Genomic DNA, 144,179 nt, shown 5'->3' with positions numbered 1-144,179 from the left:
ACATCAATTTTGGTCACATTCTGATGAGGTCAAATTTTCAGTGTCCACGGGGCCAAATTTTGGGAGTGAGCAATCCCGATTTAGAGATCCCCACTGAATTGGCTATACTCGAATTAGTTTAGAGATCAATTTTGGCCACATTCTGACGAGGTGAAATTTGCAGTATCCACGGGGCCAAATTTTGGAAGTGATCAATCCCAATTTAGAGATCCCCACTGAATTGGCCATACTCGAATTTGTTTAGACCTCAATTTTGGTCACATTCTGATGAGGTCAAATTTTTGGTGTCCACGAGGCCAAATTTTGGGAGTGAGCAATTCCGATTTAGAGATCCCTACTGAATTGGCCATACTCGAAATAGTTTGGACATCAATTTTGGTCGCATTCTGATGAGGTCAAATTTTCGATGTCCACAGGGCCAAATTTTGGGAGTGAGCAATTCCGATTTAGTGATCCCACTGAATTGGCCATACTCGAAATAGTTTAGACATCAATCTGGTCACATTCTGATGACGTCAAGTTTTCGGTGTCCACGGGGCCAAATTTAGGAGTGAGAATCCCGATTTAAAGATCCCCACTGAATTGACCATACTCGAATTAGTTTAGACATCAATTTTGGTCACATTCTGATTAGGTTAAATTTTCGGTGTCCACGGGGCCAAATTTTGGGAGTGAGTAATCGCAATTTAGAGATCCCCACTAAATTCGCCATACTCGAATTAGTTTAGACATCAATTTTGGTCACATTCTGATAAGGTCAAATTTTCGTTGTCCCCGGGGCCAACTTATGGAGTGAGCAATCATGATTTAGAGATCCCCACAGAATTGGCCATACTCGAATTAGTTTAGAGATCAATTTTGGTCATATTCTGATGAGGTCAAATTTTTGGTGTCCACGGGGCCAAATTTTGGGAGTGAGCAATCCGAATTTAGAGATCCGCACTGATTTGGCCATACTCGAATTAGTTTAGACCTCAATTTTGGTCACATTCTGATGAGGTCAAATTTTAGGTGTCCACGAGGCCAAATTTTGGGAGTGAGCAATTCCGATTTAGAGATCCCCACTGAATTGGCCATACTCGAATTAGTTTAGACATCAATTTTGGTCACATGCTGATAAGGTCAAATTTTCGGTGTCCACGGGGCCATATTTTGGGAGTCAGCAATCCCAATTTAGAGATCCCCACTGAATTCGCCATACTCGAATTAGTTTAGACATCAATTTTGGGAACATTCTGATGAGGTCAAATTTTCAGTGTCCACGGGGCCAAATTTTGGTAGTGAGCAATCCCGATTTAGAGATCCCCACTGAATTGGCTATACTCGAATTAGTTTAGAGATCAATTTTGGCCACATTCTGACGAGGTAAAATTCGCAGTATCCACGGGGCCAAATTTTGGAAGTGATCAATCCCAATTTAGATATCCTCACTGAATTGGCCATACTCGAAATAGTTTGGACATCAATTTTGGTCGCATTCTGATGAGGTCAAATTTTCGGTGTCCACAGGGCCAAATTTTGGGAGTGAGCAATTCTGATTTAGAGATCCCACTGAATTGGCCATACTCGAAATAGTTTAGACATCAATCTGGTCACATTCTGATGACGTCAAGTTTTCGGTGTCCACGGGGCCAAATTTAGGAGTGAGAAATCCCGATTTAGAGATCCCCACTGAATTGGCCATACTCAAATTAGTTTAGACATCAATTTTGGTCACATTCTGATAAGGTCAAATTTTCGGTGTCCACGGGGCCAAATTTCGGGAGTGAGTAATCGCAATTTAGAGATCCCCACTGAATTCGCCATACTCGAATTAGTTTAGACATCAACTTTGGTCACATTCTGATGAGGTCAAATTTTCGTTGTCCCCGGGGCCAAATTTTGGGAGTGAGCAATCAGGATTTAGAGATCCCCACAGAATTGGCCATACTCGAATTAGTTTAGAGATCAATTTTGGTCATATTCTGATGAGGTCAAATTTTTGGTGTCCACGGGGCCAAATTTTGGGAGTGAGCAATCCGAATTTAGAGATCCGCACTGATTCGGTCATACTCGAATTAGTGTAGACCTCAATTTTGGTCACATTCTGATGAGGTCAAATTTTCGGTGTCCACGAGGCAAATTTTGGGAGTGAGCAATTCCGATTTAGAGATCCCCACTGAATCGGCCATACTCGAATTAGTTTAGACATCAATTTTGGTCACATGCTGATAAGGTCAAACTTTCGGTGTCCACGGGGCCATATTTGGGAGTCAGCAATCCCAATTTAGAGATCCCCACTGAATTCGCCATACTCGAATTAGTTTAGACATCAATTTTGGTAACATTCTGATGAGGTCAAATTTTGGGTGTCTAAGGGACCACATTTTGGGACTGAGCAATCCCAATTTAGAGATCCCCACTGAATTGGCCATACTCGAAATAGTTTAGTCATCAATTTTGGTCACATTCTGATGAGGTCAAATTTTCGGTGTCCAAGGGTCCAATGGGAGAGGGCGACCCCGACTTAGAGATCCCCACTGAATTGGCCATACTCGAATTAGTTTAGACATCAATTTTGGTCACATTTTGATGATGTCAAGTTTTCGGTGTTCGCGGGGTCAAATTTTAGGCGTGAGAAATCCCGATTTAGAGATCCCCACTGAATTGGCCATACTCGAATTAGTTTAGACATCAATTTTGGTCACATCTGATAAGGTCAAATTTTCGGTGTCCACGGGGCCAAATTTTGGGAGTGAAAAATCCCAATTTAGAGATCCCCACTGAGTTCGCCATACTCGAATTAGTTTAGACATCAATTTTGGTCACATTCTGTCAAGGTCAAATTTGGGTATCCAAGGGGCCAAATCTTGGGAGTGAGCAATCCCGATTTAGAGGTCCCCACTAAATTGGCTATATTTGAATTAGTTTAGACAACAATTTTCGTCACATTCTGATGACGTCAAATTTTTTAGTGTCTAAGGGGCCACATTTTGGGAGTGAGCAATCCCGACTTAGAGTTCCCCACTCAATTGGTCATACTCGAATTAGTTTAGACATCAATTTTGGTCACATTCTGATGAGGTCAAATTTTCGGTGTTCACGGGGCCAAATTTTGGGAGTGAGCAATCCCGATTTAGAGATCCCCACTGAATTGGTTATACTCTAATTAGTTTAGACATCAATTTTGGTCACATTGTGATGAGGTCAAATTTTCAGTGTCCACGGGGCCAAATTATGGGAGTGAGCAATCCCGATTTAGAGATCCCCACTGAATTGGCTATACTCGAATTAGTTTAGAGATCAATTTTGGCCACATTCTGACGAGGTGAAATTTGCAGTATCCACGGGGCCAAATTTTGGAAGTGATCAATCCCAATTTAGAGATCCCTACTGAATTGGCCATACTCGAATTTGTTTAGACCTCAATTTTGGTCACATTCTGATGAGGTCAAATTTTTGGTGTCCACGAGGCCAAATTTTGGGAGTGAGCAATTCCGATTTAGAGATCCCCACTGAATTGGCCATACTCGAAATAGTTTGGACATCAATTTTGGTCGCATTCTGATGAGGTCAAATTTTCGGTGTCCACAGGGCCAAATTTTGGGAGTGAGCAATTCCGATTTAGAGATCCCACTGAATTGGCCATACTCGAAATAGTTTAGACATCAATCTGGTCACATTCTGATGACGTCAAGTTTTCGGTGTCCACGGGGCCAAATTTAGGAGTGAGAAATCCCGATTTAGAGATCCCCACTGAATTGACCATACTCGAATTAGTTTAGACATCAATTTTGGTCACATTCTGATAAGGTCAAATTTTCGGTGTCCACGGGGCCAAATTTTGGGAGTGAGTAATCGCAATTTAGAGATCCCCACTGAATTCGAAATACTCGAATTAGTTTAGACATCAATTTTGGTCACATTCTGATAAGGTCAAATTTTCGTTGTCCCCGGGGCCAACTTATGAGTGAGCAATCAGGATTTAGAGATCCCCACAGAATTGGCCATACTCGAATTAGTTTAGAGATCAATTTTGGTCATAGTCTGATGAGGTCAAATTTTTGGTGTCCACGGGGCCAAATTTTGGGAGTGAGCAATCCGAATTTAGAGATCCGCACTGATTTGGCCATACTCGAATTAGTTTAGACCTCAATTTTGGTCACATTCTGATGAGGTCAAATTTTAGGTGTCCACGAGGCCAAATTTTGGGAGTGAGCAATTCCGATTTAGAGATACCCACTGAATTGGCCATACTCGAATTAGTTTAGACATCAATTTTGGTCACATGCTGATAAGGTCAAATTTTCGGTGTCCACGGGGCCATATTTTGGGAGTCAGCAATTCCAATTTAGAGATCCCCACTGAATTCGCCATACTCGAATTAGTTTAGACATCAATTTTGGGAACATTCTGATGAGGTCAAATTTTCAGTGTCCACGGGGCCAAATTTTGGTAGTGAGCAATCCCGATTTAGAGATCCCCACTGAATTGGCTATACTCGAATTAGTTTAGAGATCAATTTTGGCCACATTCTGACGAGGTAAAATTCGCAGTATCCACGGGGCCAAATTTTGGAAGTGATCAATCCCAATTTAGATATCCTCACTGAATTGGCCATACTCGAATTTGTTTAGACCTCAATTTTGGTCGCATTCTGATGAGGTCAAATTTTTGGTGTCCACGAGGCCAAATTTTGGGAGCGAGCAATTCCGATTTAGAGATCCCCACTGAATTGGCCATACTCGAAATAGTTTGGACATCAATTTTGGTCGCATTCTGATGAGGTCAAATTTTCGGTGTCCACAGGGCCAAATTTTGGGAGTGAGCAATTCCGATTTAGAGATCCCACTGAATTGGCCATACTCGAAATAGTTTAGACATCAATCTGGTCACATTCTGATGACGTCAAGTTTTCGGTGTCCACGGGGCCAAATTTAGGAGTGAGAAATCCCGATTTAGAGATCCCCACTGAATTGGCCATACTCGAATTAGTTTAGACATCAATTTTGGTCACATTCTGATAAGGTCAAATTTTCGGTGTCCACGGGGCCAAATTTCGGGAGTGAGTAATCGCAATTTAGAGATCCCCACTGAATTCGCCATACTCGAATTAGTTTAGACATCAATTTTGGTCACATTCTGATGAGGTCAAATTTTCGTTGTCCCCGGGGCCAAATTTTGGGAGTGAGCAATCAGGATTTAGAGATCCCCACAGAATTGGCCATACTCGAATTAGTTTAGAGATCAATTTTGGTCATATTCTGATGAGGTCAAATTTTTGGTGTCCACGGGGCCAAATTTTGGGAGTGAGCAATCCGAATTTAGAGATCCGCACTGATTTGGCCATACTCGAATTAGTGTAGACCTCAATTTTGGTCACATTCTGATGAGGTCAAATTTTCGGTGTCCACGAGGCAAATTTTGGGAGTGAGCAATTCCGATTTAGAGATCCCCACTGAATTGGCCATACTCGAATTAGTTTAGACATCAATTTTGGTCACATGCTGATAAGGTCAAACTTTCGGTGTCCACGGGGCCATATTTGGGAGTCAGCAATCCCAATTTCGAGATCCCCACTGAATTCGCCATACTCGAATTAGTTTAGACATCAATTTTGGTAACATTCTGATGAGGTCAAATTTTGGGTGTCTAAGGGACCACATTTTGGGACTGAGCAATCCCGATTTAGAGATCCCCACTGAATTGGCCATACTCGAAATAGTTTAGTCATCAATTTTGGTCACATTCTGATGAGGTCAAATTTTCGGTGTCCAAGGGTCCAATGGGAGAGGGCGACCCCGACTTAGAGATCCCCACTGAATTGGCCATACTCGAATTAGTTTAGACATCAATTTTGGTCACATTTTGATGATGTCAAGTTTTCGGTGTTCGCGGGGTCAAATTTTAGGCGTGAGAAATCCCGATTTAGAGATCCCCACTGAATTGGCCATACTCGAATTAGTTTAGACATCAATTTTGGTCACATCTGATAAGGTCAAATTTTCGGTGTCCACGGGGCCAAATTTTGGGAGTGAAAAATCCCAATTTAGAGATCCCCACTGAGTTCGCCATACTCGAATTAGTTTAGACATCAATTTTGGTCACATTCTGTCAAGGTCAAATTTGGGTATCCAAGGGGCCAAATCTTGGGAGTGAGCAATCCCGATTTAGAGGTCCCCACTAAATTGGCTATATTTGAATTAGTTTAGACAACAATTTTCGTCACATTCTGATGACGTCAAATTTTTTAGTGTCTAAGGGGCCACATTTTGGGAGTGAGCAATCCCGACTTAGAGTTCCCCACTCAATTGGTCATACTCGAATTAGTTTAGACATCAATTTTGGTCACATTCTGATGAGGTCAAATTTTCGGTGTTCACGGGGCCAAATTTTGGGAGTGAGCAATCCCGATTTAGAGATCCCCACTGAATTGGCTATACTCTAATTAGTTTAGACATCAATTTTGGTCACATTGTGATGAGGTCAAATTTTCAGTGTCCACGGGGCCAAATTATGGGAGTGAGCAATCCCGATTTAGAGATCCCCACTGAATTGGCTATACTCGAATTAGTTTAGAGATCAATTTTGGCCACATTCTGACGAGGTGAAATTTGCAGTATCCACGGGGCCAAATTTTGGAAGTGATCAATCCCAATTTAGAGATCCCCACTGAATTGGCCATACTCGAATTTGTTTAGACCTCAATTTTGGTCACATTCTGATGAGGTCAAATTTTTGGTGTCCACGAGGCCAAATTTTGGGAGTGAGCAATTCCGATTTAGAGATCCCCACTGAATTGGCCATACTCGAAATAGTTTGGACATCAATTTTGGTCGCATTCTGATGAGGTCAAATTTTCGGTGTCCACAGGGCCAAATTTTGGGAGTGAGCAATTCCGATTTAGAGATCCCACTGAATTGGCCATACTCGAAATAGGTTAGACATCAATCTGGTCACATTCTGATGACGTCAAGTTTTCGGTGTCCACGGGGCCAAATTTAGGAGTGAGAAATCCCGATTTAGAGATCCCCACTGAATTGACCATACTCGAATTAGTTTAGACATCAATTTTGGTCACATTCTGATAAGGTCAAATTTTCGGTGTCCACGGGGCCAAATTTTGGGAGTGAGTAATCGCAATTTAGAGATCCCCACTGAATTCGAAATACTCGAATTAGTTTAGACATCAATTTTGGTCACATTCTGATAAGGTCAAATTTTCGTTGTCCCCGGGGCCAACTTATGGAGTGAGCAATCAGGATTTAGAGATCCCCACAGAATTGGCCATACTCGAATTAGTTTAGAGATCAATTTTGGTCATATTCTGATGAGGTCAAATTTTTGGTGTCCACGGGGCCAAATTTTGGGAGTGAGCAATCCGAATTTAGAGATCCGCACTGATTTGGCCATACTCGAATTAGTTTAGACCTCAATTTTGGTCACATTCTGATGAGGTCAAATTTTAGGTGTCCACGAGGCCAAATTTTGGGAGTGAGCAATTCCGATTTAGAGATACCCACTGAATTGGCCATACTCGAATTAGTTTAGACATCAATTTTGGTCACATGCTGATAAGGTCAAATTTTCGGTGTCCACGGGGCCATATTTTGGGAGTCAGCAATTCCAATTTAGAGATCCCCACTGAATTCGCCATACTCGAATTAGTTTAGACATCAATTTTGGGAACATTCTGATGAGGTCAAATTTTCAGTGTCCACGGGGCCAAATTTTGGTAGTGAGCAATCCCGATTTAGAGATCCCCACTGAATTGGCTATACTCGAATTAGTTTAGAGATCAATTTTGGCCACATTCTGACGAGGTAAAATTCGCAGTATCCACGGGGCCAAATTTTGGAAGTGATCAATCCCAATTTAGATATCCTCACTGAATTGGCCATACTCGAATTTGTTTAGACCTCAATTTTGGTCGCATTCTGATGAGGTCAAATTTTTGGTGTCCACGAGGCCAAATTTTGGGAGCGAGCAATTCCGATTTAGAGATCCCCACTGAATTGGCCATACTCGAAATAGTTTGGACATCAATTTTGGTCGCATTCTGATGAGGTCAAATTTTCGGTGTCCACAGGGCCAAATTTTGGGAGTGAGCAATTCCGATTTAGAGATCCCACTGAATTGGCCATACTCGAAATAGTTTAGACATCAATCTGGTCACATTCTGATGACGTCAAGTTTTCGGTGTCCACGGGGCCAAATTTAGGAGTGAGAAATCCCGATTTAGAGATCCCCACTGAATTGGCCATACTCGAATTAGTTTAGACATCAATTTTGGTCACATTCTGATAAGGTCAAATTTTCGGTGTCCACGGGGCCAAATTTCGGGAGTGAGTAATCGCAATTTAGAGATCCCCACTGAATTCGCCATACTCGAATTAGTTTAGACATCAATTTTGGTCACATTCTGATGAGGTCAAATTTTCGTTGTCCCCGGGGCCAAATTTTGGGAGTGAGCAATCAGGATTTAGAGATCCCCACAGAATTGGCCATACTCGAATTAGTTTAGAGATCAATTTTGGTCATATTCTGATGAGGTCAAATTTTTGGTGTCCACGGGGCCAAATTTTGGGAGTGAGCAATCCGAATTTAGAGATCCGCACTGATTTGGCCATACTCGAATTAGTGTAGACCTCAATTTTGGTCACATTCTGATGAGGTCAAATTTTCGGTGTCCACGAGGCAAATTTTGGGAGTGAGCAATTCCGATTTAGAGATCCCCACTGAATTGGCCATACTCGAATTAGTTTAGACATCAATTTTGGTCACATGCTGATAAGGTCAAACTTTCGGTGTCCACGGGGCCATATTTGGGAGTCAGCAATCCCAATTTCGAGATCCCCACTGAATTCGCCATACTCGAATTAGTTTAGACATCAATTTTGGTAACATTCTGATGAGGTCAAATTTTGGGTGTCTAAGGGACCACATTTTGGGACTGAGCAATCCCGATTTAGAGATCCCCACTGAATTGGCCATACTCGAAATAGTTTAGTCATCAATTTTGGTCACATTCTGATGAGGTCAAATTTTCGGTGTCCAAGGGTCCAATGGGAGAGGGCGACCCCGACTTAGAGATCCCCACTGAATTGGCCATACTCGAATTAGTTTAGACATCAATTTTGGTCACATTTTGATGATGTCAAGTTTTCGGTGTTCGCGGGGTCAAATTTTAGGCGTGAGAAATCCCGATTTAGAGATCCCCACTGAATTGGCCATACTCGAATTAGTTTAGACATCAATTTTGGTCACATCTGATAAGGTCAAATTTTCGGTGTCCACGGGGCCAAATTTTGGGAGTGAAAAATCCCAATTTAGAGATCCCCACTGAGTTCGCCATACTCGAATTAGTTTAGACATCAATTTTGGTCACATTCTGTCAAGGTCAAATTTGGGTATCCAAGGGGCCAAATCTTGGGAGTGAGCAATCCCGATTTAGAGGTCCCCACTAAATTGGCTATATTTGAATTAGTTTAGACAACAATTTTCGTCACATTCTGATGACGTCAAATTTTCAGTGTCTAAGGGGCCACATTTTGGGAGTGAGCAATCCCGACTTAGAGTTCCCCACTCAATTGGTCATACTCGAATTAGTTTAGACATCAATTTTGGTCACATTCTGATGAGGTGAAATTTTCGGTGTTCACGGGGCCAAATTTTGGGAGTGAGCAATCCCGATTTAGAGATCCCCACTGAATTCGCCATACTCGAATTAGTTTAGACATCAATTTTGGGAACATTCTGATGAGGTCAAATTTTCAGTGTCCACGGGGCCAAATTTTGGTAGTGAGCAATCCCGATTTAGAGATCCCCACTGAATTGGCTATACTCGAATTAGTTTAGAGATCAATTTTGGCCACATTCTGACGAGGTAAAATTCGCAGTATCCACGGGGCCAAATTTTGGAAGTGATCAATCCCAATTTAGATATCCTCACTGAATTGGCCATACTCGAATTTGTTTAGACCTCAATTTTGGTCGCATTCTGATGAGGTCAAATTTTTGGTGTCCACGAGGCCAAATTTTGGGAGCGAGCAATTCCGATTTAGAGATCCCCACTGAATTGGCCATACTCGAAATAGTTTGGACATCAATTTTGGTCGCATTCTGATGAGGTCAAATTTTCGGTGTCCACAGGGCCAAATTTTGGGAGTGAGCAATTCCGATTTAGAGATCCCACTGAATTGGCCATACTCGAAATAGTTTAGACATCAATCTGGTCACATTCTGATGACGTCAAGTTTTCGGTGTCCACGGGGCCAAATTTAGGAGTGAGAAATCCCGATTTAGAGATCCCCACTGAATTGGCCATACTCGAATTAGTTTAGACATCAATTTTGGTCACATTCTGATAAGGTCAAATTTTCGGTGTCCACGGGGCCAAATTTCGGGAGTGAGTAATCGCAATTTAGAGATCCCCACTGAATTCGCCATACTCGAATTAGTTTAGACATCAATTTTGGTCACATTCTGATGAGGTCAAATTTTCGTTGTCCCCGGGGCCAAATTTTGGGAGTGAGCAATCAGGATTTAGAGATCCCCACAGAATTGGCCATACTCGAATTAGTTTAGAGATCAATTTTGGTCATATTCTGATGAGGTCAAATTTTTGGTGTCCACGGGGCCAAATTTTGGGAGTGAGCAATCCGAATTTAGAGATCCGCACTGATTTGGCCATACTCGAATTAGTGTAGACCTCAATTTTGGTCACATTCTGATGAGGTCAAATTTTCGGTGTCCACGAGGCAAATTTTGGGAGTGAGCAATTCCGATTTAGAGATCCCCACTGAATTGGCCATACTCGAATTAGTTTAGACATCAATTTTGGTCACATGCTGATAAGGTCAAACTTTCGGTGTCCACGGGGCCATATTTGGGAGTCAGCAATCCCAATTTCGAGATCCCCACTGAATTCGCCATACTCGAATTAGTTTAGACATCAATTTTGGTAACATTCTGATGAGGTCAAATTTTGGGTGTCTAAGGGACCACATTTTGGGACTGAGCAATCCCGATTTAGAGATCCCCACTGAATTGGCCATACTCGAAATAGTTTAGTCATCAATTTTGGTCACATTCTGATGAGGTCAAATTTTCGGTGTCCAAGGGTCCAATGGGAGAGGGCGACCCCGACTTAGAGATCCCCACTGAATTGGCCATACTCGAATTAGTTTAGACATCAATTTTGGTCACATTTTGATGATGTCAAGTTTTCGGTGTTCGCGGGGTCAAATTTTAGGCGTGAGAAATCCCGATTTAGAGATCCCCACTGAATTGGCCATACTCGAATTAGTTTAGACATCAATTTTGGTCACATCTGATAAGGTCAAATTTTCGGTGTCCACGGGGCCAAATTTTGGGAGTGAAAAATCCCAATTTAGAGATCCCCACTGAGTTCGCCATACTCGAATTAGTTTAGACATCAATTTTGGTCACATTCTGTCAAGGTCAAATTTGGGTATCCAAGGGGCCAAATCTTGGGAGTGAGCAATCCCGATTTAGAGGTCCCCACTAAATTGGCTATATTTGAATTAGTTTAGACAACAATTTTCGTCACATTCTGATGACGTCAAATTTTCAGTGTCTAAGGGGCCACATTTTGGGAGTGAGCAATCCCGACTTAGAGTTCCCCACTCAATTGGTCATACTCGAATTAGTTTAGACATCAATTTTGGTCACATTCTGATGAGGTGAAATTTTCGGTGTTCACGGGGCCAAATTTTGGGAGTGAGCAATCCCGATTTAGAGATCCCCACTGAATTGGCTATACTCTAATTAGTTTAGACATCAATTTTGGTCACATTCTGATGAGGTCAAATTTTCAGTGTCCACGGGGCCAAATTTTGGGAGTGAGCAATCCCGATTTAGAGATCCCCACTGAATTGGCTATACTCGAATTAGTTTAGAGATCAATTTTGGCCACATTCTGACGAGGTGAAATTTGCAGTATCCACGGGGCCAAATTTTGGAAGTGATCAATCCCAATTTAGAGATCCCCACTGAATTGGCCATACTCGAATTTGTTTAGACCTCAATTTTGGTCACATTCTGATGAGGTCAAATTTTTGGTGTCCACGAGGCCAAATTTTGGGAGTGAGCAATTCCGATTTAGAGATCCCCACTGAATTGGCCATACTCGAAATAGTTTGGACATCAATTTTGGTCGCATTCTGATGAGGTCAAATTTTCGGTGTCCACAGGGCCAAATTTTGGGAGTGAGCAATTCCGATTTAGAGATCCCACTGAATTGGCCATACTCGAAATAGTTTAGACATCAATCTGGTCACATTCTGATGACGTCAAGTTTTCGGTGTCCACGGGGCCAAATTTAGGAGTGAGAAATCCCGATTTAGAGATCCCCACTGAATTGACCATACTCGAATTAGTTTAGACATCAATTTTGGTCACATTCTGATAAGGTCAAATTTTCGGTGTCCACGGGGCCAAATTTTGGGAGTGAGTAATCGCAATTTAGAGATCCCCACTGAATTCGCCATACTCGAATTAGTTTAGACATCAATTTTGGTCACATTCTGATAAGGTCAAATTTTCGTTGTCCCCGGGGCCAACTTATGGAGTGAGCAATCAGGATTTAGAGATCCCCACAGAATTGGCCATACTCAAATTAGTTTAGAGATCAATTTTGGTCATATTCTGATGAGGTCAAATTTTTGGTGTCCACGGGGCCAAATTTTGGGAGTGAGCAATCCGAATTTAGAGATCCGCACTGATTTGGCCATACTCGAATTAGTTTAGACCTCAATTTTGGTCACATTCTGATGAGGTCAAATTTTAGGTGTCCACGAGGCCAAATTTTGGGAGTGAGCAATTCCGATAATTGGCCATACTCGAATTAGTTTAGACATCAATTTTGGTCACATGCTGATAAGGTCAAATTTTCGGTGTCCATGGGGCCATATTTTGGGAGTCAGCAATCCCAATTTAGAGATCCCCACTGAATTCGCCATACTCGAATTAGTTTAGACATCAATTTTGGGAACATTCTGATGAGGTCAAATTTTCAGTGTCCACGGGGCCAAATTTTGGTAGTGAGCAATACCGATTTAGAGATCCCCACTGAATTGGCTATACTCGAATTAGTTTAGAGATCAATTTTGGCCACATTCTGACGAGGTAAAATTTGCAGTATCCACGGGGCCAAATTTTGGAAGTGATCAATCCGAATTTAGATATCCTCACTGAATTGGCCATACTCGAATTTGTTTAGACCTCAATTTTGGTCGCATTCTGATGAGGTCAAATTTTTGGTGTCCACGAGGCCAAATTTTGGGAGCGAGCAATTCCGATTTAGAGATCCCCACTGAATTGGCCATACTCGAAATAGTTTGGACATCAATTTTGGTCGCATTCTGATGAGGTCAAATTTTCGGTGTCCACAGGGCCAAATTTTGGGAGTGAGCAATTCCGATTTAGAGATCCCACTGAATTGGCCATACTCGAAATAGTTTAGACATCAATCTGGTCACATTCTGATGACGTCAAGTTTTCGGTGTCCACGGGGCCAAATTTAGGAGTGAGAAATCCCGATTTAGAGATCCCCACTGAATTGGCCATACTCGAATTAGTTTAGACATCAATTTTGGTCACATTCTGATAAGGTCAAATTTTCGGTGTCCACGGGGCCAAATTTCGGGAGTAATCGCAATTTAGAGATCCCCACTGAATTCGCCATACTCGAATTAGTTTAGACACCAATTTTGGTCACATTCTGATGAGGTCAAATTTTCGTTGTCCCCGGGGCCAAATTTTGGGAGTGAGCAATCAGGATTTAGAGATCCCCACAGAATTGGCCATACTCGAATTAGTTTAGAGATCAATTTTGGTCATATTCTGATGAGGTCAAATTTTTGGTGTCCACGGGGCCAAATTTTGGGAGTGAGCAATCCGAATTTAGAGATCCGCACTGATTTGGCCATACTCGAATTAGTGTAGACCTCAATTTTGGTCACATTCTGATGAGGTCAAATTTTCGGTGTCCACGAGGCAAATTTTGGGAGTGAGCAATTCCGATTTAGAGATCCCCACTGAATTGGCCATACTCGAATTAGTTTAGACATCAATTTTGGTCACATGCTGATAAGGTCAAACTTTCCGTGTCCACGGGGCCATATTTGGGAGTCAGCAATCCCAATTTAGAGATCCCCACTGAATTCGCCATACTCGAATTAGTTTAGACATCAATTTTGGTAACATTCTGATGAGGTCAAATTTTGGGTGTCTAAGGGACCACATTTTGGGACTGAGCAATCCCGATTTAGAGATCCCCACTGAATTGGCCATACTCGAAATAGTTTAGTCATCAATTTTGGTCACATTCTGATGAGGTCAAATTTTCGGTGTCCAAGGGTCCAATGGGAGAGGGCGACCCCGACTTAGAGATCCCCACTGAATTGGCCATACTCGAATTAGTTTAGACATCAATTTTGGTCACATTTTGATGATGTCAAGTTTTCGGTGTTCGCGGGGTCAAATTTTAGGCGTGAGAAATCCCGATTTAGAGATCCCCACTGAATTGGCCATACTCGAATTAGTTTAGACATCAATTTTGGTCACATCTGATAAGGTCAAATTTTCGGTGTCCACGGGGCCAAATTTTGGGAGTGAAAAATGCCAATTTAGAGATCCCCACTGAGTTCGCCATACTCGAATTAGTTTAGAAAACTATTTTGGTCACATTCTGTCAAGGTCAAATTTGGGTATCCAAGGGGCCAAATCTTGGGAGTGAGCAATCCCGATTTAGAGGTCCCCACTGAATTGGCTATATTTGAATTAGTTTAGACAACAATTTTCGTCACATTCTGATCACGTCAAATTTTCAGTGTCTAAGGGGCCACATTTTGGGAGTGAGCAATCCCGACTTAGAGTTCCCCACTCAATTGGTCATACTCGAATTAGTTTAGACATCAATTTTGGTCACATTCTGATGAGGTCAAATTTTCGGTGTCCCCGGGGCCAAATTTTGGGAGTGAGCAATCAGGATTTAGAGATCCCCACAGAATTGTCCATACTCGAATTAGTTTAGAGATCAATTTTGGTCATATCTGATGAGGTCAAATTTTCGGTGGCCATGGGGCCAAATTTTGGGATTGAGCAATCCCAATTTAGAGATCCCCACTGAATTCGCCATACTCCAATTAGTATAGACATCAATTTTGGTCACATTCTGATGAGGTCAAATTTTCGGTGTCCACGGTGCCAAATTTTCGGAGTGAGCAATCCCGATTTAGAGATCACACTGAATTGGCCATACTCGAAATAGTTTAGACACCAATTTTGGTCACATTCTGATGAGGTCAAATTTTCGGTGTCCAAGGGGCCAAATTATGGGAGAGAGCAATCCCAATTTTGAGATCCCCACTGAATTGGCCATACTCGAATTAGTTTAGACCTCAAATAGTTGTCACATTCTGATGAGGTCAAATTTTCGGTGTCCACGAGGCCAAATTTTGGGACTGAGCAACCCGATTTAGAGATCCCCACTGTATTGGCCATACTCGAATTAGTATAGACACCAATTTAGGTCACTTTCTTATGAGGTCAAATTTTCGGTGTCCATGGGGCCAAATTTTAGGAGTGAGCAATCCCGATTTAGAGATCCCCTCTGAATTGGCCATACTCGAATTAGTTTAGACATCAATTTTGGTCACATCTGATAAGGTCAAATTTTCGGTGTCCACGGGGCCAAATTTTGGGAGTGAAAAATCCCAATTTAGAGGTCCCCACTGAGTTCGCCATACTCGAATTAGTTTAGACATCAATTTTGGTCACATTCTGTCAAGGTCAAATTTGGGTATCCAAGGGGCCAAATCTTGGGAGTGAGCAATCCCGATTTAGAGGTCCCCACTAAATTGGCTATATTTGAATTAGTTTAGACAACAATTTTCGTCACATTCTGATGACGTCAAATTTTCAGTGTCTAAGGGGCCACATTTTGGGAGCGAGCAATCCCGACTTAGAGTTCCCCACTCAATTGGTCATACTCGAATTAGTTTAGACATCAATTTTGGTCACATTCTGATGAGGTCAAATTTTCGGTGTTCACGGGGCCAAATTTTGGGAGTGAGCAATCCCGATTTAGAGATCCCCACTGAATTGGCCATACTCGAATTAGTTTAGACATCAATTTTGGTCACATGCTGATAAGGTCAAACTTTCCGTGTCTACGGGGCCATATTTGGGAGTCAGCAATCCCAATTTAGAGATCCCCACTGAATTCGCCATACTCGAATTAGTTTAGACATCAATTTTGGTAACATTCTGATGAGGTCAAATTTTGGGTGTCTAAGGGACCACATTTTGGGACTGAGCAATCCCGATTTAGAGATCCCCACTGAATTGGCCATACTCGAAATAGTTTAGTCATCAATTTTGGTCACATTCTGATGAGGTCAAATTTTCGGTGTCCAAGGGTCCAATGGGAGAGGGCGACCCCGACTTAGAGATCCCCACTGAATTGGCCATACTCGAATTAGTTTAGACATCAATTTTGGTCACATTTTGATGATGTCAAGTTTTCGGTGTTCGCGGGGTCAAATTTTAGGCGTGAGAAATCCCGATTTAGAGATCCCCACTGAATTGGCCATACTCGAATTAGTTTAGACATCAATTTTGGTCACATCTGATAAGGTCAAATTTTCGGTGTCCACGGGGCCAAATTTTGGGAGTGAAAAATGCCAATTTAGAGATCCCCACTGAGTTCGCCATACTCGAATTAGTTTAGAAAACTATTTTGGTCACATTCTGTCAAGGTCAAATTTGGGTATCCAAGGGGCCAAATCTTGGGAGTGAGCAATCCCGATTTAGAGGTCCCCACTGAATTGGCTATATTTGAATTAGTTTAGACAACAATTTTCGTCACATTCTGATCACGTCAAATTTTCAGTGTCTAAGGGGCCACATTTTGGGAGTGAGCAATCCCGACTTAGAGTTCCCCACTCAATTGGTCATACTCGAATTAGTTTAGACATCAATTTTGGTCACATTCTGATGAGGTCAAATTTTCGGTGTCCCCGGGGCCAAATTTTGGGAGTGAGCAATCAGGATTTAGAGATCCCCACAGAATTGTCCATACTCGAATTAGTTTAGAGATCAATTTTGGTCATATCTGATGAGGTCAAATTTTCGGTGGCCATGGGGCCAAATTTTGGGATTGAGCAATCCCAATTTAGAGATCCCCACTGAATTCGCCATACTCCAATTAGTATAGACATCAATTTTGGTCACATTCTGATGAGGTCAAATTTTCGGTGTCCACGGTGCCAAATTTTCGGAGTGAGCAATCCCGATTTAGAGATCACACTGAATTGGCCATACTCGAAATAGTTTAGACACCAATTTTGGTCACATTCTGATGAGGTCAAATTTTCGGTGTCCAAGGGGCCAAATTATGGGAGAGAGCAATCCCAATTTTGAGATCCCCACTGAATTGGCCATACTCGAATTAGTTTAGACCTCAAATAGTTGTCACATTCTGATGAGGTCAAATTTTCGGTGTCCACGAGGCCAAATTTTGGGACTGAGCAACCCGATTTAGAGATCCCCACTGTATTGGCCATACTCGAATTAGTATAGACACCAATTTAGGTCACTTTCTTATGAGGTCAAATTTTCGGTGTCCATGGGGCCAAATTTTAGGAGTGAGCAATCCCGATTTAGAGATCCCCTCTGAATTGGCCATACTCGAATTAGTTTAGACATCAATTTTGGTCACATCTGATAAGGTCAAATTTTCGGTGTCCACGGGGCCAAATTTTGGGAGTGAAAAATCCCAATTTAGAGGTCCCCACTGAGTTCGCCATACTCGAATTAGTTTAGACATCAATTTTGGTCACATTCTGTCAAGGTCAAATTTGGGTATCCAAGGGGCCAAATCTTGGGAGTGAGCAATCCCGATTTAGAGGTCCCCACTAAATTGGCTATATTTGAATTAGTTTAGACAACAATTTTCGTCACATTCTGATGACGTCAAATTTTCAGTGTCTAAGGGGCCACATTTTGGGAGCGAGCAATCCCGACTTAGAGTTCCCCACTCAATTGGTCATACTCGAATTAGTTTAGACATCAATTTTGGTCACATTCTGATGAGGTCAAATTTTCGGTGTTCACGGGGCCAAATTTTGGGAGTGAGCAATCCCGATTTAGAGATCCCCACTGAATTGGCCATACTCGAATTAGTTTAGACATCAATTTTGGTCACATGCTGATAAGGTCAAACTTTCCGTGTCCACGGGGCCATATTTGGGAGTCAGCAATCCCAATTTAGAGATCCCCACTGAATTCGCCATACTCGAATTAGTTTAGACATCAATTTTGGTAACATTCTGATGAGGTCAAATTTTGGGTGTCTAAGGGACCACATTTTGGGACTGAGCAATCCCGATTTAGAGATCCCCACTGAATTGGCCATACTCGAAATAGTTTAGTCATCAATTTTGGTCACATTCTGATGAGGTCAAATTTTCGGTGTCCAAGGGTCCAATGGGAGAGGGCGACCCCGACTTAGAGATCCCCACTGAATTGGCCATACTCGAATTAGTTTAGACATCAATTTTGGTCACATTTTGATGATGTCAAGTTTTCGGTGTTCGCGGGGTCAAATTTTAGGCGTGAGAAATCCCGATTTAGAGATCCCCACTGAATTGGCCATACTCGAATTAGTTTAGACATCAATTTTGGTCACATCTGATAAGGTCAAATTTTCGGTGTCCACGGGGCCAAATTTTGGGAGTGAAAAATGCCAATTTAGAGATCCCCACTGAGTTCGCCATACTCGAATTAGTTTAGAAAACTATTTTGGTCACATTCTGTCAAGGTCAAATTTGGGTATCCAAGGGGCCAAATCTTGGGAGTGAGCAATCCCGATTTAGAGGTCCCCACTGAATTGGCTATATTTGAATTAGTTTAGACAACAATTTTCGTCACATTCTGATCACGTCAAATTTTCAGTGTCTAAGGGGCCACATTTTGGGAGTGAGCAATCCCGACTTAGAGTTCCCCACTCAATTGGTCATACTCGAATTAGTTTAGACATCAATTTTGGTCACATTCTGATGAGGTCAAATTTTCGGTGTCCCCGGGGCCAAATTTTGGGAGTGAGCAATCAGGATTTAGAGATCCCCACAGAATTGTCCATACTCGAATTAGTTTAGAGATCAATTTTGGTCATATCTGATGAGGTCAAATTTTCGGTGGCCATGGGGCCAAATTTTGGGATTGAGCAATCCCAATTTAGAGATCCCCACTGAATTCGCCATACTCCAATTAGTATAGACATCAATTTTGGTCACATTCTGATGAGGTCAAATTTTCGGTGTCCACGGTGCCAAATTTTCGGAGTGAGCAATCCCGATTTAGAGATCACACTGAATTGGCCATACTCGAAATAGTTTAGACACCAATTTTGGTCACATTCTGATGAGGTCAAATTTTCGGTGTCCAAGGGGCCAAATTATGGGAGAGAGCAATCCCAATTTTGAGATCCCCACTGAATTGGCCATACTCGAATTAGTTTAGACCTCAAATAGTTGTCACATTCTGATGAGGTCAAATTTTCGGTGTCCACGAGGCCAAATTTTGGGACTGAGCAACCCGATTTAGAGATCCCCACTGTATTGGCCATACTCGAATTAGTATAGACACCAATTTAGGTCACTTTCTTATGAGGTCAAATTTTCGGTGTCCATGGGGCCAAATTTTAGGAGTGAGCAATCCCGATTTAGAGATCCCCTCTGAATTGGCCATACTCGAATTAGTTTAGACATCAATTTTGGTCACATCTGATAAGGTCAAATTTTCGGTGTCCACGGGGCCAAATTTTGGGAGTGAAAAATCCCAATTTAGAGGTCCCCACTGAGTTCGCCATACTCGAATTAGTTTAGACATCAATTTTGGTCACATTCTGTCAAGGTCAAATTTGGGTATCCAAGGGGCCAAATCTTGGGAGTGAGCAATCCCGATTTAGAGGTCCCCACTAAATTGGCTATATTTGAATTAGTTTAGACAACAATTTTCGTCACATTCTGATGACGTCAAATTTTCAGTGTCTAAGGGGCCACATTTTGGGAGCGAGCAATCCCGACTTAGAGTTCCCCACTCAATTGGTCATACTCGAATTAGTTTAGACATCAATTTTGGTCACATTCTGATGAGGTCAAATTTTCGGTGTTCACGGGGCCAAATTTTGGGAGTGAGCAATCCCGATTTAGAGATCCCCACTGAATTGGCTATACTCCCTATTAGTTTAGACATCAATTTTGGTCACATTCTGATGAGGTCAAATTTTCAGTGTCCACGGGGCCAAATTTTGGGAGTGAGCAATCCCGATTTAGAGATCCCCACTGAATTGGCTATACTCGAATTAGTTTAGAGATCAATTTTGGCCACATTCTGACGAGGTGAAATTTGCAGTATCCACGGGGCCAAATTTTGGAAGTGATCAATCCCAATTTAGAGATCCCCACTGAATTGGCCATACTCGAATTTGTTTAGACCTCAATTTTGGTCACATTCTGATGAGGTCAAATTTTTGGTGTCCACGAGGCCAAATTTTGGGAGTGAGCAATTCCGATTTAGAGATCCCCACTGAATTGGCCATACTCGAAATAGTTTGGACATCAATTTTGGTCGCAATCTGATGAGGTCAAATTTTCGGTGTCCACAGGGCCAAATTTTGGGAGTGAGCAATTCCGATTTAGAGATCCCACTGAATTGGCCATACTCGAAATAGTTTAGACATCAATCTGGTCACATTCTGATGACGTCAAGTTTTCGGTGTCCACGGGGCCAAATTTAGGAGTGAGAAATCCCGATTTAGAGATCCCCACTGAATTGACCATACTCGAATTAGTTTAGACATCAATTTTGGTCACATTCTGATAAGGTCAAATTTTCGGTGTCCACGGGGCCAAATTTTGGGAGTGAGTAATCGCAATTTAGAGATCCCCATTGAATTCGCCATACTCGAATTAGTTTAGACATCAATTTTGGTCACATTCTGATAAGGTCAAATTTTCGTTGTCCCCGGGGCCAACTTATGGAGTGAGCAATCAGGATTTAGAGATCCCCACAGAATTGGCCATACTCGAATTAGTTTAGAGATCAATTTTGGTCATATTCTGATGAGGTCAAATTTTTGGTGTCCACGGGGCCAAATTTTGGGAGTGAGCAATCCGAATTTAGAGATCCGCACTGATTTGGCCATACTCGAATTAGTTTAGACCTCAATTTTGGTCACATTCTAATGAGGTCAAATTTTAGGTGTCCACGAGGCCAAATTTTGGGAGTGAGCAATTCCGATTTAGAGATCCCCACTGAATTGGCCATACTCGAATTAGTTTAGACATCAATTTTGGTCACATGCTGATAAGGTCAAATTTTCGGTGTCCACGGGGCCATATTTTGGGAGTCAGCAATCCCAATTTAGAGATCCCCACTGAATTCGCCATACTCGAATTAGTTTAGACATCAATTTTGGGAACATTCTGATGAGGTCAAATTTTCAGTGTCCACGGGGCCAAATTTTGGTAGTGAGCAATCCCGATTTAGAGATCCCCACTGAATTGGCTATACTCGAATTAGTTTAGAGATCAATTTTGGCCACATTCTGACGAGGTAAAATTTGCAGTATCCACGGGGCCAAATTTTGGAAGTGATCAATCCCAATTTAGATATCCTCACAGAATTGGCCATACTCGAATTAGTTTAGAGATCAATTTTGGTCATATTCTGATGAGGTCAAATTTTTGGTGTCCACGGGGCCAAATTTTGGGAGTGAGCAATCCGAATTTAGAGATCCGCACTGATTTGGCCATACTCGAATTAGTGTAGACCTCAATTTTGGTCACATTCTGATAAGGTCAAATTTTCGTTGTCCCCGGGGCCAAATTTTGGGAGTGAGCAATCAGGATTTAGAGATCCCCACAGAATTGGCCATACTCGAATTAGTTTAGAGATCAATTTTGGTCATATTCTGATGAGGTCAAATTTTTGGTGTCCACGGGGCCAAATTTTGGGAGTGAGCAATCCGAATTTAGAGATCCGCACTGATTTGGCCATACTCGAATTAGTGTAGACCTCAATTTTGGTCACATTCTGATGAGGTCAAATTTTTGGTGTCCACGAGGCAAATTTTGGGAGTGAGCAATTCCGATTTAGAGATCCCCACTGAATTGGCCATACTCGAATTAGTTTAGACATCAATTTTGGTCACATGCTGATAAGGTCAAACTTTCGGTGTCCACGGGGCCATATTTGGGAGTCAGCAATCCCAATTTAGAGATCCCCACTGAATTCGCCATACTCGAATTAGTTTAGACATCAATTTTGGTAACATTCTGATGAGGTCAAATTTTGGGTGTCTAAGGGACCACATTTTGGGACTGAGCAATCCCGATTTAGAGATCCCCACTGAATTGGCCATACTCGAAATAGTTTAGTCATCAATTTTGGTCACATTCTGATGAGGTCAAATTTTCGGTGTCCAAGGGTCCAATGGGAGAGGGCGACCCCGACTTAGAGATCCCCACTGAATTGGCCATACTCGAATTAGTTTAGACATCAATTTTGGTCACATTTTGATGATGTCAAGTTTTCGGTGTTCGCGGGGTCAAATTTTAGGCGTGAGAAATCCCGATTTAGAGATCCCCACTGAATTGGCCATACTCGAATTAGTTTAGACATCAATTTTGGTCACATCTGATAAGGTCAAATTTTCGGTGTCCACGGGGCCAAATTTTTTAGTGAAAAATCCCAATTTAGAGATCCCCACTGAGTTCGCCATACTCGAATTAGTTTAGACATCTATTTTGGTCACATTCTGTCAAGGTCAAATTTGGGTATCCAAGGGGCCAAATCTTGGGAGTGAGCAATCCCGATTTAGAGGTCCCCACTGAATTGGCTATATTTGAATTAGTTTAGACAACAATTTTCGTCACATTCTGATGACGTCAAATTTTCAGTGTCTAAGGGGCCACATTTTGGGAGTGAGCAATCCCGACTTAGAGTTCCCCACTCAATTGGTCATACTCGAATTAGTTTAGACATCAATTTTGGTCACATTCTGATGAGGTCAAATTTTCGGTGTTCACGGGGCCAAATTTTGGGAGTGAGCAATCCCGATTTAGAGATCCCCACTGAATTGGCTATACTCTAATTAGTTTAGACATCAATTTTGGTCACATTCTGATGAGGTCAAATTTTTGGTGTCCACGAGGCCAAATTTTGGGAGTGAGCAATTCCGATTTAGAGATCCCCACTGAATTGGCCATACTCGAAATAGTTTGGACATCAATTTTGGTCGCATTCTGATGAGGTCAAATTTTCGGTGTCCACAGGGCCAAATTTTGGGAGTGAGCAATTCCGATTTAGAGATCCCACTGAATTGGCCATACTCGAAATAGTTTAGACATCAATCTGGTCACATTCTGATGACGTCAAGTTTTCGGTGTCCACGGGGCCAAATTTAGGAGTGAGAAATCCCGATTTAGAGATCCCCACTGAATTGGCCATACTCGAATTAGTTTAGACATCAATTTTGGTCACATTCTGATAAGGTCAAATTTTCGGTGTCCACGGGGCCAAATTTTGGGAGTGAGTAATCGCAATTTAGAGATCCCCACTGAATTCGCCATACTCGAATTAGTTTAGACATCAATTTTGGTCACATTCTGATAAGGTCAAATTTGCGTTGTCCCCGGGGCCAACTTATGGAGTGAGCAATCAGGATTTAGAGATCCCCACAGAATTGGCCATACTCGAATTAGTTTAGAGATCAATTTTGGTCATATTCTGATGAGGTCAAATTTTTGGTGTCCACGGGGCCAAATTTTGGGAGTGAGCAATCCGAATTTAGAGATCCGCACTGATTTGGCCATACTCGAATTAGTTTAGACCTCAATTTTGGTCACATTCTGATGAGGTCAAATTTTAGGTGTCCACGAGGCCAAATTTTGGGAGTGAGCAATTCCGATTTAGAGATCCCCACTGAATTGGCCATACTCGAATTAGTTTAGACATCAATTTTGGTCACATGCTGATAAGGTCAAATTTTCGGTGTCCACGGGGCCATATTTTGGGAGTCAGCAATCCCAATTTAGAGATCCCCACTGAATTCGCCATATTCGAATTAGTTCAGACAACAATTTTGGGAACATTCTGATGAGGTCAAATTTTCAGTGTGCACGGGGCCAAATTTTGGTAGTGAGCAATCCCGATTTAGAGATCCCCACTGAATTGGCTATACTCGAATTAGTTTAGAGATCAATTTTGGCCACATTCTGACGAGGTAAAATTTGCAGTATCCACGGGGCCAAATTTTGGAAGTGATCAATCCCAATTTAGATATCCTCACTGAATTGGCCATACTCGAATTTGTTTAGACCTCAATTTTGGTCGCATTCTGATGAGGTCAAATTTTTGGTGTCCACGAGGCCAAATTTTGAGAGCGAGCAATTCCGATTTAGAGATCCCCACTGAATTGGCCATACTCGAAATAGTTTGGACATCAATTTTGGTCGCATTCTGATGACGTCAAGTTTTCGGTGTCCACGGGGCCAAATTTAGGAGTGAGAAATCCCGATTTAGAGATCCCCACTGAATTGGCCATACTCGAATTAGTTTAGACTTTGGTCACATTCTGATAAGGTCAAATTTTCGGTGTCCACGGGGCCAAATTTCGGGAGTGAGTAATCGCAATTTAGAGATCCCCACTGAATTCGCCATACTCGAATTAGTTTAGACATCAATTTTGGTCACATTCTGATGAGGTCAAATTTTCGTTGTCCCCGGGGCCAAATTTTGGGAGTGAGCAATCAGGATTTAGAGATCCCCACAGAATTGGCCATACTCGAATTAGTTTAGAGATCAATTTTGGTCATATTCTGATGAGGTCAAATTATTGGTGTCCACGGGGCCAAATTTTGGGAGTGAGCAATCCGAATTTAGAGATCCCCACTGAATTCGCCATACTCGAATTAGTTTAGACCTCAATTTTGGTCACATTCTGATGAGGTCAAATTTTCGGTGTCCACGAGGCAAATTTTGGGAGTGAGCAATTCCGATTTAGAGATCCCCACTGAATTGGCCATACTCGAATTAGTTTAGACATCAATTTTGGTCACATGCTGATAAGGTCAAATTTTCGGTGTCCACGGGGCCATATTTGGGAGTCAGCAATCCCAATTTAGAGATCCCCACTGAATTCGCCATACTCGAATTAGTTTAGACATCAATTTTGGTAACATTCTGATGAGGTCAAATTTTGGGTGTCTAAGGGACCACATTTTGGGACTGAGCAATCCCGATTTAGAGATCCCCACTGAATTGGCCATACTCGAAATAGTTTAGTCATCAATTTTGGTCACATTCCGATCAGGTCAAATTTTCGGTGTCCAAGGGTCCAATGGGAGAGGGCGACCCCGACTTAGAGATCCCCACTGAATTGGCCATAATTGAATTAGTTTAGACATCAATTTTGGTCACATTCTGATTACTTCAAATTTTCAGTGTCCAAGGGGCCAAATTTTGGGAGTGAGCAATACAGACTTAGAGATCCCCACTGAATTGGCTATACTCGAATTAGTTTAGACATCAATTTTAGTCACTTTCTGACGAGGTCAAATTTGGGGTGTCCAAGGGGCCAAATTTTGGGACTGAGCAATCCCGATTTAGAGATCCCCACTGAATTGGCCATACTCGAATTAGTTTAGACACCAATTTTGGTCACTTTCTGATGAGGTCAAATTTTCCGTGTCCATGGGGCCAAATTTTGGGTGTGAGCAATCTCGATTTAGAGATCCCCTCTGAATTGGCCATACTCGAATTAGTTTAGACATCAATTTTGGTCACATTCTGATTATGTCAAATTTCCGGTGTCCAAGGGGCCAAATTTTGGGAGTGAGCAATCCCGACTTAGAGATCCCCACTGAATTCGCTAATTAGTTTAAACATCATTTTTGGTCACATTCTGACGAGGTCAAATTTTGGGTGTCCAAGGGACCACATTTTGGGGCTGAGCGATCCCGATTTAGAGATCCCCACTGAATTGGCCATACTCGAATTAGTTTAGACATCAATTTTGGTCACATTTTGATGATGTCAAGTTTTCAGTGTCTGCGGGGCCAAATTTTAGGCGTGAGAAATCCCGATTTAGAGATCCCCACTGAATTGGCCATACTCGAATTAGTTTAGACATCAATTTTGGTCACATTCTGATAAGGTCAAATTTTCGGTGTCCACGGGGCCAAATTTTGGGAGTGAGCAATCCCAATTTAGAGATCCCCACTGAATTCGCCATACTCGAATTAGTTTAGACATCAATTTTGGTCACATTCTGATAAGCTCAAATTTTCGGTGTCCCCGGGGCCAAATTTTGGGAGTGAGCAATCAGGATTTAGAGATCCCCTCAGAATTGGCCATACTCGAATTAGTTTAGAGATCAATTTTGGTCATATTCTGAGGAGGTCAAATTTTCGGTGTCCACGGGGCCAAATTTTGGGAGTGAGCAATCCGAATTTAGAGATCCGCACTGATTTGGCCATACTCGAATTAGTTTAGACCTCAATTTTGGTCACATTCTGATGAGGTCAAATTTTCGGTGTCCACGATGCCAAATTTTGGGGTGAGCAATTCCGATTTAGAGATCCCCACTGAATTGGCCATACTCGAATTAGTTTAGACATCACTTTTGGTCACATGCTGATAAGGTCAAATGTTCGGTGTCCATGGGGCCATATTTTGGGAGTCAGCAATCCGAATTTAGAGATCCCCACTGAATTCGCCATACTCGAATTAGTTTAGACATCAATTTTGGTAACATTCTGATGAGATCAAATTTTCGGTGTCCATGGTGCCAAATTTTGGGAGTGAGCAATCCCGATTTAGAGATCCCCACTGAATTGGCCATACTCGAAATAGTTTAGACATCAATTTTGGTCACATTCCGATGAGGTCAAATTTTCGGTGTCCAAGGGTTCAATATGGGAGAGGGCAACCCCGACTTAGAGATCCCCACTGAATTGGCCATACTCGAAAAAGCTTAGAAATCAATTTTGGTCACATTCTGTCAACGTCAAATTTTGGGTGTCCGAGGGGCCAAAATTTAGGAGTGAGCAATCCCGATTTAGAGGTCCCCACTAAATTGGCCATAATTGAATTAGTTTAGACATCAATTTTGGTCACATTCTGATTACATCAAATTTTCAGTGTCCAAGGGGCCAAATTTTGGGAGTGAGCAATCCCGACTTAGAGATCTCCACTGAATTGGCTATACTCGAATTAGTTTAGACATCAATTTAGTCACTTTCTGAAGAGGTCAAATTTTGGGTGTCCAAGGGGTCCAAATTTTGGGACTGCGCAATCCCGATTTAGAGATCCCCACTGAATTGGCCACACTCGAATTAGTTTAGACACCAATTTTGGTCACTTTCTGATGAGGTCAAATTTTCGGTGTCCATGGGGCCAAATTTTGGGTGTGAGCAATCTCGATTTAGAGATCCCCTCTGAATTGGCCATACTCGAATTAGTTTAAACATAATTTTTGGTCACATTCTGATGAGGTCAAAATTTGGGTGTCTAAGGGACCACATTTTGGGACTGAGCAATCCCGATTTAGAGATCCCCACTGAATTGGCCATACTCGAATTAGTTTAGACTCAATTTTGGTCACATTCTGATGAGGTCAAATTTTCGGTGTCCACGGTGCCAAATTTTGGGAGTGAGCAATCCCGATTTAGAGATCCCCACTGAATTCGCCATACTCGAATTAGTTTAGACCTCAATTTTGGTCACATTCTGATTAGGTCAAATTTTCGGTATCTACGGGGCCAAATTTTCGGAGTGAGCAATCCCGATTTAGAGATCCCCACTGAACTGGCCCCACTCGAAATAGTTTAGAATCAGTATTGGTCACATTCTGATGAGGTCAAATTTTTAGTATCCACGGGGCCAAATTTTGGGGGTGAGCAATCCCGATTTAGAGGACCCCACTGAATTGGTCATATTTGAATTAGTTTAGACATCAATTTTGGTCACATTCTGATGTCGTCAAATTTTCGGTGTCCAAGGGGCCAAATTTTGGGAGTGAGCAATCCCGACTGAGAGATGCCCACTCAATTGGCCATACTCGAATTAGTTTGGACATCAATTTTGGTCACATTCTGATGAGGTCAAATTTTCGGTGTCCACGGGGCCAAATTTTCGAGTGAGCAATCCCGATTTAGAGATCCCCACTGAATTGGCCCCACTCGAAATAGTTTAGAATCAGTATTGGTCACATTCTGATGAGGTCAAATTTTTAGTATCCACGGGGCCAAATTTTGGGGGTGAGCAATCCCGATTTAGAGGACCCCACTGAATTGGCCATATTTGAATTAGTTTAGACATCAATTTTGGTCACATTCTGATGTCATGAAATTTTCGGTGTCCAAGGGGCCAAATTTTGGGAGTGAGCAATCCCGACTGAGAGATGCCCACTCAATTGGCCATACTCGAATTAGTTTGGACATCAATTTTGGTCACATTCTGATGAGGTCAAATTTTCGGTGTCCACGGGGCCAAATTTTGTGAGTGAGCAATTCCGATTTAGACATTCCCTCTGAATTGGCCATACTCGAATTAGTTTAAACATCATTTTTGGTCACATTCTGACGAGGTCAAATTTTGGGTGTCCAAGGGACCACATTTTGGGACTGAGCGATCCCGATTTAGAGATCCCCACTGAATTGGCCATACTCGAATTAGTTTAGACATCAATTTTGGTCACATTTTGATGATTTTAAGTTTTCAGTGTCTGCGGGGCCAAATTTTAGGGAAGAGAAATCCCGATTTAGAGATCCCCACTGAATTGGCCATACTCGAATTAGTTTAGACATCAATTTTGGTCACATTCTGATAAGGTCAAATTTTCGGTGTCCATGGGGCCAAATTTTGGGAGTGAGCAATCCCAATTTAGAGATCCCCACTGAATTCGCCATACTCGAATTAGTTTAGACATCAATTTTGGTCACATTCTGAAAAGCTCAAATTTTCGGTGTCCCCGGGGCCAAATTTTGGGAGTGAGCAATCAGGATTTAGAGATCCCCTCAGAATTGGCCATACTCGAATAGTTTAGAGATCAATTTTGGTCATATTCTGAGGAGGTCAAATTTTCGGTGTCCACGGGGCCAAATTTTGGGAGTGAGCAATCCGAATTTAGAGATCCGCACTGATTTGGCCATACTCGAATTAGTTTAGACCTCAATTTTGGCCACATTCTGATGAGGTCAAATTTTCGGTGTCCACGATGCCAAATTTTGGGGTGAGCAATTCCGATTTAGAGATCCCCACTGAATTGGTCATACTCGAATTAGTTTAGACATCACTTTTGGTCACATGCTGATAAGGTCAAATGTTCGGTGTCCACGGGGCCATTATTTGGGAGTCAGCAATCCCAATTTAGAGATCCCCACTGAATTCGCCATACTCGAATTAGTTTAGACATCAATTTTGGTAACATTCTGATGAGGTCAAATTTTCGGTGTCCACGGTGCCAAATTTTGGGAGTGAGCAATCCCGATTTAGAGATCCCCACTGAATTGGCCATACTCGAAATAGTTTAGACATCAATTTTGGTCACATTCCGATGAGGTCAAATTTTCGGTGTCCAAGGGTTCAATATGGGAAAGGCAACCCCGACTTAGAGATCCCCACTGAATTGGCCATACTCGAAAAAGCTTAGAAATCAATTTTGGTCACATTCTGTCAAGGTCAAATTTTGGGTGTCCGAGGGGCCAAAATTTAGGAGTGAGCAATCCCGATTTAGAGATCTCCACTGAATTGGCCATACTCGAATTAGTTTAGACACCAATTTTGGTCACTTTCTGATGAGGTCAAATTTTCTGTGTCCATGGGGCCAAATTTTGGGTGTGAGCAATCTCGATTTAGAGATCCCCTCTGAATTGGCCATACTCGAATTAGTTTAAACATCATTTTTGGTCACATTCTGACGAGGTCAAATTTTGGGTGTCCAAGGGACCACATTTTGGGACTGAGCAATCCCGATTTAGAGATCTCCACTGAATTGGCCATACTCGAATTAGTTTATACTCAATTTTGGTCACATTCTGATGAGGTCAAATTTTCGGTGTCCACGGTGCCAAATTTTGGGAGTGAGCAATCCCGATTTAGAGATCCCCACTGAATTCGCCATACTCGAATTTGTTTAGACCTCAATTTTGGTCACATTCTGATTAGGTCAAATTTTCGGTATCTACGGGGCCAAATTTTCGGAGTGAGCAATCCCGATTTAGAGATCCCCACTGAATTGGCCATACTCGAAATAGTTTAGACATCAATTTTGGCCACACTCCGATGAGTTCAAACTTTCGGTGTCCAAGGGTCCAAATTATGGGAGAGGGCAACCCCGACTCAGAGATCCCCACTGAATTGGCCATACTCGAAAAAGCTTAGAAATCAATTTCGGTCATATTCTATCAAGGTCAAATTTTGGGTGTCCGAGGTGCCAAAATTTAGGAGTGAGCAATCCCGATTTAGAGGTCCCCACTGAATTGGCCATAATTGAATTAGTTTAGACATCAATTTTGGTCACATTCTGATTATGTCAAATTTTCGGTGTCCAAGGGGCCAAATTTTGGGAGTGAGCAATCCCGACTTAGAGATCCCCACTGAATTCGCTAATTAGTTTAGACATCAATTTTAGTCACATTCTGACAAGGTCAAATTTTGGGTGTCCAAGGGGCCAAATTTTGGGACTGAGCAACCCGATTTAGAGATCCCCACTCAATTGGCCATACTCGAATTAGTTGACACCAATTTTGGTCACTTTCTGATGAGGTCAAATTTTCGGTGTCCATGGGGCCAAATATTGGGAGTGAGCAATCCCGATTTAGAGATTCCCTCTGAATTGGCCATACTCGAATTAGTTTAAACATCATTTTTGGTCACATTCTGACGAGGTCAAATTTTGGGTGTCCAAGGGACCACATTTTGGGGGTGAGCGATCCCGATTTAGAGATCCCCACTGAATTGGCCATACTCGAATTAGTTTAGACATCAATTTTGGCCACACTCCGATGAGGTCAAACTTTCGCTGTCCAAGGGTCCAAATTATGGGAGAGGGCAACCCCGACTCAGAGATCCCCACTGAATTGGCCATATTCGAAAAAGCTTAGAAATCAATTTCGGTCACATTCTGTCAAGGTGAAATTTTGGGTGTCCGAGGGGCCAAAATTTAGGAGTGAGCAATCCCGATTTAGAGGTCCCCACTGAATTGGCCATAATTGAATTAGTTTAGACATCAATTTTGGTCTCATTCTGACGAGGTCAAATTTTGGGTGTCCAAGGGGCCAAATTTTGGGAATGAGCAACCCGATTCAGAGAACCCCACTGAATTGGCCATACTCGAATTAGTTTAGACACCAATTTTGGTCACTTTCTGATGAGGTCAAATTTTCGGTGTCCATGGGGCCAAATTTTGGGTGTGAGCAATCTCGATTTAGAGATCCCCTCTGAATTGGCCATACTCGAATTAGTTTAAACATCATTTTTGGTCACATTCTGACGAGGTCAAAATTTGGGTGTCTAAGGGACCACATTTTGGGACTGAGCAATCCCGATTTAGAGATCCCCACTGAATTGGCCATACTCGAATTAGTTTAGACTCAATTTTGGTCACATTCTGATGAGGTCAAATTTTCGGTGTCCACGGTGCCAAATTTTGGGAGTGAGCAATCCCGATTTAGAGATCCCCACTGAATTCGCCATACTCGAATTAGTTTAGACCTCAATTTTGGTCACATTCTGATTAGGTCAAATTTTCGGTATCTACGGGGCCAAATTTTCGGAGTGAGCAATCCCGATTTAGAGATCCCCACTGAACTGGCCCCACTCGAAATAGTTTAGAATCAGTATTGGTCACATTCTGATGAGGTCAAATTTTTAGTATCCACGGGGCCAAATTTTGGGGGTGAGCAATCCCGATTTAGAGGACCCCACTGAATTGGTCATATTTGAATTAGTTTAGACATCAATTTTGGTCACATTCTGATGTCGTCAAATTTTCGGTGTCCAAGGGGCCAAATTTTGGGAGTGAGCAATCCCGACTGAGAGATGCCCACTCAATTGGCCATACTCGAATTAGTTTGGACATCAATTTTGGTCACATTCTGATGAGGTCAAATTTTCGGTGTCCACGGGGCCAAATTTTCGAGTGAGCAATCCCGATTTAGAGATCCCCACTGAATTGGCCCCACTCGAAATAGTTTAGAATCAGTATTGGTCACATTCTGATGAGGTCAAATTTTTAGTATCCACGGGGCCAAATTTTGGGGGTGAGCAATCCCGATTTAGAGGACCCCACTGAATTGGCCATATTTGAATTAGTTTAGACATCAATTTTGGTCACATTCTGATGTCATGAAATTTTCGGTGTCCAAGGGGCCAAATTTTGGGAGTGAGCAATCCCGACTGAGAGATGCCCACTCAATTGGCCATACTCGAATTAGTTTGGACATCAATTTTGGTCACATTCTGATGAGGTCAAATTTTCGGTGTCCACGGGGCCAAATTTTGTGAGTGAGCAATTCCGATTTAGACATTCCCTCTGAATTGGCCATACTCGAATTAGTTTAAACATCATTTTTGGTCACATTCTGACGAGGTCAAATTTTGGGTGTCCAAGGGACCACATTTTGGGACTGAGCGATCCCGATTTAGAGATCCCCACTGAATTGGCCATACTCGAATTAGTTTAGACATCAATTTTGGTCACATTTTGATGATTTTAAGTTTTCAGTGTCTGCGGGGCCAAATTTTAGGGAAGAGAAATCCCGATTTAGAGATCCCCACTGAATTGGCCATACTCGAATTAGTTTAGACATCAATTTTGGTCACATTCTGATAAGGTCAAATTTTCGGTGTCCATGGGGCCAAATTTTGGGAGTGAGCAATCCCAATTTAGAGATCCCCACTGAATTCGCCATACTCGAATTAGTTTAGACATCAATTTTGGTCACATTCTGAAAAGCTCAAATTTTCGGTGTCCCCGGGGCCAAATTTTGGGAGTGAGCAATCAGGATTTAGAGATCCCCTCAGAATTGGCCATACTCGAATAGTTTAGAGATCAATTTTGGTCATATTCTGAGGAGGTCAAATTTTCGGTGTCCACGGGGCCAAATTTTGGGAGTGAGCAATCCGAATTTAGAGATCCGCACTGATTTGGCCATACTCGAATTAGTTTAGACCTCAATTTTGGCCACATTCTGATGAGGTCAAATTTTCGGTGTCCACGATGCCAAATTTTGGGGTGAGCAATTCCGATTTAGAGATCCCCACTGAATTGGTCATACTCGAATTAGTTTAGACATCACTTTTGGTCACATGCTGATAAGGTCAAATGTTCGGTGTCCACGGGGCCATTATTTGGGAGTCAGCAATCCCAATTTAGAGATCCCCACTGAATTCGCCATACTCGAATTAGTTTAGACATCAATTTTGGTAACATTCTGATGAGGTCAAATTTTCGGTGTCCACGGTGCCAAATTTTGGGAGTGAGCAATCCCGATTTAGAGATCCCCACTGAATTGGCCATACTCGAAATAGTTTAGACATCAATTTTGGTCACATTCCGATGAGGTCAAATTTTCGGTGTCCAAGGGTTCAATATGGGAAAGGCAACCCCGACTTAGAGATCCCCACTGAATTGGCCATACTCGAAAAAGCTTAGAAATCAATTTTGGTCACATTCTGTCAAGGTCAAATTTTGGGTGTCCGAGGGGCCAAAATTTAGGAGTGAGCAATCCCGATTTAGAGATCTCCACTGAATTGGCCATACTCGAATTAGTTTAGACACCAATTTTGGTCACTTTCTGATGAGGTCAAATTTTCTGTGTCCATGGGGCCAAATTTTGGGTGTGAGCAATCTCGATTTAGAGATCCCCTCTGAATTGGCCATACTCGAATTAGTTTAAACATCATTTTTGGTCACATTCTGACGAGGTCAAATTTTGGGTGTCCAAGGGACCACATTTTGGGACTGAGCAATCCCGATTTAGAGATCTCCACTGAATTGGCCATACTCGAATTAGTTTATACTCAATTTTGGTCACATTCTGATGAGGTCAAATTTTCGGTGTCCACGGTGCCAAATTTTGGGAGTGAGCAATCCCGATTTAGAGATCCCCACTGAATTCGCCATACTCGAATTTGTTTAGACCTCAATTTTGGTCACATTCTGATTAGGTCAAATTTTCGGTATCTACGGGGCCAAATTTTCGGAGTGAGCAATCCCGATTTAGAGATCCCCACTGAATTGGCCATACTCGAAATAGTTTAGACATCAATTTTGGCCACACTCCGATGAGTTCAAACTTTCGGTGTCCAAGGGTCCAAATTATGGGAGAGGGCAACCCCGACTCAGAGATCCCCACTGAATTGGCCATACTCGAAAAAGCTTAGAAATCAATTTCGGTCATATTCTATCAAGGTCAAATTTTGGGTGTCCGAGGTGCCAAAATTTAGGAGTGAGCAATCCCGATTTAGAGGTCCCCACTGAATTGGCCATAATTGAATTAGTTTAGACATCAATTTTGGTCACATTCTGATTATGTCAAATTTTCGGTGTCCAAGGGGCCAAATTTTGGGAGTGAGCAATCCCGACTTAGAGATCCCCACTGAATTCGCTAATTAGTTTAGACATCAATTTTAGTCACATTCTGACAAGGTCAAATTTTGGGTGTCCAAGGGGCCAAATTTTGGGACTGAGCAACCCGATTTAGAGATCCCCACTCAATTGGCCATACTCGAATTAGTTGACACCAATTTTGGTCACTTTCTGATGAGGTCAAATTTTCGGTGTCCATGGGGCCAAATATTGGGAGTGAGCAATCCCGATTTAGAGATTCCCTCTGAATTGGCCATACTCGAATTAGTTTAAACATCATTTTTGGTCACATTCTGACGAGGTCAAATTTTGGGTGTCCAAGGGACCACATTTTGGGGGTGAGCGATCCCGATTTAGAGATCCCCACTGAATTGGCCATACTCGAATTAGTTTAGACATCAATTTTGGCCACACTCCGATGAGGTCAAACTTTCGCTGTCCAAGGGTCCAAATTATGGGAGAGGGCAACCCCGACTCAGAGATCCCCACTGAATTGGCCATATTCGAAAAAGCTTAGAAATCAATTTCGGTCACATTCTGTCAAGGTGAAATTTTGGGTGTCCGAGGGGCCAAAATTTAGGAGTGAGCAATCCCGATTTAGAGGTCCCCACTGAATTGGCCATAATTGAATTAGTTTAGACATCAATTTTGGTCTCATTCTGACGAGGTCAAATTTTGGGTGTCCAAGGGGCCAAATTTTGGGAATGAGCAACCCGATTCAGAGAACCCCACTGAATTGGCCATACTCGAATTAGTTTAGACAGCAATTTTGGTCACTTTCTGATGAGGTCAAATTTTCGGTGTCCATGGGGCCAAATATTGGGAGTGAGCAATCCCGATTTAGAGATCCCCTCTGAATTGGCCATACTCGAATTAGTTTAAACATCATTTTTGGTCACATTCTGATGAGGTCAAATTTTGGGTGTCCAAGAGACCACATTTTGGGACTGAGCTATCCCGGTTTAGAGATCCCCACTAAATTGGCCATAATTGAATTAGTTTAGACATCAATTTTGGTCACATTCTGATTACATCAAATTTTCAGTGTCCAAGGGGCCAAATTTTGGGAGTGAGCAATCCCGACTTAGAGATCCCCACTGAATTGGCTATACTCGAATTAGTTTAGACATCAATTTTAGTCACTTTCTGACGAGGTCAAATTTTGGGTGTCCAAGGGGCCAAATTTTGGGACTGAGCAATCCCGATTTAGAGATCCCCACTGAATTGGCCATACTCAAATTAGTTTAGACACCAATTTTGGTCACTTTCTGATGAGGTCAAATTTTCCGTGTCCATGGGGCCAAATTTTGGGTGTGAGCAATCTCGATTTAGAGATCCCCTCTGAATTGGCCATACTCGAATTAGTTTAAACATCATTTTTGGTCACATTCTGACGAGGTCAAATTTTGGGTGTCCAAGGGACCACATTTTGGGACTGAGCAATCCCGATTTAGAGATCTCCACTGAATTGGCCATACTCGAATTAGTTTATACTCAATTTTGGTCACATTCTGATGAGGTCAAATTTTCGGTGTCCACGGTGCCAAATTTTGGGAGTGAGCAATCCCGATTTAGAGATCCCCACTGAATTCGCCATACTCGAATTTGTTTAGACCTCAATTTTGGTCACATTCTGATTAGGTCAAATTTTCGGTATCTACGGGGCCAAATTTTCGGAGTGAGCAATCCCGATTTAGAGATCCCCACAGAATTGGCCATACTCGAAATAGTTTAGACATCAATTTTGGCCACACTCCGATGAGTTCAAACTTTCGGTGTCCAAGGGTCCAAATTATGGGAGAGGGCAACCCCGACTCAGAGATCCCCACTGAATTGGCCATACTCGAAAAAGCTTAGAAATCAATTTCGGTCATATTCTATCAAGGTCAAATTTTGGGTGTCCGAGGTGCCAAAATTTAGGAGTGAGCAATCCCGATTTAGAGGTCCCCACTGAATTGGCCATAATTTAATTAGTTTAGACATCAATTTTGGTCACATTCTGATTATGTCAAATTTTCGGTGTCCAAGGGGCCAAATTTTGGGAGTGAGCAATCCCGACTTAGAGATCCCCACTGAATTCGCTAATTAGTTTAGACATCAATTTTAGTCACATTCTGACAAGGTCAAATTTTGGGTGTCCAAGGGGCCAAATTTTGGGACTGAGCAACCCGATTTAGAGATCCCCACTCAATTGGCCATACTCGAATTAGTTGACACCAATTTTGGTCACTTTCTGATGAGGTCAAATTTTCGGTGTCCATGGGGCCAAATATTGGGAGTGAGCAATCCCGATTTAGAGATTCCCTCTGAATTGGCCATACTCGAATTAGTTTAAACATCATTTTTGGTCACATTCTGACGAGGTCAAATTTTGGGTGTCCAAGGGACCACATTTTGGGGGTGAGCGATCCCGATTTAGAGATCCCCACTGAATTGGCCATACTCGAATTAGTTTAGACATCAATTTTGGTCACATTTTGATGATGTCAAGTTTTCAGTGTCTGCGGGGCCAAATTTTAGGCGTGAGAAATCCCGATTTAGAGATCCCCACTGAATTGGCCATACTCGAATTAGTTTAGACATCAATTTTGGTCATATTCTGAGGAGGTCAAATTTTCGGTGTCCACAGGGCCAAATTTTGGGAGTGAGCAATCCGAATTTAGAGATCCGCACTGATTTGGCCATACTCGAATTAGTTTAGACCTCAATTTTGGTCACATTCTGATGAGGTCAAATTTTCGGTGTCCACGATGCCAAATTTTGGGGTGAGCAATTCCGATTTAGAGATCCCCACTGAATTGGCCATACTCGAATTAGTTTAGACATCACTTTTGGTCACATGCTGATAAGGTCAAATGTTCGGTGTCCATGGGGCCATATTTTGGGAGTCAGCAATCCGAATTTAGAGATCCCCACTGAATTCGCCATACTCGAATTAGTTTAGACATCAATTTTGGTAACATTCTGATGAGATCAAATTTTCGGTGTCCATGGTGCCAAATTTTGGGAGTGAGCAATCCCGATTTAGAGATCCCCACTGAATTGGCCATACTCGAAATAGTTTAGACATCAATTTTGGTCACATTCCGATGAGGTCAAATTTTCGGTGTCCATGGGTTCAATATGGGAGAGGGCAACCCCGACTTAGAGATCCCCACTGAATTCGCCATACTCGAATTAGTTTAGACATCAATTTTGGTCACGTTCTGTCAACGTCAAATTTTGGGTGTCCGAGGGGCCAAAATTTAGGAGTGAGCAATCCCGATTTAGAGGTCCCCACTAAATTGGCCATAATTGAATTAGTTTAGACATCAATTTTGGTCACATTCTGATTACATCAAATTTTCAGTGTCCAAGGGGCCAAATTTTGGGAGTGAGCAATCCCGACTTAGAGATCTCCACTGAATTGGCTATACTCGAATTAGTTTAGACATCAATTTAGTCACTTTCTGACGAGGTCAAATTTTGGGTGTCCAAGGGGTCCAAATTTTGGGACTGAGCAATCCCGATTTAGAGATCCCCACTGAATTGGCCACACTCGAATTAGTTTAGACACCAATTTTGGTCACTTTCTGATGAGGTCAAATTTTCGGTGTCCATGGGGCCAAATTTTGGGTGTGAGCAATCTCGATTTAGAGATCCCCTCTGAATTGGCCATACTCGAATTAGTTTAAACATCATTTTTGGTCACATTCTGACGAGGTCAAAATTTGGGTGTCTAAGGGACCACATTTTGGGACTGAGCAATCCCGATTTAGAGATCCCCACTGAATTGGCCATACTCGAATTAGTTTAGACTCAATTTTGGTCACATTCTGATGAGGTCAAATTTTCGGTGTCCACGGTGCCAAATTTTGGGAGTGAGCAATCCCGATTTAGAGATCCCCACTGAATTCGCCATACTCGAATTAGTTTAGACCTCAATTTTGGTCACATTCTGATTAGGTCAAATTTTTAGTATCCACGGGGCCAAATTTTGGGGGTGAGCAATCCCGATTTAGAGGACCCCACTGAATTGGTCATATTTGAATTAGTTTAGACATCAATTTTGGTCACATTCTGATGTCGTCAAATTTTCGGTGTCCAAGGGGCCAAATTTTGGGAGTGAGCAATCCCGACTGAGAGATGCCCACTCAATTGGCCATACTCGAATTAGTTTGGACATCAATTTTGGTCACATTCTGATGAGGTCAAATTTTCGGTGTCCACGGAGCCAAATTTTCGAGTGAGCAATCCCGATTTAGAGATCCCCACTGAATTGGCCCCACTCGAAATAGTTTAGAATCAGTATTGGTCACATTCTGATGAGGTCAAATTTTTAGTATCCACGGGGCCAAATTTTGGGGGTGAGCAATCCCGATTTAGAGGACCCCACTGAATTGGCCATATTTGAATTAGTTTAGACATCAATTTTGGTCACATTCTGATGTCGTGAAATTTTCGGTGTCCAAGGGGCCAAATTTTGGGAGTGAGCAATCCCGACTGAGAGATGCCCACTCAATTGGCCTTACTCGAATTAGTTTGGACATCAATTTTGGTCACATTCTGATGAGGTCAAATTTTCGGTGTCCACGGGGCCAAATTTTGTGAGTGAGCAATTCCGATTTAGACATTCCCTCTGAATTGGCCATACTCGAATTAGTTTAAACATCATTTTTGGTCACATTCTGACGAGGTCAAATTTTGGGTGTCCAAGGGACCACATTTTGGGACTGAGCGATCCCGATTTAGAGATCCCCACTGAATTGGCCATACTCGAATTAGTTTAGACATCAATTTTGGTCACATTTTGATGATTTAAAGTTTTCAGTGTCTGCGGGGCCAAATTTTAGGGAAGAGAAATCCCGATTTAGAGATCCCCACTGAATTGGCCATACTCGAATTAGTTTAGACATCAATTTTGGTCACATTCTGATAAGGTCAAATTTTCGGTGTCCATGGGGCCAAATTTTGGGAGTGAGCAATCCCAATTTAGAGATCCCCACTGAATTCGCCATACTCGAATTAGTTTAGACATCAATTTTGGTCACATTCTGAAAAGCTCAAATTTTCGGTGTCCCCGGGGCCAAATTTTGGGAGTGAGCAATCAGGATTTAGAGATCCCCTCAGAATTGGCCATACTCGAATAGTTTAGAGATCAATTTTGGTCATATTCTGAGGAGGTCAAATTTTCGGTGTCCACGGGGCCAAATTTTGGGAGTGAGCAATCCGAATTTAGAGATCCGCACTGATTTGGCCATACTCGAATTAGTTTAGACCTCAATTTTGGCCACATTCTGATGAGGTCAAATTTTCGGTGTCCACGATGCCAAATTTTGGGGTGAGCAATTCCGATTTAGAGATCCCCACTGAATTGGTCATACTCGAATTAGTTTAGACATCACTTTTGGTCACATGCTGATAAGGTCAAATGTTCGGTGTCCACGGGGCCATTATTTGGGAGTCAGCAATCCCAATTTAGAGATCCCCACTGAATTCGCCATACTCGAATTAGTTTAGACATCAATTTTGGTAACATTCTGATGAGGTCAAATTTTCGGTGTCCACGGTGCCAAATTTTGGGAGTGAGCAATCCCGATTTAGAGATCCCCACTGAATTGGCCATACTCGAAATAGTTTAGACATCAATTTTGGTCACATTCCGATGAGGTCAAATTTTCGGTGTCCAAGGGTTCAATATGGGAAAGGCAACCCCGACTTAGAGATCCCCACTGAATTGGCCATACTCGAAAAAGCTTAGAAATCAATTTTGGTCACATTCTGTCAAGGTCAAATTTTGGGTGTCCGAGGGGCCAAAATTTAGGAGTGAGCAATCCCGATTTAGAGGTCCCCACTAAATTGGCCATAATTGAGTTAGTTTAGACATCAATTTTGGTCACATTCTGATTACATCAAATTTTCAGTGTCCAAGGGGCCAAATTTTGGGAGTGAGCAATCCCGACTTAGAGATCCCCACTGAATTGGCTATACTCGAATTAGTTTAGACATCAATTTTAGTCACTTTCTGACGAGGTCAAATTTTGGGTGTCCAAGGGGCCAAATTTTGGGACTGAGCAATCCCGATTCAGAGATCCCCACTGAATTGGCCATACTCGAATTAGTTTAGACGCCAATTTTGGTCACTTTCTGATGAGGTCAAATTTTCGGTGTCCATGGGGCCAAATTTTGGGTGTGAGCAATCTCGATTTATAGATCCCCTCTGAATTGGCCATACTCAAATGAGTTTAAACATCATTTTTGGTCACATTCTGGCGAGGTCAAATTTTGGGTGTCCAAGGGACCACATTTTGGGACTGAGCAATCCCGATTTAGAGATCCCCACTGAATTGGCCATACTCGAATTAGTTTAGACTCAATTTTGGTCACATTCTGATGAGGTCAAATTTTCGGTGTCCACGGTGCCAAATTTTGGGAGTGAGCAATCCCGATTTAGAGATCCCCACTGAATTCGCCATACTCGAATTAGTTTAGACCTCAATTTTGGTCACATTTTGATTAGGTCAAATTTTCGGTATCTACGGGGCCAAATTTTCGGAGTGAGCAATCCCGATTTAGAGATCCCCACTGAATTGGCCATACTCGAAATAGTTTTGACATCAATTTTGGCCACACTCCGATGAGGTCAAACTTTCGCTGTCCAAGGGTCCAAATTATGGGAGAGGGCAACCCCGACTCAGAGATCCCCACTGAATTGGCCATATTCGAAAAAGCTTAGAAATCAATTTCGGTCACATTCTGTCAAGGTGAAATTTTGGGTGTCCGAGGGGCCAAAATTTAGGAGTGAGCAATCCCGATTTAGAGGTCCCCACTGAATTGGCCATAATTGAATTAGTTTAGACATCAATTTTGGTCACATTCTGACGAGGTCAAATTTTGGGTGTCCAAGGGGCCAAATTTTGGGAATGAGCAACCCGATTTAGAGAACCCCACTGAATTGGCCATACTCGAATTAGTTTAGACAGCAATTTTGGTCACTTTCTGATGAGGTCAAATTTTCGGTGTCCATGGGGCCAAATATTGGGAGTGAGCAATCCCGATTTAGAGATCCCCTCTGAATTGGCCATACTCGAATTAGTTTAAACATCATTTTTGGTCACATTCTGACGAGGTCAAATTTTGGGTGTCCAAGGGACCACATTTTGGGACTGAGCGATCCCGATTTAGAGATCCCCACTGAATTGGCCATACTCGAAATAGTTTAGACATCAATCTGGTCACATTCTGATGACGTCAAGTTTTCAGTGCCCACGGGGCCAAATTTAGGAGTGAGAAATCCCGATTTAGAGATCCCCACTGAATTGGCCATACTCGAATTAGTTTAGACATAAATTTTGGTCACATTCTGATAAGGTCAAATTTTCGGTGTCCACGGGGCCAAACTTTGGGAGTGAGCAATCCCAATTTAGCGATCCCCACTGAATTCGCCATACTCGAATTAGTTTAGACATCAATTTTGGTCACATTCTGATAAGCTCAAATTTTCATTGTCCCCGGGGCCAAATTTTGGGAGTGAGCAATCAGAATTTAGAGATCCCCACAGAATTGGCCATACTCGAATTAGTTTAGAGATCAATTTTGGTCATATTCTGAGGAGGTCAAATTTTCGGTGTGCACGGGGCCAAATTTTGGGAGTGAGCAATCCGAATTTAGAGAGCCGCACTGATTTGGCCATACTCGAATTAGTTTAGACCTCAATTTTTGTCACATTCTGATGAGGTCAAATTTTCGGTGTCCACGAGGCCAAATTTTGGGGTGAGCAATTTCGATTTAGAGATCCCCACTGAATTGGCCATACTCGAATTAGTTTAGACATCAATTTTGGTCACATGCTGATAAGGTCAAATGTTCGGTGTCTACGAGGCCATATTTTGGGAGTCAGCAATCCCAATTTAGAGATCCCCACTGAATTCGCCATACTCGAATTAGTTTAGACATCAATTTTGGTAACATTCTGATGAGGTCAAATTTTCGGTGTCCACGGTGCCAAATTTTGGGAGTGAGCAATCCCAATTTAGAGATCCCCACTGAATTGGCCATGCTCGAAATAGTTTAGACATCAATTTTGGTCACATTCCGATGAGGTCAAATTTTCGGTGTACAAGGGTGCAATATGGGAGAGGGCAACCCCGACTTAGAGATCCCCACTGAATAGGCCATACTCGAAAAACCTTAGAAATCAGTTTTGGTCACATTCTGTCAAGGTCAAATTTTGGGTGTCCGAGGGGCCAAAATTTAGGAGTGAGCAATCCCGATTTAGAGGTCCCTACTAAATTGGCCATAATTGAATTAGTTTAGACATCAATTTTGGTCACATTCTGATTACGTCAAATTTTCAGTGTCCAAGGGGCCAATTTTTGGGAGTGAGCAATCCCGACTTAGAGATCCCCACTGAATTGGCTATACTCGAATTAGTTTAGACATCAATTTTAGTCACTTTCTGACGAGGTCAAATTTTGGGTGTCCAAGGGGCCAAATTTTGGGTGTGAGCAATCCCGATTTAGAGATCCCCTCTTAATTTTCCATACTCGAATTAGTTTAAACATCATTTTTGGTCACATTCTGACGAGGTCAAATTTTGGGTGTCCAAGGGACCACATTTTGGGACTGAGCAATCCCGATTTAGAGATCCCCACTAAATTGGCCATACTCGAATTAGTTTAGACATCAATTTTGGTCACATTCTGATGAGGTCAAATTTTCGGTGTCCACGGTGCCAAATTTTGGGAGTGAGCAATCCCGATTTAGAGATCCCCACTGAATTCGCCATACTCGCATTAGTTTAGACCTCAATTTTGGTCACTTTCTGTTTAGGTCAAATTTTCGGTATCTACGGGGCCAAATTTTCGGAGTGAGCAATCCCGATTTAGAGATCCCCACTGAATTGGCCATACTTGATATAGTTTAGACACCAATTTTGGTCACATTCCGATGAGGTCAAACTTTCGGTGTCCAATGGTCCAAATTATGGGAGTGAGCAATCCCAATTTAGAGATCCCCACTGAATTCGCCATACTCGAATTAGTTTAGACATCAATTTTGGTCACATTCTGATAAGGTCAAATTTTCGGTGTCCCCGGGGCCAAATTTTGGGAGTGAGCAATCAGGATTTAGAGATCCCCACAGAATTGGCCATACTCGAATTAGTTTAGAGATCAATTTTGGTCATATTCTGATGAGGTCAAATTTTCGGTGTCCACGGGGTCAAATTTTGGGAGTGAGCAATCCCAATTTAGAGATCCGCACTGATTTGGCCATACTCGAATTAGTTTAGAGCTCAATTTTGGTCACATTCTGATAAGGTCAAATTTTGGGTGTCCGAGGAGCCATAATTTAGGAGTAAGCAATCCCGATTTAGAGGTCCCCACTGAATTGGCCATAATTGAGTTAGTTTAGAAATCAATTTTGGTCACTTTCTGATTACGTCAAAATTTCGGTGTCCAAGGGGCCAAACTTTGGGAGTGAGCAATCCCGACTTAGAGATCCCTACTGAATTCGCTAATTAGTTTAGACATCAATTTTAGTCACATTCTGACGAGGTCAAATTTTGGGTGTCCAAGGGGCCAAATTTTGGGACTGAGCAACCTGATTTAGAGGTCCCCACTGAATTGGCCATACTCGAATTAGTTTAGACACCAATTTTGGTCACTTTCTGATGAGGTCAAATTTTTGGTGTCCATGGGGCCAAATTTTGGGAGTGAGCAATCCCGAAATAGAGATCCCCTCTGAATTGGAAATACTCGAATTAGTTTAGAGATCAATTTTGGTCATATTCTGATAAGGTCAAATTTTCAGTGTCCACGGGGCCAAATTTTGGGAGTGAGCAATCCCAATTTAGAGATCCCCACTGAATTCGCCATACTCGAATTATTTTAGACATCAATTTTCGTCACATTCTGATGACGTCAAATTTTCAGTGTCCAAGGGGCCACATTTTGGGAGTGAGAAATCCCGACTTAGAGTTCCCCACTCAATTGGTCATAATCGAATTAGTTTAGACCTAAATTTTGGTCACATTCTGATGAGGTCAAATTTTCGGTGTCCACAGGGCCCAATTTTGGGAGTGAGCAATTCCAATTTAGAGACCCCACTGAATTGGCCATACTCGAAATAGTTTAGACATGAATCTGGTCACATTCTGATAAGGTCAAATTTTCGGTGTCCCCGTGGCCAAATTTTGGGAGTGAGCAATCAGGATTTAGAGATCCCCACAGAATTGGCCATACTCGAATTAGTTTAGAGATCAATTTTGGTCATATTCTGATGAGGTCAAATTTTCGGTGTCCACGGGGCCAAATTTTGGGAGTGAGCAATCCCAATTTAGAGATCCGCACTGATTTGGCCTTACTCGAATTAGTTTAGACCTCAATTTTGGTCACATTCTGATAAGGTCAAATTTTCGGTGTCCACGAGGCCAAATTTTGGGAGTGAGCAATTCCGATTTAGAGATCCCCACTGAATTGGCCATACTCGAATTAGTTTAGACATCAATTTTGGTCACATGCTGATAAGGTCAAATTTTCGGTGTCCACAGGGCCATATTTTGGGAGTCAGCAATCCCAATTTAGAGATCCCCACTGAATTCGCCATACTCGAATTAGTTTAGAAATCAATTTTGGTAACATTCTGATGAGGTCAAATTTTCGGTGTAAACGGTGCCAAATTTTGGGAGTGAGCAATCCCGATTTAGAGATCCCCACTGAATTGGCCATACTCGAAATAGTTTAGACATCAATTTTGGTCACATTCCGATGAGGTCAAATTTTCGGTGTCCAAGGGTCCAATATTGGAGAGGGCAAACCCGACTTAGAGATCCCCACTGAATTAGCCATACTCGAAAAAGCTTAGAAATCAATTTTGGTCACATTCTGTCAAGGTCAAATTTTGGGTGTCCGAGGGGCCAAAATTTAGGAGTGAGCAATCCCGATTTAGAGGTCCCCACTGAATAGGCCATAATTGAATTAGTTTAGACATCAATTTTGGTCACATTCTGATTACGTCAAATTTTCAGTGTCCAAGGGGCCAAATTTTGGGAGTGAGCAATCCCGACTTAGAGATCCCCACTGAATTGGCTATACTCGAATTAGTTTAGACATCAATTTTAGTCACTTTCTGACGAGGTCAAATTTTGGGTGTCCAAGGGGCCAAATTTTGGGACTGAGCAATCCCGATTTAGAGATCCCCACTGAATTCGCCTTACTCGAATTAGTTTAAACATCATTATTGGTCACATTCTGACGAGGTCAAATTTTGGGTGTCCAAGGGACCACATTTTTGGGACTGAGCAATCCCGATTTAGAGAACCCCACTGATTGGCCATACTCGAATTAGTTTAGACATCAATTTTGTCACATTCTGACGAAGTCAAATTTTCAATGTCCACGGTGCCAAATTTTGGGAGTGAGCAATCCCGACTTAGAGATCCCCACTGAATTGGCTATGCTCGAATTAGTTTAGACATCAATTTTAGTCACTTTCTGACAAGGTCAAATTTTGGGTGTCCAAGGGGCCAAATTTTGGGTGTGAACAATCCCGATTTAGAAATCCCCTCTTAATTGGCCATACTCGAATTAGTTTAAAACATCATTTTTGGTCACATTCTGACGAGGTCAAATTTTCGGTGTCCACGGTGCCAAATTTTGGGAGTGAGCAATCCCGATTTAGAGATCCCCACTGAATTCGCCATACCTGATATAGTTTAGACATCAATTTGGTCACATTCCGATGAGGTCAAACTTTCGGTGTCCGAGGGGCCAAATTTTGGGAGTGAGCAATCCCGACTTAGAGATCCCCACTGAATTCGCTAATTAGTTTAGACATCAATTTTAGTCACATTCTGACGAGGTCAAATTTTGGGTGTCCAAGGGGCCAAATTTTGGGACTGAGCAACCTGATTTAGAGATCCCCACTGGATTCGCCATACTCGAATTAGTTTAGACCTCAATTTTGGTCACATTCTGATTAGGTCAAATTTTCGGTATCTACGGGGCCAAATTTTCGGAGTGAGCAATCCCGATTTAGACATCCCCACTGAATTGGCCATACTTGATATAGTTTAGACATCAATTTTGGTCACATTCTGATGAGGTCAAACTTTCGGTGTCCAATGGTCCAAATTATGGGAGAGGGCAACCCCGACTAAGAGATCCCCACTGAATTGGCCATACTCGAAAAAGCTTAGAAATCAATTTTGGTCACATTCTGTCAAGGTCAAATTTTGGGTGTCCGAGGGGCCAAAATTTAGGAGTGAGCAATCCCGATTTAGAGGTCCCCACTGAATTGGCCATAATTGAATTAGTTTAGACATCAATATTGGTCACATTCTGATTACGTCAAATTTTCGGTGTCCACGGGGCCAAATTTTGGGAGTGAGCAATCCCAATTTAGAGATCCCCACTGAATTCGCCATACTCGAATTAGTTTAGACATCAATTTTGGTCACATTCTGTCAAGGTCAAATTTTCGGTGGCCCCGGGGCCAAATTTTGGGAGTGAGCAATCAGGATTTAGAGATCCCCACAGAATTGGCCATACTCGAAATAGTTTAGAGATCAATTTTGGTCATATTCTGATGAGGTCCAATTTTCGGTGTCCACGGGGCCAAATTTTGGGAGTGAGCAATCCCAATTTAGAGATCCGCACTGATTTGGCCATACTCGAATTAGTTTAGACCTCAATTTTGGTCACATTCTGATGAGGTCAAATTTTTGGTGTAAACGGTGCCAAATTTTGGGAGTGAGCAATCCCGATTTAGAGATCCCCACTGAATTGGCCATACTCGAAATAGTTTAGACATCAATTTTAGTCACATTCCGATGAGGTCAAATTTTCGGTGTCCAAGGGTCCAATATGGGAGAGGGCAACCCCGACTTAGAGATCCCCACTGAATTAGCTATACTCGAAAAAGCTTAGAAATCAATTTTGGTCACATTCTGTCAAGGTCAAATTTTGGGTGTCCGAGGGGCCAAAATTTAGGAGTGAGTAATCCCGATTTAGAGGTCCCCACTGAATAGGCCATAATTGAATTAGTTTAGGCATCAATTTTGGTCACATTCTGATTACATCAAATTTTCAGTGTCCAAGGGGCCAAATTTTGGGAGTGAGCAATCCCGACTTAGAGATCCCCACTGAATTGGCTATACTCGAATTAGTTTAGACATCAATTTTAGTCACTTTCTGACGAGGTCAAATTTTGGGTGTCCAAGGGGCCAAATTCTGGGACTGAGCAATCCCGATTTAGAGATCCCCACTGAATTGGCCATACTCGAATTAGTTTAAACATCATTATTGGTCACATTCTGACGAGGTCAAATTTTGGGTGTCCAAGGGACCACATTTTGGGACTGAGCAATCCCGATTTAGAGAACCCCACTCAATTGGCCATACTCGAATTAGTTTAGACATCAATTTTGGTCACATTCTGATAAGGTCAAATTTTCGGTGTCCACGGGGCCAAATTTTGGGAGTGAGCAATCCCAATTTAGTGATCCCCACTGAATTCGCCATACTCGAATTAGTTTAGACATAATTTTGGTCACATTCTGTCAAGGTCAAATTTGGGTATCCAAGGGGCCAAATCTTGCGAGTGAGCAATCCCGATTTAGAGGTCCCCACTGAAATGGCTATATTTGAATTAGTTTAGACAACAATTTTCGTCACATTCTGAAGACGTCAAATTTTCAGAGTCCTAGGGGCCACATTTGGGAGTGAGCAATCCCGACTTAGAGGTCTCCACTCAATTGGTCATACTCGAATTAGTTTAGACATCAATTTTGGTCACATTCTGCTGAGATCAAATTTTCGGTGTCCATGGGGCCAAATTTTGGGAGTGAGCAATTCCGATTTAGAGATCCCCACTGAATTGGCCATACTCGAAATAGTTTGGACATCAATTTTGGTCACATTCTGATGAGGTAAAATTTTCGGTGTCCACAGGGCCAAATTTTGGGAGTGAGCAATTACTATTTAGAGATCCCACTGAATTGGCCATACTCGAAATAGTTTAGACATCAATCTGGTCACATGATGACATCAAGTTTTCGGTGTCCACGGGGCCAAATTTTAGGAGTGAGAAATCCCGATTTAGAGATCCCCACTGAATTGGCTGTACTCTAATTAGTTTAGACATCAATTTTGGTCACATTCTGATAAGGTCAAATTTTTGGTGTCCACGGGGCCAAATTTTGGGAGTGAGCAATCAGGATTTAGAGATCCCCACAGAATTGGCCATACTCGAATTAGTTTAGAGATCAATTTTGGTCATATTCTGATGAGGTCAAATTTTCGGTGTCCACGGGGCCAAATTTTGGGAGTGAGCAATCCCAATATAGAGATCCGCACTGATTTGGACTTACTCGAATTAGTTTAGACCTCAATTTTGGTCACATTCTGATAAGGTCAAATTTTCGGTGTCCACGAGGCCAAATTTTGGGAGTGAGCCATTCCGATTTAGAGATCCCCACTGAATTGGCCATACTCGAATTAGTTTAGACATCAATTTTGGTCACATGCTGATAAGGTCAAATTTTCGGTGTCCACGGGGCCATATTTTGGGAGTCAGCAATCCCAATTTAGAGATCCCCACTGAATTCGCCATACTCGAATTAGTTTAGAAATCAATTTTGGTAACATTCTGATGAGGTCAAATTTTCGGTGTAAACGGTGCCAAATTTTGGGAGTGAGCAATCCCGATTTAGAGATCCCCACTGAATTGGCCATACTCGAAATAGTTTAGACATCAATTTTGGTCACATTCCGATGAGGTCAAATTTTCGGTGTCCAAGGGTCCAATATTGGAGAGGGCAAACCCGACTTATCCCCACTGAATTAGCCATACTCGAAAAAGCTTAGAAATCAATTTTGGTCACATTCTGTCAAGGTCAAATTTTGGGTGTCCGAGGGGCCAAAATTTAGGAGTGAGCAATCCCGATTTAGAGGTCCCCACTGAATAGGCCATAATTGAATTAGTTTAGACATCAATTTTGGTCACATTCTGATTACGTCAAATTTTCAGTGTCCAAGGGGCCAAATTTTGGGAGTGAGCAATCCCGACTTAGAGATCCCCACTGAATTGGCTATACTCGAATTAGTTTAGACATCAATTTTAGTCACTTTCTGACGAGGTCAAATTTTGGGTGTCCAAGGGGCCAAATTTTGGGACTGAGCAATCCCGATTTAGAGATCCCCACTGAATTCGCCTTACTCGAATTAGTTTAAACATCATTATTGGTCACATTCTGACGAGGTCAAATTTTGGGTGTCCAAGGGACCACATTTTTGGGACTGAGCAATCCCGATTTAGAGAACCCCACTGAATTGGCCATACTCGAATTAGTTTAGACATCAATTTTGTCACATTCTGACGAAGTCAAATTTTCAATGTCCACGGTGCCAAATTTTGGGAGTGAGCAATCCCGACTTAGAGATCCCCACTGAATTGGCTATACTCGAATTAGTTTAGACATCAATTTTAGTCACTTTCTGACGAGGTCAAATTTTGGGTGTCCAAGGGGCCAAATTTTGGGTGTGAACAATCCCGATTTAGAAATCCCCTCTTAATTGGCCATACTCGAATTAGTTTAAACATCATTTTTGGTCACATTCTGACGAGGTCAAATTTTGGGTGTCCAAGGGACCACATTTTGGGACTGAGCAATCCCGATTTAGAGATCCCCGCTGAATTGGCCATACTCGAATTAGTTTAGACATCAATTTTGGTCACATTCTGATGAGGTCAAATTTTCGGTGTCCACGGTGCCAAATTTTGGGAGTGAGCAATCCCGATTTAGAGATCCCCACTGAATTCGCCATACCTGATATAGTTTAGACATCAATTTGGTCACATTCCGATGAGGTCAAACTTTCGGTGTCCGAGGGGCCAAATTTTGGGAGTGAGCAATCCCGACTTAGAGATCCCCACTGAATTCGCTAATTAGTTTAGACATCAATTTTAGTCACATTCTGACGAGGTCAAATTTTGGGTGTCCAAGGGGCCAAATTTTGGGACTGAGCAACCTGATTTAGAGATCCCCACTGGATTCGCCATACTCGAATTAGTTTAGACCTCAATTTTGGTCACATTCTGATTAGGTCAAATTTTCGGTATCTACGGGGCCAAATTTTCGGAGTGAGCAATCCCGATTTAGACATCCCCACTGAATTGGCCATACTCGATATAGTTTAGACATCAATTTTGGTCAATTTTCGATGAGGTCAAACTTTCGGTGTCCAATGGTCCAAATTATGGGAGAGGGCAACCCCGACTAAGAGATCCCCACTGAATTGGCCATACTCGAAAAAGCTTAGAAATCAATTTTGGTCACATTCTGTCAAGGTCAAATTTTGGGTGTCCGAGGGGCCTAAATTTAGGAGTGAGCAATCCCGATTTAGAGGTCCCCACTGAATTGGCCTTAATTGAATTAGTTTAGACATCAATATTGGTCACATTCTGATTACGTCAAATTTTCGGTGTCCAAGGGGCAAAATTTTGTCATCAATTTTAGTCACATTCTGACGAGGTCAAATTTTGGGTGTACAAGGGGCCAAATTTTGGGACTGAGCAACCCGATTTAGAAATCCCCACTGAATTGGCCATACTCGAATTAGTTTAGACACCAATTTTGGTCACATTCTGATAAGGTCAAATTTTCGGTGTCCACGGGGCCAAATTTTGGGAGTGAGCAATCCCAATTTAGAGATCCCCACTGAATTCGCCATACTCGAATTAGTTTAGACATCAATTTTGGTCACATTCTGTCAAGGTCAAATTTTCGGTGTCCCCGGGGCCAAATTTTGGGAGTGAGCAATCAGGATTTAGAGATCCCCACAGAATTGGCCATACTCGAATTAGTTTAGAGATCAATTTTGGTCATATTCTGATGAGGTCCAATTTTCGGTGTCCACGGGGCCAAATTTTGGGAGTGAGCAATCCCAATTTAGAGATCCGCACTGATTTGGCCATACTCGAATTAGTTTAGACCTCAATTTTGGTCACATTCTGATGAGGTCAAATTTTCGGTGTAAACGGTGCCAAATTTTGGGAGTGAGCAATCCCGATTTAGAGATCCCCACTGAATTGGCCATACTCGAAATAGTTTAGACATCAATTTTGGTCACATTCCGATGAGGTCAAATTTTCGGTGTCCAAGGGTCCAATATGGGAGAGGGCAACCCCGACTTAGAGATCCCCACTGAATTAGCCATACTCGAAAAAGCTTAGAAATCAATTTTGGTCACATTCTGTCAAGGTCAAAATTTGGGTGTCCGAGGGGCCAAAATTTAGGAGTGAGTAATCCCGATTTAGAGGTCCCCACTGAATAGGCCATAATTGAATTAGTTTAGGCATCAATTTTGGTCACATTCTGATTACATCAAATTTTCAGTGTCCAAGGGGCCAAATTTTGGGAGTGAGCAATCCCGACTTAGAGATCCCCACTGAATTGGCTATACTCGAATTAGTTTAGACATCAATTTTAGTCACTTTCTGACGAGGTCAAATTTTGGGTGTCCAAGGGGCCAAATTCTGGGACTGAGCAATCCCGATTTAGAGATCCCCACTGAATTGGCCATACTCGAATTAGTTTAAACATCATTATTGGTCACATTCTGACGAGGTCAAATTTTGGGTGTCCAAGGGACCACATTTTGGGACTGAGCAATCCCGATTTAGAGAACCCCACTCAATTGGCCATACTCGAATTAGTTTAGACATCAATTTTGGTCACATTCTGATAAGGTCAAATTTTCGGTGTCCATGGGGCCAAATATTGGGAGTGAGCAATCCCGATTTAGAGATCCCCTCTGAATTGGCCATACTCGAATTAGTTTAAACATCATTTTTGGTCACATTCTGATGAGGTCAAATTTTGGGTGTCCAAGAGACCACATTTTGGGACTGAGCGATCCCGGTTTAGAGATCCCCACTAAATTGGCCATAATTGAATTAGTTTAGACATCAATTTTGGTCACATTCTGATTACATCAAATTTTCAGTGTCCAAGGGGCCAAATTTTGGGAGTGAGCAATCCCGACTTAGAGATCCCCACTGAATTGGCTATACTCGAATTAGTTTAGACATCAATTTTAGTCACTTTCTGACGAGGTCAAATTTTGGGTGTCCAAGGGGCCAAATTTTGGGACTGAGCAATCCCGATTTAGACATCCCCACTGAATTGGCCATACTCGATATAGTTTAGACATCAATTTTGGTCAATTTCCGATGAGGTCAAACTTTCGGTGTCCAATGGTCCAAATTATGGGAGAGGGCAACCCCGACTAAGAGATCCCCACTGAATTGGCCATACTCGAAAAAGCTTAGAAATCAATTTTGGTCACATTCTGTCAAGGTCAAATTTTGGGTGTCCGAGGGGCCAAAATTTAGGAGTGAGCAATCCCGATTTAGAGGTCCCCACTGAATTGGCCTTAATTGAATTAGTTTAGACATCAATATTGGTCACATTCTGATTACGTCAAATTTTCGGTGTCCAAGGGGCAAAATTTTGTCATCAATTTTAGTCACATTCTGACGAGGTCAAATTTTGGGTGTACAAGGGGCCAAATTTTGGGACTGAGCAACCCGATTTAGAAATCCCCACTGAATTGGCCATACTCGAATTAGTTTAGACACCAATTTTGGTCACATTCTGATAAGGTCAAATTTTCGGTGTCCACGGGGCCAAATTTTGGGAGTGAGCAATCCCAATTTAGAGATCCCCACTGAATTCGCCATACTCGAATTAGTTTAGACATCAATTTTGGTCACATTCTGTCAAGGTCAAATTTTCGGTGTCCCCGGGGCCAAATTTTGGGAGTGAGCAATCAGGATTTAGAGATCCCCACAGAATTGGCCATACTCGAATTAGTTTAGAGATCAATTTTGGTCATATTCTGATGAGGTCCAATTTTCGGTGTCCACGGGGCCAAATTTTGGGAGTGAGCAATCCCAATTTAGAGATCCGCACTGATTTGGCCATACTCGAATTAGTTTAGACCTCAATTTTGGTCACATTCTGATGAGGTCAAATTTTCGGTGTAAACGGTGCCAAATTTTGGGAGTGAGCAATCCCGATTTAGAGATCCCCACTGAATTGGCCATACTCGAAATAGTTTAGACATCAATTTTGGTCACATTCCGATGAGGTCAAATTTTCGGTGTCCAAGGGTCCAATATGGGAGAGGGCAACCCCGACTTAGAGATCCCCACTGAATTAGCCATACTCGAAAAAGCTTAGAAATCAATTTTGGTCACATTCTGTCAAGGTCAAATTTTGGGTGTCCGAGGGGCCAAAATTTAGGAGTGAGTAATCCCGATTTAGAGGTCCCCACTGAATAGGCCATAATTGAATTAGTTTAGGCATCAATTTTGGTCACATTCTGATTACATCAAATTTTCAGTGTCCAAGGGGCCAAATTTTGGGAGTGAGCAATCCCGACTTAGAGATCCCCACTGAATTGGCTATACTCGAATTAGTTTAGACATCAATTTTAGTCACTTTCTGACGAGGTCAAATTTTGGGTGTCCAAGGGGCCAAATTCTGGGACTGAGCAATCCCGATTTAGAGATCCCCACTGAATTGGCCATACTCGAATTAGTTTAAACATCATTATTGGTCACATTCTGACGAGGTCAAATTTTGGGTGTCCAAGGGACCACCAAATTTGGGGACTGAGCAATCCCGATTTAGAGAACCCCACTCAATTGGCCATACTCGAATTAGTTTAGACATCAATTTTGGTCACATTCTGATAAGGTCAAATTTTCGGTGTCCACGGGGCCAAATTTTGGGAGTGAGCAATCCCAATTTAGTGATCCCCACTGAATTCGCCATACTCGAATTAGTTTAGACATCAATTTTGGTCACATTCTGTCAAGGTCAAATTTGGGTATCCAAGGGGCCAAATCTTGCGAGTGAGCAATCCCGATTTAGAGGTACCCACTGAAATGGCTATATTTGAATTAGTTTAGACAACAATTTTCGTCACATTCTGAAGACGTCAAATTTTCAGAGTCCAAGGGGCCACATTTGGGAGTGAGCAATCCCGACTTAGAGGTCTCCACTCAATTGGTCATACTCGAATTAGTTTAGACATCAATTTTGGTCACATTCTGCTGAGATCAAATTTTCGGTGTCCATGGGGCCAAATTTTGGGAGTGAGCAATTCCGATTTAGAGATCCCCACTGTATTGGCCATACTCGAAATAGTTTAGACATCAATCTGGTCACATGATGACATCAAGTTTTCGGTGTCCACGGGGCCAAATTTTAGGAGTGAGAAATCCCGATTTAGAGATCCCCACTGAATTGGCTGTACTCTAATTAGTTTAGACATCAATTTTGGTCATATCCTGATGAGGTCAAATTTTCGGTGTAAACGGTGCCAAATTTGGTGAGTGAGCAATCCCGATTTAGAGATCCCCACTGAATTGGCCATACTCGAAATAGTTTAGACATCAATTTTGGTCACATTCCGATGAGGTCAAATTTTCGGTGTCCAAGGGTCCAATATTGGAGAGGGCAACCCCGACTTAGAGATCCCCACTGAATTAGCCATACTCGAAAAAGTTTAGAAATCAATTTTGGTCACATTCTGTCAAGGTCAAATTTTGGGTGTCCGAGGGGCCAAAATTTAGGAGTGAGCAATCCCGATTTAGAGGTCCCCACTGAATGGGCCATCATTGAATTAGTTTAGACATCAATTTTGGTCACATTCTGATTACTTCAAATTTTCAGTGTCCAAGGGGCCAAATTTTGGGAGTGAGCAATCCCGACTTAGAGATCCCCACTGAATTGGCTATACTCGAATTAGTTTAGACATCAATTTTAGTCACTTTCTGACGAGGTCAAATTTTGGGTGTCCAAGGGGCCAAATTTTGGGACTGAGCAATCCCGATTTAGAGATCCCCACTAAATTTGCCATACTGGAATTAGTTTAAACATCATTATTGGTCACATTCTGACAAGGTCAAATTTTGTGTGTCCAAGGGACCACATTTTGGGACTGAGCAATCCCGATTTAGAGAACCCCACTGAATTGGCCATACTCGAATTAGTTTAGACATCAATTTTGGTCACATTCTGACGAGGTCAAATTTTCAATGTCCACGGTGCCAAATTTTGGGAGTGAGCAATCCCGATTTAGAGATCCCCACTGAATTCGCCATACTCGAATTAGTTTAGACCTCAATTTTGGTCACATTCTGATTAGGTCAAATTTTCGGTATCTACGGGGCCAAATTTTCGGAGTGACCAATCCCGATTTAGAGATCCCCACTGAATTGGCCATACTCGATATAGTTTAGACATCAATTTTGGTCACATTCCGATGAGGTCAAACTTTCGGTGTCCAATGGTCCAAATTATGGGAGAGGGCAACCCCGACTCAGAGATCCCCACTGAATTGGCCATACTCGAAAAAGCTTAGAAATCAATTTTGGTCACATTCTGTCAAGGTCAAATTTTGGGTGTCCAAGGGGGCCAAAATTTAGGAGTGAGCAATCCCGATTTAGAGGTCCCCACTGAATTGGCCATAATTGAATTAGTTTAGACATCAATTTTGGTCACATTCTGATTACATCAAATTTTCAGTGTCCAAGGGGCCAAATTTTGGGAGTGAGCAATCCCCACTTAGAGATCCCCACTGAATTGGCTATACTCGAATTAGCTTAGACATCAATTTTAGTCACTTTCTTATGAGGTCAAATTTTGGGTGTCCAAGGGGCCAAATTTTGGGACTGAGCAATCCCGATTTAGAGATCCCCACTGAATTGGCCATACTCGAATTAGTTTAAACATCATTATTGGTCACATTCTGACGAGGTCAAATTTTGGGTGTCCAAGGGACCACATTTTGGGACTGAGCAATCCCGATTTAGAGAACCCCACTAAATTGGCCATACTCGAATTAGTTTAGACATCAATTTTGGTCACATTCTGATAAGGTCAAATTTTCGGTGTCCAAGGGGCCAAATTTTGGGAGTGAGCAATCCCAATTTAGAGATCCCCACTGAATTCGCCATACTCGAATTAGTTTAGACATCAATTTTGGTCACATTCTGTCAAGGTCAAATTTGGGTATCCAAGGGGCCAAATCTTGCAAGTGAGCAATCCCGATTTATAGGTCCCCACTGAAATGGCTATATTTGAATTAGTTTAGACAACAATTTTCGTCACATTCTGATGAAGTCAAATTTTCAGTGTCCAAGGGGCCACATTTTGGGAGTGAGCAATTCCGATTTAGAGATACCCACTGAATTGGTCATACTCGAAATAGTTTGGACATCAATTTTGGTCACATTCTGATGAGGTCAAATTTTCGGTGTCCACAGGGCCAAATTTTGGGAGTGAGCAATTACTATTTAGAGATCCCACTGAATTGGCCATACTCGAAATAGTTTAGACATCAATCTGGTCACATGATGACATCAAGTTTTCGGTGTCCACGGGGCCAAATTTTAGGAGTGAGAAATCCCGATTTAGAGATCCCCACTGAATTGACTGTACTCTAATTAGTTTAGACATCAATTTTGGTCACATTCTGATAAGGTCAAATTTTTGGTGTCCACGGGGCCAAATTTTGGGAGTGAGCAATCCCAATTTGGAGATCCCCACTGAATTCGCCATGCTCGAATTAGTTTAGACATCAATTTTGGTCACATTCTGATAAGGTCAAATTTTCGGTGTCCCCGTGGCCAAATTTTGGGAGTGAGCAATCAGGATTTAGAGATCCCCACAGAATTGGCCATACTCGAATTAGTTTAGAGATCAATTTTGGTCATATTCTGATGAGGTCAAATTTTCGGTGTCCACGGGGCCAAATTTTGGGAGTGAGCAATCCCAATTTAGAGATCCGCACTGATTTGGCCATACTCGAATTAGTTTAGACCTCAATTTTGATCACATTCTGATAAGGTCAAATTTTCGGTGTCCACGAGGCCAAATTTTGGGAGTGAGCAATTCTGATTTAGAGATCCCCACTGAATTGGCCATACTCGAATTAGTTTAGACATCAATTTTGGTCACATGCTGATAAGGTCAAATTTTCGGTCTCCACGGGGCCATATTTTGGGAGTCAGCAATCTCAATTTAGAGATCCTCACTGAATTCGCCATACTCGAATTAGTTTAGAGATCAATTTTGGTCATATTCTGGCGAGGTCAAATTTTCAGTGTCCACGTGGCCAAATTTTGGAAGTGATCAATCCCAATTTAGAGATCCCCACTGAATTGGCCATACTCGAAATAGTTTAGACATCAATTTTGGTCACATTCCGATGAGGTCAAATTTTCGGTGTCCAAGGGTCCAATATTGGATTGAGCAATTCCGAATTAGAGATCCCCACTGAATTAGCCATACTCGAAAAAGCTTAGAAATCAATTTTGGTCACATTCTGTCAAGGTCAAATTTTGGGTGTCCGAGGGGCCAAAATTTAGGAGCGAGCAATCCCGATTTAGAGGTCCCCACTGAATAGGCCATAATTGAATTAGTTTAGACATCAATTTTGGTCACATTCTGATTACATCAAATTTTCAGTGTCCAAGGGGCCAAATTTTGGGAGTGAGCAATCCCGACTAGAGATCACACTGAATTGGCTATACTCGAATTAGTTTAGACATCAATTTTAGTCACTTTCTGACGAGGTCAAACTTTGGGTGTCCAAGGGGCCAAATTTTGGGACTGAGCAATCCCGATTTAGAGATCCCCACTGAATTGGCCATACTCGAATTAGTTTAAACATCATTATTGGTCACATTCTGACGAGGTCAAATTTTGGGTGTCCAAGGGACCACATTTTGGGACTGAGGAATCCCGATTTAGAGAACCCAACTCAATTGGCCATACTCGAATTAGTTTAGACATCAATTTTGGTCACATTCTGATAAGGTCAAATTTTCGGTGTCCACGGGGCCAAATTTTGAGAGTGAGCAATCCCAATTTAGAGATCCCCACTGAATTCGCATACTCGAATTAGTTTAGACATCAATTTTGGTCACATTCTGTCAAGGTCAAATTTGGGTATCCAAGGGGCCAAATCTTGCGAGTGAGCAATTCCGATTTAGAGGTCCCCACTGAAATGGCTATATTTGAATTAGTTTAGACATCAATTTTGGTCACATTCTTATGAGATCAAATTTTCGGTGTCCACGGGGCCAAATTTTGGAAGTGAACAATTCCGATTTAGAGATCCCCACTTAATTGGCCATACTCGAAATAGTTTGGACATCAATTTTGGTCACATTCTGATGAGGTCAAATTTTCGGTGTCCACAGGGCCAAATTTTGGGAGTGAGCAATTACTATTTAGAGATCCCACTGAATTGGCCATACTCGAAATAGTTTAGAAATCAATCTGGTCACATGATGACATCAAATTTTTGGTGTCCACGGGGCCAAATTTTGGGAGTGAGCAATCCCAATTTAGAGATCCCCACTGAACTCGCTAATTAGTTTAGACATCAATTTTAGTCACATTCTGACGAGGTCAAATTTTGGGTGTCCAAGGGGCAAATTTTTGGGACTGAGCAACCCGATTTAGAGATCCCCACTGAATTGGCCATACTCGAATTAGTTTAGACACCAATTTTGGTCACTTTCTGATGAGGTCAAATTTTCGGTGTCCATGGGGCCAAATTTTGGGAGTGAGCAATCCCGATTTAAGATCCCCTCTGAATTGGAAATACTCGAATTAGTTTAAACATCATTTTTGGTCACATTCTGACAAGGTCAAATTTTGGGTGTCCAAGGGACCACATTTTGGGACTGAGCAATCCCGATTTAGAGATCCCCACTGAATTGGCCATACTCGAAATAGTTTAGACATCAATTTTGGTCACATTTTGATGATGTCAAGTTTTCGGTGTCCGCGGGGCCAAATTTTAGGCGTGAAAAATCCCGATTTAGAGATTCCCACTGAATTGGCCATACTCGAATTAGTTTAGACATCAATTTTGGTCGCATTCTGATAAGGTCAAACTTTCGGTGTCCACGGGACCAAATTTTGGGAGTGAGCAATCCCAATTTAGAGATGCCCACTGAATTCGCCATACTCGAATTAGTTTAGACATCAATTTTGGTCACATTCTGTCAAGGTCAAATTTGGGTATCCAAGGGGCCAAATCTTGGGAGTGTACAATCCCGATTTAGAGGTCCCCACTGAATTGGCTATATTTGCATTAGTTTAGACAACAATTTTCGTCACATTCTGATGACGTCAAATTTTCAGTGTCCAAGGGGCCACATTTTGGGAGTGATAAATCCCGACTTAGAGTTCCCCACTCAATTGGTCATAATCGAATTAGTTTAGACCTAAATTTTGGTCACATTCTGATGAGGTCAAATTTTCGGTGTCGACGAGGCCAAATTTTGGGAGTGAGCAATTTCGATTTAGAGATCCCCACTGAACTGGCCATACTCGAAATAGTTTAGACATCAATTTTGGTCACATGCTGATAAGGTCAAATTTTCGGTGTCCACGGGGCCATATTTTGGGAGTCAGCAATCCCAATTGGAGATCCCCACTGAATTCACCATACTCGAATTAGTTTAGACATCAATTTTGGTAACATTCTGATGAGGTCAAATTTTCGGTGTAAACGGTTCCAAATTTTGGGAGTGAGCAATCCCGATTTAGAGATCCCCACTGAATTGGCCATACTCGAAAAGTTTAGACATTAATTTTGGTCACATTTTGATGATGTCAAGTTTTCGGTGTCCGCGGGGCCAAATTTTAGGCGTGAAAAATCCCGATTTAGAGATTCCCACTGAATTGGCCATACTCGAATTAGTTTAGACATCAATTTTGGTCACATTCTGATAAGGTCAAATTTTCGGTGTCCACGGGGCCAAATTTTGGGAGTGAGCAATCCCAATTTAGAGATCCCCACTGAATTCGCCATACTCGAATTAGTTTAGACATCAATTTTGGTCACATTCTGTCAAGGTCAAATTTGGGTATCCAAGGGGCCAAATCTTGGGAGTGAGCAATTCCGATTTGGAGGTCCCCACTGAATTGGCTATATTTGAATTAGTTTAGACAACAATTTTCGTCACATTCTGATGACGTCAAGTTTTCAGTGTCCAAGGGGCCACATTTTGGGAGTGAGAAATCCCGACTAGAGATCCCACTGAATTGGCTATACTCGAATTAGTTTAGACATCAATTTTAGTCACTTTCTGACGAGGTCAAACTTTGGGTGTCCAAGGGGCCAAATTTTGGGACTGAGCAATACCGATTTAGAGATCCCCACTGAGTTGGCCATACTCGAATTAGTTTAAACATCATTATTGGTCACATTCTGACGAGGTCAAATTTTGGGTGTCCAAGGGACCACATTTTGGGACTGAGCAATCCCGATTTAGAGAACCCCACTCAATTGGCCATGCTCGAATTAGTTTAGACATCAATTTTGGTCACATTCTGATAAGGTCAAATTTTCGGTGTCCCCGGGGCCAAATTTTGGGAGTGAGCAATCAGGATTTAGAGATCCCCACAGAATTGGCCATACTCGAATTAGTTTAGAGATCAATTTTGGTCATATTCTGATGAGGTCAAATTTTCGGTGTCCACGGGGCCAAATTTTGGGAGTGAGCAATCCCAATTTAGAGATCCGCACTGATTTGGCCATACTCGAATTAGTTTAGACCTCCATTTTGATCACATTCTGATAAGGTCAAATTTTCGGTGTCCACGAGGCCAAATTTTGGGAGTGAGCAATTCCGATTTAGAGATCCCCACTGAATTGGCCATACTCGAATTAGTTTAGACATCAATTTTGGTCACATGCTGATAAGGTCAAATTTTCGGTCTCCACGGGGCCAAATTTTGGGAGTCAGCAATCCCAATTTAGAGATCCTCACTGAATTCGACATACTCGAATTAGTTTAGAGATCAATTTTGGTCATATTCTGGCGAGGTCAAATTTTCAGTGTCCACGTGGCCAAATTTTGGAAGTGATCAATCCCAATTTAGAGATCCCCACTGAATTGGCCATACTCGAAATAGTTTAGACATCAATTTTGGTCACATTCCGATGAGGTCAAATTTTCGGTGTCCAAGGGTCCAATATTGGAGTGAGCAATTCCGACTTAGAGATCCCCACTGAATTAGCCATACTCGAAAAAGCTTAGAAATCAATTTTGGTCACATTCTGTCAAGGTCAAATTTTGGGTGTCCGAGGGGCCAAAATTTAGGAGCGAGCAATCCCGATTTAGAGGTCCCCACTGAATAGGCCATAATTGAATTAGTTTAGACATCAATTTTGGTCACATTCTGATTACATCAAATTTTCAGTGTCCAAGGGGCCAAATTTTGGGAGTGAGCAATCCCGACTAGAGATCACACTGAATTGGCTATACTCGAATTAGTTTAGACATCAATTTTAGTCACTTTCTGACGAGGTCAAACTTTGGGTGTCCAAGGGGCCAAATTTTGGGACTGAGCAATCCCGATTTAGAGATCCCCACTGAATTGGCCATACTCGAATTAGTTTAAACATCATTATTGGTCACATTCTGACGAGGTCAAATTTTGGGTGTCCAAGGGACCACATTTTGGGACTGAGCAATCCCGATTTAGAGAACCCAACTCAATTGGCCATACTCGAATTAGTTTAGACATCAATTTTGGTCACATTCTGATAAGGTCAAATTTTCGGTGTCCACGGGGCCAAATTTTGAGAGTGAGCAATCCCAATGTAGAGATCCCCACTGAATTCGCATACTCGAATTAGTTTAGACATCAATTTTGGTCACATTCTGTCAAGGTCAAATTTGGGTATCCAAGGGGCCAAATCTTGCGAGTGAGCAATTCCGATTTAGAGGTCCCCACTGAAATGGCTATATTTGAATTAGTTTAGACATCAATTTTGGTCACATTCTGATGAGATCAAATTTTCGGTGTCCACGGGGCCAAATTTTGGAAGTGAACAATTCCGATTTAGAGATCCCCACTGAATTGGCCATACTCGAAATAGTTTGGACATCAATTTTGGTCACATTCTGATGAGGTCAAATTTTCGGTGTCCACAGGGCCAAATTTTGGGAGTGAGCAATTACTATTTAGAGATCCCACTGAATTGGCCATACTCGAAATAGTTTAGAAATCAATCTGGTCACATGATGACATCAAATTTTTGGTGTCCACGGGGCCAAATTTTGGGAGTGAGCAATCCCAATTTAGATATCCCCACTGAACTCGCTAATTAGTTTAGACATCAATTTTAGTCACATTCTGACGAGGTCAAATTTTGGGTGTCCAAGGGGCCAATTTTTGGGACTGAGCAACCCGATTTAGAGATCCCCACTGAATTGGCCATACTCGAATTAGTTTAGACACCAATTTTGGTCACTTTCTGATGAGGTCAAATTATCGGTGTCCATGGGGCCAAATTTTGGGAGTGAGCAATCCCGATTTAAGATCCCCTCTGAATTGGAAATACTCGAATTAGTTTAAACATCATTTTTGGTCACATTCTGAGAAGGTCAAATTTTGGGTGTCCAAGGGACCACATTTTGGGACTGAGCAATCCCGATTTAGAGATCCCCACTGAATTGGCCATACTCGAAATAGTTTAGACATCAATTTTGGTCACATTCTGATAAGGTCAAATTTTCGGTGTCCACGGGACCAAATTTTGGGAGTGAGCAATCCCAATTTAGAGATGCCCACTGAATTCGCCATACTCGAATTAGTTTAGACATCAATTTTGGTCACATTCTGTCAAGGTCAAATTTGGGTATCCAAGGGGCCAAATCTTGGGAGTGAGCAATCCCGATTTAGAGGTCCCCACTGAATTGGCTATATTTGCATTAGTTTAGACAACAATTTTCGTCACATTCTGATGACGTCAAATTTTCAGTGTCCAAGGGGCCACATTTTGGGAATGAGAAATCCCGACTTAGAGTTCCCCACTCAATTGGTCATAATCGAATTAGTTTAGACCTCAATTTTGGTCACATTCTGATGAGGTCAAATTTTCTGTGTCCACAGGGCCAAATTTTGGGAGTGAGCAATTCCGATTTAGAGACCCCACTGAATTGGCCATACTCGAAATAGTTTAGACATCAATCTGGTCACATTCTGATGAGGTCAAATTTTCGGTGTCGACGAGGCCAAATTTTGGGAGTGAGCAATTTCGATTTAGAGATCCCCACTGAACTGGCCATACTCGAATTAGTTTAGACATCAATTTTGGTCACATGCTGATAAGGTCAAATTTTCGGTGTCCACGGGACCATATTTTGGGAGTCAGCAATCCCAATTGGAGATCCCCACTGAATTCACCATACTCGAATTAGTTTAGACATCAATTTTGGTAACATTCTGATGAGGTCAAATTTTCGGTGTAAACGGTGCCAAATTTTGGGAGTGAGCAATCCCGATTTAGAGATCCCCACTGAATTGGCCATACTCGAAATAGTTTAGACATTAATTTTGGTCACATTTTGATGATGTCAAGTTTTCGGTGTCGGCGGGGCCAAATTTTAGGCGTGAAAAATCCCGATTTAGAGATTCCCACTGAATTGGCCATACTCGAATTAGTTTAGATATCAATTTTGGTCACATTCTGATAAGGTCAAATTTTCGGTGTCCACGGGGCCAAATTTTGGGAGTGAGCAATCCCAATTTAGAGATCCCCACTGAATTCGCCATTCTCGAATTAGTTTAGACATCAATTTTGGTCACATTCTGTCAAGGTCAAATTTGGGTATCCAAGGGGCCAAATCTTGGGAGTGAGCAATTCCGATTTAGAGGTCCCCACTGAATTGGCTATATTTGAATTAGTTTAGACAACAATTTTCGTCACATTCTGATGACGTCAAGTTTTCAGTGTCCAAGGGGCCACATTTTGGGAGTGAGCAATTACTATTTAGAGATCCCACTGAATTGGCCATACTCGAAATAGTTTAGACATCAATCTGGTCACATGATGACATCAAGTTTTCGGTGTCCACGGGGCCAAATTTTAGGAGTGAGAAATCCCGATTTAGAGATCCCCACTGAATTGGCTGTACTCTAATTAGTTTAGACATCAATTTTGGTCACATTCTGATAAGGTCAAATTTTTGGTGTCCACGGGGCCAAATTTTGGGAGTGAGCAATCCCAATTTAGAGATCCCCACTGAACTCGCTAATTAGTTTAGACAACAATTTTCGTCACATTCTGATGACGTCAAGTTTTCAGTGTCCAAGGGGCCACATTTTGGGAGTGAGAAATCCCGACTTAGAGTTCCCCACTCAATTGGTCATAATCGAATTAGTTTAGACCTCAATTTTGGTCACATTCTGTTGAGGTCAAATTTTCGGTGTCCACAGGGCCAAATTTTGGGAGTGAGCAATTCCGATTTAGAGACCCCACTGAATTGGCCATACTCAAAATAGTTTAGACATCAATCTGGTCACATTCTGATGACGAAAAGTTTTCGGTGTCCACAGGACCAAATTTTGGGAGTGAGCAATTACTATTTAGAGATCCCACTGAATTGGCCATACTCGAAATAGTTTAGACATCAATCTGGTCACATGATGACATCAAGTTTTCGGTGTCCACGGGGCCAAATTTTAGGAGTGAGAAATCCCGATTTAGAGATCCCCACTGAATTGGCTGTACTCTAATTAGTTTAGACATCAATTTTGGTCACATTCTGATAAGGTCAAATTTTTGGTGTCCACGGGGCCAAATTCACATAGTTATACATAGTGCTGTCTTTCGCTGCTGCCAGTTTTTGTTTTTGTTGCCTATTTTTCTTGTCTATACAGAACATGGGTACTCGTTTTGAGGACTTGAGAGAAGAGTTAAAAAAAGAAATGAAGGAATTTAAAAGCAAGGTTGAACGAGACCTCAGAAAAGAACTGAGGGAGATTAAAGACAGCCTTGAGTTCTACAACAAAGAATATGAAGACTATAAAGCGAAAAATGAGGCTCTAGAGAAGGAAAATGAAGTTCTGAGAAAAGCAAATGAAGCCTTGCGAACCGACTGTGATGACATGAGAAAGCAAATAGAGGAGCACGATCTCAGGATCGTAGCAGGAGAACAATACTCCAGAAACTGCAATGTTGAATTTAAAGGTGTCTTGCAAGAACAAAATGAGGATGTCACAAGCACCGTTTGCAAAGTCGCAGAATTACTAGACATCACAATAACTCCTGAAGACATTGATGTTTGCCATAGAGTAAAGGCTCGTAACAGCTCATCTTGTCCAAATATTGTTCTAAAACTAAAAAGCCGTTCACAACGCAACCTGTTGCTTGAGAAAGCGAAAAAAAACCGACTCTCAATGGCTGACCTTGGACATTTATCGAGTGAGGACCCCATTTTCATAAACGAGCACCTCTGCCCAGCACTAAAGCTGCTACTGGGTAAAACTGTTGAAAAGAAAAAGGCTTGCAACTGGAAGTATGTGTGGGTGAGGGATGGCAGAATCTTCGCTCGTAAAGAAGAGAAATCAAGCGTGCTTCATGTGCAGTGTGAACGTGATATAGATAAGATTGCCTAAAGAAGGTATGCCTGACCTCCTGCTGTGTTTCTGCGTCCTGAAATGGCGATAAAACCTCTAGACTTAAACTCTATCTCTCTCCACTATGATCCGAACAGTCTTACGTGTTTTCACTTAAATATACAGTCGGCACGAAATAAAGAAGATCAATTAAGTGCTCTACTAAACACTTTCAGATTTCAGTTTGACGTCATAATGCTAACCGAAACATGGTTTACATCTGTTTGTGACGTCATGAAGGATGCAGAATATAGCACATTCTTTTTAAACCGAGCGACCAAACGTGGGGGTGGTGTCCTTATGCATGTAAAACTGTCACTTCAATGTGAATTGCTTGAAGAATTTTCTTTTATAACGCCAAGTACAGAGTGCCTTGCTGTGATATGCCAAAAATATCTGTTTATAGTGATGTATCGTCCTCCTGAGGGCAATGTGTCAAATTTTCTCTCTCTCATCGATAAGATACTAAATTATGTAAACGAAAATAAGCTCGTGCTTATACTCGGAGGTGATCTGAATATTGACCTGTTAAATTTATCTACACTACAACACAATTTTGAAACACTCCTGGACTCGCATGGCTTCAACAACCTAATTAAATCTGCTACACGTGTAACACCAAACAGTAGTACTTTGATAGACCTGTTTATAACCAACCAAGCCATACAAGATACTACTGCCGGCGTTCTCGTCTCCCATATCAGTGATCACATGCCAATTTTTTTATTTAGTCGATCGACCCCTAGAAAGAGGGTAAAGAAACCGGACGTTTGCCAGAAAATGCAGAATATAAACGACAACACATTGGAAAAATTTCGCACTATTATCTCAGAAACAGACTGGGATGCAGTGTATTGCTCGCAAACGCCTGATGAAGCATATAATACTTTTTTGTCACTATTTTTAAAGTCTTACCTATCATCATTCATTTTAGTCCCTAAGCAAAAGACTAGCAAATCAAAGAAACCTTGGATAACGAAAGAATGCCTTAAGATGATAAAAAGGAAAGATAAATTGTTCAAAAAGTTCATAACCACACGAGACACAAATGACTGGAAGATTTTTAAACGCCATAGAAACAAAACCAATGCTGTGATACGGAATAAGAAGCGAGAATACCTTTTTAATCTTTTTCAGCCAGAGTACAACTCTAAACCGGATGTTTTGTGGAAAAATATAAACAAGATTTTAAACCGTTCTCTTACAGATCACAGCGTTTCCGAATTAACATTAAATGCCTCTCTGGTATCTGGTGTTGAGTTGGCGGAAGCTTTCAATCATCATTTTGTCAACATAGTTTCGAGTTCACATCATTCTGAGGCAATAAATGGAATTAACAGAAACAGCGATAGTTTGTACTTAAGGCCGACAGATGAGAGTGAGATTCATGCAGAATTCATTTCTATGAATAATAGTACGGTTTGCGATATTGATGACATACAAATCAAGCCGGTTATATACGTTTTAGATTTGATCTTACCGCAGCTTTCGTTTATATATAACTTGGTCCTTTCAACAGGAACCTTTCCTCGGAAAATGCAGGCATCAAAGGTAATAGTGCTGTTTAAAGGAGGCGATAAAAATAACTTGTCAAACTACCGTCCAATATCTATTCTACCAGTTTTTTCTAAGCCTTTAGAAAATTAATACAAACTAGAATTACTGCATTTGCTGATAAATGTTGTCTTATTACTCCCGCACAATATGGTTTTCGTAAAGGCAGATCTACTGAACTAGCTCTATTAACACAAAAAGAAATCATTCTACGAAGCTTTGAAAACAAAGAGTTAGTCGCTGGTATTTACATTGATTACTCCAAAGCATTTGATCGTTTAAATCATAGGACATTGCTCAAAAAGTTAGAAGTATACGGAATCCGAGGTGTGCCCCTAGACTTAATACGCTCATATCTGGAGCATCGTACACAAAGTGTTAGAATAGGCGAAAATCTTTCTTCCTCAAAGCGTGTTACTATGGGCGTGCCTCAAGGGAGCATCCTGGGGCCCCTCTTATTTAATTTTTATGTCAATGATATTGTAAACATTAGTGCAAGGCCAGAGTATATAATATATGCGGATGACACAACACTCTTATTTCGAAGCAATGACTACAACGAGCTTGTAAATGACATAAATGAATCGTTGAATCATTTGAGCACATGGAGCAAACTTAATTCATTAGAAATAAATGTAACCAAAACAAAAGCAATGTTATTTTCCGTAAGACAGTCATCATTGCCAATAATGTCTCTAAATAATAGTATAATTTTTGGCCATGCTCCTATTGAAATCGTTGACGAAGTAAAAACACTCGGTGTTTATTTTCACAAAAATATGTCCTGGGATAGGCACGTAAATGAAACAATTTCACGCCTGTCAAAAGTAGTGGGTATATTAGCAAAATTCCATTTCTTTCTACCGGCCAAAATTAAGCTTCATATATACAATTCATTGTTCTTGTCTCAACTAAACTACTGTTTCCTTGTATGGGGTAAAACTACACAAACAAATTTAAATCGATTATATGTACTTCAGAAAAAGGCGGTCCGCCATATAGCTGGAGCAGACTACTATACTCATACCATACCGCTTTTCAAGAACTTTAGAATAATGCCAGTGACCCATCTCTATTCATACAACTTAGCCGTTCGCTACAAACAGCACATTGCTACCTCTGAATCTGCACTACTTTCCATCGCCAATTTAAGAGCACTTGCACGAACATACCCTTCACGTTCTACAGATACTTGGATTGTGCCTTTTGCGAGAACAACATTTTGGCCAGCAAATGCTCGCATATCTTTTGCCCTCTCTCTTAAATTATCTTCTCCAAAGTAAAGTTGATATTGAAAAGGTTAATAAGAGAACAATACATTTATTTTTTATGTCACAGATGTAAATATGACTTGCTGTTTTCTTTCATTCTTTTGTATTTTCTGGATTTTATGCTGCATTCTTTTTGATGGTATTCATTGGCCCTGTTGATATTTCATGTTGTGCAGTTATATTAAGCTTTTCCGCAGACTGAATTATGTGGAAAAGGAAGTTGTTTGTAACTCTTGTTTAAAACTACAATCTGAATTTTGGATGCACCGATATTGTAATTACTAACCCCTCGCTGTTGCCATGTATTGGGGCCCGAGCGCCGTCAAGTGAATTAACGTTCACTTTTTGTCTCGGGTCCCTCATTTCTTTTTGAAATGAAAATAAACTTCAAACTTCAAACTTCAAACTTCAAATTTTGGGAGTGAGCAATCCCAATTTAGAGATCCCCACTTAATTCGCCATGCTCGAATTAGTTTAGAGATGAATTTTGGTCATATTCTGATGAGGTTAAATTTTCGGTGTTCATGGGGCCAAATTTTGGGAGCGAGCAATCCCAATTTAGAGATCCGCACTGATTTGGCCATACTCGAATTAGTTTAGACCTCAATTTTGGTCACATTCTGATGAGGTCAAATTTCGGTGTCCACAGGGCCAAATTTTGGGAGTGAGCAATTACTATTTAGAGATCCCACTGAATTGGCCATACTCGAAATAGTTTAGACATCAATCTGGTCACATGATGACATCAAGTTTTCGGTGTCCACGGGGCCAAATTTTAGGAGTGAGAAATCCCGATTTAGAGATCCCCACTGAATTGGCTGTACTCTAATTAGTTTAGACATCAATTTTGGTCACATTCTGATAAGGTCAAATTTTTGGTGTCCACGGGGCCAAATTTTGGGAGTGAGCAATCCCAATTTAGAGATCCCCACTGAATTCGCCATGCTCGAATTAGTTTAGACATCAATTTTGGTCACATTCTGATAAGGTCAAATTTTCGGTGTCCCTGGGGCCAAATTTTGGGAGTGAGCAATCAGGATTTAGAGGTCCCCACAGAATTGGCCATACTCGAATTAGTTTAGAGATCAATTTTGGTCATATTCTGATGAGGTCAAATTTTCGGTGTCCACGGGGCCAAATTTTGGGAGTGAGCAATCCCAATTTAGAGATCCGCACTGATTTGGCCATACTCGAATTAGTTTAGACCTCAATTTTCATCACATTCTGATAAGGTCAAATTTTCGGTGTCCACGAGGCCAAATTTTGGGAGTGAGCAATTCCGATTTAGAGATCCCCACTGAATTGGCCATACTCGAATTAGTTTAGACATCAATTTTGGTCACATGCTGATAAGGTCAAATTTTCGGTCTCCACGGGGCCATATTTTGGGAGTCAGCAATCCCAATTTAGAGATCCTCACTGAATTCGCCATACTCGAATTAGTTTAGAGATCAATTTTGGTCATATTCTGGCGAGGTCAAATTTTCAGTGTCCACGTGGCCAAATTTTGGAAGTGATCAATCCCAATTTAGAGATCCCCACTGAATTGGCCATACTCGAAATAGTTTAGACATCAATTTTGGTCACATTCCGATGAGGTCAAATTTTCGGTGTTCAAGGGTCCAATATTGGAGTGAGCAATTCCGAATTAGAGATCCCCACTGAATTAGCCATACTCGAAAAAGCTTAGAAATCAATTTTGGTCACATTCTGTCAAGGTCAAATTTTGGGTGTCCGAGGGGCCAAAATTTAGGAGCGAGCAATCCCGATTTAGAGGTCCCCACTGAATAGGCCATAATTGAATTAGTTTAGACATCAATTTTGGTCACATTCTGATTACATCAAATTTTCAGTGTCCAAGGGGCCAAATTTTGGGAGTGAGCAATCCCGACTAGAGATCACACTGAATTGGCTATACTCGAATTAGTTTAGACATCAATTTTAGTCACTTTCTGACGAGGTCAAACTTTGGGTGTCCAAGGGGCCAAATTTTGGGACTGAGCAATCCCGATTTAGAGATCCCCACTGAATTGGCCATACTCGAATTAGTTTAAACATCATTATTGGTCACATTCTGACGAGGTCAAATTTTGGGTGTCCAAGGGACCACATTTTGGGACTGAGGAATCCCGATTTAGAGAACCCAACTCAATTGGCCATACTCGAATTAGTTTAGACATCAATTTTGGTCACATTCTGATAAGGTCAAATTTTCGGTGTCCACGGGGCCAAATTTTGAGAGTGAGCAATCCCAATTTAGAGATCCCCACTGAATTCGCATACTCGAATTAGTTTAGACATCAATTTTGGTCACATTCTGTCAAGGTCAAATTTGGGTATCCAAGGGGCCAAATCTTGCGAGTGAGCAATTCCGATTTAGAGGTCCCCACTGAAATGGCTATATTTGAATTAGTTTAGACATCAATTTTGGTCACATTCTGATGAGATCAAATTTTCGGTGTCCACGGGGCCAAATTTTGGAAGTGAACAATTCCGATTTAGAGATCCCCACTGAATTGGCCATACTCGAAATAGTTTGGACATCAATTTTGGTCACATTCTGATGAGGTCAAATTTTCGGTGTCCACAGGGCCAAATTTTGGGAGTGAGCAATTACTATTTAGAGATCCCACTGAATTGGCCATACTCGAAATAGTTTAGAAATCAATCTGGTCACATGATGACATCAAATTTTTGGTGTCCACGGGGCCAAATTTTGGGAGTGAGCAATCCCAATTTAGAGATCCCCACTGAACTCGCTAATTAGTTTAGACATCAATTTTAGTCACATTCTGACGAGGTCAAATTTTGGGTGTCCAAGGGGCCAATTTTTGGGACTGAGCAACCCGATTTAGAGATCCCCACTGAATTGGCCATACTCGAATTAGTTTAGACACCAATTTTGGTCACCTTCTGATGAGGTCAAATTTTCGGTGTCCATGGGGCCAAATTTTGGGAGTGAGCAATCCCGATTTAAGATCCCCTCTGAATTGGAAATACTCGAATTAGTTTAAACATCATTTTTTGGTCACATTCTGACAAGGTCAAATTTTGGGTGTCCAAGGGACCACATTTTGGGACTGAGCAATCCCGATTTAGAGATCCCCACTGAATTGGCCATACTCGAAATAGTTTAGACATCAATTTTGGTCACATTTTGATGATGTCAAGTTTTCGGTGTCCGCGGGGCCAAATTTTAGGCGTGAAAAATCCCGATTTAGAGATTCCCACTGAATTGGCCATACTCGAATTAGTTTAGACATCAATTTTGGTCACATTCTGATAAGGTCAAACTTTCGGTGTCCACGGGACCAAATTTTGGGAGTGAGCAATCCCAATTTAGAGATGCCCACTGAATTCGCCATACTCGAATTAGTTTAGACATCAATTTTGGTCACATTCTGTCAAGGTCAAATTTGGGTATCCAAGGGGCCAAATCTTGGGAGTGTACAATCCCGATTTAGAGGTCCCCACTGAATTGGCTATATTTGCATTAGTTTAAACAACAATTTTCGTCACATTCTGATGACGTCAAATTTTCAGTGTCCAAGGGGCCCACATTTTGGGAGTGAGAAATCCCGACTTAGAGTTCCCCACTCAATTGGTCATAATCGAATTAGTTTAGACCCTCAATTTTGGTCACATTCTGATGAGGTCAAATTTTCTGTGTCCACAGGGCCAAATTTTGGGAGTGAGCAATTCCGATTTAGAGACCCCACTGAATTGGCCATACTCGAAATAGTTTAGACATCAATCTGGTCACATTCTGATGAGGTCAAATTTTCGGTGTCGACGAGGCCAAATTTTGGGAGTGAGCAATTTCGATTTAGAGATCCCCACTGAACTGGCCATACTCGAATTAGTTTAGACATCAATTTGGTCACATGCTGATAAGGTCAAATTTTCGGTGTCCACGGGACCATATTTTGGGAGTCAGCAATCCCAATTGGAGATCCCCACTGAATTCACCATACTCGAATTAGTTTAGACATCAATTTTGGTAACATTCTGATGAGGTCAAAATTTTCGGTGTAAACGGTTCCAAATTTTGGGAGTGAGCAATCCCGATTTAGAGATCCCCACTGAATTGGCCATACTCGAAATAGTTTAGACATTAATTTTGGTCACATTTTGATGATGTCAAGTTTTCGGTGTCCGCGGGGCCAAATTTTAGGCGTGAAAAATCCCGATTTAGAGATTCCCACTGAATTGGCCATACTCGAATTAGTTTAGACATCAATTTTGGTCACATTCTGATAAGGTCAAATTTTCGGTGTCCACGAGGCCAAATTTTGGGAGTGAGCAATCCAATTTAGAGATCCCCACTGAATTCGCCATACTCGAATTAGTTTAGACATCAATTTTGGTCACATTCTGTCAAGGTCAAATTTCGGTATCCAAGGGGCCAAATCTTGGGAGTGAGCAATTCCGATTTGGAGGTCCCCACTGAATTGGCTATATTTGAATTAGTTTAGACAACAATTTTCGTCACATTCTGATGACGTCAAGTTTTCAGTGTCCAAGGGGCCACATTTTGGGAGTGAGAAATCCCGACTAGAGATCCCACTGAATTGGCTATACTCGAATTAGTTTAGACATCAATTTTAGTCACTTTCTGACGAGGTCAAATTTTGGGTGTCCAAGGGACCACATTTTGGGACTGAGCAATCCCGATTTAGAGAACCCCACTCAATTGGCCATACTCGAATTAGTTTAGACATCAATTTTGGTCACATTCTGATAAGGTCAAATTTTCGGTGTCCACGGGGCCAAATTTTGGGAGTGAGCAATCCCAATTTAGAGATCCCCACTGAATTCGCCATGCTCGAATTAGTTTAGACATCAATTTTGGTCACATTCTGATAAGGTCAAATTTTCGGTGTCCCCGGGGCCAAATTTTTGGGAGTGAGCAATCAGGATTTAGAGATCCCCACAGAATTGGCCATACTCGAATTAGTTTAGAGATCAATTTTGGTCATATTCTGATGAGGTCAAATTTTCGGTGTCCACGGGGCCAAATTTTGGGAGTGAGCAATCCCAATTTAGAGATCCGCACTGATTTGGCCATACTCGAATTAGTTTAGACCTCCATTTTGATCACATTCTGATAAGGTCAAATTTTCGGTGTCCACGAGGCCAAATTTTGGGAGTGAGCAATTCCGATTTAGAGATCCCCACTGAATTGGCCATACTCGAATTAGTTTAGACATCAATTTTGGTCACATGCTGATAAGGTCAAATTTTCGGTCTCCACGGGGCCAAATTTTGGGAGTCAGCAATCCCAATTTAGAGATCCTCACTGAATTCGACATACTCGAATTAGTTTAGAGATCAATTTTGGTCATATTCTGGCGAGGTCAAATTTTCAGTGTCCACGTGGCCAAATTTTGGAAGTGATCAATCCCCAATTTAGAGATCCCCACTGAATTGGCCATACTCGAAATAGTTTAGACATCAATTTTGGTCACATTCCGATGAGGTCAAATTTTCGGTGTCCAAGGGTCCAATATTGGAGTGAGCAATTCCGACTTAGAGATCCCCACTGAATTAGCCATACTCGAAAAAGCTTAGAAATCAATTTTGGTCACATTCTGTCAAGGTCAAATTTTGGGTGTCCGAGGGGCCAAAATTTAGGAGCGAGCAATCCCGATTTAGAGGGTCCCCACTGAATAGGCCATAATTGAATTAGTTTAGACATCAATTTTGGTCACATTCTGATTACATCAATTTTCAGTGTCCAAGGGGCCAAATTTTCGGAGTGAGCAATCCCGACTAGAGATCACACTGAATTGGCTATACTCGAATTAGTTTAGACATCAATTTTAGTCACTTTCTGACGAGGTCAACTTTGGGTGTCCAAGGGGCCAAATTTTGGCACTGAGCAATCCCGATTTAGAGATCCCCACTGAATTGGCCATACTCGAATTAGTTTAAACATCATTATTGGTCACATTCTGACGAGGTCAAATTTTGGGTGTCCAAGGGACCACATTTTGGGACTGAGCAATCCCGATTTAGAGAACCCAACTCAATTGGCCATACTCGAATTAGTTTAGACATCAATTTTGGTCACATTCTGATAAGGTCAAATTTTCGGTGTCCACGGGGCCAAATTTTGAGAGTGAGCAATCCCAATGTAGAGATCCCCACTGAATTCGCATACTCGAATTAGTTTAGACATCAATTTTGGTCACATTCTGTCAAGGTCAAATTTGGGTATCCAAGGGGCCAAATCTTGCGAGTGAGCAATTCCGATTTAGAGGTCCCCCACTGAAATGGCTATATTTGAATTAGTTTAGACATCAATTTTGGTCACATTCTGATGAGATCAAATTTTCGGTGTCCACGGGGCCAAATTTTGGAAGTGAACAATTCCGATTTAGAGATCCCCACTGAATTGGCCATACTCGAAATAGTTTGGACATCAATTTGGTCACATTCTGATGAGGTCAAATTTTCGGTGTCCACAGGGCCAAATTTTGGGAGTGAGCAATTACTATTTAGAGATCCCACTGAATTGGCCATACTCGAAATAGTTTAGAAATCAATCTGGTCACATGATGACATCAAATTTTTGGTGTCCACGGGGCCAAATTTTGGGAGTGAGCAATCCCAATTTAGAGATCCCCACTGAACTCGCTAATTAGTTTAGACATCAATTTTAGTCACATTCTGACGAGGTCAAATTTTGGGTGTCCAAGGGGCCAATTTTTGGGCCTGAGCAACCCGATTTAGAGATCCCCACTGAATTGGCCATACTCGAATTAGTTTAGACACCAATTTTGGTCACTTTCTGATGAGGTCAAATTATCGGTGTCCATGGGGCCAAATTTTGGGAGTGAGCAATCCCGATTTAAGATCCCCTCTGAATTGGAAATACTCGAATTAGTTTAAACATCATTTTTGGTCACATTCTGACAAGGTCAAATTTTGGGTGTCCAAGGGACCACATTTTGGGACTGAGCAATCCCGATTTAGAGATCCCCACTGAATTGGCCATACTCGAAATAGTTTAGACATCAATTTTGGTCACATTTTGACGATGTCAAGTTTTCGGTGTCCGCGGGGCCAAATTTTAGGCGTGAAAAATCCCGATTTAGAGATTCCCACTGAATTGGCCATACTCGAATTAGTTTAGACATCAATATTGGTCACATTCTGATAAGGTCAAATTTTCGGTGTCCACGGGACCAAATTTTGGGAGTGAGCAATCCCAATTTAGAGATGCCCACTGAATTCGCCATACTCGAATTAGTTTAGACATCAATTTTGGTCACATTCTGTCAAGGTCAAATATGGGTATCCAAGGGGCCAAATCTTGGGAGTGAGCAATCCCGATTTAGAGGTCCCCACTGAATTGGCTATATTTGCATTAGTTTAGACAACAATTTTCGTCACATTCTGATGACGTCAAATTTTCAGTGTCCAAGGGGCCACATTTTGGGAATGAGAAATCCCGACTTAGAGTTCCCCACTCAATTGGTCATAATCGAATTAGTTTAGACCTCAATTTTGGTCACATTCTGATGAGGTCAAATTTTCTGTGTCCACAGGGCCAAATTTTGGGAGTGACAATTCCGATTTAGAGACCCCACTGAATTGGCCATACTCGAAATAGTTTAGACATCAATCTGGTCACATTCTGATGAGGTCAAATTTTCGGTGTCGACGAGGCCAAATTTTGGGAGTGAGCAATTTCGATTTAGAGATCCCCACTGAACTGGCCATACTCGAATTAGTTTAGACATCAATTTTGGTCACATGCTGATAAGGTCAAATTTTCGGTGTCCACGGGACCATATTTTGGGAGTCAGCAATCCCAATTGGAGATCCCCACTGAATTCACCATACTCGAATTAGTTTAGACATCAATTTTGGTAACATTCTGATGAGGTCAAATTTTCGGTGTAAACGGTGCCAAATTTTGGGAGTGAGCAATCCCGATTTAGAGATCCCCACTGAATTGGCCATACTCGAAATAGTTTAGACATTAATTTTGGTCACATTTTGATGATGTCAAGTTTTCGGTGTCCGCGGGGCCAAATTTTAGGCGTGAAAAATCCCGATTTAGAGATTCGCACTGAATTGGCCATACTCGAATTAGTTTAGACATCAATTTTGGTCACATTCTGATAAGGTCAAATTTTCGGTGTCCACGGGGCCAAATTTTGGGAGTGAGCAATCCCAATTTAGAGATCCCCACTGAATTCGCCATACTCGAATTAGTTTAGACATCAATTTTGGTCACATTCTGTCAAGGTCAAATTTGGGTATCCAAGGGGCCAAATCTTGGGAGTGAGCAATTCCGATTTAGAGGTCCCCACTGAATTGGCTATATTTGAATTAGTTTAGACAACAATTTTCGTCACATTCTGATGACGTCAAGTTTTCAGTGTCCAAGGGGCCACATTTTGGGAGTGAGAAATCCCGACTAGAGATCCCACTGAATTGGCTATACTCATATTAGTTTAGACATCAATTTTAGTCACTTTCTGACGAGGTCAAACTTTGGGTGTCCAAGGGGCCAAATTTTGGGACTGAGCAATCCCGATTTAGAGATCCCCACTGAATTGGCCATACTCGAATTAGTTTAAACATCATTATTGGTCACATTCTGACGAGGTCAAATTTTGGGTGTCCAAGGGACCACATTTTGGGACTGAGCAATCCCGATTTAGAGAACCCCACTCAATTGGCCATACTCGAATTAGTTTAGACATCAATTTTGGTCACATTCTGATAAGGTCAAATTTTCGGTGTCCACGGGGCCAAATTTTGAGAGTGAGCAATCCCAATTTAGAGATCCCCACTGAATTCGCCATACTCGAATTAGTTTAGACATCAATTTTGGTCACATTCTGTCAAGGTCAAATTTGGGTATCCAAGGGGCCAAATCTTGCGAGTGAGCAATCCCGATTTAGAGGTCCCCACTGAAATGGCTATATTTGAATTAGTTTAGACATCAATTTTGGTCACATTCTGATGAGATCAAATTTTCGGTGTCCACGGGGCCAAATTTTGGGAGTGAGCAATTACTATTTAGAGATCCCACTGAATTGGCCATACTCGAAATAGTTTAGACATCAATCTGGTCACATGATGACATCAAGTTTTCGGTGTCCACGGGGCCAAATTTTAGGAGTGAGAAATCCCGATTTAGAGATCCCCACTGAATTGGCTGTACTCTAATTAGTTTAGACATCAATTTTGGTCACATTCTGATAAGGTCAAATTTTTGGTGTCCACGGGGCCAAATTTTGGGAGTGAGCAATCCCAATTTAGAGATCCCCACTGAACTCGCTAATTAGTTTAGACAACAATTTTCGTCACATTCTGATGACGTCAAGTTTTCAGTGTCCAAGGGGCCACATTTTGGGAGTGAGAAATCCCGACTTAGAGTTCCCCACTCAATTGGTCATAATCGAATTAGTTTAGACCTCAATTTTGGTCACATTCTGTTGAGGTCAAATTTTCGGTGTCCACAGGGCCAAATTTTGGGAGTGAGCAATTCCGATTTAGAGACCCCACTGAATTGGCCATACTCGAAATAGTTTAGACATCAATCTGGTCACATTCTGATGACAAAAAGTTTTCGGTGTCCACAGGACCAAATTTTGGGAGTGAGCAATTACTATTTAGAGATCCCACTGAATTGGCCATACTCGAAATAGTTTAGACATCAATCTGGTCACATGATGACATCAAGTTTTCGGTGTCCACGGGGCCAAATTTTAGGAGTGAGAAATCCCGATTTAGAGATCCCCACTGAATTGGCTGTACTCTAATTAGTTTAGACATCAATTTTGGTCACATTCTGATAAGGTCAAATTTTTGGTGTCCACGGGGCCAAATTTTGGGAGTGAGCAATCCCAATTTAGAGATCCCCACTTAATTCGCTATGCTCGAATTAGTTTAGAGATCAATTTTGGTCATATTCTGATGAGGTTAAATTTTCGGTGTCCACGGGGCCAAATTTTGGGAGCGAGCAATCCCAATTTAGAGATCCGCACTGATTTGGCCATACTCGAATTAGTTTAGACCTCAATTTTGGTCACATTCTGATGAGGTCAAATTTCGGTGTCCACGAGGCCAAATTTTGGGAGTGAGCAATTCCGATTTAGAGATCCCCACTGAATTGGCCATACTCGAATTAGTTTAGACATCAATTTTGGTCACATGCTGATAAATGTCAAATTTTCGGTGTCCACGGGGCCATATTTTGGGAGTCAGCAATCCCAATTTAGAGATCCCCACTGAATTCGCCATACTCGAATTAGTTTAGACATCAATTTTGGTAACATTCTGATGAGGTCAAATTTTCGGTGTAAACGGTGCCAAAGTTTGGGAGTGAGCAATCCCGATTTAGAGATCCCCACTGAATTGGCCATACTCGAAATAGTTTAGACATCAATTTTGGTCACATTCCAATGAGGTCAAATTATCGGTGTCCAAGGGTCCAATATGGGAGAGGGCAACCCCGACTTAGAGATCCCCACTGAATTAGCCATACTCGAAAAAGCTTAGAAATCAATTTTGGTCACATTCTGTCAAGGTCAAATTTTGGGTGTCCAAGGGCCAAAATTTAGGAGTGAGCAATCCCGATTTAGAGGTCCCCACTGAATAGGCCTTAATTGAATTAGTTTAGACATCAATTTTGATCACATTCTGATTACATCAATTTTTCAGTGTCCAAGGGGCCAAATTTTGGGAGTGAGCAATCCCGACTTAGAGATCCCCACTGAATTGGCTATACTCGAATTAGTTTAGACATCAATTTTAGTCACTTTCTGACGAGGTCAAATTTTGGGTGTCCAAGGGGCCAAATTTTGGGACTGAGCAATCCCGATTTAGAGATCCCCACTGAATTGGCCATACTCGAATTAGTTTAAACATCATTATTGGTCACATTCTGACGAGGTCAAGTTTTGGGTGTCCAAGGGACCACATTTTGGGACTGAGCAATCCCGATTTAGAGAACCCCACTCAATTGGCCATACTCGAATTAGTTTAGACATCAATTTTGGTCACAATCTGATAAGGTCAAATTTTCGGTGTCCATGGGGCCAAATTTTGAGAGTGAGCAATCCCAATTTAGAGATCCCCACTGAATTCGCCATACTCGAATTAGTTTAGACATCAATTTTGGTCACATTCTGTCAAGGTCAAATTTGGGTATCCAAGGGGCCAAATCTTGCGAGTGAGCAATCCCGATTTAGAGGTCCCCACTGAAATGGCTATATTTGAATTAGTTTAGACATCAATTTTGGTCACATTCTGATGAGATCAAATTTTCGGTGTCCACGGGGCCAAATTTTGGGAGTGAACAATTCCGATTTAGAGATCCCCACTGAATTGGCCATACTCGAAATAGTTTAGACATCAATCTGGTCACATGATGACATCAAGTTTTCGGTGTCCACGGGGCCAAATTTTAGGAGTGAGAAATCCCGATTTAGAGATCCCCACTGAATTGGCTGTACTCTAATTAGTTTAGACATCAATTTTGGTCACATTCTGATAAGGTCAAATTTTTGGTGTCCACGGGGCCAAATTTTGGGAGTGAGCAATGCCAATTTAGAGATCCCCACTGAACTCGCTAATTAGTTTAGACATCAATTTTAGTCACTTTCTGACGAGGTCAAACTTTGGGTGTCCAAGGGGCCAAATTTTGGGACTGAGCAATCCCGATTTAGAGATCCCCACTGAATTGGCCATACTCGAATTAGTTTAAACATCATTATTGGTCACATTCTGACGAGGTCAAATTTTGGGTGTCCAAGGGACCACATTTTGGGACTGAGCAATCCCGATTTAGAGAACCCCACTCAATTGGCCATACTCGAATTAGTTTAGACATCAATTTTGGTCACTTCTGATAAGGTCAAATTTTCGGTGTCCACGGGGCCAAATTTTGAGAGTGAGCAATCCCAATTTAGAGATCCCCACTGAATTCGCCATACTCGAATTAGTTTAGACATCAATTTTGGTCACATTCTGTCAAGGTCAAATTTGGGTATCCAAGTGGCCAAATCTTGCGAGTGAGCAATCCCGATTTAGAGGTCCCCACTGAAATGGCTATATTTGAATTAGTTTAGACATCAATTTTGGTCACATTCTGATGAGATCAAATTTTCGGTGTCCACGGGGCCAAATTTTGGGAGTGAGCAATTACTATTTAGAGATCCCACTGAATTGGCCATACTCGAAATAGTTTAGACATCAATCTGGTCACATGATGACATCAAGTTTTCGGTGTCCACGGGGCCAAATTTTAGGAGTGAGAAATCCCGATTTAGAGATCCCCACTGAATTGGCTGTACTCTAATTAGTTTAGACATCAATTTTGGTCACATTCTGATAAGGTCAAATTTTTGGTGTCCACGGGGCCAAATTTTGGGAGTGAGCAATCCCAATTTAGAGATCCCCACTGAACTCGCTAATTAGTTTAGACAACAATTTTCGTCACATTCTGATGACATCAAGTTTTCAGTGTCCAAGGGGCCACATTTTGGGAGTGAGAAATCCCGACTTAGAGTTACCCACTCAATAGGTCATAATCGAATTAGTTTAGACCTCAATTTTGGTCACATTCTGTTGAGGTCAAATTTTCGGTGTCCACAGGGCCAAATTTTGGGAGTGAGCAATTCCGATTTAGAGACCCCACTGAATTGGCCATACTCGAAATAGTTTAGACATCAATCTGGTCACATTCTGATGACGAAAAGTTTTCGGTGTCCACAGGACCAAATTTTGGGAGTGAGCAATTACTATTTAGAGATCCCACTGAATTGGCCATACTCGAAATAGTTTAGACATCAATTTTGGTCACATTCCGATGAGGTCAAATTATCGGTGTCCAAGGGTCCAATATGGGAGAGGGCAACCCCGACTTAGAGATCCCCACTGAATTAGCCATACTCGAAAAAGCTTAGAAATCAATTTTGGTCACATTCTGTCAAGGTCAAATTTTGGGTGTCCAAGGGCCAAAATTTAGGAGTGAGCAATCCCGATTTAGAGGTCCCCACTGAATAGGCCTTAATTGAATTAGTTTAGACATCAATTTTGGTCACATTCTGATTACATCAATTTTTCAGTGTCCAAGGGGCCAAATTTTGGGAGTGAGCAATCCCGACTTAGAGATCCCCACTGAATTGGCTATACCAGAATTAGTTTAGACATCAATTTTAGTCACTTTCTGACGAGGTCAAATTTTGGGTGTCCAAGGGGCCAAATTTTGGGACTGAGCAATCCCGATTTAGAGATCCCCACTGAATTGGCCATACTCGAATTAGTTTAAACATCATTACTGGTCACATTCTGACGAGGTCAAGTTTTGGGTGTCCAAGGGACCACATTTTGGGACTGAGCAATCCCGATTTAGAGAACCCCACTCAATTGGCCATACTCGAATTAGTTTAGACTTCAATTTTGGTCACAATCTGATAAGGTCAAATTTTCGGTGTCCACGGGGCCAAATTTTGAGAGTGAGCAATCCCAATTTAGAGATCCCCACTGAATTCGCCATACTCGAATTAGTTTAGACATCAATTTTGGTCACATTCTGTCAAGGTCAAATTTGGGTATCCAAGGGGCCAAATCTTGCGAGTGAGCAATCCCGATTTAGAGGTCCCCACTGAAATGGCTATATTTGAATTAGTTTAGACATCAATTTTGGTCACATTCTGATGAGATCAAATTTTCGGTGTCCACGGGGCCAAATTTTGGGAGTGAACAATTCCGATTTAGAGATCCCCACTGAATTGGCCATACTCGAAATAGTTTAGACATCAATCTGGTCACATGATGACATCAAGTTTTCGGTGTCCACGGGGCCAAATTTTAGGAGTGAGAAATCCCGATTTAGAGATCCCCACTGAATTGGCTGTACTCTAATTAGTTTAGACATCAATTTTGGTCACATTCTGATAAGGTCAAATTTTTGGTGTCCAAGGGACCACATTTTGGGACTGAGCAATCCCGATTTAGAGAACCCCACTCAATTGGCCATACTCGAATTAGTTTAACATCAATTTTGGTCACTTCTGATAAGGTCAAATTTTCGGTGTCCACGGGGCCAAATTTTGAGAGTGAGCAATCCCAATTTAGAGATCCCCACTGAATTCGCCATACTCGAATTAGTTTAGACATCAATTTTGGTCACATTCTGTCAAGGTCAAATTCGGGTATACAAGTGGCCAAATCTTGCGAGTGAGCAATCCCGATTTAGAGGTCCCCACTGAAATGGCTATATTTGAATTAGTTTAGACATCAATTTTGGTCACATTCTGATGAGATCAAATTTTCGGTGTCCACGGGGCCAAATTTTGGGAGTGAGCAATTACTATTTAGAGATCCCACTGAATTGGCCATACTCGAAATAGTTTAGACATCAATCTGGTCACATGATGACATCAAGTTTTCGGTGTCCACGGGGCCAAATTTTAGGAGTGAGAAATCCCGATTTAGAGATCCCCACTGAATTGGCTGTACTCTAATTAGTTTAGACATCAATTTTGGTCACATTCTGATAAGGTCAAATTTTTGGTGTCCACGGGGCCAAATTTTGGGAGTGAGCAATCCCAATTTAGAGATCCCCACTGAACTCGCTAATTAGTTTAGACAACAATTTTCGTCACATTCTGATGACGTCAAGTTTTCAGTGTCCAAGGGGCCACATTTTGGGAGTGAGAAATCCCGACTTAGAGTTACCCACTCAATAGGTCATAATCGAATTAGTTTAGACCTCAATTTTGGTCACATTCTGTTGAGGTCAAATTTTCGGTGTCCACAGGGCCAAATTTTGGGAGTGAGCAATTCCGATTTAGAGACCCCACTGAATTGGCCATACTCGAAAAAGTTTAGACATCAATCTGGTCACATTCTGATGACGAAAAGTTTTCGGTGTCCACAGGACCAAATTTTGGGAGTGAGCAATTACTATTTAGAGATCCCACTGAATTGGCCATACTCGAAATAGTTTAGAAATCAATCTGGTCACATGATGACATCAAGTTTTCGGTGTCCACGGGGCCAAATTTTAGGAGTGAGAAATCCCGATTTAGAGATCCCCACTGAATTGGCTGTACTCTAATTAGTTTAGACATCAATTTTGGTCACATTCTGATAAGGTCAAATTTTTGGTGTCCACGGGGCCAAATTTTGGGAGTGAGCAATCCCAATTTAGAGATCCCCACTTAATTCGCCATGCTCGAATTAGTTTAGAGATCAATTTTGGTCATATTCTGATGAGGTTAAATTTTCGGTGTCCACGGGGCCAAATTTTGGGAGCGAGCAATCCCAATTTAGAGATCCGCACTGATTTGGCCATACTCGAATTAGTTTAGACCTCAATTTTGGTCACATTCTGATGAGGTCAAATTTCGGTGTCCACGAGGCCAAATTTTGGGAGTGAGCAATTCCGATTTAGAGATCCCCACTGAATTGGCCATACTCGAATTAGTTTAGACATCAATTTTGGTCACATGCTGATAAGGTCAAATTTTCGGTGTCCACGGGGCCATATTTTGGGAGTCAGCAATCCCAATTTAGAGATCCCCACTGAATTCGCCATACTCGAATTAGTTTAGACATCAATTTTGGTAACATTCTGATGAGGTCAAATTTTCGGTGTAAACGGTGCCAAATTTTGGGAGTGAGCAATCCCGATTTAGAGATCCCCACTGAATTGGCCATACTCGAAATAGTTTAGACATCAATTTTGGTCACATTCCGATGAGGTCAAATTATCGGTGTCCAAGGGTCCAATATGGGAGAGGGCAACCCCGACTTAGAGATCCCCACTGAATTAGCCATACTCGAAAAAGCTTAGAAATCAATTTTGGTCACATTCTGTCAAGGTCAAATTTTGGGTGTCCAAGGGCCAAAATTTAGGAGTGAGCAATCCCGATTTAGAGGTCCCCACTGAATAGGCCATAATTGAATTAGTTTAGACATCAATTTTGGTCACATTCTGATTACATCAATTTTTCAGTGTCCAAGGGGCCAAATTTTGGGAGTGAGCAATCCCGACTTAGAGATCCCCACTGAATTGGCTATACTCGAATTAGTTTAGACATCAATTTTAGTCACTTTCTGACGAGGTCAAATTTTGGGTGTCCAAGGGGCCAAATTTTGGGACTGAGCAATCCCGATTTAGAGATCCCCACTGAATTGGCCATACTCGAATTAGTTTAAACATCATTATTGGTCACATTCTGACGAGGTCAAGTTTTGGGTGTCCAAGGGACCACATTTTGGGACTGAGCAATCCCGATTTAGAGAACCCCACTCAATTGGCCATACTCGAATTAGTTTAGACATCAATTTTGGTCACAATCTGATAAGGTCAAATTTTCGGTGTCCACGGGGCCAAATTTTGAGAGTGAGCAATCCCAATTTAGAGATCCCCACTGAATTCGCCATACTCGAATTAGTTTAGACATCAATTTTGGTCACATTCTGTCAAGGTCAAATTTGGGTATCCAAGGGGCCAAAACTTGCGAGTGAGCAATCGCGATTTAGAGGTCCCCACTGAAATGGCTATATTTGAATTAGTTTAGACATCAATTTTGGTCACATTCTGATGAGATCAAATTTTCGGTGTCCACGGGGCCAAATTTTAGGAGTGAGAAATCCCGATTTAGAGATCCCCACTGAATTGGCTGTACTCTACTTAGTTTAGACATCAATTTTGGTCACATTCTGATAAGGTCAAATTTTTGGTGTCCACGGGGCCAAATTTTGGGAGTGAGCAATCCCAATTTAGAGATCCCCACTGAACTCGCTAATTAGTTTAGACATCAATTTTAGTCACATTCTGACGAGGTCAAATTTTGGGTGTCCAAGGGGCCAAATTTTGGGACTGAGCAACCCGATTTAGAGATCCCCACTGAATTGGCCATACTCGAATTAGTTTAGACACCAATTTTGGTCACTTTCTGATGAGGTCAAATTATCGGTGTCCATGGGGCCAAATTTTGGGAGTGAGCAATCCCGATTTAAGATCCCCTCTGAATTGGAAATACTCGAATTAGTTTAAACATCATTTTTGGTCACATTCTGACAAGGTCAAATTTTGGGTGTCCAAGGGACCACATTTTGGGACTGAGCAATCCCGATTTAGAGATCCCCACTGAATTGGCCATACTCGAAATAGTTTAGACATCAATTTTGGTCACATTTTGATGATGTCAAGTTTTCGGTGTCCGCGGGGCCAAATTTTAGGCGTGAAAAATCCCGGTTTAGAGATTCCCACTGAATTGGCCATACTCGAATTAGTTTAGACATCAAATTTGGTCACATTCTGATAAGGTCAAATTTTCGGTGTCCACGGGACCAAATTTTGGGAGTGAGCAATCCCAATTTAGAGATGCCCACTGAATTCGCCATGCTCGAATTAGTTTAGACATCAATTTTGGTCACATTTTGTCAAGGTCAAATTTGGGTATCCAAGGGGCCAAATCTTGGGAGTGTACAATCCCGATTTAGAGGTCCCCACTGAATTGGCTATATTTGCATTAGTTTAGACAACAATTTTCGTCACATACTGATGACGTCAAATTTTCAGTGTCCAAGGGGCCACATTTTGGGAGTGAGAAATCCCGACTTAGAGTTCCCCACTCAATTGGTCATAATCGAATTAGTTTAGACCTCAATTTTGGTCACATTCTGATGAGGTCAAATTTTCTGTGTCCACAGGGCCAAATTTTGGGAGTGAGCAATTCCAATTTAGAGACCCCACTGAATTGGCCATACTCGAAATAGTTTAGACATCAATCTGGTCACATTCTGATGAGGTCAAATTTTCGGTGTCGACGAGGCCAAATTTTGGGAGTGAGCAATTCCGATTTAGAGATCCCCACTGAATTCGCCATACTCGAATTAGTTTAGACATCAATTTTGGTCACATTCTGTCAAGGTCAAATTTGGGTATCCAAGTGGCCAAATCTTGCGAGTGAGCAATCCCGATTTAGAGGTCCCCACTGAAATGGCTATATTTGAATTAGTTTAGACATCAATTTTGGTCACATTCTGATGAGATCAAATTTTCGGTGTCCACGGGGCCAAATTTTGGGAGTGAGCAATTACTATTTAGAGATCCCACTGAATTGGCCATACTCGAAATAGTTTAGACATCAATCTGGTCACATGATGACATCAAGTTTTCGGTGTCCACGGGGCCAAATTTTAGGAGTGAGAAATCCCGATTTAGAGATCCCCACTGAATTGGCTGTACTCTAATTAGTTTAGACATCAATTTTGGTCACATTCTGATAAGGTCAAATTTTTGGTGTCCACGGGGCCAAATTTTGGGAGTGAGCAATCCCAATTTAGAGATCCCCACTGAACTCGCTAATTAGTTTAGACAACAATTTTCGTCACATTCTGATGACGTCAAGTTTTCAGTGTCCAAGGGGCCACATTTTGGGAGTGAGAAATCCCGACTTAGAGTTACCCACTCAATAGGTCATAATCGAATTAGTTTAGACCTCAATTTTGGTCACATTCTGTTGAGGTCAAATTTTCGGTGTCCACAGGGCCAAATTTTGGGAGTGAGCAATTCCGATTTAGAGACCCCACTGAATTGGCCATACTCGAAATAGTTTAGACATCAATTTTGGTCACATTCCGATGAGGTCAAATTATCGGTGTCCAAGGGTCCAATATGGGAGAGGGCAACCCCGACTTAGAGATCCCCACTGAATTAGCCATACTCGAAAAAGCTTAGAAATCAATTTTGGTCACATTCTGTCAAGGTCAAATTTTGGGTGTCCAAGGGCCAAAATTTAGGAGTGAGCAATCCCGATTTAGAGGTCCCCACTGAATAGGCCATAATTGAATTAGTTTAGACATCAATTTTGGTCACATTCTGATTACATCAATTTTTCAGTGTCCAAGGGGCCAAATTTTGGGAGTGAGCAATCCCGACTTAGAGATCCCCACTGAATTGGCTATACTCGAATTAGTTTAGACATCAATTTTAGTCACTTTCTGACGAGGTCAAATTTTGGGTGTCCAAGGGGCCAAATTTTGGGACTGAGCAATCCCGATTTAGAGATCCCCACTGAATTGGCCATACTCGAATTAGTTTAAACATCATTATTGGTCACATTCTGACGAGGTCAAGTTTTGGGTGTCCAAGGGACCACATTTTGGGACTGAGCAATCCCGATTTAGAGAACCCCACTCAATTGGCCATACTCGAATTAGTTTAGACATCAATTTTGGTCACAATCTGATAAGGTCAAATTTTCGGTGTCCACGGGGCCAAATTTTGAGAGTGAGCAATCCCAATTTAGAGATCCCCACTGAATTCGCCATACTCGAATTAGTTTAGACATCAATTTTGGTCACATTCTGTCAAGGTCAAATTTGGGTATCCAAGGGGCCAAAACTTGCGAGTGAGCAATCCCGATTTAGAGGTCCCCACTGAAATGGCTATATTTGAATTAGTTTAGACATCAATTTTGGTCACATTCTGATGAGATCAAATTTTCGGTGTCCACGGGGCCAAATTTTAGGAGTGAGAAATCCCGATTTAGAGATCCCCACTGATTTGGCTGTACTCTACTTAGTTTAGACATCAATTTTGGTCACATTCTGATAAGGTCAAATTTTTGGTGTCCACGGGGCCAAATTTTGGGAGTGAGCAATCCCAATTTAGAGATCCCCACTGAACTCGCTAATTAGTTTAGACATCAATTTTAGTCACATTCTGACGAGGTCAAATTTTGGGTGTCCAAGGGGCCAAATTTTGGGACTGAGCAACCCGATTTAAGATCCCCTCTGAATTGGAAATACTCGAATTAGTTTAAACATCATTTTTGGTCACATTCTGACAAGGTCAAATTTTGGGTGTCCAAGGGACCACATTTTGGGACTGAGCAATCCCGATTTAGAGATCCCCACTGAATTGGCCATACTCGAAATAGTTTAGACATCAATTTTGGTCACATTTTGATGATGTAAAGTTTTCGGTGTCCGCGGGGCCAAATTTTAGGCGTGAAAAATCCCGATTTAGAGATTCCCACTGAATTGGCCATACTCGAATTAGTTTAGACATCAAATTTGGTCACATTCTGATAAGGTCAAATTTTCGGTGTCCACGGGACCAAATTTTGGGAGTGAGCAATCCCAATTTAGAGATGCCCACTGAATTCGCCATGCTCGAATTAGTTTAGACATCAATTTTGGTCACATTTTGTCAAGGTCAAATTTGGGTATCCAAGGGGCCAAATCTTGGGAGTGTACAATCCCGATTTAGAGGTCCCCACTGAATTGGCTATATTTGCATTAGTTTAGACAACAATTTTCGTCACATACTGATGACGTCAAATTTTCAGTGTCCAAGGGGCCACATTTTGGGAGTGAGAAATCCCGACTTAGAGTTCCCCACTCAATTGGTCATAATCGAATTAGTTTAGACCTCAATTTTGGTCACATTCTGATGAGGTCAAATTTTCTGTGTCCACAGGGCCAAATTTTGGGAGTGAGCAATTCCAATTTAGAGACCCCACTGAATTGGCCATACTCGAAATAGTTTAGACATCAATCTGGTCACATTCTGATGAGGTCAAATTTTCGGTGTCGACGAGGCCAAATTTTGGGAGTGAGCAGTTCCGATTTAGAGATCCCCACTGAATTGGCCATACTCGAATTAGTTTAGACATCAATTTTGGTCACATGCTGATAAGGTCAAATTTTCGGTGTCCACGGGACCATATTTTGGGAGTCAGCAATCCCAATTGGAGATCCCCACTGAATTCACCATACTCGAATTAGTTTAGACATCAATTTTGGTAACATTCTGATGAGGTCAAATTTTCGGTGTAAACGGTGCCAAATTTTGGGAGTGAGCAATCCCGATTTAGAGATCCCCACTGAATTGGCCATACTCGAATTAGTTTAGACATCAATTTTGGTCACATTCTGATAAGGTCAAATTTTCGGTGTCCACGGGGCCAAATTTTGGGAGTGAGCAATCCCAATTTAGAGATCCCCACTAAATTCGCCATACTCGAATTAGTTTAGACATCAATTTTGGTAACATTCTGATGAGGTCAAATTTTCGGTGTAAACGGTGCCAAATTTTGGGAGTGAGCAATCCCGATTTAGAGATCCCCACTGAATTGGCCATACTCGAAATAGTTTAGACATCAATTTTGGTCACATTCCGATGAGGTCAAATTATCGGTGTCCAAGGGTCCAATATGGGAGAGGGCAACCCCGACTTAGAGATCCCCACTGAATTAGCCATACTCGAAAAAGCTTAGAAATCAATTTTGGTCACATTCTGTCAAGGTCAAATTTTGGGTGTCCAAGGGCCAAAATTTAGGAGTGAGCAATCCCGATTTAGAGGTCCCCACTGAATAGGCCTTAATTGAATTAGTTTAGACATCAATTTTGGTCACATTCTGATTACATCAATTTTTCAGTGTCCAAGGGGCCAAATTTTGGGAGTGAGCAATCCCGACTTAGAGATCCCCACTGAATTGGCTATACTCGAATTAGTTTAGACATCAATTTTAGTCACTTTCTGACGAGGTCAAATTTTGGGTGTCCAAGGGGCCAAATTTTGGGACTGAGCAATCCCGATTTAGAGATCCCCACTGAATTGGCCATACTCGAATTAGTTTAAACATCATTATTGGTCACATTCTGACGAGGTCAAGTTTTGGGTGTCCAAGGGACCACATTTTGGGACTGAGCAATCCCGATTTAGAGAACCCCACTCAATTGGCCATACTCGAATTAGTTTAGACATCAATTTTGGTCACAATCTGATAAGGTCAAATTTTCGGTGTCCACGGGGCCAAATTTTGAGAGTGAGCAATCCCAATTTAGAGATCCCCACTGAATTCGCCATACTCGAATTAGTTTAGACATCAATTTTGGTCACATTCTGTCAAGGTCAAATTTGGGTATCCAAGGGGCCAAATCTTGCGAGTGAGCAATCCCGATTTAGAGGTCCCCACTGAAATGGCTATATTTGAATTAGTTTAGACATCAATTTTGGTCACATTCTGATGAGATCAAATTTTCAGTGTCCACGGGGCCAAATTTTGGGAGTGAACAATTCCGATTTAGAGATCCCCACTGAATTGGCCATACTCGAAATAGTTAAGACATCAATCTGGTCACATGATGACATCAAGTTTTCGGTGTCCCCGGGGCCAAATTTTAGGAGTGAGAAATCCCGATTTAGAGATCCCCACTGAATTGGCTGTACTCTAATTAGTTTAGACATCAATTTTGGTCACATTCTGATAAGGTCAAATTTTTGGTGTCCACGGGGCCAAATTTTGGGAGTGAGCAATCCCAATTTAGAGATCCCCACTGAACTCGCTAATTAGTTTAGACATCAATTTTAGTCACTTTCTGACGAGGTCAAACTTTGGGTGTCCAAGGGGCCAAATTTTGGGACTGCGCAATCCCGATTTAGAGATCCCCACTGAATTGGCCATACTCGAATTAGTTTAAACATCATTATTGGTCACATTCTGACGAGGTCAAATTTTGGGTGTCCAAGGGACCACATTTTGGGACTGAGCAATCCCGATTTAGAGAACCCCACTCAATTGGCCATACTCGAATTAGTTTAGACATCAATTTTGGTCACTTCTGATAAGGTAAAATTTTCGGTGTCCACGGGGCCAAATTTTGAGAGTGAGCAATCCCAATTTAGAGATCCTCACTGAATTCGCCATACTCGAATTAGTTTAGACATCAATTTTGGTCACATTCTGTCAAGGTCAAATTTGGGTATCCAAGTGGCCAAATCTTGCGAGTGAGCAATCCCGATTTAGAGGTCCCCACTGAAATGGCTATATTTGAATTAGTTTAGACATCAATTTTGGTCACATTCTGATGAGATCAAATTTTCGGTGTCCACGGGGCCAAATTTTGGGAGTGAGCAATTACTATTTAGAGATCCCACTGAATTGGCCATACTCGAAATAGTTTAGACATCAATCTGGTCACATGATGACATCAAGTTTTCGGTGTCCACGGGGCCAAATTTTAGGAGTGAGAAATCCCGATTTAGAGATCCCCACTGAATTGGCTGTACTCTAATTAGTTTAGACATCAATTTTGGTCACATTCTGATAAGGTCAAATTTTTGGTGTCCACGGGGCCAAATTTTGGGAGTGAGCAATCCCAATTTAGAGATCCCCACTGAACTCGGTAATTAGTTTAGACAACAATTTTCGTCACATTCTGATGACGTCAAGTTTTCAGTGTCCAAGGGGCCACATTTTGGGAGTGAGAAATCCCGACTTAGAGTTACCCACTCAATAGGTCATAATCGAATTAGTTTAGACCTCAATTTTGGTCACATTCTGTTGAGGTCAAATTTTCGGTGTCCACAGGGCCAAATTTTGGGAGTGAGCAATTCCGATTTAGAGACCCCACTGAATTGGCCATACTCGAAATAGTTTAGACATCAATCTGGTCACATTCTGATGACGAAAAGTTTTCGGTGTCCACAGGACCAAATTTTGGGAGTGAGCAATTACTATTTAGAGATCCCACTGAATTGGCCATACTCGAAATAGTTTAGAAATCAATCTGGTCACATGATGACATCCAGTTTTCGGTGTCCACGGGGGCAAATTTTAGGAGTGTGAAATCCCGATTTAGAGATCCCCACTGAATTGGCTGTACTCTAATTAGTTTAGACATCAATTTTGGTCACATTCTGATAAGGTCAAATTTTTGGTGTCCACGGGGCCAAATTTTGGGAGTGAGCAATCCCAATTTAGAGATCCCCACTTAATTCGCCATGCTCGAATTAGTTTAGAGATCAATTTTGGTCATATTCTGATGAGGTTAAATTTTCGGTGTCCACGGGGCCAAATTTTGGGAGCGAGCAATCCCAATTTAGAGATCCGCACTGATTTGGCCATACTCGAATTAGTTTAGACCTCAATTTTGGTCACATTCTGATGAGGTCAAATTTCGGTGTCCACGAGGCCAAATTTTGGGAGTGAGCAATTCCGATTTAGAGATCCCCACTGAATTGGCCATACTCGAATTAGTTTAGACATCAATTTTGGTCACATGCTGATAAGGTCAAATTTTCGGTGTCCACGGGGCCATATTTTGGGAGTCAGCAATCCCAATTTAGAGATCCCCACTGAATTCGCCATACTCGAATTAGTTTAGACATCAATTTTGGTAACATTCTGATGAGGTCAAATTTTCGGTGTAAACGGTGCCAAATTTTGGGAGTTAGCAATCCCGATTTAGAGATCCCCACTGAATTGGCCATACTCGAAATAGTTTAGACATCAATTTTGGTCACATTCCGATGAGGTCAAATTATCGGTGTCCAAGGGTCCAATATGGGAGAGGGCAACCCCGACTTAGAGATCCCCACTGAATTAGCCATACTCGAAAAAGCTTAGAAATCAATTTTGGTCACATTCTGTCAAAGTCAAATTTTGGGTGTCCAAGGGCCAAAATTTAGGAGTGAGCAATCCCGATTTAGAGGTCCCCACTGAATAGGCTATACTCGAATTAGTTTAGACATCAATTTTAGTCACTTTCTGACGAGGTCAAATTTTGGGTGTCCAAGGGGCCAAATTTTGGGAGTGAGCAATCCCGACTTAGAGATCCCCACTGAATTGGCTATACTCGAATTAGTTTAGACATCAATTTTAGTCACTTTCTGACGAGGTCAAATTTTGGGTGTCCAAGGGGCCAAATTTTGGGACTGAGCAATCCCGATTTAGAGATCCCCACTGAATTGGCCATACTCGAATTAGTTTAAACATCATTATTGGTCACATTCTGACGAGGTCAAGTTTTGGGTGTCCAAGGGACCACATTTTGGGACTGAGCAATCCCGATTTAGAGAACCCCACTCAATTGGCCATACTCGAATTAGTTTAGACATCAATTTTGGTCACAATCTGATAAGGTCAAATTTTCGGTGTCCACGGGGCCAAATTTTGAGAGTGAGCAATCCCAATTTAGAGATCCCCACTGAATTCGCCATACTCGAATTAGTTTAGACATCAATTTTGGTCACATTCTGTCAAGGTCAAATTTGGGTATCCAAGTGGCCAAATCTTGCGAGTGAGCAATCCCGATTTAGAGGTCCCCACTGAAATGGCTATATTTGAATTAGTTTAGACATCAATTTTGGTCACATTCTGATGAGATCAAATTTTCGGTGTCCACGGGGCCAAATTTTGGGAGTGAGCAATTACTATTTAGAGATCCCACTGAATTGGCCATACTCGAAATAGTTTAGACATCAATCTGGTCACATGATGACATCAAGTTTTCGGTGTCCACGGGGCCAAATTTTAGGAGTGAGAAATCCCGATTTAGAGATCCCCACTGAATTGGCTGTACTCTAATTAGTTTAGACATCAATTTTGGTCACATTCTGATAAGGTCAAATTTTTGGTGTCCACGGGGCCAAATTTTGGGAGTGAGCAATCCCAATTTAGAGATCCCCACTGAACTCGCTAATTAGTTTAGACAACAATTTTCGTCACATTCTGATGACGTCAAGTTTTCAGTGTCCAAGGGGCCACATTTTGGGAGTGAGAAATCCCGACTTAGAGTTACCCACTCAATAGGTCATAATCGAATTAGTTTAGACCTCAATTTTGGTCACATTCTGTTGAGGTCAAATTTTCGGTGTCCACAGGGCCAAATTTTGGGAGTGAGCAATTCCGATTTAGAGACCCCACTGAATTGGCCATACTCGAAATAGTTTAGACATCAATTTTGGTCACATTCCGATGAGGTCAAATTATCGGTGTCCAAGGGTCCAATATGGGAGAGGGCAACCCCGACTTAGAGATCCCCACTGAATTAGCCATACTCGAAAAAGCTTAGAAATCAATTTTGGTCACATTCTGTCAAGGTCAAATTTTGGGTGTCCAAGGGCCAAAATTTAGGAGTGAGCAATCCCGATTTAGAGGTCCCCACTGAATAGGCCATAATTGAATTAGTTTAGACATCAATTTTGGTCACATTCTGATTACATCAATTTTTCAGTGTCCAAGGGGCCAAATTTTGGGAGTGAGCAATCCCGATTTAGAGATCCCCACTGAATTGGCCATACTCGAATTAGTTTAAACATCATTATTGGTCACATTCTGACGAGGTCAAGTTTTGGGTGTCCAAGGGACCACATTTTGGGACTGAGCAATCCCGATTTAGAGAACCCCACTCAATTGGCCATACTCGAATTAGTTTAGACATCAATTTTGGTCACAATCTGATAAGGTCAAATTTTCGGTGTCCACGGGGCCAAATTTTGAGAGTGAGCAATCCCAATTTAGAGATCCCCACTGAATTCGCCATACTCGAATTAGTTTAGACATCAATTTTGGTCACATTCTGTCAAGGTCAAATTTGGGTATCCAAGGGGCCAAAACTTGCGAGTGAGCAATCCCGATTTAGAGGTCCCCACTGAAATGGCTATATTTGAATTAGTTTAGACATCAATTTTGGTCACATTCTGATGAGATCAAATTTTCGGTGTCCACGGGGCCAAATTTTAGGAGTGAGAAATCCCGATTTAGAGATCCCCACTGATTTGGCTGTACTCTACTTAGTTTAGACATCAATTTTGGTCACATTCTGATAAGGTCAAATTTTTGGTGTCCACGGGGCCAAATTTTGGGAGTGAGCAATCCCAATTTAGAGATCCCCACTGAACTCGCTAATTAGTTTAGACATCAATTTTAGTCACATTCTGACGAGGTCAAATTTTGGGTGTCCAAGGGGCCAAATTTTGGGACTGAGCAACCCGATTTAAGATCCCCTCTGAATTGGAAATACTCGAATTAGTTTAAACATCATTTTTGGTCACATTCTGACAAGGTCAAATTTTGGGTGTCCAAGGGACCACATTTTGGGACTGAGCAATCCCGATTTAGAGATCCCCACTGAATTGGCCATACTCGAAATAGTTTAGACATCAATTTTGGTCACATTTTGATGATGTCAAGTTTTCGGTGTCCGCGGGGCCAAATTTTAGGCGTGAAAAATCCCGATTTAGAGATTCCCACTGAATTGGCCATACTCGAATTAGTTTAGACATCAAATTTGGTCACATTCTGATAAGGTCAAATTTTCGGTGTCCACGGGACCAAATTTTGGGAGTGAGCAATCCCAATTTAGAGATGCCCACTGAATTCGCCATGCTCGAATTAGTTTAGACATCAATTTTGGTCACATTTTGTCAAGGTCAAATTTGGGTATCCAAGGGGCCAAATCTTGGGAGTGTACAATCCCGATTTAGAGGTCCCCACTGAATTGGCTATATTTGCATTAGTTTAGACAACAATTTTCGTCACATACTGATGACGTCAAATTTTCAGTGTCCAAGGGGCCACATTTTGGGAGTGAGAAATCCCGACTTAGAGTTCCCCACTCAATTGGTCATAATCGAATTAGTTTAGACCTCAATTTTGGTCACATTCTGATGAGGTCAAATTTTCTGTGTCCACAGGGCCAAATTTTGGGAGTGAGCAATTCCAATTTAGAGACCCCACTGAATTGGCCATACTCGAAATAGTTTAGACATCAATCTGGTCACATTCTGATGAGGTCAAATTTTCGGTGTCGACGAGGCCAAATTTTGGGAGTGAGCAATTCCGATTTAGAGATCCCCACTGAATTGGCCATACTCGAATTAGTTTAGACATCAATTTTGGTCACATGCTGATAAGGTCAAATTTTCGGTGTCCACGGGACCATATTTTGGGAGTCAGCAATCCCAATTGGAGATCCCCACTGAATTCACCATACTCGAATTAGTTTAGACATCAATTTTGGTAACATTCTGATGAGGTCAAATTTTCGGTGTAAACGGTGCCAAATTTTGGGAGTGAGCAATCCCGATTTAGAGATCCCCACTGAATTGGCCATACTCGAAATAGTTTAGACATCAATTTTGGTCACATTTTGATGATATCAAGTTTTCGGTGTCCGCGGGGCCAAATTTTAGGCGTGAAAAATCCCGATTTAGAATTTCCACTGAATTGGCCATACTCGAATTAGTTTAGACATCAATTTTGGTCACATTCTGATAAGGTCAAATTTTCGGTGTCCACGGGGCCAAATTTTGGGAGTGAGCAATCCCAATTTAGAGATCCCCACTAAATTCGCCATACTCGAATTAGTTTAGACATCAATTTTGGTAACATTCTGATGAGGTCAAATTTTCGGTGTAAACGGTGCCAAATTTTGGGAGTGAGCAATCCCGATTTAGAGATCCCCACTGAATTGGCCATACTCGAAATAGTTTAGACATCAATTTTGGTCACATTCCGATGAGGTCAAATTATCGGTGTCCAAGGGTCCAATATGGGAGAGGGCAACCCCGACTTAGAGATCCCCACTGAATTAGCCATACTCGAAAAAGCTTAGAAATCAATTTTGGTCACATTCTGTCAAGGTCAAATTTTGGGTGTCCAAGGGCCAAAATTTAGGAGTGAGCAATCCCGATTTAGAGGTCCCCACTGAATAGGCCTTAATTGAATTAGTTTAGACATCAATTTTGGTCACATTCTGATTACATCAATTTTTCAGTGTCCAAGGGGCCAAATTTTGGGAGTGAGCAATCCCGACTTAGAGATCCCCACTGAATTGGCTATACTCGAATTAGTTTAGACATCAATTTTAGTCACTTTCTGACGAGGTCAAATTTTGGGTGTCCAAGGGGCCAAATTTTGGGACTGAGCAATCCCGATTTAGAGATCCCCACTGAATTGGCCATACTCGAATTAGTTTAAACATCATTATTGGTCACATTCTGACGAGGTCAAGTTTTGGGTGTCCAAGGGACCACATTTTGGGACTGAGCAATCCCGATTTAGAGAACCCCACTCAATTGGCCATACTCGAATTAGTTTAGACATCAATTTTGGTCACAATCTGATAAGGTCAAATTTTCGGTGTCCACGGGGCCAAATTTTGAGAGTGAGCAATCCCAATTTAGAGATCCCCACTGAATTCGCCATACTCGAATTAGTTTAGACATCAATTTTGGTCACATTCTGTCAAGGTCAAATTTGGGTATCCAAGGGGCCAAATCTTGCGAGTGAGCAATCCCGATTTAGAGGTCCCCACTGAAATGGCTATATTTGAATTAGTTTAGACATCAATTTTGGTCACATTCTGATGAGATCAAATTTTCAGTGTCCACGGGGCCAAATTTTGGGAGTGAACAATTCCGATTTAGAGATCCCCACTGAATTGGCCATACTCGAAATAGTTAAGACATCAATCTGGTCACATGATGACATCAAGTTTTCGGTGTCCCCGGGGCCAAATTTTAGGAGTGAGAAATCCCGATTTAGAGATCCCCACTGAATTGGCTGTACTCTAATTAGTTTAGACATCAATTTTGGTCACATTCTGATAAGGTCAAATTTTTGGTGTCCACGGGGCCAAATTTTGGGAGTGAGCAATCCCAATTTAGAGATCCCCACTGAACTCGCTAATTAGTTTAGACATCAATTTTAGTCACTTTCTGACGAGGTCAAACTTTGGGTGTCCAAGGGGCCAAATTTTGGGACTGCGCAATCCCGATTTAGAGATCCCCACTGAATTGGCCATACTCGAATTAGTTTAAACATCATTATTGGTCACATTCTGACGAGGTCAAATTTTGGGTGTCCAAGGGACCACATTTTGGGACTGAGCAATCCCGATTTAGAGAACCCCACTCAATTGGCCATACTCGAATTAGTTTAGACATCAATTTTGGTCACTTCTGATAAGGTAAAATTTTCGGTGTCCACGGGGCCAAATTTTGAGAGTGAGCAATCCCAATTTAGAGATCCTCACTGAATTCGCCATACTCGAATTAGTTTAGACATCAATTTTGGTCACATTCTGTCAAGGTCAAATTTGGGTATCCAAGTGGCCAAATCTTGCGAGTGAGCAATCCCGATTTAGAGGTCCCCACTGAAATGGCTATATTTGAATTAGTTTAGACATCAATTTTGGTCACATTCTGATGAGATCAAATTTTCGGTGTCCACGGGGCCAAATTTTGGGAGTGAGCAATTACTATTTAGAGATCCCACTGAATTGGCCATACTCGAAATAGTTTAGACATCAATCTGGTCACATGATGACATCAAGTTTTCGGTGTCCACGGGGCCAAATTTTAGGAGTGAGAAATCCCGATTTAGAGATCCCCACTGAATTGGCTGTACTCTAATTAGTTTAGACATCAATTTTGGTCACATTCTGATAAGGTCAAATTTTTGGTGTCCACGGGGCCAAATTTTGGGAGTGAGCAATCCCAATTTAGAGATCCCCACTGAACTCGGTAATTAGTTTAGACAACAATTTTCGTCACATTCTGATGACGTCAAGTTTTCAGTGTCCAAGGGGCCACATTTTGGGAGTGAGAAATCCCGACTTAGAGTTACCCACTCAATAGGTCATAATCGAATTAGTTTAGACCTCAATTTTGGTCACATTCTGTTGAGGTCAAATTTTCGGTGTCCACAGGGCCAAATTTTGGGAGTGAGCAATTCCGATTTAGAGACCCCACTGAATTGGCCATACTCGAAATAGTTTAGACATCAATCTGGTCACATTCTGATGACGAAAAGTTTTCGGTGTCCACAGGACCAAATTTTGGGAGTGAGCAATTACTATTTAGAGATCCCACTGAATTGGCCATACTCGAAATAGTTTAGAAATCAATCTGGTCACATGATGACATCCAGTTTTCGGTGTCCACGGGGGCAAATTTTAGGAGTGTGAAATCCCGATTTAGAGATCCCCACTGAATTGGCTGTACTCTAATTAGTTTAGACATCAATTTTGGTCACATTCTGATAAGGTCAAATTTTTGGTGTCCACGGGGCCAAATTTTGGGAGTGAGCAATCCCAATTTAGAGATCCCCACTTAATTCGCCATGCTCGAATTAGTTTAGAGATCAATTTTGGTCATATTCTGATGAGGTTAAATTTTCGGTGTCCACGGGGCCAAATTTTGGGAGCGAGCAATCCCAATTTAGAGATCCGCACTGATTTGGCCATACTCGAATTAGTTTAGACCTCAATTTTGGTCACATTCTGATGAGGTCAAATTTCGGTGTCCACGAGGCCAAATTTTGGGAGTGAGCAATTCCGATTTAGAGATCCCCACTGAATTGGCCATACTCGAATTAGTTTAGACATCAATTTTGGTCACATGCTGATAAGGTCAAATTTTCGGTGTCCACGGGGCCATATTTTGGGAGTCAGCAATCCCAATTTAGAGATCCCCACTGAATTCGCCATACTCGAATTAGTTTAGACATCAATTTTGGTAACATTCTGATGAGGTCAAATTTTCGGTGTAAACGGTGCCAAATTTTGGGAGTTAGCAATCCCGATTTAGAGATCCCCACTGAATTGGCCATACTCGAAATAGTTTAGACATCAATTTTGGTCACATTCCGATGAGGTCAAATTATCGGTGTCCAAGGGTCCAATATGGGAGAGGGCAACCCCGACTTAGAGATCCCCACTGAATTAGCCATACTCGAAAAAGCTTAGAAATCAATTTTGGTCACATTCTGTCAAAGTCAAATTTTGGGTGTCCAAGGGCCAAAATTTAGGAGTGAGCAATCCCGATTTAGAGGTCCCCACTGAATAGGCTATACTCGAATTAGTTTAGACATCAATTTTAGTCACTTTCTGACGAGGTCAAATTTTGGGTGTCCAAGGGGCCAAATTTTGGGAGTGAGCAATCCCGACTTAGAGATCCCCACTGAATTGGCTATACTCGAATTAGTTTAGACATCAATTTTAGTCACTTTCTGACGAGGTCAAATTTTGGGTGTCCAAGGGGCCAAATTTTGGGACTGAGCAATCCCGATTTAGAGATCCCCACTGAATTGGCCATACTCGAATTAGTTTAAACATCATTATTGGTCACATTCTGACGAGGTCAAGTTTTGGGTGTCCAAGGGACCACATTTTGGGACTGAGCAATCCCGATTTAGAGAACCCCACTCAATTGGCCATACTCGAATTAGTTTAGACATCAATTTTGGTCACAATCTGATAAGGTCAAATTTTCGGTGTCCACGGGGCCAAATTTTGAGAGTGAGCAATCCCAATTTAGAGATCCCCACTGAATTCGCCATACTCGAATTAGTGTAGACATCAATTTTGGTCACATTCTGTCAAGGTCAAATTTGGGTATCCAAGGGGCCAAATCTTGCGAGTGAGCAATCCCGATTTAGAGGTCCCCACTGAAATGGCTATATTTGAATTAGTTTAGACATCAATTTTGGTCACATTCTGATGAGATCAAATTTTCGGTGTCCACGGGGCCAAATTTTGGGAGTGAACAATTCCGATTTAGAGATCCCCACTGAATTGGCCATACTCGAAATAGTTTAGACATCAATCTGGTCACATGATGACATCAAGTTTTCGGTGTCCACGGGGCCAAATTTTAGGAGTGAGAAATCCCGATTTAGAGATCCCCACTGAATTGGCTGTACTCTACTTAGTTTAGACATCAATTTTGGTCACATTCTGATAAGGTCAAATTTTTGGTGTCCACGGGGCCAAATTTTGGGAGTGAGCAATCCCAATTTAGAGATCCCCACTGAACTCGCTAATTAGTTTAGACATCAATTTTAGTCACATTCTGACGAGGTCAAATTTTGGGTGTCCAAGGGGCCAAATTTCGGGACTGAGCAACCCGATTTAGAGATCCCCACTGAATTGGCCATACTCGAATTAGTTTAGACACCAATTTTGGTCACTTTCTGATGAGGTCAAATTATCGGTGTCCATGGGGCCAAATTTTGGGAGTGAGCAATCCCGATTTAAGATCCCCTCTGAATTGGAAATACTCGAATTAGTTTAAACATCATTTTTGGTCACATTCTGACAAGGTCAAATTTTGGGTGTCCAAGGGACCACATTTTGGGACTGAGCAATCCCGATTTAGAGATCCCCACTGAATTGGCCATACTCGAAATAGTTTAGACATCAATTTTGGTCACATTTTGATGATGTCAAGTTTTCGGTGTCCGCGGGGCCAAATTTTAGGCGTGAAAAATCCCGATTTAGAGATTCCCACTGAATTGGCCATACTCGAATTAGTTTAGACATCAAATTTGGTCACATTCTGATAAGGTCAAATTTTCGGTGTCCACGGGACCAAATTTTGGGAGTGAGCAATCCCAATTTAGAGATGCCCACTGAATTCGCCATGCTCGAATTAGTTTAGACATCAATTTTGGTCACATTTTGTCAAGGTCAAATTTGGGTATCCAAGGGGCCAAATCTTGGGAGTGTACAATCCCGATTTAGAGGTCCCCACTGAATTGGCTATATTTGCATTAGTTTAGACAACAATTTTCGTCACATACTGATGACGTCAAATTTTCAGTGTCCAAGGGGCCACATTTTGGGAGTGAGAAATCCCGACTTAGAGTTCCCCACTCAATTCGTCATAATCGAATTAGTTTAGACCTCAATTTTGGTCACATTCTGATGAGGTCAAATTTTCTGTGTCCACAGGGCCAAATTTTGGGAGTGAGCAATTCCGATTTAGAGACCCCACTGAATTGGCCATACTCGAAATAGTTTAGACATTAATCTGGTCACATTCTGATGAGGTCAAATTTTCGGTGTCGACGAGGCCAAATTTTGGGAGTGAGCAATTCCGATTTAGAGATCCCCACTGAATTGGCCATACTCGAATTAGTTTAGACATCAATTTTGGTCACATGCTGATAAGGTCAAATTTTCGGTGTCCACGGGACCATATTTTGGGAGTCAGCAATCCCAATTGGAGATCCCCACTGAATTCACCATACTCGAATTAGTTTAGACATCAATTTTGGTAACATTCTGATGAGGTCAAATTTTCGGTGTAAACGGTGCCAAATTTTGGGAGTGAGCAATCCCGTTTTAGAGATCCCCACTGAATTGGCCATACTCGAAATAGTTTAGACATTAATTTTGGTCACATTTTGATGATATCAAGTTTTCGGTGTCCGCGGGGCCAAATTTTAGGCGTGAAAAATCCCGATTTAGAATTTCCACTGAATTGGCCATACTCGAATTAGTTTAGACATCAATTTTGGTCACATTCTGATAAGGTCAAATTTTCGGTGTCCACGGGGCCAAATTTTGGGAGTGAGCAATCCCAATTTAGAGATCCCCACTAAATTCGCCATACTCGAATTAGTTTAGACATCAATTTTGGTCACATTCTGTCAAGGTCAAATTTGGGTATCCAAGGGGCCAAATCTTGGGAGTGAGCAATCCCGATTTAGAGGTCCCCACTGAATTGGCTATATTTGAATTAGTTTAGACAACAATTTTCGTCACATTCTGATGACGTCAAGTTTTCAGTGTCCAAGGGGCCACATTTTGGGAGTGAGAAATCCCGATTTAGAGATCCCCACTGAATTGGCTGTACTCTAATTAGTTTAGACATCAATTTTGGTCACATTCTTATAAGGTCAAATTTTTGGTGTCCACGGGGCCAAATTTTGGGAGTGAGCAATCCCAATTTAGAGATCCCCACTTAATTCGCCATGCTCGAATTAGTTTAGAGATCAATTTTGGTCATATTTTGATGAGGTTAAATTTTCGGTGTCCACGGGGCCAAATTTTGGGAGCGAGCAATCCCAATTTAGAGATCAGCACTGATTTTGCCATACTCGAATTAGTTTAGACCTCAATTTTGGTCACATTCTGATGAGGTCAAATTTTCGGTGTCCACGGGGCCATATTTTGGGAGTCAGCAATCCCAATTTAGAGATCCCCACTGAATTCGCCATACTCGAATTAGTTTAGACATCAATTTTGGTAACATTCTGATGAGGTCAAATTTTCGGTGTAAACGGTGCCAAATTTTGGGAGTGAGCAATCCCGATTTAGAGATCCCCCACTGAATTGGCCATACTCGAAATAGTTTAGACATCAATTTTGGTCACATTCCGATGAGGTCAAATTTTCGGTGTCCAAGGGTCCAATATGGGAGAGGGCAAACCCGACTTAGAGATCCCCACTGAATTAGCCATACTCGAAAAAGCTTAGAAATCAATTTTGGTCACATTCTGTCAAGGTCAAATTTTGGGTGTCCAAGGGCCAAAATTTAGGAGTGAGCAATCCCGATTTAGAGGTCCCCTCTGAATAGGCCATAATTGAATTAGTTTAGACATCAATTTTGGTCACATTCTGATTACATCAATTTGTCAGTGTCCAAGGGGCCAAATTTTGGGAGTGAGCAATCCCGACTTAGAGATCCCCACTGAATTGGCTATACTCGAATTAGTTTAGACATCAATTTTAGTCACTTTCTGACGAGGTCAAATTTTGGGTGTCCAAGGGGCCAAATTTTGGGACTGAGCAATCCCGATTTAGAGATCCCCACTGAATTGGTCATACTCGAATTAGTTTAAACATCATTATTGGTCACATTCTGACGAGGTCAAATTTTGGGTGTCCAAGGGACCACATTTTGGGACTGAGCAATCCCGATTTAGAGAACCCCACTCAATTGGCCATACTCGAATTAGTTTAGACATCAATTTTGGTCACATTCTGATAAGGTCAAATTTTCGGTGTCCACGGGGCCAAATTTTGAGAGTGAGCAATCCCAATTTAGAGATCCCCACTGAATTCGCCATACTCGAATTAGTTTAGACATCAATTTTGGTCACATTCTGTCAAGGTCAAATTTGGGTATCCAAGGGGCCAAATCTTGCGAGTGAGCAATCCCGATTTAGAAGTCCCCACTGAAATGGCTATATTTGAATTAGTTTAGACATCAATTTTGGTCACATTCTGATGAGATCAAATTTTCGGTGTCCACGGGGCCAAATTTTGGGAGTGAACAATTCCGATTTAGAGATCCCCACTGAATTGGCCATACTCGAAATAGTTTGGACATCAATTTTGGTCACATTCTGATGAGGTCAAATTTTCGGTGTCCACAGGGCCAAATTTTGGGAGTGAGCAATTATTATTTAGAGATCCCACTGAATTGGCCATACTCGAAATAGTTTAGACGTCAATCTGGTCACATGATGACATCAAGTTTTCGGTGTCCACGGGGCCAAATTTTAGGAGTGAGAAATCCCGATTTAGAGATCCCCACTGAATTGGCTGTACTCTAATTAGTTTAGACATCAATTTTGGTCACATTCTGATAAGGTCAAATTTTTGGTGTCCACGGGGCTAAATTTTGGGAGTGAGCAATCCCAATTTAGAGATCCCCACTGAACTCGCTAATTAGTTTAGACATCAATTTTAGTCACATTCTGACGAGGTCAAATTTTGGGTGTCCAAGGGGCCAAATTTTGGGATTGAGCAACCCGATTTAGAGATCCCCACTGAATTGGCCATACTCGAATTAGTTTAGACACCAATTTTGGTCACTTTCTGATGAGGTCAAATTTTTCGGTGTCCATGGGGCCAATTTGGGAGTGAGCAATCCCGATTTAAGATCCCCTCTGAATTGGAAATACTCGAATTAGTTTAAACATCATTTTTGGTCACATTCTGACAAGGTCAAATTTTGGGTGTCCAAGGGACCACATTTTGGGACTGAGCAATCCCGATTTAGAGATCCCCACTGAATTGGCCATACTCGAAATAGTTTAGACATCAATTTTGGTCACATTTTGATGATGTCAAGTTTTCGGTGTCCGCGGGGCCAAATTTTAGGCGTGAAAAATCCCGATTTAGAGATTCCCACTGAATTGGCCATACTCGAATTAGTTTAGACATCAAATTTGGTCACATTCTGATAAGGTCAAATTTTCGGTGTCCACGGGACCAAATTTTGGGAGTGAGCAATCCCAATTTAGAGATGCCCACTGAATTCGCCATGCTCGAATTAGTTTAGACATCAATTTTGGTCACATTTTGTCAAGGTCAAATTTGGGTATCCAAGGGGCCAAATCTTGGGAGTGTACAATCCCGATTTAGAGGTCCCCACTGAATTGGCTATATTTGCATTAGTTTAGACAACAATTTTCGTCACATACTGATGACGTCAAATTTTCAGTGTCCAAGGGGCCACATTTTGGGAGTGAGAAATCCCGGCTTAGAGTTCCCCACTCAATTGGTCATAATCGAATTAGTTTAGACCTCAATTTTGGTCACATTCTGATGAGGTCAAATTTTCTGTGTCCACAGGGCCAAATTTTGGGAGTGAGCAATTCCGATTTAGAGACCCCACTGAATTGGCCATACTCGAAATAGTTTAGACATCAATCTGGTCACATTCTGATGAGGTCAAATTTTCGGTGTCGACGAGGCCAAATTTTGGGAGTGAGCAATTCCGATTTAGAGATCCCCACTGAATTGGCCATACTCGAATTAGTTTAGACATCAATTTTGGTCACATGCTGATAAGGTCAAATTTTCGGTGTCCACAGGCCATATTTTGGGAGTCAGCAATCCCAATTGGAGATCCCCACTGAATTCACCATACTCGAATTAGTTTAGACATCAATTTTGGTAACATTCTGATGAGGTCAAATTTTCGGTGTAAACGGTGCCAAATTTTGGGAGTGAGCAATCCCGATTTAGAGATCCCCACTGAATTGGCCATACTCGAAATAGTTTAGACATCAATTTTGGTCACATTTTGATGATATCAAGTTTTCGGTGTCCGCGGGGCCAAATTTTAGGCGTGAAAAATCCCGATTTAGAATTTCCACTGAATTGGCCATACTCGAATTAGTTTAGACATCAATTTTGGTCACATTCTGATAAGGTCAAATTTTCGGTGTCCACGGGGCCAAATTTTGGGAGTGAGCAATCCCAATTTAGAGATCCCCACTAAATTCGCCATACTCGAATTAGTTTAGACATCAATTTTGGTCACATTCTGTCAAGGTCAAATTTGGGTATCCAAGGGGCCAAATCTTGGGAGTGAGCAATCCCGATTTAGAGGTCCCCACTGAATTGGCTATATTTGAATTAGTTTAGACAACAATTTTCGTCACATTCTGATGACGTCAAGTTTTCAGTGTCCAAGGGGCCACATTTTGGGAGTGAGAAATCCCGATTTAGAGATCCCCACTGAATTGGCTGTACTCTAATTAGTTTAGACATCAATTTTGGTCACATTCTTTTAAGGTCAAATTTTTGGTGTCCACGGGGCCAAATTTTGGGAGTGAGCAATCCCAATTTAGAGATCCCCACTTAATTCGCCATGCTCGAATTAGTTTAGAGATCAATTTTGGTCATATTTTGATGAGGTTAAATTTTCGGTGTCCACGGGGCCAAATTTTGGGAGCGAGCAATCCCAATTTAGAGATCCGCACTGATTTTGCCATACTCGAATTAGTTTAGACCTCAATTTTGGTCACATTCTGATGAGGTCAAATTTTCGGTGTCCACGGGGCCATATTTTGGGAGTCAGCAATCCCAATTTAGAGATCCCCACTGAATTCGCCATACTCGAATTAGTTTAGACATCAATTTTGGTAACATTCTGATGAGGTCAAATTTTCGGTGTAAACGGTGCCAAATTTTGGGAGTGAGCAATCCCGATTTAGAGATCCCCCACTGAATTGGCCATACTCGAAATAGTTTAGACATCAATTTTGGTCACATTCCGATGAGGTCAAATTTTCGGTGTCCAAGGGTCCAATATGGGAGAGGGCAAACCCGACTTAGAGATCCCCACTGAATTAGCCATACTCGAAAAAGCTTAGAAATCAATTTTGGTCACATTCTGTCAAGGTCAAATTTTGGGTGTCCAAGGGCCAAAATTTAGGAGCGAGCAATCCCGATTTAGAGGTCCCCACTGAATAGGCCATAATTGAATTAGTTTAGACATCAATTTTGGTCACATTCTGATTACATCAATTTGTCAGTGTCCAAGGGGCCAAATTTTGGGAGTGAGCAATCCCGACTTAGAGATCCCCACTGAATTGGCTATACTCGAATTAGTTTAGACATCAATTTTAGTCACTTTCTGACGAGGTCAAATTTTGGGTGTCCAAGGGGCCAAATTTTGGGACTGAGCAATCCCGATTTAGAGATCCCCACTGAATTGGTCATACTCGAATTAGTTTAAACATCATTATTGGTCACATTCTGACGAGGTCAAATTTTGGGTGTCCAAGGGACCACATTTTGGGACTGAGCAATCCCGATTTAGAGAACCCCACTCAATTGGCCATACTCGAATTAGTTTAGACATCAATTTTGGTCACATTCTGATAAGGTCAAATTTTCGGTGTCCACGGGGCCAAATTTTGAGAGTGAGCAATCCCAATTTAGAGATCCCCACTGAATTCGCCATACTCGAATTAGTTTAGACATCAATTTTGGTCACATTCTGTCAAGGTCAAATTTGGGTATCCAAGGGGCCAAATCTTGCGAGTGAGCAATCCCGATTTAGAAGTCCCCACTGAAATGGCTATATTTGAATTAGTTTAGACATCAATTTTGGTCACATTCTGATGAGATCAAATTTTCGGTGTCCACGGGGCCAAATTTTGGGAGTGAACAATTCCGATTTAGAGATCCCCACTGAATTGGCCATACTCGAAATAGTTTGGACATCAATTTTGGTCACATTCTGATGAGGTCAAATTTTCGGTGTTCACAGGGCCAAATTTTGGGAGTGAGCAATTATTATTTAGAGATCCCACTGAATTGGCCATACTCGAAATAGTTTAGACGTCAATCTGGTCACATGATGACATCAAGTTTTCGGTGTCCACGGGGCCAAATTTTAGGAGCGAGAAATCCCGATTTAGAGATCCCCACTGAATTGGCTGTACTCTAATTAGTTTAGACATCAATTTTGGTCACATTCTGATAAGGTCAAATTTTTGGTGTCCACGGGGCTAAATTTTGGGAGTGAGCAATCCCAATTTAGAGATCCCCACTGAACTCGCTAATTAGTTTAGACATCAGTTTTAGTCACATTCTGACGAGGTCAAATTTTGGGTGTCCAAGGGGCCAAATTTTGGGATTGAGCAACCCGATTTAGAGATCCCCACTGAATTGGCCATACTCGAATTAGTTTAGACACCAATTTTGGTCACTTTCTGATGAGGTCAAATTTTTCGGTGTCCATGGGGCCAATTTGGGAGTGAGCAATCCCGATTTAAGATCCCCTCTGAATTGGAAATACTCGAATTAGTTTAAACATCATTTTTGGTCACATTCTGACAAGGTCAAATTTTGGGTGTCCAAGGGACCACATTTTGGGACTGAGCAATCCCGATTTAGAGATCCCCACTGAATTGGCCATACTCGAAATAGTTTAGACATCAATTTTGGTCACATTTTGATGATGTCAAGTTTTCGGTGTCCGCGGGGCCAAATTTTAGGCGTGAAAAATCCCGATTTAGAGATTCCCACTGAATTGGCCATACTCGAATTAGTTTAGACATCAAATTTGGTCACATTCTGATAAGGTCAAATTTTCGGTGTCCACGGGACCAAATTTTGGGAGTGAGCAATCCCAATTTAGAGATGCCCACTGAATTCGCCATGCTCGAATTAGTTTAGACATCAATTTTGGTCACATTTTGTCAAGGTCAAATTTGGGTATCCAAGGGGCCAAATCTTGGGAGTGTACAATCCCGATTTAGAGGTCCCCACTGAATTGGCTATATTTGCATTAGTTTAGACAACAATTTTCGTCACATACTGATGACGTCAAATTTTCAGTGTCCAAGGGGCCACATTTTGGGAGTGAGAAATCCCGACTTAGAGTTCCCCACTCAATTGGTCATAATCGAATTAGTTTAGACCTCAATTTTGGTCACATTCTGATGAGGTCAAATTTTCTGTGTCCACAGGGCCAAATTTTGGGAGTGAGCAATTCCGATTTAGAGACCCCACTGAATTGGCCATACTCGAAATAGTTTAGACATCAATCTGGTCACATTCTGATGAGGTCAAATTTTCGGTGTCGACGAGGCCAAATTTTGGGAGTGAGCAATTCCGATTTAGAGATCCCCACTGAATTGGCCATACTCGAATTAGTTTAGACATCAATTTTGGTCACATGCTGATAAGGTCAAATTTTCGGTGTCCACGGGACCATATTTTGGGAGTCAGCAATCCCAATTGGAGATCCCCACTGAATTCACCATACTCGAATTAGTTTAGACATCAATTTTGGTAACATTCTGATGAGGTCAAATTTTCGGTGTAAACGGTGCCAAATTTTGGGAGTGAGCAATCCCGATTTAGAGATCCCCACTGAATTGGCCATACTCGAAATAGTTTAGACATCAATTTTGGTCACATTTTGATGATATCAAGTTTTCGGTGTCCGCGGGGCCAAATTTTAGGCGTGAAAAATCCCGATTTAGAATTTCCACTGAATTGGCCATACTCGAATTAGTTTAGACATCAATTTTGGTCACAATCTGATAAGGTCAAATTTTCGGTGTCCACGGGGCCAAATTTTGGGAGTGAGCAATCCCAATTTAGAGATCCCCACTAAATTCGCCATACTCGAATTAGTTTAGACATCAATTTTGGTCACATTCTGTCAAGGTCAAATTTGGGTATCCAAGGGGCCAAATCTTGGGAGTGAGCAATCCCGATTTAGAGGTCCCCACTGAATTGGCTATATTTGAATTAGTTTAGACAACAATTTTCGTCACATTCTGATGACGTCAAGTTTTCAGTGTCCAAGGGGCCACATTTTGGGAGTGAGAAATCCCGATTTAGAGATCCCCACTGAATTGGCTGTACTCTAATTAGTTTAGACATCAATTTTGGTCACATTCTTTTAAGGTCAAATTTTTGGTGTCCACGGGGCCAAATTTTGGGAGTGAGCAATCCCAATTTAGAGATCCCCACTTAATTCGCCATGCTCGAATTAGTTTAGAGATCAATTTTGGTCATATTTTGATGAGGTTAAATTTTCGGTGTCCACGGGGCCAAATTTTGGGAGCGAGCAATCCCAATTTAGAGATCCGCACTGATTTTGCCATACTCGAATTAGTTTAGACCTCAATTTTGGTCACATTCTGATGAGGTCAAATTTTCGGTGTCCACGGGGCCATATTTTGGGAGTCAGCAATCCCAATTTAGAGATCCCCACTGAATTCGCCATACTCGAATTAGTTTAGACATCAATTTTGGTAACATTCTGATGAGGTCAAATTTTCGGTGTAAACGGTGCCAAATTTTGGGAGTGAGCAATCCCGATTTAGAGATCCCCCACTGAATTGGCCATACTCGAAATAGTTTAGACATCAATTTTGGTCACATTCCGATGAGGTCAAATTTTCGGTGTCCAAGGGTCCAATATGGGAGAGGGCAAACCCGACTTAGAGATCCCCACTGAATTAGCCATACTCGAAAAAGCTTAGAAATCAATTTTGGTCACATTCTGTCAAGGTCAAATTTTGGGTGTCCAAGGGCCAAAATTTAGGAGCGAGCAATCCCGATTTAGAGGTCCCCACTGAATAGGCCATAATTGAATTAGTTTAAACATCAATTTTGGTCACATTCTGATTACATCAATTTGTCAGTGTCCAAGGGGCCAAATTTTGGGAGTGAGCAATCCTGACTTAGAGATCCCCACTGAATTGGCTATACTCGAATTGGTTTAGACATCAATTTTAGTCACTTTCTGACGAGGTCAAATTTTGGGTGTCCAAGGGGCCAAATTTTGGGACTGAGCAATCCCGATTTAGAGATCCCCACTGAATTGGTCATACTCGAATTAGTTTAAACATCATTATTGGTCACATTCTGACGAGGTCAAATTTTGGGTGTCCAAGGGACCACATTTTGGGACTGAGCAATCCCGATTTAGAGAACCCCACTCAATTGGCCATACTCGAATTAGTTTAGACATCAATTTTGGTCACATTCTGATAAGGTCAAATTTTCGGTGTCCACGGGGCCAAATTTTGAGAGTGAGCAATCCCAATTTAGAGATCCCCACTGAATTCGCCATACTCGAATTAGTTTAGACATCAATTTTGGTCACATTCTGTCAAGGTCAAATTTGGGTATCCAAGGGGCCAAATCTTGCGAGTGAGCAATCCCGATTTAGAAGTCCCCACTGAAATGGCTATATTTGAATTAGTTTAGACATCAATTTTGGTCACATTCTGATGAGATCAAATTTTCGGTGTCCACGGGGCCAAATTTTGGGAGTGAACAATTCCGATTTAGAGATCCCCACTGAATTGGCCATACTCGAAATAGTTTGGACATCAATTTTGGTCACATTCTGATGAGGTCAAATTTTCGGTGTCCACAGGGCCAAATTTTGGGAGTGAGCAATTATTATTTAGAGATCCCACTGAATTGGCCATACTCGAAATAGTTTAGACGTCAATCTGGTCACATGATGACATCAAGTTTTCGGTGTCCACGGGGCCAAATTTTAGGAGTGAGAAATCCCGATTTAGAGATCCCCACTGAATTGGCTGTACTCTAATTAGTTTAGACATCAATTTTGGTCACATTCTGATAAGGTCAAATTTTTGGTGTCCACGGGGCTAAATTTTGGGAGTGAGCAATCCCAATTTAGAGATCCCCACTGAACTCGCTAATTAGTTTAGACATCAATTTTAGTCACATTCTGACGAGGTCAAATTTTGGGTGTCCAAGGGGCCAAATTTTGGGATTGAGCAACCCGATTTAGAGATCCCCACTGAATTGGCCATACTCGAATTAGTTTAGACACCAATTTTGGTCACTTTCTGATGAGGTCAAATTTTTCGGTGTCCATGGGGCCAATTTGGGAGTGAGCAATCCCGATTTAAGATCCCCTCTGAATTGGAAATACTCGAATTAGTTTAAACATCATTTTTGGTCACATTCTGACAAGGTCAAATTTTGGGTGTCCAAGGGACATTTTGGGACTGAGCAATCCCGATTTAGAGATCCCCACTGAATTGGCCATACTCGAAATAGTTTAGACATCAATTTTGGTCACATTTTGATGATGTCAAGTTTTCGGTGTCCGCGGGGCCAAATTTTAGGCGTGAAAAATCCCGATTTAGAGATTCCCACTGAATTGGCCATACTCGAATTAGTTTAGACATCAATTTTGGTCACATTCTGATAAGGTCAAATTCTCGGTGTCCACGGGACCAAATTTTGGGAGTGAGCAATCCTAATTTAGAGATGCCCACTGAATTCGCCATACTCGAATTAGTTTAGACATCAATTTTGGTCACATTCTGTCAAGGTCAAATTTGGGTATCCAAGGGGCCAAATCTTGGGAGTGTACAATCCCGATTTAGAGGTCCCCACTGAATTGGCTATATTTGCATTAGTTTAGACAACAATTTTCGTCACATTCTGATGACGTCAAATTTTCAGTGTCCAAGGGGCCACATTTTGGGAGTGAGAAATCCCGACTTAGAGTTCCCCACTCAATTGGTCATAATCGAATTAGTTTAGACCTCAATTTTGGTCACATTCTGATGAGGTCAAATTTTCTGTGTCCACAGGGCCAAATTTTGGGAGTGAGCAATTCCGATTTAGAGACCCCACTGAATTGGCCATAATAGAAATAGTTTAGACATAAATCTGGTCACATTCTGATGAGGTCAAATTTTCGGCGTCGACGAGGCCAAATTTTGGGACTGAGCAATTCCGATTTAGAGATCCCCACTGAATTGGCCATACTCGAAATAGTTTAGACATCAATTTTGGTCACATTTTGATGATGTCAAGTTTTCGGTGTCCGCGGGGCCAAATTTTAGGCGTGAAAAATCCCGATTTAGAGATTCCCACTGATTTGGCCATACTCGAATTAGTTTAGACATCAATTTTGGTCACATTCTGATAAGGTCAAATTTTCGGTGTCCATGGGGCCAAATTTTGGGAGTGAGCAATCCCAATTTAGAGATCCCCACTGAATTCGCCATACTCGAATTAGTTTAGACATCAATTTTGGTCACATTCTGTCAAGGTCAAATTTGGGTATCCAAGGGGCCAAATCTTGGGAGTGAGCAATCCCGATGTAGAGGTTCCCACTGAATTGGCTATATTTGAATTAGTTTAGACAACAATTTTCGTCACATTCTGATGACGTCAAGTTTTCAGTGTCCAAGGGGCCACATTTTGGGAGTAAGAAATCCCTACTTAGAGTTCCCCACTCAATTGGTCATAATCGAAGTAGTTTAGACCTCAATTTTGGTCACATTCTGTTGAGGTCAAATTTTCGGTGTCCACAGGGCCAAACTTTGGGAGCGAGCAATTCCGATTTAGAGACCCCACTGAATTGGCCATACTCAAAATAGTTTAGACATCAATCTGGTCACATTCTGATGACGTCAAGTTTTCGGTGTCCTCAGGGCCAAATTTTGGGAGTGAGCAATTACTATTTAGAGATCCCACTGAATTGGCCATACTCGAAATAGTTTAGACATCAATCTGGTCACATGATGACATCAAGTTTTCGGTGTCCACGGGGCCAAATTTTAGGAGTGAGAAATCCCGATTTAGAGATCCCCACTGAATTGGCTGTACTCTAATTAGTTTAGACATCAATTTTGGTCACATTCTGATAAGGTCAGATTTTTGGTGTCCACGGGGCCAAATTTTGGGAGTGAGCAATCCCAATTTACAGATCCCCACTTAATTCGCCATGCTCGAATTAGTTTAGAGATCAATTTTGGTCATATTCTGATGAGGTTAAATTTTCGGTGTCCACGGGGCCAAATTTTGGGAGCGAGCAATCCCAATTTAGAGATCCGCACTGATTTGGCCATACTCGAATTAGTTTAGACCTCAATTTTGGTCACATTCTGATGAGGTCAAATTTCGGTGTCCACGAGGCCAAATTTTGGGAGTGAGCAATTCCGATTTAGAGATCCCCACTGAATTGGCCATACTCGAATTAGTTTAGACATCAGTTTTGGTCACATGCTGATAAGGTCAAATTTTCGGTGTCCACGGGGCCATATTTTGGGAGTCAGCAATCCCAATTTAGAGATCCCCACTGAATTCGCCATACTCGAATTAGTTTAGACATCAATTTTGGTAACATTCTGATGAGGTCAAATTTTCGGTGTAAACGGTGCCAAATTTTGGGAGTGAGCAATCCCGATTTAGAGATCCCCACTGAAATGGCCATACTCGAAATAGTTTAGACATCAATTTTGGTCACATTCCGATGAGGTCAAATTTTCGGTGTCCAAGGGTCCAATATGGGAGAGGGCAACCCCGACTTAGAGATCCCCACTGAATTAGCCATACTCGAAAAAGCTTAGAAATCAATTTTGGTCACATTCTGTCAAGGTCAAATTTTGGGTGTCCAAGGGCCAAAATTTAGGAGTGAGCAATCCCGATTTAGAGGTCCCCACTGAATAGGCCATAATTGAATTAGTTTAGACATCAATTTTGGTCACATTCTGATTACATCAATTTTTCAGTGTCCAAGGGGCCAAATTTTGGGAGTGAGCAATCCCGACTTAGAGATCCCCACTGAATTGGCTGTACTCGAATTAGTTTAGACATCAATTTTAGTCACTTTCTGGCGAGGTCAAATTTTGGGTGTCCAAGGGGCCAAATTTTGGGACTGAGCAATCCCGATTTAGAGATCCCCACTGAATTGGCCATACTCGAATTAGTTTAAACATCATTATTGGTCACATTCTGACGAAGTCAAATTTTGGGTGTCCCAGGGACCACATTTTGGGACTGAGCAATCCCGATTTAGAGAACCCCACTCAATTGGCCATACTCGAATTAGTTTAGACATCAATTTTGGTCACATTCTGATAAGGTCAAATTTTCGGTGTCCACGGGGCCAAATTTTGGGAGTGAGCAATCCCAATTTAGAGATCCCCACTGAATTCGCCATACTCGAATTAGTTTAGACATCAATTTTGGTCACATTCTGTAAAGGTCAAATTTGGGTATCCAAGGGGCCAAATCTTGCGAGTGAGCAATCCCGATTTAGAGGTCCCCACTGAAATGGCTATATTTGAATTAGTTTAGACAACAATTTTCGTCACATTCTGATGACGTCAAATATTCAGTGTCCAAGGGGCCACATTTTGGGAGTGAGCAATCCCGACTTAGAGTTCTCCACTCAATTGGTCATACTCGAATTAGTTTAGACATCAATTTTGGTCACATTCTGATGAGATCAAATTTTCGGTGTCCACGGGGCCAAATTTTGGGAGTGAGCAATTCCGATTTAGAGATCCCCACTGAATTGGCCATACTCGAAATAGTTTGGACATCAATTTTGGTCACATTCTGATGAGGTCAAATTTTCGGTGTCCACAGGGCCAAATTTTGGGAGTGAGCAATTACTATTTAGAGATCCCCACTGAATTGGCTGTACTCTAATTAGTTTAGACATCAATTTTGGTCACATTCTGATAAGGTCAAATTTTTGGTGTCCACAGGGCCAAATTTTGGGAGTGAGCAAACCCAATTTAGAGATCCCCACTGAATTGCCTATACTCGAATTAGTTTAGACATCAATTTTAGTCACTTTCTGACGAGGTCAAATTTTGGGTGTCCAAGGGGCCAAATTTTGGGACTGAGCAATCACGATTTAGAGATCCCCACTGAATTTGCCATACTCGAATTAGTTTAGACATCAATTTTGGTCACAGTCTGATAAGGTCAAATTTTTGGTGTCCAAGGGGCCAAATTTTGGGAGTGAGCAATCCCGACTTAGAGATGCCCACTCAATTGGCCATACTCGAATTTGTTTAGACATCAGTTTTGGTCACATTCTAATGAGGTCAAATTTCCGGTGCCCACGGGGCCAGATTTTGGGAGTGAGCAATTCCGATTTAGGGATCCCCACTGAATTGGCCATACTCGAAATAGTTTAGACATCTATTTTGGTCACATTCTGATGAGGTCAAATTTTCGGTGTCCACATGGCCAAATTTTGGGAGTGAGCAATCCCGATTTAGAGATCCCCACTGAGTTCGCCATACTCGAATTAGTTTACACATCAATCTTGGTCACATTCTGATGATGAGGTCAAGTTTTCGGTGTCCACGGGGCCAAATTTTAGGAGTGAGAAATCCCGAATTAGAGATCCCCACTGAATTGGCCATACTCGAATTAGTTTAGATATCAATTTTGGTCGCATTCTGATAAGGTCAAATTTTCGGAGTCCACGGTGCCAAATTTTGGGAGTGAGCAATCCCGATTTAGAGATCCCCACTGAATTCGCCATACTGGAATTAGTTTAGACATCAATTTTGGTCACATTCTGATTACATCAATTTGTCAGTGTCCAAGGGGCCAAATTTTGGGAGTGAGCAATCCCGACTTAGAGATCCCCACTGAATTGGCTATACTCGAATTAGTTTAGACATCAATTTTAGTCACTTTCTGACGAGGTCAAATTTTGGGTGTCCAAGGGGCCAAATTTTGGGACTGAGCAATCCCGATTTAGAGATCCCCACTGAATTGGTCATACTCGAATTAGTTTAAACATCATTATTGGTCACATTCTGACGAGGTCAAATTTTGGGTGTCCAAGGGACCACATTTTGGGACTGAGCAATCCCGATTTAGAGAACCCCACTCAATTGGCCATACTCGAATTAGTTTAGACATCAATTTTGGTCACATTCTGATAAGGTCGAATTTTCGGTGTCCACGGGGCCAAATTTTGAGAGTGAGCAATCCCAATTTAGAGATCCCCACTGAATTCGCCATACTCGAATTAGTTTAGACATCAATTTTGGTCACATTCTGTCAAGGTCAAATTTGGGTATCCAAGGGGCCAAATCTTGCGAGTGAGCAATCCCGATTTAGAAGTCCCCACTGAAATGGCTATATTTGAATTAGTTTAGACATCAATTTTGGTCACATTCTGATGAGATCAAATTTTCGGTGTCCACGGGGCCAAATTTTGGGAGTGAACAATTCCGATTTAGAGATCCCCACTGAATTGGCCATACTCGAAATAGTTTGGACATCAATTTTGGTCACATTCTGATGAGGTCAAATTTTCGGTGTTCACAGGGCCAAATTTTGGGAGTGAGCAATTATTATTTAGAGATCCCACTGAATTGGCCATACTCGAAATAGTTTAGACGTCAATCTGGTCACATGATGACATCAAGTTTTCGGTGTCCACGGGGCCAAATTTTAGGAGCGAGAAATCCCGATTTAGAGATCCCCACTGAATTGGCTGTACTCTAATTAGTTTAGACATCAATTTTGGTCACATTCTGATAAGGTCAAATTTTTGGTGTCCACGGGGCTAAATTTTGGGAGTGAGCAATCCCAATTTAGAGATCCCCACTGAACTCGCTAATTAGTTTAGACATCAGTTTTAGTCACATTCTGACGAGGTCAAATTTTGGGTGTCCAAGGGGCCAAATTTTGGGATTGAGCAACCCGATTTAGAGATCCCCACTGAATTGGCCATACTCGAATTAGTTTAGACACCAATTTTGGTCACTTTCTGATGAGGTCAAATTTTTCGGTGTCCATGGGGCCAATTTGGGAGTGAGCAATCCCGATTTAAGATCCCCTCTGAATTGGAAATACTCGAATTAGTTTAAACATCATTTTTGGTCACATTCTGACAAGGTCAAATTTTGGGTGTCCAAGGGACCACATTTTGGGACTGAGCAATCCCGATTTAGAGATCCCCACTGAATTGGCCATACTCGAAATAGTTTAGACATCAATTTTGGTCACATTTTGATGATGTCAAGTTTTCGGTGTCCGCGGGGCCAAATTTTAGGCGTGAAAAATCCCGATTTAGAGATTCCCACTGAATTGGCCATACTCGAATTAGTTTAGACATCAAATTTGGTCACATTCTGATAAGGTCAAATTTTCGGTGTCCACGGGACCAAATTTTGGGAGTGAGCAATCCCAATTTAGAGATGCCCACTGAATTCGCCATGCTCGAATTAGTTTAGACATCAATTTTGGTCACATTTTGTCAAGGTCAAATTTGGGTATCCAAGGGGCCAAATCTTGGGAGTGTACAATCCCGATTTAGAGGTCCCCACTGAATTGGCTATATTTGCATTAGTTTAGACAACAATTTTCGTCACATACTGATGACGTCAAATTTTCAGTGTCCAAGGGGCCACATTTTGGGAGTGAGAAATCCCGACTTAGAGTTCCCCACTCAATTGGTCATAATCGAATTAGTTTAGACCTCAATTTTGGTCACATTCTGATGAGGTCAAATTTTCTGTGTCCACAGGGCCAAATTTTGGGAGTGAGCAATTCCGATTTAGAGACCCCACTGAATTGGCCATACTCGAAATAGTTTAGACATCAATCTGGTCACATTCTGATGAGGTCAAATTTTCGGTGTCGACGAGGCCAAATTTTGGGAGTGAGCAATTCCGATTTAGAGATCCCCACTGAATTGGCCATACTCGAATTAGTTTAGACATCAATTTTGGTCACATGCTGATAAGGTCAAATTTTCGGTGTCCACGGGACCATATTTTGGGAGTCAGCAATCCCAATTGGAGATCCCCACTGAATTCACCATACTCGAATTAGTTTAGACATCAATTTTGGTAACATTCTGATGAGGTCAAATTTTCGGTGTAAACGGTGCCAAATTTTGGGAGTGAGCAATCCCGATTTAGAGATCCCCACTGAATTGGCCATACTCGAAATAGTTTAGACATCAATTTTGGTCACATTTTGATGATATCAAGTTTTCGGTGTCCGCGGGGCCAAATTTTAGGCGTGAAAAATCCCGATTTAGAATTTCCACTGAATTGGCCATACTCGAATTAGTTTAGACATCAATTTTGGTCACATTCTGATAAGGTCAAATTTTCGGTGTCCACGGGGCCAAATTTTGGGAGTGAGCAATCCCAATTTAGAGATCCCCACTAAATTCGCCATACTCGAATTAGTTTAGACATCAATTTTGGTCACATTCTGTCAAGGTCAAATTTGGGTATCCAAGGGGCCAAATCTTGGGAGTGAGCAATCCCGATTTAGAGGTCCCCACTGAATTGGCTATATTTGAATTAGTTTAGACAACAATTTTCGTCACATTCTGATGACGTCAAGTTTTCAGTGTCCAAGGGGCCACATTTTGGGAGTGAGAAATCCCGATTTAGAGATCCCCACTGAATTGGCTGTACTCTAATTAGTTTAGACATCAATTTTGGTCACATTCTTTTAAGGTCAAATTTTTGGTGTCCACGGGGCCAAATTTTGGGAGTGAGCAATCCCAATTTAGAGATCCCCACTTAATTCGCCATGCTCGAATTAGTTTAGAGATCAATTTTGGTCATATTTTGATGAGGTTAAATTTTCGGTGTCCACGGGGCCAAATTTTGGGAGCGAGCAATCCCAATTTAGAGATCCGCACTGATTTTGCCATACTCGAATTAGTTTAGACCTCAATTTTGGTCACATTCTGATGAGGTCAAATTTTCGGTGTCCACGGGGCCATATTTTGGGAGTCAGCAATCCCAATTTAGAGATCCCCACTGAATTCGCCATACTCGAATTAGTTTAGACATCAATTTTGGTAACATTCTGATGAGGTCAAATTTTCGGTGTAAACGGTGCCAAATTTTGGGAGTGAGCAATCCCGATTTAGAGATCCCCCACTGAATTGGCCATACTCGAAATAGTTTAGACATCAATTTTGGTCACATTCCGATGAGGTCAAATTTTCGGTGTCCAAGGGTCCAATATGGGAGAGGGCAAACCCGACTTAGAGATCCCCACTGAATTAGCCATACTCGAAAAAGCTTAGAAATCAATTTTGGTCACATTCTGTCAAGGTCAAATTTTGGGTGTCCAAGGGCCAAAATTTAGGAGCGAGCAATCCCGATTTAGAGGTCCCCACTGAATAGGCCATAATTGAATTAGTTTAGACATCAATTTTGGTCACATTCTGATTACATCAATTTGTCAGTGTCCAAGGGGCCAAATTTTGGGAGTGAGCAATCCCGACTTAGAGATCCCCACTGAATTGGCTATACTCGAATTGGTTTAGACATCAATTTTAGTCACTTTCTGACGAGGTCAAATTTTGGGTGTCCAAGGGGCCAAATTTTGGGACTGAGCAATCCCGATTTAGAGATCCCCACTGAATTGGTCATACTCGAATTAGTTTAAACATCATTATTGGTCACATTCTGACGAGGTCAAATTTTGGGTGTCCAAGGGACCACATTTTGGGACTGAGCAATCCCGATTTAGAGAACCCCACTCAATTGGCCATACTCGAATTAGTTTAGACATCAATTTTGGTCACATTCTGATAAGGTCAAATTTTCGGTGTCCACGGGGCCAAATTTTGAGAGTGAGCAATCCCAATTTAGAGATCCCCACTGAATTCGCCATACTCGAATTAGTTTAGACATCAATTTTGGTCACATTCTGTCAAGGTCAAATTTGGGTATCCAAGGGGCCAAATCTTGCGAGTGAGCAATCCCGATTTAGAAGTCCCCACTGAAATGGCTATATTTGAATTAGTTTAGACATCAATTTTGGTCACATTCTGATGAGATCAAATTTTCGGTGTCCACGGGGCCAAATTTTGGGAGTGAACAATTCCGATTTAGAGATCCCCACTGAATTGGCCATACTCGAAATAGTTTGGACATCAATTTTGGTCACATTCTGATGAGGTCAAATTTTCGGTGTCCACAGGGCCAAATTTTGGGAGTGAGCAATTATTATTTAGAGATCCCACTGAATTGGCCATACTCGAAATAGTTTAGACGTCAATCTGGTCACATGATGACATCAAGTTTTCGGTGTCCACGGGGCCAAATTTTAGGAGTGAGAAATCCCGATTTAGAGATCCCCACTGAATTGGCTGTACTCTAATTAGTTTAGACATCAATTTTGGTCACATTCTGATAAGGTCAAATTTTTGGTGTCCACGGGGCTAAATTTTGGGAGTGAGCAATCCCAATTTAGAGATCCCCACTGAACTCGCTAATTAGTTTAGACATCAATTTTAGTCACATTCTGACGAGGTCAAATTTTGGGTGTCCAAGGGGCCAAATTTTGGGATTGAGCAACCCGATTTAGAGATCCCCACTGAATTGGCCATACTCGAATTAGTTTAGACACCAATTTTGGTCACTTTCTGATGAGGTCAAATTTTTCGGTGTCCATGGGGCCAATTTGGGAGTGAGCAATCCCGATTTAAGATCCCCTCTGAATTGGAAATACTCGAATTAGTTTAAACATCATTTTTGGTCACATTCTGACAAGGTCAAATTTTGGGTGTCCAAGGGACATTTTGGGACTGAGCAATCCCGATTTAGAGATCCCCACTGAATTGGCCATACTCGAAATAGTTTAGACATCAATTTTGGTCACATTTTGATGATGTCAAGTTTTCGGTGTCCGCGGGGCCAAATTTTAGGCGTGAAAAATCCCGATTTAGAGATTCCCACTGAATTGGCCATACTCGAATTAGTTTAGACATCAATTTTGGTCACATTCTGATAAGGTCAAATTCTCGGTGTCCACGGGACCAAATTTTGGGAGTGAGCAATCCTAATTTAGAGATGCCCACTGAATTCGCCATACTCGAATTAGTTTAGACATCAATTTTGGTCACATTCTGTCAAGGTCAAATTTGGGTATCCAAGGGGCCAAATCTTGGGAGTGTACAATCCCGATTTAGAGGTCCCCACTGAATTGGCTATATTTGCATTAGTTTAGACAACAATTTTCGTCACATTCTGATGACGTCAAATTTTCAGTGTCCAAGGGGCCACATTTTGGGAGTGAGAAATCCCGACTTAGAGTTCCCCACTCAATTGGTCATAATCGAATTAGTTTAGACCTCAATTTTGGTCACATTCTGATGAGGTCAAATTTTCTGTGTCCACAGGGCCAAATTTTGGGAGTGAGCAATTCCGATTTAGAGACCCCACTGAATTGGCCATAATAGAAATAGTTTAGACATAAATCTGGTCACATTCTGATGAGGTCAAATTTTCGGCGTCGACGAGGCCAAATTTTGGGACTGAGCAATTCCGATTTAGAGATCCCCACTGAATTGGCCATACTCGAAATAGTTTAGACATCAATTTTGGTCACATTTTGATGATGTCAAGTTTTCGGTGTCCGCGGGGCCAAATTTTAGGCGTGAAAAATCCCGATTTAGAGATTCCCACTGATTTGGCCATACTCGAATTAGTTTAGACATCAATTTTGGTCACATTCTGATAAGGTCAAATTTTCGGTGTCCACGGGGCCAAATTTTGGGAGTGACCAATCCCAATTTAGAGATCCCCACTGAATTCGCCATACTCGAATTAGTTTAGACATCAATTTTGGTCACATTCTGTCAAGGTCAAATTTGGGTATCCAAGGGGCCAAATCTTGGGAGTGAGCAATCCCGATGTAGAGGTTCCCACTGAATTGGCTATATTTGAATTAGTTTAGACAACAATTTTCGTCACATTCTGATGACGTCAAGTTTTCAGTGTCCAAGGGGCCACATTTTGGGAGTAAGAAATCCCGACTTAGAGTTCCCCACTCAATTGGTCATAATCGAAGTAGTTTAGACCTCAATTTTGGTCACATTCTGTTGAGGTCAAATTTTCGGTGTCCACAGGGCCAAACTTTGGGAGCGAGCAATTCCGATTTAGAGACCCCACTGAATTGGCCATACTCAAAATAGTTTAGACATCAATCTGGTCACATTCTGATGACGTCAAGTTTTCGGTGTCCTCAGGGCCAAATTTTGGGAGTGAGCAATTACTATTTAGAGATCCCACTGAATTGGCCATACTCGAAATAGTTTAGACATCAATCTGGTCACATGATGACATCAAGTTTTCGGTGTCCACGGGGCCAAATTTTAGGAGTGAGAAATCCCGATTTAGAGATCCCCACTGAATTGGCTGTACTCTAATTAGTTTAGACATCAATTTTGGTCACATTCTGATAAGGTCAGATTTTTGGTGTCCACGGGGCCAAATTTTGGGAGTGAGCAATCCCAATTTACAGATCCCCACTTAATTCGCCATGCTCGAATTAGTTTAGAGATCAATTTTGGTCATATTCTGATGAGGTTAAATTTTCGGTGTCCACGGGGCCAAATTTTGGGAGCGAGCAATCCCAATTTAGAGATCCGCACTGATTTGGCCATACTCGAATTAGTTTAGACCTCAATTTTGGTCACATTCTGATGAGGTCAAATTTCGGTGTCCACGAGGCCAAATTTTGGGAGTGAGCAATTCCGATTTAGAGATCCCCACTGAATTGGCCATACTCGAATTAGTTTAGACATCAGTTTTGGTCACATGCTGATAAGGTCAAATTTTCGGTGTCCACGGGGCCATATTTTGGGAGTCAGCAATCCCAATTTAGAGATCCCCACTGAATTCGCCATACTCGAATTAGTTTAGACATCAATTTTGGTAACATTCTGATGAGGTCAAATTTTCGGTGTAAACGGTGCCAAATTTTGGGAGTGAGCAATCCCGATTTAGAGATCCCCACTGAAATGGCCATACTCGAAATAGTTTAGACATCAATTTTGGTCACATTCCGATGAGGTCAAATTTTCGGTGTCCAAGGGTCCAATATGGGAGAGGGCAACCCCGACTTAGAGATCCCCACTGAATTAGCCATACTCGAAAAAGCTTAGAAATCAATTTTGGTCACATTCTGTCAAGGTCAAATTTTGGGTGTCCAAGGGCCAAAATTTAGGAGTGAGCAATCCCGATTTAGAGGTCCCCACTGAATAGGCCATAATTGAATTAGTTTAGACATCAATTTTGGTCACATTCTGATTACATCAATTTTTCAGTGTCCAAGGGGCCAAATTTTGGGAGTGAGCAATCCCGACTTAGAGATCCCCACTGAATTGGCTGTACTCGAATTAGTTTAGACATCAATTTTAGTCACTTTCTGGCGAGGTCAAATTTTGGGTGTCCAAGGGGCCAAATTTTGGGACTGAGCAATCCCGATTTAGAGATCCCCACTGAATTGGCCATACTCGAATTAGTTTAAACATCATTATTGGTCACATTCTGACGAAGTCAAATTTTGGGTGTCCCAGGGACCACATTTTGGGACTGAGCAATCCCGATTTAGAGAACCCCACTCAATTGGCCATACTCGAATTAGTTTAGACATCAATTTTGGTCACATTCTGATAAGGTCAAATTTTCGGTGTCCACGGGGCCAAATTTTGGGAGTGAGCAATCCCAATTTAGAGATCCCCACTGAATTCGCCATACTCGAATTAGTTTAGACATCAATTTTGGTCACATTCTGTAAAGGTCAAATTTGGGTATCCAAGGGGCCAAATCTTGCGAGTGAGCAATCCCGATTTAGAGGTCCCCACTGAAATGGCTATATTTGAATTAGTTTAGACAACAATTTTCGTCACATTCTGATGACGTCAAATTTTCAGTGTCCAAGGGGCCACATTTTGGGAGTGAGCAATCCCGACTTAGAGTTCTCCACTCAATTGGTCATACTCGAATTAGTTTAGACATCAATTTTGGTCACATTCTGATGAGATCAAATTTTCGGTGTCCACGGGGCCAAATTTTGGGAGTGAGCAATTCCGATTTAGAGATCCCCACTGAATTGGCCATACTCGAAATAGTTTGGACATCAATTTTGGTCACATTCTGATGAGGTCAAATTTTCGGTGTCCACAGGGCCAAATTTTGGGAGTGAGCAATTACTATTTAGAGATCCCCACTGAATTGGCTGTACTCTAATTAGTTTAGACATCAATTTTGGTCACATTCTGATAAGGTCAAATTTTTGGTGTCCACAGGGCCAAATTTTGGGAGTGAGCAAACCCAATTTAGAGATCCCCACTGAATTGCCTATACTCGAATTAGTTTAGACATCAATTTTAGTCACTTTCTGACGAGGTCAAATTTTGGGTGTCCAAGGGGCCAAATTTTGGGACTGAGCAATCACGATTTAGAGATCCCCACTGAATTTGCCATACTCGAATTAGTTTAGACATCAATTTTGGTCACAGTCTGATAAGGTCAAATTTTTGGTGTCCAAGGGGCCAAATTTTGGGAGTGAGCAATCCCGACTTAGAGATGCCCACTCAATTGGCCATACTCGAATTTGTTTAGACATCAGTTTTGGTCACATTCTAATGAGGTCAAATTTCCGGTGTCCACGGGGCCAGATTTTGGGAGTGAGCAATTCCGATTTAGGGATCCCCACTGAATTGGCCATACTTGAATTAGTTTAGAGATCAATTTTGGTCATATTCTGGCGAGGTCAAATTTTCAGTGTCCATGGGGCCAAATTTTTGGAGTGAGCAATTCCGACTTAGAGATCCCCACTGAATTGGCCATACTCGAAATAGTTTAGACATCTATTTTGGTCACATTCTGATGAGGTCAAATTTTCGGTGTCCACATGGCCAAATTTTGGGAGTGAGCAATCCCGATTTAGAGATCCCCACTGAGTTCGCCATACTCGAATTAGTTTACACATCAATCTTGGTCACATTCTGATGATGAGGTCAAGTTTTCGGTGTCCACGGGGCCAAATTTTAGGAGTGAGAAATCCCGAATTAGAGATCCCCACTGAATTGGCCATACTCGAATTAGTTTAGATATCAATTTTGGTCGCATTCTGATAAGGTCAAATTTTCGGAGTCCACGGTGCCAAATTTTGGGAGTGAGCAATCCCGATTTAGAGATCCCCACTGAATTCGCCATACTGGAATTAGTTTAGACATCAATTTTGGTCACATTCTGATGAGGTCAAATTTTCGGTGTCCACGGGGCCAAATTTTGGGAGTGAGCAATTCCGATTTAGAGATCCCCACTGAATTGGCCATACTCGAAATAGTTTAGACATCAATTTTGGTCACATTCTGATGAAGTCAAATTTTCGGTGTCCACGGGGCCAAATTTTGGAAGTGAGCAATCCCGATTTAGAGATTCCCACTGAATTGGCCGTACTCGAATTAGTTTAGAGATCAATTTTGGTCATATTCTGACGAGGTCAAATTTTCGGTGTCCACGAGGCCAAATTTTGGAAGTAATTCCGATTTAGAGATGCCCACTGAATTGGCCGTACTCGAATTAGTTTAGAGATCAATTTTGGTCACATCCTGACGAGGTCAAATTTTCGGTGTCCACGAGGCCAAATTTTGGGAATGAGCAATTCCGATTTAGAGATCCCCACTGAATTGGACATACTCGAAACAGTTTAGACATCAATTTTCGTCACATTCTGATGAGGTCAAATTTTCGATGTCCACATGGCCAAGTTTTGGGAGTGAGCAATCCCGATTTAGAGATCCCCACTGAGTTGGCCATACTCGAATTAGTTTACACATCAATCTTGGTCACATTCTGATGAGGTCAAGTTTTCGGTGTCCACGGAGCCAAATTTTAGGAATGAGAAATCCCGATTTAGAGATCCCCACTGAATTGGCTGTACTCGAATTAGTTTAGACATCAATTTTGGTCGCATTCTGATAAGGTCGAATTTTCGGTGTCCACGGGGCCAACTTTTGGGAGTGAGCAATCCCAATTTAGAGATCCCCACTCAATTGGCCATACTCGAATTAGTTTAGACATCAATTTTGGTCACATTCTGATGAAGTCAAATTTTCGGTGTCCACGGGGCCAAATTTTGGAAGTGAGCAATCCCGATTTAGAGATTCCCACTGAATTGGTCATACTCGAGTTAGTTTAGAGATCAATTTTGGTCATATTCTGACGAGGTCAAATTTTCGGTGTCCACGAGGCCAAATTTTGGGAGCGAGTAATTGCGATTTAGTGATGCCCACTGAATTGGCCATACTCGAAATAGTTTAGACATCAACTTTGGTCACATTCTGATGAGGTCAAATTTGGGTATCCAAGGGGCCAAATCTTTAGAGTGAGGAATCCCGATTTAGAGGTCCCCACTGAATTGGCTATATTTGAATTAGTTTAGACAACAATTTTCGTCACATTCTGATGATGTCAAATTTTCGGTGTCCAAGGGGCCACATTTTGGGAGTGAGCAATCCCGACTTGAAGTTCCCCACTGAGTTGGCCATTCTCAAATTAGTTTACACATCAATCTTGGTCACATTCTGATGAGGTCAAGTTTTCGGTGTCCACGGGGCCAAATTTTAGGAGTGAGCAATCCCAATTTAGAGATCCGCACTGATTTGGCCATACTCGAATTAGTTTAGACCTCAACTTTGGTCACATTCTGATGAGGTCAAAATCTCGGTGTCTAAGGGGCCAAATTATGGGAGAGGGCAACCCCGACTTAGAGATCTCCACTGAATTGGCCATACTCGAAATAGTTTAGAAATCAATTTTGGTCACGTGCTGATAAGGTCAAATTTTCGGTCTCCACGAAGCCATATTTTGGGAGTGAGCAATCCAAATTTAGAGATCCCCACTGAATTCGCCATGCTCGAATTAGTTTAGACGTCAATTTTGGTCACATTCTGATGAGGTCAAATTTTCGGTGTCCATGGTGCCACATTTTGGCAGTGACCAATCCCTACTTGAATTTCCCCACTGAGTTGGCCATACTCGAATTAGTTTAGACCAATTTGGTCACATTCCGATTAGGCCAAATTTTCGGTATCTACGGGGCCAAATTTTCGGAGCGAGCAATCCCGATTTAGAGATCCCCACTGAACTGGCCATACTCGAAATAGTTTAGACATCAATTTTGGCCACCTTCCGATGAGGTGAAATTTTCGGTGTCCAAGGATCGAAATTATGGGAGAGGGCAAACCCGACTTAGAGATCCCCACTGAATTGGCCATACTCGAAAAAGCTTACAAATAAATTTTGGTCACATTCTGTCAAGGTCAAATTTGAGTATCCAAGGGGCCATATTTTGGGAGTGAGCAATCCCGATTTAGAGGTCCCCACTGAATTGGCTATATATGAATTAGTTTAGACATCAATTTTCATCACATTCTGATGATGTCAAATTTTCGGTGTCCAAGGGGCCAAATTTTGGGAGTGAGCAATCCCGACTTAGAGATCCCCACTCAATTGGCCATACTCGAATTAGTTTAGACATCAATTTTGGTCACATTCTGATGAGGTCAAATTTTCGGTGTCCACAGGTCCAAATTTTGGGAGTGAGCAATCCCGATTTAGAGATCCCCACTCAATTGGCCATACTCGAATTAGTTTAGACATCAATTTTGGTCACATTCTGATGAAGTCAAATTTTCGGTGTCCACAGGGCCAAATTTTGGAAGTGAGCAATCCCGATTTAGAGATCCCCACTGAATTGGCCATACTCGAATTAGTTTAGGCATCAATTTTGGTCACATTCTGATGAGGTCAAATTTTCGGTGTCCACCTGTGCCACATTTTGGGAGTGAGAAATCCCGATTTAGAGATCCCCACTGAATTCGCCATACACGAATTAGTTTAGACATCAATTTTGGTCACATTCTGATGAGGTCAAATTTTCGGTAACCACGGGGCCAAATTTTCGGAGTGAGCAATCCCGACTTAGAGATGCCCACTGAATTGGCCATACTCGAAATAGTTTAGACATCAATTTTGGTCACATTCTGATGAGGTCAAATTTGGGTATCCAAGGGGCCAAATCTTGGGAGTGAGCAATCCTGATTTAGAGGTCCCCACTGAATTGGCTAATTTGAATTAGTTTCGACAACAATTTTCGTCACATTCTGATGACGTCAAATTTTCGGTGTCCAAGGGGCCACATTTTGGGAGTGAGCAATCCCGACTGAAGTTCCCCACTGAGTTGGCCATACTCAAATTAGTTTACACATCAATCTTGGTCACATTCGGATGAGGTCAAGTTTTCGGTGTCCACGGTGCCAAATTTTAGGAGTGAGAAATCCCGATTTAGAGATCCCCACTGAATTGGCCATACTGGAATTAGTTTAGACATCAATTTTGGTCACATTCTGATAAGGTCAAATTTTCGGTGTCCCCGGGGCCAAATTTTGGGAGTGAGCAAACCGGATTTAGAGATCCCCACAGAATTGGCCATACTCGAATTAGTTTAGAGATCAATTTTGGTCATATTCTAATGAGGTCAAATTTTCGGTATCCACGGGGCCAAATTTTGGGAGTGAGCAATCCCAATTTAGAGATCCGCACTGATTTCGCCATAATCGAATTAGTTTAGACCTCAATTTTGGTCACATTCTGATGAGGTCAAATTTTCGGTGTCGAAGGGGCCAAATTTTAGGAGTGAGCAGTTCCGATTTAGAGATCCCCACAGAATTGGCCATACTCGAATTAGTTTAGAGATCAATTTTGGTCATATTCTGATGAGGTCAAATTTTCGGTATCCACGGGGCCAAATTTTAGGAGTGAGAAATCCCGATTTAGAGATCCCCACTGAATTGGCTGTACTCTAATTAGTTTAGACCTCAATTCTGGTCACATTCTGATTAGGTCTAATTTTTGGTATCTACGGGGCCAAATTTTGGGAGTGAGCAATCCCAATTTAGAGATCCGCACTGATTTCGCCATAATCGAATTAGTTTAGACCTCAATTTTGGTCACATTCTGATGAGGTCAAATTTTCGGTGTCCACGGGGCCAAATTTTAGGAGTGAGCAATTCCGATTTAGAGATCCCCACAGAATTGGCCATACTCGAATTAGTTTAGAGATCAATTTTGGTCATATTCTGATGAGGTCAAATTTTCGGTATCCACGGGGCCAAATTTTAGGAGTGAGAAATCCCGATTTAGAGATCCCCACTGAATTGGCTGTACTCTAATTAGTTTAGACCTCAATTCTGGTCACATTCTGATTAGGTCAAATTTTCGGTGTCCACAGGGCCAAATTTTGGGAGTGAGCAATTATTATTAGAGATCCCACTGAATTGGCCATACTCGAAATAGTTTAGACATCAATCTGGTCACATGATGACATCAAGTTTTCGGTGTCCACGGGGCCAAATTTTAGGAGTGAGAAATCCCGATTTAGAGAACCCCACTGAATTGGCTGTACTCTAATTAGTTTAGACATCAATTTTGGTCACATTCTGATAAGGTCAAATTTTTGGTGTCCACGGGGCCAATTTTTGGGAGTGAGCAATCCCGACTTAGAGTTCTCCACTCAATTGGTCATACTCGAATTAGTTTAGACATCCATTTTGGTCACATTCTGATGAGATCAAATTTTCGGTGTCCACGGGGCCAAATTTTGGCAGTGAGCAATTCCGATTTAGAGATCCCCACTGAATTGGCCATACTCGAAATAGTTTGGACATCAATTTTGGTCACATTCTGATGAGGTCAAATTTTCGGTGTCCACAGGGCCAAAATTTGGGAGTGAGCAATTACTATTTAGAGATCCCACTGAATTGGCCATACTCGAAATAGTTTAGACATCTATTTTGGTCACATTCTGATGAGGTCAAATTTTCGGTGTCCACATGGCCAAATTTTGGGAGTGAGCAATCCCGATTTAGAGATCTCCACTGAGTTCACCATACTCGAATTAGTTTACACATCAATCTTGGTCACATTCTGATGATGAGGTCAAGTTTTCGGTGTCCACGGGGCCAAATTTTAGGAGTGAGAAATCCCGATTTATAGATCCCCACTGAATTGGCCATACTCGAATTAGTTTAGATATCAATTTTGGTCGCATTCTGATAAGGTCAAATTTTCGGAGTCCACGGTGCCAAATTTTGGGAGTGAGCAATCCCGATTTAGAGATCCCCACTGAATTCGCCATACTGGAATTAGTTTAGACATCAATTTTGGTCACATTCTGATGAGGTCAAATTTTCGGTGTCCACGGGGCCAAATTTTGGGAGTGAGCAATTCCGATTTAGAGATCCCCACTGAATTGGCCATACTCGAAATAGTTTAGACATCAATTTTGGTCACATTCTGATGAAGTCAAATTTTCGGTGTCCACGGGGCCAAATTTTGGAAGTGAGCAATCCCGATTTAGAGATTTTCACTGAATTGGCCGTACTCGAATTAGTTTAGAGATCAATTTTGGTCATATTCTGACGAGGTCAAATTTTCGGTGTCCACGAGGCCAAATTTTGGAAGTAATTCCGATTTAGAGATGCCCACTGAATTGGCCGTACTCGAATTAGTTTAGAGATCAAGTTTGGTCACATTCTGACGAGGTCAAATTTTCGGTGTCCACGAGGCCAAATTTTGGGAATGAGCAATTCCGATTTAGAGATCCCCACTGAATTGGACATACTCGAAATAGTTTAGACATCAATTTTCGTCACATTCTGATGAGGTCAAATTTTCGGTGTCCACATGGCCAAGTTTTGGGAGTGAGCAATCCCGATTTAGAGATCCCCACTGAGTTGGCCATACTCGAATTAGTTTAGAGATCAATTTTGGTCATATTCTGATAAGGTCAAATTTTCGGTGTCCACGGGGCCAACTTTTGGGAGTGAGCAATCCCAATTTAGAGATCCCCACTCAATTGGCCATACTCGAATTAGTTTAGACATCAATTTTGGTCACATTCTGATGAAGTCAAATTTTCGGTGTCCACGGGGCCAAATTTTGGAAGTGAGCAATCCCGATTTAGAGATTCCCACTGAATTGGTCATACTCGAATTAGTTTAGAGATCAATTTTGGTCATATTCTGACGAGGTCAAATTTTCGGTGTCCACGAGGCCAAATTTTGGGAGTGAGTAATTGCGATTTAGAGATGCCCACTGAATTGGCCATACTCGAAATAGTTTAGACATCAACTTTGGTACATTCTGATGAGGTCAAATTTGGGTATCCAAGGGGCCAAATCTTGAGAGTGAGCAATCCCGATTTAGAGGTCCCCACTGAATTGGCTATATTTGAATTAGTTTAGACAACAATTTTCGTCACATTCTGATGACGTCAAATTTTCGGTGTCCAAGGGGCCACATTTTGGGAGTGAGCAATCCCAATTTAGAGATCCGCACTGATTTGGCCATACTCGAATTAGTTTAGACCTCAACTTTGGTCACATTCTGATGAGGTCAAAATCTCGGTGTCTAAGGGGCCAAATTATGGGAGAGGGCAACCCCGACTTAGAGATCTCCACTGAATTGGCCATACTCGAAATAGATTAGAAATTAATTTTGGTCACATTCTGAAAAGGTCAAATTTGGGTATCCAAGGGGCCAAATTTTGGAGTGAGCTATCCCGATTTAGAGATCACTACTGAATTGGCCATGCTCAAATTAGTTTAGACATCAATTTTGGTCACATGCTGATAAGGTCAAATTCTCGGTGTCCACGAGGCCAAATTTTGGGAGTGAGCAATTCCGATTTAGAGATCCCCACTGAATTGGCCATACTCGAATTAGTTTAGAATCAATTTTGGTCACGTGCTGATAAGGTCAAATTTTCGGTCTCCACGAAGCCATATTTTGGGAGTGAGCAATCCAAATTTAGAGATCCCCACTGAATTCGCCATGCTCGAATTAGTTTAGACATCAATTTTGGTCACATTCTGATGAGGTCAAATTTTCGGTATCTACGGGGCCAAATTTTCGGAGCGAGCAATCCCGATTTAGAGATCCCCACTGAACTGGCCATACCCGAAATAGTTTAGACATCAATTTTCGTCACATTCTGATGATGTCAAATTTTCGGTGTCCAAGGGGCCAAATTTTGGGAGTGAGCAATCCCGACTTAGAGATCCCCACTCAATTGGCCATACTCGAATTAGTTTAGACATCAATTTTGGTCACATTCTGATGAGGTCAAATTTTCGGTGTCCACAGGTCCAAATTTTGGGAGTGAGCAATCCCGATTTAGAGATCCCCACTCAATTGGCCATACTCGAATTAGTTTAGACATCAATTTTGGTCACATTCTGATGAAGTCAAATTTTCGGTGTCCACAGGGCCAAATTTTGGAAGTGAGCAATCCCGATTTAGAGATCCCCACTGAATTGGCCATACTCGAATTAGTTTAGGCACCAATTTCGGTCACAGTCTGATAAGGTCAAATTTTCGGTGTTCACCGGGCCAAATTTTGGAAGTGAGCAATCGCAATTTACAGATCCCCACTGAATTCGCCATACTCGAATTAGTTTAGACATCAATTTTGGTCACATTCTGATGAGGTCAAATTTTCGGTGTCCACCTGTGCCACATTTTGAGAGTGAGAAATCCCGATTTAGAGATCCCCACTGAATTCGCCATACTCGAATTAGTTTAGACATCAATTTTGGTCACATTCTGATGAGGTCAAATTTTCGGTAACCACGGGGCCAAATTTTCGGAGTGAGCAATCCCGACTTAGATGCCCACTGAATTGACCATACTCGAAATAGTTTAGACATCAATTTTGGTCACATTCTATGAGGTCAAATTTGGGTATCCAAGGGGCCAAATCTTGGGAGTGAGCAATCCTGATTTAGAGGTCCCCACTGAATTGGCTATATTTGAATTAGTTTCGACAACAATTTTCCTCACATTCTGATGACGTCAAATTTTCGGTGTCCAAGGGGCCACATTTTGGGAGTGAGCAATCCCGACTGAAGTTCCCCACTGAGTTGGCCATACTCAAATTAGTTTACACATCAATCTTGGTCACATTCGGATGAGGTCAAGTTTTCGGAGTCCACGGGGCCAAATTTTAGGAGTGAAAAATCCCGATTTAGAGATCCCCACTGAATTGGCCATACTCGAATTAGTTTAGACATCAATTTTGGTCACATTCTGATAAGGTCAAATTTTCGGTGTCCCCGGGGCCAAATTTTGGGAGTGAGCAAACCGGATTTAGAGATCCCCACAGAATTGGCCATACTCGAATTAGTTTAGAGATCAATTTTGGTCATATTCTAATGAGGTCAAATTTTCGGTATCCACGGGGCCAAATTTTAGGAGTGAGAAATCCCGATTTAGAGATCCCCACTGAATTGGCTGTACTCTAATTAGTTTAGACCTCAATTCTGGTCACATTCTGATTAGGTCAAATTTTTGGTATTTACGGGGCCAAATTTTCGGAGTGAGCAATCCCGATTTAGAGATCCCCACTGAATTGGCCATACTCGAATTAGTTTAGACCTCAATTTTGGTCACATTCTGATAGGTCAAATTTTCGGTGTCCACAGGGCCAAATTTTGGGAGTGAGCAATTATTATTAGAGATCCCACTGAATTGGCCATACTCGAAATAGTTTAGACATCAATCTGGTCACATGATGACATCAAGTTTTCGGGGTCCACGGGGCCAAATTTTAGGAGTGAGAAATCCCGATTTAGAGATCCCCACTGAATTGGCTGTACTCTAATTAGTTTAGACATCAATTTTGGTCACATTCTGATAAGGTCAAATTTTTGGTGTCCACGGGGCCAAATTTTGGGAGTGAGCAATCCCGACTTAGAGTTCTCCACTCAATTGGTCATACTCGAATTAGTTTGGACATCAATTTTGGTCACATTCTGATGAGGTCAATTTTTCGGTGTCCACAGGGCCAAATTTTGGGAGTGAGCAATTACTATTTAGAGATCCCACTGAATTGGCCATACTCGAAATAGTTTAGACATCAATCTGGTCACATGATGACATCAAGTTTTCGGTGTCCACGGGGCCAAATTTTAGGAGTGAGAAATCCCGATTTAGAGATCCCCACTGAATTGGCTGTACTCTAATTAGTTTAGACATCAATTTTGGTCACATTCTGATAAGGTCAAATTTTTGGTGTCCACAGGGCCAAATTTTGGGAGTGAGCAAACCCAATTTAGAGATCCCCACTGAATTGCCTATACTCGAATTAGTTTAGACATCAATTTTAGTCACTTTCTGACGAGGTCAAATTTTGGGTGTCCAAGGGGCCAAATTTTGGGACTGAGCAATCACGATTTAGAGATCCCCACTGATTTTGCCATACTCGAATTAGTTTAGACATCAATTTTGGTCACAGTCTGATAAGGTCAAATTTTTGGTGTCCAAGGGGCCAAATTTTGGGAGTGAGCAATCCCGACTTAGAGATGCCCACTCAATTGGCCATACTCGAATTTGTTTAGACATCAGTTTTGGTCACATTCTGATGAGGTCAAATTTCCGGTGTCCACGGGGCCAGATTTTGGGAGTGAGCAATTCCGATTTAGGGATCCCCACTGAATTGGCCATACTTGAATTAGTTTAGAGATCAATTTTGGTCTTATTCTGGCGAGGTCAAATTTTCAGTGTCCACGGGGCCAAATTTTGGAAGTGATCAATCCCAATTTAGAGATCCCCACTGAATTGGCCATACTCGAATTAGTTTAGACCTCAATTTTGGTCACATTCTGATGAGGTCAAATTTTCGGTGTCCACGAGGCCAAATTTTTGGAATGAGCAATTCCGATTTAGAGATCCCCACTGAATTGGCCATACTCGAAATAGTTTAGACATCTATTTTGGTCACATTCTGATGAGGTCAAATTTTCGGTGTCCACATGGCCAAATTTTGGGAGTGAGCAATCCCGATTTAGAGATCCCCACTGAGTTCGCCATACTCGAATTAGTTTACACATCAATCTTGGTCACATTCTGATGATGAGGTCAAGTTTTCGGTGCCCACGGGGCCAAATTTTAGGAGTGAGAAATCCCGATTTAGAGATCCCCACTGAATTGGCCATACTCGAATTAGTTTAGATATCGATTTTGGTCGCATTCTGATAAGGTCAAATTTTCGGAGTCCACGGTGCCAAATTTTGGGAGTGAGCGATCCCGATTTAGAGATCCCCACTGAATTCGCCATACTGGAATTAGTTTAGACATCAATTTTGGTCACATTCTGATGAGGTCAAATTTTCGGTGTCCACGGGGCCAAATTTTGGGAGTGAGCAATTCCGATTTAGAGATCCCCACTGAATTGGCCATACTCGAAATAGTTTAGACATCAATTTTGGTCACATTCTGATGAAGTCAAATTTTCGGTGTCCACGGGGCCAAATTTTGGAAGTGAGCAATCCCGATTTAGAGATTCCCACTGAATTGGCCGTACTCGAATTATTTTAGAGATCAATTTTGGTCATATTCTGACGAGGTCAAATTTTTGGTGTCCACGAGGCCAAATTTTGGAAGTAATTCCGATTTAGAGATGCCCACTGAATTGGCCGTACTCGAATTAGTTTAGAGATCAATTTTGGTCACATTCTGACGAGGTCAAATTTTCGGTGTCCACGAGGCCAAATTTTGGGAATGAGCAATTCCGATTTAGAGATCCCCACTGAATTGGCCATACTCGAAATAGTTTAGACATCAATTTTCGTCACATTCTGATGAGGTCAAATTTTCGGTGTCCACATGGCCAAGTTTTGGGAGTGAGCAATCCCGATTTAGAGATCCCCACTGAGTTGGCCATACTCGAATTAATTTACACATCAATCTTGGTCACATTCTGATGAGGTCAAGTTTTCGGTGTCCACGGGGCCAAATTTTAGGAATGAGAAATCCCGATTTAGAGATCCCCACTGAATTGGCCATACTCGAATTAGTTTAGACATCAATTTTGGTCGCATTCTGATAAGGTCAAATTTTCGGTGTCCACGGGGCCAACTTTTGGGAGTGAGCAATCCCAATTTAGAGATCCCCACTCAATTGGCCATACTCGAATTAGTTTAGACATCAATTTTGGTCACATTCTGATGAAGTCAAATTTTCGGTGTCCACGGGGCCAAATTTCGGAAGTGAGCAATCCCGATTTAGAGATTCCCACTGAATTGGTCATACTCGAATTAGTTTAGAGATCAATTTTGGTCATATTCTGACGAGGTCAAATTTTCGGTGTCCACGAGGCCAAATTTTGGGAGTGAGTAATTGCGATTTAGAGATGCCCACTGAATTGGCCATACTCGAAATAGTTTAGACATCAACTTTGGTCACATTCTGATGAGGTCAAATTTGGGTATCCAAGGGGCCAAATCTTGAGAGTGAGCAATCCCGATTTAGAGGTCCCCACTGAATTGGCTATATTTGAATTAATTTAGACAACAATTTTCGTCACATTCTGATGACGTCAAATTTTCGGTGTCCAAGGGGCCACATTTTGGGAGTGAGCAATCCCGACTTGAAGTTCCCCACTGAGTTGGCCATTCTCAAATTAGTTTACACATCAATCTTGGTCACATTCTGATGAGGTCAAGTTTTCGGTGTCCGCGGGGCCAAATTTTAGGAGTGAGCAATCCCAATTTAGAGATCCGCACTGATTTGGCCATACTCGAATTAGTTTAGACCTCAACTTTGGTCACATTCTGATGAGGTCAAAATCTCGTTGTCTAAGGGGCCAAATTATGGGAGAGGGCAACCCCGACTTAGAGATCTCCACTGAATTGGCCATACTCGAAATAGTTTAGAAATCAATTTTGGTCACATTCTGAAAAGGTCAAATTTGGGTATCCAAGGGGCCAAATTTTGGAGTGAGCTATCCCGATTTAGAGATCACTACTGAATTGGCCATGCTCGAATTAGTTTAGACATCAATTTTGGTCACATGCTGATAAGGTCAAATTCTCGGTGTCCATGAGGCCAAATTTTGGGAGTGAGCAATTCCGATTTAGAGATCCCCACTGAATTGGCCATACTCGAATTAGTTTAGAATCAATTTTGGTCACGTGCTGATAAGGTCAAATTTTCGGTCTCCACGAAGCCATATTTTGGGAGTGAGCAATCCAAATTTAGAGATCCCCACTGAATTCGCCATGCTCGAATTAGTTTAGACATCAATTTTGGTCACATTCTGATGAGGTCAAATTTTCGGCGTCCATGGTGCCACATTTTGGCAGTGACCAATCCCTACTTGAATTTCCCCACTGAGTTGGCCATACTCGAATTAGTTTAGACCAATTTGGTCACATTCCGATTAGGCCAAATTTTCGGTATCTACGGGGCCAAATTTTCGGAGCGAGCAATCCCGATTTAGAGATCCCCACTGAACTGGCCATACTCGAAATAGTTTAGACATCAATTTTGGCCACCTTCCGATGAGGTGAAATTTTCGGTGTCCAAGGATCGAAATTATGGGAGAGGGCAAACCCGACTTAGAGATCCCCACTGAATTGGCCATACTCGAAAAAGCTTAGAAATAAATTTTGGTCACATTCTGTCAAGGTCAAATTTGAGTATCCAAGGGGCCATATTTTGGGAGTGAGCAATCCCGATTTAGAGGTCCCCACTGAATTGGCTATATATGAATTAGTTTAGACATCAATTTTCATCACATTCTGATGATGTCAAATTTTCGGTGTCCAAGGGGCCAAATTTTGGGAGTGAGCAATCCCGACTTAGAGATCCCCACTCAATTGGCCATACTCGAATTAGTTTAGACATCAATTTTGGTCACATTCTGATGAGGTCAAATTTTCGGTGTCCACAGGTCCAAATTTTGGGAGTGAGCAATCCCGATTTAGAGATCCCCACTCAATTGGCCATACTCGAATTAGTTTAGACATCAATTTTGGTCACATTCTGATGAAGTCAAATTTTCGGTGTCCACAGGGCCAAATTTTGGAAGTGAGCAATCCCGATTTAGAGATCCCCACTGAATTGGCCATACTCGAATTAGTTTAGGCATCAATTTTGGTCACATTCTGATGAGGTCAAATTTTCGGTGTCCACCTGTGCCACATTTTGGGAGTGAGAAATGCCGATTTAGAGATCCCCACTGAATTCGCCATACACGAATTAGTTTAGACATCAATTTTGGTCACACTCTGATGAGGTCAAATTTTCGGTAACCACGGGGCGAGTGAGCAATCCCGACTTAGAGATGCCCACTGAATTGGCCATACTCGAAATAGTTTAGACATCAATTTTGGTCACATTCTGATGAGGTCAAATTTGGGTATCCAAGGGGCCAAATCTTGGGAGTGAGCAATCATGATTTAGAGGTCCCCACTGAATTGGCTAATTTGAATTAGTTTCGACAACAATTTTCGTCACATTCTGATGACGTCAAATTTTCGGTAACCACGGGGCCAAATTTTCGGAGTGAGCAATCCCGACTTAGAGATGCCCCCTGAATTGGCCATACTGGAATTAGTTTAGACTCAATTTTGGTCACATTCTGATCAGGTCAAATTTTCGGTGTCCCCGGGGCCAAATTTTGGGAGTGAGCAAACCGGATTTAGAGATCCCCACAGAATTGGCCATACTCGAACTAGTTTAGAGATCAATTTTGGTCATATTCTAATGAGGTCAAATTTTCGGTATCCACGGGGCCAAATTTTGGGAGTGAGCAATCCCAATTTAGAGATCCGCACTGATTTCGCCATAATCGAATTAGTTTAGACCTCAATTTTGGTCACATTCTGATGAGGTCAAATTTTCGGTGTCCACGAGGCCAAATTTTGGGAATGAGCAATTCCGATTTAGAGATCCCCACAGAATTGGCCATACTCGAATCAGTTTAGAGATCAATTTTGGTCATATTCTGATGAGGTCAAATTTTCGGTATCCACGGGGCCAAATTTTAGGAGTGAGAAATCCCGATTTAGAGATCCCCACTGAATTGGCTGTACTCTAATTAGTTTAGACCTCAATTCTGGTCACATTCTGATTAGGTCAAATTTTTGGTATCTACGGGGCCAAATTTTCGGAGTGAGCAATCCCGATTTACAGATCCCCACTGAATTGGCCATACTCGAATTAGTTTAGACCTCAATTTTGGTCACATTCTGATAGGTCAAATTTTCGGTGTCCACAGGGCCAAATTTTGGGAGTGAGCAATTATTATTAGAGATCCCACTGAATTGGCCATACTCGAAATAGTTTAGACATCAATCTGGTCACATGATGACATCAAGTTTTCGGTGTCCACGGGGCCAAATTTTAGGAGTGAGAAATCCCGATTTAGAGAACCCCACTGTATTGGCTATACTCGAATTAGTTTAGACATCAATTTTGGTCACATTCTGATGAGATCAAATTTTCGGTGTCCACGGGGCCAAATTTTGGCAGTGAGCAATTCCGATTTAGAGATCCCCACTGAATTGGCCATACTCGAAATAGTTTGGACATCAATTTTGGTCACATTCTGATGAGGTCAAATTTTCGGTGTCCACAGGGCCAAAATTTGGGAGTGAGCAATTACTATTTAGAGATCCCACTGAATTGGCCATACTCGAAATAGTTTAGACATCTATTTTGGTCACATTCTGATGAGGTCAAATTTTCGGTGTCCACATGGCCAAATTTTGGGAGTGAGCAATCCCGATTTAGAGATCTCCACTGAGTTCGCCATACTCGAATTAGTTTACACATCAATCTTGGTCACATTCTGATGATGAGGTCAAGTTTTCGGTGTCCACGGGGCCAAATTTTAGGAGTGAGAAATCCCGATTTAGAGATCCCCACTGAATTGGCCATACTCGAATTAGTTTAGATATCAATTTTGGTCGCATTCTGATAAGGTCAAATTTTCGGAGTCCACGGTGCCAAATTTTGGGAGTGAGCAATCCCGATTTAGAGATCCCCACTGAATTCGCCATACTGGAATTAGTTTAGACATCAATTTTGGTCACATTCTGATGAGGTCAAATTTTCGGTGTCCACGGGGCCAAATTTTGGGAGTGAGCAATTCCGATTTAGAGATCCCCACTGAATTGGCCATACTCGAAATAGTTTAGACATCAATTTAGGTCACATTCTGATGAAGTCAAATTTTCGGTGTCCACGGGGCCAAATTTTGGAAGTGAGCAATCCCGATTTAGAGATTCCCACTGAATTGGCCGTACTCGAATTAGTTTAGAGATCAATTTTGGTCATATTCTGACGAGGTCAAATTTTCGGTGTCCACGAGGCCAAATTTTGGAAGTAATTCCGATTTAGAGATGCCCACTGAATTGGCCGTACTCGAATTAGTTTAGAGATCAATTTTGGTCACATTCTGACGAGGTCAAATTTTCGGTGTCCACGAGGCCAAATTTTGGGAATGAGCAATTCCGATTTAGAGATCCCCACTGAATTGGACATACTCGAAATAGTTTAGACATCAATTTTCGTCACATTCTGATGAGGTCAAATTTTCGGTGTCCACATGGCCAAGTTTTGGGAGTGAGCAATCCCGATTTAGAGATCCCCACTGAATTGGCCATACTCGAATTAGTTTAGGCACCAATTTTGGTCACAGTCTGATAAGGTCAAATTTTCGGTGTTCACCGGGCCAAATTTTGGAAGTGAGCAATCGCAATTTACAGATCCCCACTGAATTCGCCATACTCGAATTAGTTTAGACATCAATTTTGGTCACATTCTGATGAGGTCAAATTTTCGGTGTCCACCTGTGCCACATTTTGAGAGTGAGAAATCCCGATTTAGAGATCCCCACTCAATTGGCCATACTCGAATTAGTTTAGACATCAATTTTGGTCACATTCTGATGAAGTCAAATTTTCGGTGTCCACGGGGCCAAATTTTGGAAGTGAGCAATCCCGATTTAGAGATTCCCACTGAATTGGTCATACTCGAATTAGTTTAGAGATCAATTTTGGTCATATTCTGACGAGGTCAAATTTTCGGTGTCCACGAGGCCAAATTTTGGGAGTGAGTAATTGCGATTTAGAGATGCCCACTGAATTGGCCATACTCGAAATAGTTTAGACATCAACTTTGGTCACATTCTGATGAGGTCAAATTTGGGTATCCAAGGGGCCAAATCTTGAGAGTGAGCAATCCCGATTTAGAGGTCCCCACTGAATTGGCTATATTTGAATTAGTTTAGACAACAATTTTCGTCACATTCTGATGACGTCAAATTTTCGGTGTCCAAGGGGCCACATTTTGGGAGTGAGCAATCCCGACTTGAAGTTCCCCACTGAGTTGGCCATTCTCAAATTAGTTTACACATCAATCTTGGTCACATTCTGATGAGGTCAAGTTTTCGGTGTCCACGGGGCCAAATTTTAGGAGTGAGCAATCCCAATTTAGAGATCCGCACTGATTTGGCCATACTCGAATTAGTTTAGACCTCAACTTTGGTCACATTCTGATGAGGTCAAAATCTCGGTGTCTAAGGGGCCAAATTATGGGAGAGGGCAACCCCGACTTAGAGATCTCCACTGAATTGGCCATACTCGAAATAGATTAGAAATTAATTTTGGTCACATTCTGAAAAGGTCAAATTTGGGTATCCAAGGGGCCAAATTTTGGAGTGAGCTATCCCGATTTAGAGATCACTACTGAATTGGCCATGCTCGAATTAGTTTAGACATCAATTTTGGTCACATGCTGATAAGTTCAAATTCTCGGTGTCCACGAGGCCAAATTTTGGGAGTGAGCAATTCCGATTTAGAGATCCCCACTGAATTGGCCATACTCGAATTAGTTTAGAATCAATTTTGGTCACGTGCTGATAAGGTCAAATTTTCGGTCTCCACGAAGCCATATTTTGGGAGTGAGCAATCCAAATTTAGAGATCCCCACTGAATTCGCCATGCTCGAATTAGTTTAGACATCAATTTTGGTCACATTCTGATGAGGTCAAATTTTAAGGTGTCCACGGTGCCACATTTTGGGAGTGACCAATCCCTACTTGAATATCCCCACTGAGTTGGCCATACTCGAATTAGTTTAGACCAATTTGGTCACATTCCGATTAGGTCAAATTTTCGGTATCTCCGGGGCCAAATTTTCGGAGCGAGCAATCCCGATTTTGAGATCCCCACTGAACTGGCCATACTCGAAATAGTTTAGACATCAATTTTCGTCACATTCTGATGATGTCAAATTTTCGGTGTCCAAGGGGCCAAATTTTGGGAGTGAGCAATCCCGACTTAGAGATCCCCACTCAATTGGCCATACTCGAATTAGTTTAGACATCAATTTTGGTCACATTCTGATGAGGTCAAATTTTCGGTGTCCACAGGTCCAAATTTTGGGAGTGAGCAATCCCGATTTAGAGATCCCCACTCAATTGGCCATACTCGAATTAGTTTAGACATCAATTTTGGTCACATTCTGATGAAGTCAAATTTTCGGTGTCCACAGGGCCAAATTTTGGAAGTGAGCAATCCCGATTTAGAGATCCCCACTGAATTGGCCATACTCGAATTAGTTTAGGCACCAATTTTGGTCACAGTCTGATAAGGTCAAATTTTCGGTGTTCACCGGGCCAAATTTTGGGAGTGAGCAATCCCGACTTAGAGATGCCCACTCAATTGGCCATACTCGAATTTGTTTAGACATCAGTTTTGGTCACATTCTGATGAGGTCAAATTTCCGGTGTCCACGGGGCCAGATTTTGGGAGTGAGCAATTCCGATTTAGGGATCCCCACTGAATTGGCCATACTTGAATTAGTTTAGAGATCAATTTTGGTCTTATTCTGGCGAGGTCAAATTTTCAGTGTCCACGGGGCCAAATTTTGGAAGTGATCAATCCCAATTTAGAGATCCCCACTGAATTGGCCAT

Source organism: Amblyomma maculatum, chromosome 5 (assembly GCF_055883805.1).
Source record: "Amblyomma maculatum isolate TAMU_Amacu chromosome 5, ASM5588380v1, whole genome shotgun sequence".
Taxonomy (NCBI): Eukaryota; Metazoa; Arthropoda; class Arachnida; order Ixodida; family Ixodidae; genus Amblyomma; species Amblyomma maculatum.
This window is presented reverse-complemented; position numbering follows the sequence as displayed.